This window comes from Chrysoperla carnea, chromosome 2, assembly GCF_905475395.1.
Source record: "Chrysoperla carnea chromosome 2, inChrCarn1.1, whole genome shotgun sequence".
Classification (NCBI taxonomy): Eukaryota; Metazoa; Arthropoda; class Insecta; order Neuroptera; family Chrysopidae; genus Chrysoperla; species Chrysoperla carnea.
Genome location: NC_058338.1, coordinates 24,546,539 through 24,690,717, shown reverse-complemented (window position 1 = coordinate 24,690,717; position 144,179 = coordinate 24,546,539). Strand labels below are relative to the sequence as shown.

The following is a 144,179-nucleotide window of genomic DNA, read 5'->3' as shown; positions in this document are numbered from 1 at the left end:
AAAAAATTATAAATTGTTTATTAATCCCCTGTATTGATTTTTCCACGATAAATTTTCCCATTGGCCACCCTTTCTCTATACTAAGTTATTCCATCATAGATAAATATTTTTCTATTATTAAATTGTAAAAAATCAATATTCTTATTTTATCCTTTTTTAGGTATTTGGTACAAAATTCCTACGGTCGACTAGGGTATGAATAATAATTGTTTCTTTAAATTCATAACGCTTTATATTAGCATCCGGTACGGTTGAATATTTCACACCATATTTTTAAATAGGTGTAAGAAATTCGATATCTTTTTATTCTTCAAAAATGCTTTTGTAAATAATTTAGCGACAATTAAATATGTATTCAGCATGCCAAACATATTTTTGGTCTAAATAAATGTCTAAAATATTTGCAAAACATATGAACATAATTTATTATTATATTGAAATTAAATTATAATTCCATATTCTATAAAGGCATATCCTGTCAACTGAGTTTTTAATAACTTTTAAGTAAATTAGATTAAATTTTGATAATAAGAAATTGTTTGTTGTTTAGAACTAAAACGTTACTAATAATGTATGTATAAAAAACGCAGAATTTTTTTAAAAACATTTCCTTATTAATGTTTTATTATAACTAGCAGATACCCGCTCGCTTTGCTGGGCCATTTCTCCTTTTTAAAACAAAGACTATCACGTTATAGCCCTCACTTATCCTCCCATTTGTTCACAATTTTATAGATTTTAATTTTTCGGTTTTGCCCATGATACTCGCTGACATTGTATCTTTATATAGGTCCATTCATTAAATTAACCTGATTTTTATACTTTTTGCATCAAAATTACCCCATCTACTGAGTTTCATCAAATTCTAAAACAAAATACGTTTTCCAAAAAAATGGCAAAAAATCGAAAAAAATTTTGTATCTCCAATTTCGATAAAACTTAGTATATAAGGTAATTTTGACCCAAAAAGTACAAATATCGGGTGCATTTGTTGACTGGTCGAATAGCTTTTGAGAGACGGACTAAGATCGATCCAAAAATTGCGACATATCACAGAAACTCGGCATCCATTCATTAAATTAACCTGATTTTTGTACTTTTTGGATCAAAATTACCCCCTCCACTGAATTTCATCAAATTCCAAAACAAAATTTATTTCCCGATTTTCTCGATTTTTTCAACCTCTTAAAAAAATTGCAAAAATTCGAAAAAAATTTGTTTATCTCCAATTTCGATAAAACTCAGTATATAAGGTAATTTTGACCCAAAAAGTACAAAAATCGGGTGTCTTTGTTGACTGGTCGAATAGTTTTTGAGATACGGACTAAAATCGATCCAAATATTACGATATTTCAGAAACTCTCCATCCAATCATTAAATTAACCTAATTTTTATACTTTTTGGATCAAAATTACCCCATCCACCGAGTTTCATCAAATTCCAAAACAAAATTTTTTTTGCGTTTTTCTAAATATTTTCCAAGGAGTATCCCTTAAAAAAATTGCAAAAAATCGGAAAATTTTTGTTATCTCCAATTTCGATAAAACTCAGTAAATAAGGTAATTTCGACCCAAAAAGTACGAAAATCGGGAGCATTTGTTGCCTGGTCGAATAGTTTTTGAGATAGGTCTAAAATCGATCCAAATATTTTGATATCTCAGAAAATCAGACGGGCGACTAATCTTATTTCATAGATATTTTTAGATTATTAACAACACATGGACCTCTAGATCATGTAAAGCATAGACAAAAGATTTAGAATATTTTAACTAAAATCACTCTATATTTGTATTAGCGTGGAATTCCACAAAAATATATTATGGGCCAATAAATACTTAGGTATTAATGTTAAAAATCTCTCATTACTAGATTTTTAATTAACAGAATTTGTTACATAATTTTTTTTTTAAATACACCCGGTGATTTATAGCCTTTGTTTCATTTAATGCCTTTAACGGCTTTTTAATTATTGTTTCATAATAACAATTGTGTCATAATAACCTATAGGATACAATAATAAAAAAAGAATTTACCATAAAATATTGTTTGCCTCCAGGGATAAGTAAAACGACAATTACATAATTGCTAACTCTTTCCTGAAATACTTTTTTTATTATTTTACATCGTGCTCTTTTAGTGAAATTGTTCATTTCAAGTAGGTATAACATGAGTTGTTCGCGCGTATGCTTAAAATTATTTTCAAAGTTTCTTAATATTGAAAATCGAAAATTTTTTTAAATTTAAGTCGTGTTCTGAATTTGAGAAAATTGTTAAGAATAGTAATTCCTTTTTTTTATGGCATTAAAATAATCCTGCATAGCTGACAGTGAAGCTCACACTCTATTTACCTACTTAAAGTGTAAATTGGTAGGGTCAATTAATAGACTTTAAACATTATTCAATTAACTGCTTCTTGTCACTATAAGTAAAGCTCCAAGGTAAGATGATTTTTGGAATTCAAAGAAAAAGCCAATAAACAAATTTCGAAATTTTAACATACATTCTTTTGGATTTACAGTGACGATATATGACAAGAAGCATATAGTTTCTTAACTAAAACAATTTTTTACCCAAATTTGTATTTAAAAAATTTATGATATTGAGCGTAAAAATGAATGTCTTTCCAATTATCTGTAACAAAATTCCAAAATCTTCGCCCATGTAATTTTTAAGCTTTTTGTAAGCTTAAATTTCATGCTATAATATTGTATTCATTCTTGTACCTAGAGTAAGATTCAATATTATATAAGCTTAAGGTGTCTGTTTTCCTACAGTATTGTAAGAAAGTTTTGGTTTATAGTCAAATAATGTGTTTGTAGTCAAATAATGTGTTATTTTTAGCTTTACAATACCACGTTACTACAAAAAAATATAATATATTGTGTGCAAGCGCTGCTTATAAATTGGACAATATAGATATCTCTATTCAATCATCAATACTTAACTATAGTTGTCTCTGTTCATCCAATGATGGATCTTCGATGAACTCATAATTAAATTGAAATTTTGTTTTTATATCAGCGACAACATTATATTTTTATGGTATTATTATAAACTACAAGATTGTTAAATATTTTAGATAGTTTTTTATCACACTCTCTAGATTTTTTGATACAGAAATATCTAATTGAAAAGGTTATCTATATGATTCATCATTTTTGCAGCCAAATTTGAACGATAAAATAATAATAAGAAGCCCGATGACCTAGGAATTTGTTGTGATTTGTGGAAACTTTGTTAATAAAAAAATGTATTTATCAAGTTTTATAGAAATTCCTAGTATTCATAACCATGCTTGTTTGCGATGACTTCTAACGGTGTCTTCTATAAAATTGACTACCAATTATATTTAGACCCGTCATTTTCAATTTTCAATTTCACCGGAAAGTTTTTGGGTATAAAATTCCTAAAACGAAATATTAAAGTTTCAGAAAAAGTTATCTATGATAAATATTGGTACATTTTATTTTCTACAACTAACATAAATCAAAAAATTTCAATTTTTTGGTTTCACCTTTATCATGGTATGCAGAAATGCTAATAATTTTCTTTCAAAAAATTCGTTGAATGTATTTTCATTGGAAATAATATTTCTATATATAACAAACACCTGGTAGTCTGACTGCATATAGCTCGGTAAGAACATATGAAACATCGTTCAATAGTTAAAGAAGTATATAAACAAACAGGAGCTAGCTCATACAGAAAAGAAACGTTGTTGCTTTTCATTTCATAAAGAGAAGCATTATATTATATCTACCCTGTGAGAATACACCTAGTGCATAACAACATTTAATGCACTATCTCAGTCGAACGATTCTTTATAATAAGAATATGATTTAACCAATACGATTTCTTTATTCTTTTTTTATTTTTTTAATTGTTTAGGGAAATATTATTATACATTTATTATTAAAAACATTCAAATCATTTTACTTTGTTTTCAAAGAACATAATTTTATTTATATAGAAAATTGTAATTAGACATGCACTCCCTTTAAGGCTAGGCAGACGAATCAATATTATTGGAGCAATATTATTGACTCAACATTTATAAAATTTGATCCATGAAAATCGTAATTTAAACAAAGACAGATTCCAGTGAAAAAAGAGCGGAGTATTGGATTTCGACAAATATATCTCCAATAAAATTATGTAAAACATTTTAATTTTTTTCAATATTTGTTCCATTAATATTATTGTTTCAGTATACTGCTCAGGCGATCAATATATTAATCAATATCAATTTCAATAATATTGACTAGATAAGGCTAGTTTAATAGTATCTCGTTGGTCACGTTCCAAAGAATTTTCACTAACAACAAGGACAGCAGATCATTACATAGACAGAAATATATATTTAGATAATGATGGATTAGGGTGTCTTATTTTTCCACTTCTTCCTCTGAAAGGGCTGAAATTTATTTCAATGTTCCAATATTCCATATATTTATATATGTATGCACTTTTCATTACTATCAATTGACAGAACAAAAAAATGCCGTATTCAGTCATTATTGTTTCTAAAAGTGTTTTTTCGAAAAGGTATTGATTTTATCGGCTCTGAATAATTCTATATTAGAACCTGGCATTGGGAAACGTAAAGTAAAGGTTACCAGGGGTTGCAATTTTCGATATGTTTGCTACGCGGAAGCTTCAAAAATTTGTCCAAATTTTAATCGAAATTTCTCTCATAATCAAAGTTATTGTGGATAAATTTTAAAATATTTTATCGTCTCTATTTCTGACATTTTTATTTCCGCAATATTATACTCTTCAATTTGAAAAAGATTACAGGAATAAAAGATAAGTTATTTTAAATACCCATATTTATACAATATTTTCTAAAATGACTGCATATATGAACGTTTCTGAATTGTAAGGAAAAAAAACGGATAGAAAATTATCGGATCGGGTGCTTAGATATTGGGTATAATCACTTACTACTTGAATTTTAATTAATACCAATAATTACCTACGCAAAAATATTCATAAGTCACGCCTTCTTCTTTGTAGTCAAGAAGGTAAGTTGACAGACAAAGGAGCGTTGCACTGGAGTGAACCAGGAAGTAGGCGTGGCTTTTTTTACGCAAAAATTAGGGTCGATTAATTGAACAGTGGTGGTTAATTACAATGAATATCTCATTACGATGGAAGTCTTTTAAGGGCTTTTCACTCAAAAAGAAGGCGTGGTTCAAATATGTATTTATAAGACGTCGTAAATCGAATTTTAAAAAAAATTCAGTTTTTATTTCTTTTCCTTACTGACTCCGTGCGTGCTCATGGTAGGCAGAGTTAAATCGACATCAGTGCAAGTGCTTTCTAGGAAAAATTTTGGTGATAATGAAGTCTGTTATGACTAATTTTGGGTTGTAATTTTCAAAATATCGAAAATTGACAAGTTTTGTCCTGACAGACAGATATCGAAAAGTCTTGTTATTTTTCGTCTAAATTCATGATGTTATAAAAAAATTCATCATCAAATTTAAAAATAAGGTACAAAAAACTTTTCTTGGTGGTCGTTCTACATTAAAATATAATGAGAGTCATATTCAAGCTTATTTTCAATTAATTTTTGAAATAAAATATCCGTTTTCACAATTTAAAATTTTGTGCCAAAGAAAATATATCAAGAAAATTATGTGGCTTGACTTCATTGCCAAGCTTTCCCTCAAGAAGCTCAGCGTTACTTTTGAATTAATTACCCACCCCTCTGTTCAACGAGTTCTCTTCACATTTTATTTTCTACGCTTGTTTTAAAAATTTCCATTTAACTATAATTGAATTTAATATTGAACGTTAATTAATAACGACCATTGTCGTCAATAGATCATGGGTTCCAAAAACGACATTCTTATTTCAATTTTATCCTCTATATCTCTGTCTTCTTCTACTGCATTAATTTAAACATATCCAAAAGCATATGTCTTAGCTAAAAAAGTATCATTCTGTGTAGAAAGTATATTACCCAGCTGGAAACAAGTAAAATAATTTCACAAATGCATTTATCATTATTTAAATTTTCTGGACGTAAAAGCATTAACAACATATTTCAATAATGAAATGTTTGTAATATACAGAAAGAGAAAGAGAGAAAGATATTTGATAAATTAAAATAAAAATTTCATTTGCTGTTTTTATTAAAACACAATTTTGTAAATATATATTCATTCATCTACGAGTTCAAATGATGTTTGATACAATTTATAAAAACAAATTAAAAATAATATTTATTCTCTTTATAGAAGAAAGTAAAATTGTTACTCTTCTTACTCCCATTTTTACTTTAACTAAACTTTAATAGAGCTTTTCTTTGAGAAAAAAGTCATAAAATGAAAGTTTTAGCAACTTTTTTCTCTTCAACAGAATGGGTTACATTTTTAATAAGATGTATTATACCTTAACCTGTGTGCCATAAGTTTCTAGTTTAAAAAAAAACTAAAAACAACACGCTTAATTGAAGTAAAAAGTAGATAATAACTTTAATTCTAATGAAGAATTTAAAGCGTGGGGTGCTCTCTCCATTCATTTATTTAATTAGCTGAATAGAATGTAAAAAACGTGAGTTGTTGACTCCAGCAGTTCCACGCTTTAAACTCGAAAGAATTTTATCGAAGAAAGAGTTCACATCTTACTGATTTCTGAAGCATTTTTCTCAAAAACACTTCTGTATCTAGCAAAGAAAGCTTGCCCGTTTTTGAGCGTTATCTATCATTTGATGAGGAACCTGCTGTTAAAACTTGGATCACCCTATATGTTAAACGCACAGACCAATTACTAAAACTGTTTATAAGAGTGCATGTAGAAGCTAAATTGTTTTTTTAACAGTACAATACTTATTTTCTACAATTTTGCTTATGATGAACATTTTAATTTTATTAAAATTGCCAGCATTCTACTATTATTAATTTCTAAATTTAATAACCTAATAGTCCGTGAGCCGGTAACACCAAAGTCACGTCATCGCGGATTTGAAAATCTCGTATATTAATCGATTGTTCAAAGTCATGCATACGAACAAGAAACCTTCGATAAGGTTTAAAAAAAAGCTTACGCCGAAAAAATGTTAAAATTTAAAAAATAAATTAATGTTTCAGTTATCGCGAACTTTGGTCAGCTTAGGTGGAATTGATTTTATGCTTATTTAAAAAAAAAAAAAAAAAAAAAAAAAAAAAAAATTTTTTGGCCATAAATGTCCGAGTAGTCATTTTAAAGGGTTTAATTGAAGGTAAAATTTTAACATCGTCACGAAAAAACCTTCTTTCTTAAATTTGTTTGTTTGGATGTAAGTTGTCTGAATATCTCAGTAAGCCATCTAACATGACTTAAATCTGATATTTTCGGATGACAGATCTTTGGATATCACCGGCTCACGGCCTATAATGTTTTAGTAATAACACTTTGCTAATTATTACAAGGCATGTATAGAGGAACCTAAATTATCTAAATTATATCTCTGTATTAGAGTATTCATATAGTATGCACTATAATGATTATATTTTGATACACCTGATGCCGACAATACAATTTTTATCGAGGGATAAAATTAGTATGAGCGCAGAACAATATATTGCGTAATTATTTGTGACACGAGTAAAATTTTACAGGACTCACTTGACCTATGTTGTCCATTTACGAATTCTACCTCACTTTTTATCCTGAGCACGCTGTAAAAAACTTGATATCATTTCAGCTTGATTTCATTTTTCGTTTATGAGTTATCGTGTTGACATACGGGCAGACGGACGAACAGCCGGAAATGGACTAATAAGGTGATTCTATGAACATCAATACCAAAATTTTTTCGTAGCATCAATATTTTTAAACGTTACAAACTTGGAACTAAACTTAATATACTATGTATATTTCATAGCATAAAAATGGTATAGAAATTTGTAATCATTTTTAACATTATTTGATGAAATTCTGTTTAGGTTTTTTTTTGTGCCCGCTAACTATTCAAAATATATACATACGTTATATTCGAGATACAAAAGTTTGTTTACTATATCATGAAACAATACAAATAGTATAAAATGGAAGTAAAATGATGTATTTATTATATCACATAAAATTTCGTTGACTTTATATAATGTTTAAACATAGAATAGTTTTTAAAATATGAAATTATAATCGTTTCATCCATCCTTTTATCCTACATTTATATATTATTTATACACACATATATATATAATATAATATATATTTTATATAATATCATATATATAAATGAAAAATGTAAATATAATTTCATGAGATATCTATGTTCAAATATACAAACTACTATTTCAAGTATAAATAATATCCGTTTCATTTCGTGTGCATCTATATCTCTCTATGTGTCTATAATACCGTCTAGAAAGTTTCTCAGGAATTATAATACATAACATTTTCACTACATACATGTGGTATGTATGTACAGGATGGGGCAGAGTAGTGTGCGATTTTGAAAAGACTCTAAAGAAGCCCCTATAATTTTTCCAAATTACTTTTTTATTACTGACAAGCAAAATTGGCAATTTTTCCAAATCCAAGACTAAGACCAACATAGTTTGACTTCGACAAACAAATGAAATTTTTTAACTTGATGACTTTATTTTTTGGGTCATATTTTTCAAATTTGTGATCAAAATTAACCTAGCTCTAATAGGTTTCATGAATGTGGAGTACTGGTTCCGGAAATAAGCACATAAGTAATAGCTAGCGAAAAATTTTTAACACAGCTGAAAATAATGGCCCAAAATTAGTGGGTTTCAAAAAAAATTCCAATAAGATCGGATCAAATTTGCCTGTGTTATCAAAAAAATCAAATTTTTAACTTTATGACGTCATCAAAATCCAAAAAATTTAATTTTGCTCTATCACATTCAAACTTTATCCAATTTTGATAAACCAAGTATGTAATCCTACTAAATTTGGGTCATACTTTTCAAATTTGTGATTAAAATTAACCTAGCTCTAATAGGTTTCATGAATGTGGAGTACTGGTTCCGGAAATAAGCACATAAGTAATAGCTAGCGAAAAATTTTTAACACAGCTGAAAATAATGGCCCAAAATTAGTGGGTTTCAAAAAAAATTCCAATAAGATCGGATCAAATTTGCCTGTGTTATCAAAAAAATCAAATTTTTAACTTTATGACGTCATCAAAATCCAAAAAATTTAATTTTGCTCTATCACATTCAAACTTTATCCAATTTTGATAAACCAAGTATGTAATCCTACTAAATTTGGGCCATACTTTTCAAATTTGTGATTAAAATTAACCTAGCTCTAATAGATTTCACGAATATGGAGTCCTGGTCCCGGAATTAAGGACATAAGTGATAGCTAGCGAAAAATTTATATCACAGCTGAAAAGAATGACCCAAAATTAGTGGGTTTCAAAAAAAATTCCAATTAGATCGGATCAAATTTGCCTGTGTTATCAAAAAAATCAAATTTTTTAACTTTATGACGTCATCAAAATCCAAAAAATTTAATTTTGCTCTATCACATTCAAACTTTATCCAATTTTGATAAACCAAGTATGTAATCCTACTAAATTTGGGTCATACTTTTCAAATTTGTGATCAAAAAAAACCTAGCTCTAATAGGTTTCATGAATGTGGAGTACCGGTTCCGGAAATAAGCACATAAGTAATAGCTAGCGAAAAATTTTTAACACAGCTGAAAATAATGGCCCAAAATTAGTGGGTTTCAAAAAAAATTCCAATAAGATCGGATCAAATTTGCCTGTGTTATCAAAAAAATCAAATTTTTAACTTTATGACGTCATCAAAATCCAAAAAATTTAATTTTGCTCTATCACATTCAAACTTTATCCAATTTTGATAAACCAAGTATGTAATCCTACTAAATTTGGGTCATACTTTTCAAATTTGTGATTAAAATTAACCTAGCTCTAATAGATTTCACGAATATGGAGTCCTGGTCCCGGAATTAAGGACATAAGTGATAGCTAGCGAAAAATTTATATCACAGCTGAAAAGAATGACCCAAAATTAGTGGGTTTCAAAAAAAATTCCAATTAGATCGGATCAAATTTGCCTGTGTTATCAAAAAAATCAAATTTTTTAACTTTATGACGTCATCAAAATCCAAAAAATTTAATTTTGCTCTATCACATTCAAACTTTATCCAATTTTGATAAACCAAGTATGTAATCCTACTAAATTTGGGTCATACTTTTCAAATTTATGATCAAAATTAACCTAGCTCTAATAGATTTCAAAAATATGGAGTCCTGGTCCCGAAAATAAGCACATAAGTGATAGCTAGCAAAAAATTTACAATACAGCTGAAAAGAATGGCCCAAAATTAGTGGGTTTCAAAAAAAATTCCAATAAGATCGGATCAAATTTGCCTGTGTTATCAAAAAAATCAAATTTTTTAACTTTATAACGTCATCAGAATCCAAAAAATTAATTTTGCTATATCACATCCTTATTTTATCCAATTTTGTTGAACCTATTATGTAATCCAGTTTTTTCAAAATCGCAAACATCTCTGCCCCAACATGCATGTATGTTTGTTTATACATATATACAAATAAGTTGAGACTCGTTGTCAAATCAGCGGTACAATCAAATTTCCGTAAAATTTGAATAGCTTACAAGTACTACAATTTTGCTATTTACTTCCAAAATGCATTTTTTCAACTCAATTCAGCAATTTTTTTAATATCTTCATATTCTATTATCAGTTATCGTATTTCAAAATTTTTTAAATCAATTTAATACTTGAAGTCTATGCTTTAAAGAAAATTTATCAGACTCTGAACTTTTATTTTCTCTCTTTTTGGTATCTCTATGAAAAGAAAAATCTGTCATGTCTTTAAAATTTTAACACTCATTCCGGAGTGCAATGAATTTTTCGTACAAACTCGTTTGCGTGAAAAAATCATTTCAGCACGTAGAGCGTGCAATGTTTGAGAACTAAACACGCCTTTACTTTTTACTTTTTTTTAGATAAGTTTAAAATTATAACAAAATTTTGTATATATGTCTCTCATAGTTTGTATACTCTTTATTCAAAGTTTTAGAAGTTTATTTGGGCATACTAATATTTATGTGGAATGCAACTTTAATGCACCTCTTTGATGAAACATGAAGTTTATGTTTATGACTTGAAGATAATTAAGTTTTGAAACAGTTTTACCGGACAGAGGATATAAAAGATAATTATAAATGAAGTTATGCATTTATAGGTGTACCGTAGTCCGTAGTCCATACCACGTGCATCATCTCTATTATATTATAAATGTGAAAGTAAGGATGTTTGTTTGTTTGTTTGTTACGCGTTCACGCAAAAACGAATGAATGGACTTGAATGAAACTCAAGAATAATATAGTTGATACATCAGAATAACACATGAACTATAATTTATAAAGACATATTTTAAAAAAAATTAAAAAATTATATTTAATTTGACATTACCATAACAGATTTACAGATTTCTGTTAAAATAGTCAATGTGAAACATTTCATGGTCATCTTTTCTGTCTTATTCAATGTATTATGACTGTTTACATTTAAAAAATAGAAAACCGTACATATATTTTACCGGTATAAAACAATCCCTACCATTATTTTAATTGTTATGGAAAAGGGATAAGTGAGAATAAGAGAGGTGAAGGCTATAACACGGTGGTCTTCGCGAATCTTTACTTTTAAACCCAGCGAAGCGGGTGGGTATCACGCTAGTAAAATATATACCCACAACACAAAGTTTCTGGACAATAATATAATGCCTCTATCACATCACATGTATTTGAAGAATATTATTATGAATTTATTATTGACGTTTAAATTAATAATAAGGCTTTAGAAATAAGAAAACTAATAAATAAGACTATTATTTATAACCACAACACAAGTATTGTTTGCATGTGGTTGCTTACCATACATACATACCATATACTAAACTTTACTAAATAATATAAGCCAATAAGAAAGCCAACTTTACCTAAACGTATTTTGTTTGTTGTATGTAAGTTGTATTTATTAACTTAATGTTTGAAAGTTTATTGTTTTCACATCATAAATCGAAATTAATTACTTAATTAACTTTCCGTTATAGGGAAGTTCTTGCAAGAATATTAATTTCTCGATTGGTATTAATAAAATTGGTATATTTATTATAAATTAAATTATAGAAAATAAATTTTAATGTCATTTATTAATTAATCAAATAATTTATTTTATCAGAAATTTATTGATCTCAATTTAAAAGGTATCAATCACATCGCTTGTTTTGTATGGTTTTTAGTTTAGTTTAATGTACATGAGAGGTTCTTTAAACTACTATCGTACAAACTTTATATGTGATTTTCAATTGTTTCATAAGTATGTTAACTAACTGACTTCATAAAAACGGAAGCCGGCAAGCTTTATTAACACACTTTTTAATAGGTTGAATTATAAGTAATTAAATAAGTTTATAAAAAAATCTTGGAAATTGATTTTTACCCATTTATAACTAAATTTATTTTGTGATATTTTACAAACGTTTTCAAAAAAGATTAATTACCTACACTCCATAAAATATAAAGGTGGAGGCGCAGAGAAATAAAGGAAATATTATTGCCTGTTCGTATGTAATTTGAGGGTGTATTCCTTGAAAAATTGAGAAGGAAGACATTTCTTCCTTTTATTTACAACTCAAAATCAGCGTCTTTCACGTACTTCTCTCAATAGAAACCTTCAGCCATGATACACCAAACTTTCTGTTGCTCTACGCAGAATTTTATATTGAACAGATTTAAAAATTTTCAAGTTTAGACGACAACTGCACCAAAAGCCAATTCAATGTTTTTTCATCGGCAGATGTATTTTTTAATAAAGCAAATTCACGTGAGTAAACATAAATACACGTAACACGTGTATAAAAACGCAGCTACTGCATGTATTAAGTTGGTAACAAAAACCAACTCTGTTGACCATATGTTTAAAAATATGAGCCTTCATTCGCATACACCAGTAGTGCCTCTTGTGAAATACCAATTTTGAAATTCAATATTGCGTAAACGAGTGTTACCAAAAAAAATCCTATAGCAGGTACCTAAGTAGTATATTTTTACAAACAGGGTAAAATGACCATGATATTAGTATCGAAAAATAATTGATGGTTTTTAGCTACCTAAGTTTGTCGAAAATACCATTGTCCATTTAAAGACAGTCATTTTCCTTGTCGTGTAGAAATTTCAAGATAATGTGGAAATACTTGTATTTTGAAATGTATTATTTAATATTTCCCTGCGCTTCCATAAAAAAATTTACTGATTTGACAATTTTATGACTACAAGTCAAACATTAGTTAAACGAAACTCATTCAAAACTTTTGGGTATAAGAAATATTGTCGATCAATCGGAAGTGGTATACGAAATTTAACATGAAAAAACGGTGAAAACTGCTTTAGCTACACATCGCTTTCTAATAGGACACAGTTTTCAATTTAAGAATGCAACAATATTATTAATTCATTGTAAAATTAATATGTTATAGATGACGGGTGAAATTTCTTAATGCGTTACAGTTTACTTATTTTTACTTTTGTAGGTTGTTAGTGAAAATTTGTTTACATCAAAATTCAAAATTAATTTAATGAAAAGGAATACAATTTCATTGTTCATATATTATTATGTAAAATTTTATTTCTGCTATATAGATATGTTTTTTATACCATGCATATATGTAATATGCAAGGTATACTAAGTTTAGTCCCAAGTTTGTAACGCTTAAAAATATTGATGCTACCAACAAAATTTTTTATAGGTGTTCATAAAATCACCTAATTTGTCCATTTCCGGTTGTCCGTCCATCCGTCCGTTCGTCCGTGGGCACGAAAACTCAAAAACGCAAAAACACATCAAGCTGAAATTTTTACAGCGTACTCAGAACGTAAAAAGTAAGATCGAGTTCGTAAATGAGCAACATAGTCTTTGGGTCTTGATCTATGGGTCCGTAGGGTCCATCTTGTAAACCGTTAGAGATAGAACAAAAGTTTAAATGTAAAAAATGTTCCTTATCAAAAAATAAACAACTTTTGTTTGAAACATTTTTTCGTAAACATCACTGTTTACCCGTGAGGGCGTAAATTAGGCGTAAATTGTATAGTATGTATTATATAAATTGTATATGTATGTGCAATGTGAGTAATCAACACTATTTATGCATGGTATTTCAACAATTTACTCAGTCAATTGTTTGTTTTCACTTGTCTTTCTTTCTTTTACACATATCTTGCTATTGTAGGAACTGAAGAACGAATAATAAATAGTTCGAAACTTCTCTAAATAATAGTTAAATAGTTTAATTATTTTGTTCCAGTCTTATTTGAATATAATATAAATTATGGAATAAAATTGTCATAAAAAAACAAACAATTGCGTAATTAACACTGTCTATACATGGTATTTCAACAATTAACTCAGTCAACTGTTTGCTTTCACTTGTTATAATAGAAAATAAGGTAAATATTGTGGAAGGATTGTAAAATTTTTAATTATAAATTTCTTTTTTTTTTCCGACCCTTCCAACATATTTTGCTATAAATATACCTTACCGTGTTACCCATTTGTACTTTATTAGCACCGTGCGTGAGTTTTATTGGAGGCGTTTCCATGGTAACGATACACTACTTTAATTATAGAATTGTATGGATGCATATATAATTGTATGGATTGCATTTATGACTTACATTGAAAATTTAATATTATTGTCTCACAAATTTAAATAAATAATTATGATAATTTACATTTGAAAAATAATATTTGTTCAATTTGATTTCTTATTTTCACTATTTTAAATGCATTAAGTTTAATTAATTAGTGTTTTTCAATAATTTTAATTTTAATTTGAAATTTTCTATAACATTAACATGTAAAGAACTGCAAATTAGTCATAACAGCCGCCTTTACCGCCAAAATTCATTTCACTGGAAGCGCTGGCATCGATTTTATTGTCTCTACCATGACTTCGCACACAACGAATAGTGTTTTCTGAAAGTATCATATAAGAAAAACTGTATACCAAATATTGAGGATAAAATTATATTCCTTTGCAGTTTATGAATCCGATGTTTCGTTAAAGTGATAGAATAGGCAATTATCATTTGCAAGGATACTTTCTACTTAGACTTGAATCCTCTACCAATCTTTTTTTTTTTTTAGTATTTTGTGAACCGAACCACTAATTATTCCCATTTTCTAGTACACAATTCTTTTTTTTAAATTCTTTACTGTGTTTCTACAAACATAAAACGATGAAATAATTAATCTCCACAATTAAACATTCTTAAATTCAAATATGGGTATGTTTGATAATAATTAACTAAGAAGATAACTTAATTAATTTTTTTTTTAAACGCATTTACACTTCATGTAAATACATTCAAATAAAACGCGCATGAGCTGTTACAATAAATTAAGTTGGTTGTTCTAAATTAATAAACATTATATTATTTCAGTGTTTAAAAACACTGATAAATTAACTGTTAATGAGTTGTCAACAAGTGCTAACAAGTATATTGGACAACTCTTATAACACACACCAGTGATAAATATTTGTATTAGGCTCTAGCACTAGCAAGCAGCATGCAGCAGACATATAAAACAGGCTATCATATTATATTTGTATGTATATTATATAGGTAGGTATATACATATAATGATGAGGTCCATTTAATTTGTGTTTTAATACTACTGCCAGTCACTTTGGTCTTTGGTCCGTCAACCACTTGTACTGCACTCACTGTTAACATCTCAACAGAATGTTTTAATATTATACGACATTAAATGCATCAGCTTACAACATCTTCAAATCTTTTTTTGTCGTTTTAAATTATTGTCAAATTTTTTTTTTTTCTTTGAACGATCCCATCGTATATTAAGAGGTCATCACATCAGGTTTATTTAAATTTACTCAGGTTATTGAATTCATTTTTGGAAACCCATACTTTTTTTATTTTTATAAAAATTTTTTTTTAATGATCAATTGTATGTCTCATATTTCCTTGCGCCTCCACCAAATGTCTATTTCATGACATATTTTCCGTAATGCTTTAGTACGAAATGCTTGAAAAATACTCCCTTTTGGAATTTGATAGCTTAAAGTGACACTTGTAATGTCAAATTTTATTGAATTGTCCATACTTTTTGGGTTATTCATGATAACAATGTTATAAGTAAACTGTAAACATTAAGTATTTATTAAATTTTATTGATAAAGCAGACGGTGTGCGTCAACATCATTGATAAATGAACGCTTTAAATTAAAAAGTTGTTCATTAAAAAGGTAACAGTTTTTGTTCGAAACATTTTCCCAAAAACCGTTTAGTTTAGATAAAACGGATTGAAAAGTTTTACCCAAAAAATTTCTGCGGAATCTAGACACTCTTGAAACACGCAAATTACTAGATATTTGCTATCAATTTCTGTCTAAACTATTCGATTTACAAAAAAATTTTCAAACAAAAAATATTTGCGTTTTCATAAAGAACAACTTTCTAATTTTAAGTGTTCGTCTAATGTTTGTCAGTTTTGAATCAGAGTGAGTTCCTAATTTCTTTGAAACAAACATTTTTCTTTTGAAGTATTCATATAAGTTTCACGTATATGTCAAATTAAAAAAGTCACCCGGTACAAGATATCTAGCTAATAATATAAAAGTTTGTGGAGACAATACTACTTTTTCATCCATTGTTGTACAAAACAGTACGAAACTTTTAAACTACCACTCTTGCAACACGATGGCTACGCTTGCACTCGTGATTTACTGAAAAGGTCTATTACACTATCTTTTCGATTTAAGAAATTTGATTGTTTCAAGAACTTATTGTATCAAGATGCTCCAAAATACTCAGTAATATAAAACTTAAATTATTTGTTTAAAATTTACACCATCTTCTGGAATCTTTTTGAAATCTCTTTGATCATGAGTACAATTTATAATAATAATAAGATCAGTGTTATTTTTAAGATAAAAGAAGTTATATCAATTGTATTTGCAAGCAACCCCTTGGGCGGTATTCGCACCGTACGTAAGTTTTATAGGAGACGTTTCCATGGTAATGATACACTACTTTAATTATAGAATTATATGGATGCATATATTATTGTGTGCATTGCATTTATGATTTACATTGAAAATTTAATAATATTGTCTCACAAATTTAAATAAATAATTATGATAATTTACATTTGAAAAATAATATTTGTGCAATTTGATTTCTTATTTTCACAATTTTTAATGCATTAAGTTTAATTAATTAGTGTTTTTCAATAATTTGACATTTTCTATAAGATTAACATGTAAAGGACTACAAATTAGTCATAACAGCCTCTTTTATCGCCAAAATTTGTCACTGGAAGCGCTGGCATCGATTTTATTGTCCCTACCATAACTACGCACACAACGAATATACGAATATGCCCTAATCCAGTTTTTAGATGTCTGTCTCACGAGGGACACCTATTTATCGCCTGTTGCAAAAAAAAGTTTTTGCATTTGTCATTACCTATCTTTTTATCGTGATTTTATGCCAATGATTAAATAATTAATACGACGCCATATAAACACAGATGGATTTACATTTCCTTTCTTAAATTTAGTTAAAAAAGTTTTTTTTTCGAAAACATTTTAATTGGTGTAATAAAGCATTGAAATTGAATAAACAAATCTGTGAAATATTTGTGTTGGGTGCATTCTCTGTAAATACGCAACACTTAAAGTGTTTTCATATAATACGAAGAATGTGGTGGTATATACATGAGCACTTCCGTTAAACCCACTTTTTTTTCATCACAAAATAAACGATTGTATTCACTATTCAGTGTTAAGAAGACCGTGTGAAGTTTGTTTTATACTTACTAAAGACGAAATATTCAACAAACTGACTTGTGCACAAATTTATTAAAAGTTCACACGCTAAAGTCAATAGTTTAAAGATTAATCTAACTACAAATTTTTGTATTTTGTATTATAATTAATTTTATACACAATTTAAAATTTGTCTAGATGTCAAAAATAAACTAAAGAAAATATTTAACTTTACAATTTTTAAATAGTACAAAATTACATTTTGATATCATGTATACATGAAATATATCAAGATATGCTAAGTTTGGTATATGTATTCATAAAATCACCTTATTTACATTTCCGGTTGTCCGTCTGTCTGTCCGTCTGTTACCACGATAACTCAAAAGCGAAAAAATATATCGAGCGTGCATAGGACGTAAAAAGTGAGATCGAGTTCGTAAATGAACAACATACATCAATAAGGACCCATCTTGTAAACCGTTAGCGATACAACAAAAGCTTAATTGTAAAAAATGTTTCTTATAAAAAAATAAACAACTTTTGTTTGAAACATTTTTCGTAAGCATCACTGTTAACCCGTGAAGGCGCATATTAGGTTAGGAAAATATAGTATGTATACACGTATTGTATTTCTGTGTAAGGAGAAGTGGACATCTTTCTTTACTTACATTTCGTGAAAAAATAAACGATTACGTAATCAACACTGTCTATTACATGGTATTTCAACAATGAACTCAATCAATTGTTTGTTTTCACTTGTTTTAATATTAGTTTTTCGAATTTCTCAAGAGCACTTATGCGAAATATCAAAGACTTTAATTTTTTTAAATATATCTTTATAAATTATAGCTCATGTGAAGTTTCATTCCAATCCATTCAGTAGTTTTTGTAGGGATATCACCCTTGGCCACTATAGGTACTAAAAGTTGCAAAGACTTAAAAATGACAATATTTTCTTAAAACTAGGTCTGAAAAAAGCGATGCAGAGAATGAACAATGATAAAATTATAAGCTTTGCTAAAATCAGTAAATACTTCAAAGCAAACGTTTAAGAGAAATTAATGGACTTAATTTACATTTAAGTATTATAATATGAAGTTCGAATACTCCCAGCTTTAATTATTTTATACAAATTAGAATTCTCAAGTACGGGCGTTGATTCGAAAGACTGCTATTAAAAATAACAAAAAGTTACTTTTCTTTCATGCACAAACATATTATTACTCCAAGGTTACGTCATATTTTATGAAAAAAAAACAGGTGAAAACAAACAAATGACTGAGTTAATTGTTGTAATACCATGCATAGTCAGTGTCGATTTCTTTATCACATTACACATACAAACATGTGACACATACATAACTAATAATCAAGTATAGTACATATTATAAAATTTCCGCCTAATTGGCGCCCTCACGGGTAAACAGTGATGTTTACGAAAAAATGTTTGAAACAAAAGTTGTTTAATTTTTGATAAGGAACATTTTTTACATTTAAACTTTTGTTCTATTTCTAACAGTTTACAAGATGAGTCCTACGGACCCAAGACCCAATTGACCTATGATGCTCATTTACGAACTCGACCTCACTTTTTACGTCTTGAGTACGCTGTAAAAATTTCAGCTCAACATCTTTTTTCGTTTTTGAGTTATCGTGTCCACAGACGGACGGACAACCGGAAATGGACTAATTAGGTGATTCTATGAACACCTATAGCCAAATTTTATGCGTAGCATCAATATTTTTAAGCGTTACAAACTTGGGACTAAACTTAGTATACCTTGCATATTACACATATGCATGGTATAATAAAATAAAATAAAAATTTCGTGTAAAAAATAAACCATAAAGTATATTCTGGTAGCTTGTTTTTCTAGGAGATATTTTTATTACTTTTTTTTTTAGAATGCTTAAAATCACTGGACGACATTTTTATTATTAAACGTCAACATTTAAGTGTTTGTGTGTGATTTAAAAAAAATACATTTATATATCTATGCAAATGCCCACTTCATCCCTTAACCTTTTTTATTTGTAAGGGTCATCTTGATGAAAATATTTAGGTACTTATCATAAAAAACAAAAACAAAAAAACATTAAATATAAAAGTCTATCTAGATCATTAGTCTCCGTTATATCTTTTTTTTGTATACATATTTCATGGTTTTATTATATTCAACAACAGAGTAATTACTAAAATCTGTAAACTTTCTTAATGTTTCCACATTTATATTTTTTTGACCAAAAAAATTAAATCCATTAATCTTAACAAGATTAATTATATAATTGATTTATTGCTTTGATGATTTTTATACCCTGTGTATATATAATACTAGCAGATACAAGCCCGCTTTGCTGGGCAATTTCTTCTTTAAAAACAAAGACTATCACGGTTTAGCTCTCACTTATCCTCCCTTTTGTTCACAATTTCAGGGATTTTTTCAAAATTATGTTTTGCCCGTGCTTTCTATACTCTCTATAGATCCAATCATTAAATTAACCTGCTTTTTATACTTTTTGGGTCAAAATTACCCCATCCACCGAGTTTTATCAAATTCCAAAACAAAATTTTTTTTGCGTTTTTCTCGATTTTTTCAAAGGGGTACCCCTTAAAAAAATTTCAAAAAATCGAAAAAATTTTTTTAATCTCCAATTTCGATAAAATTCAGTATATAAGGTAATTTTAACCCAAAAAGTTCAAAAATCGGGTACATTTGATGACTGGTCGAATAGTTTTTGAGATACGGGCTAAAATCGATCCAATTATTGCGATATCTCAGAAACTTTGCATCCAATCATTAAATAAACCCGATTTTTATACTTTATGGGTCAAAATTACCCCATCCACAAAGTTTCATCAAATTCCAAACAAATTTTTTTTTTGCGTTTTTCTCGATTTTTTCAAAGGGGTACCCCTTAAAAAAATTGCAAAAAATCGAAACATTTTTTTTATCTCCAATTTCGATAAAACTCAGTATATAAGATAATTTTGACCCAAAAAGTTCAAAAATCGGGTACATTTGATGACTGGTCGAATAGTTTTTGAGATACGGGCTAAAATCGATCCAATTATTGCGATATCTCAGAAACTTTGCATCCAATCATTAAATAAACCCGATTTTTATACTTTATGGGTCAAAATTACCCCATCCACAAAGTTTCATCAAATTCCAAACAAATTTTTTTTTTGCGTTTTTCTCGATTTTTTCAAAGGGGTACCCCTTAAAAAAATTGCAAAAAATCGAAACATTTTTTTTATCTCCAATTTCGATAAAACTCAGTATATAAGATAATTTTGACCCAAAAAGTTCAAAAATCGGGTACATTTGATGACTGGTCGAATAGTTTTTGAGATACGGGCTAAAATCGATCCAATTATTGCGATATCTCAGAAACTTTGCATCCAATCATTAAATAAACCCGATTTTTATACTTTATGGGTCAAAATTACCCCATCCACAAAGTTTCATCAAATTCCAAACAAATTTTTTTTTTGCGTTTTTCTCGATTTTTTCAAAGGGGTACCCCTTAAAAAAATTGCAAAAAATCGAAACATTTTTTTTATCTCCAATTTCGATAAAACTCAGTATATAAGATAATTTTGACCCAAAAAGTTCAAAAATCGGGTACATTTGATGACTGGTCGAATAGTTTTTGAGATACGGGCTAAAATCGATCCAATTATTGCGATATCTCAGAAACTTTGCATCCAATCATTAAATAAACCCGATTTTTATACTTTATGGGTCAAAATTACCCCATCCACAAAGTTTCATCAAATTCCAAACAAATTTTTTTTTTGCGTTTTTCTCGATTTTTTCAAAGGGGTACCCCTTAAAAAAATTGCAAAAAATCGAAACATTTTTTTTATCTCCAATTTCGATAAAACTCAGTATATAAGATAATTTTGACCCAAAAAGTTCAAAAATCGGGTGCATTTGATGACTGGTAGAATAGTTTTTGAGATATGGGCTAAAATCGATCCAATTATTGCGATATCTCAGAAATTCTGCATCCAATCATTAAATTAACCTGATTTTTATACTTTTTGGCTCAAAATTACCCCATCAGCCTAGTTTCATCAAATTCCAAAACAAAAATTTTTTTTACTTGTTACTTAATAAAGCATACCTTTAAAAACACTTCAATTTGTATTTCAAAAACGCCAACTAAGAAAGTCTTAAGAAAACCTGATTTTTTGGGAACGTCCCTAAATTAACATTTGCAATAACGATAAAAAAGGTTAAATTTGATAACATATGTAATGGATATTACTGAATCAATTTCCAAAAAGGCTACGGAAGATATAGTCATGCCATAAAACATCAACCATATCACATCAACGGTCTGGCATGGTCCACGAACAAATTATAGAAAAAGCAAAATTCTGTGCAATAAGTGCAGTTATCATGTTTATCGGATACAAAATAAATTATACCAAAATTGTTCGAATTTATGAAATAATTTTAATGTTGATATGTGATTAAGAGATTCTACTTTTTTACAAGACTTGAGATTTTCAAGACTTTCAAAGTCATTTAGCAACCGATGTTTTAATATCTTAAAACCTGTTTTTTACACTTATCGAGATAATTTTAGAGATCATAATCTACATCATTTCAAAATCAGGTAACAATTTTTATTGAAAATCGTATATTGAAAATCCTGTTTCTGTGCAGGATTTATTTACTAGAAATTCATTGAAAAATGATTCTTATTATTATTTTATTATTTTTTTTAATAAACTTTAATAAGGACGGCGTTAACTTGCATCTTTTTTTGGGTACACAAAACTTAATTTTATTTTTTTCAATTAGATTCGGAATTTTTCTATTTAAACAAATAATATTAAAATACCACAAACTATAAAATCTCCCACTATACACTGTAGAGTACATAAAGTTGAATACCTCAACGTACGTACTTTTAGTAAGAGATAAGTACAATTAATTGTCTGTATGGTCAAAAGTATAAAGGCAGCTAAAATTCCTAGAACTACCATATATACAAAAACAACTGATAACTATAAGCTAGCTGGCTGGCCAAGCTATAATATAATAATATTATATATAAAATCATTTCAAGTTTGTATACTATAATATACAAATATTATGTGAAACCCTCACAATACCTCTATGTACTTATCAAATAAATCTACAGAAATGGACAAACAAATAAACATTTCCAAAAAAAATCCCCCCCCCCCGATTTTTTTGTCTTAAAAGTTGGTGAAAGTCTAAATAATGTCATCTAAGCTATCGAAACTGTTTTTTAATCTCTCATTTTATTACAAATTTAATGTTAAAGTTCAAATTTTTTCAAAGCAATATACACATCTTTTATGAATGGTTTTGAATCCGTAAGAGTTTATATTCGCTCCGTGCGTGAGTCTCGTTTCCATGGTAACGATAAACTACTTTCATAGGACTTTTCATTTTAAAATCACGATTCACTTTTGTTTCGTACTAAGTGATTTATAACCAATGTGATAAAATGAATAACAAATATCTTCTATCTTAGTCCTACTTACGAAAAAATAAACTCTGCACTTGCGCTTATAACATGATGAAAAGTCCTATTATAGAATTGTATGGATGCATATATAATTGTATGGATTGCATTTAAGACTTACATTGAAAATTTAATAGTATTGTCTCACAAATTTAAATAAATAGTTATGATAACATTTGAAAAATAATATTTGTGCAATTTGATTTCTTATTTTCACAATTTTTAATGCATTAAGTTTAATTAATTCGTGTTTTACAATAATTTTAATTTGACATTTCTATAAAATTAACATGTAAAGAACTGCAAATTAGTAATAACAGCCCCCTTTATCGCCAAAATTTTTCACTGGAAGCGCTGGCATCGATTTTATTATTCCTACCATAACTACGCTCACAACGAATACATAGAAAATACTAGTCTGTAAGTGGATGCGATATGACGAATGAAAGAGAAGACTGTCAGTAAGTTCCCCTGTGTCCTTGTCAAAGTTATATGTTATAATCATATGATGCATTAAGATTTTGTGTCTGTTATTATATTTGTTTTGTACAAAGAAGTTATATATAGTATTATTTTTTCTGAAAAATGAAAAAATGTTTGATATGCAAAATTTGCATATTCTCCAATACGTGGCTGCAGTTTATACAAAGTACACAATTTGTTTTTTCAGAATAATTGTAATAGAAATATTGGTAGTACTTTTTATTAATATTATATTAATTTATTTTGTTAATTATCTCGCAAAGTAGGCTTCAGATCCAAACTTGGTAAATAACTTTTTCGTTTGTCTTTATGAGCTTATTCTGTTGGTCAACAATCTGCAGTCAATAAGAGAACGCCCTGTATATGGATGTAAAAAAATCCATTGAAGTGTGTGTATGTATCTTTTTTTTATATTTTTTATTAGACATTAAAAAATATTTTTGTTATATCTCTCATAACTAAACATATTATTAAGATTTTTTTTTATATATTTTATTTTAAAGAAACTGCATCGTGCCATGAGCTCATACTCATACATAACATCATAACATACCAATTGTAATATTTTATTACAATTACGATAATTGTAAGGAAAAAAGTTTTTAAGTCATAACACTTCAACATTTTTATTTACGTTTACCTTTACGTATACATAATATGACCAAATTTTTTTTTTTATTTATTTCATTCACCTACAATTTTATTACACAGGTACGTTTTTTTTTACGGTTCTGTAGTCAAAAAACAAATAAATCCTCGCTTATTAAATTAAATGAAAAAATACATTTACATCAACCGAGATTTGAACATCAAATTTCTGAGTAGCGTAAAAGTGGTCTTGCAAATTTCAGTGACCACGCTTCAACTTCAGTTCAGTGTCATGAAAAAAAGACTCGGAATTAATATTTTGTTACAAAAAAAAAACTTAAGAGCAATTGATCAGCTCACACACATCGGAAAAAGTGGTGTTACAACATCTCTATTTTCTTCACATCGCCTCCACTATATTTTAATAAAGACTTGCAGATACTGATGCAAAACTTTAAATCATGTGTTCCTTGTATGACGACTTTTAAGATGTTTCGATACCAAAAGAAAGTGTTACCAAAAAACTGAAACTTTGGTGTGACCCTTAATAAATATTTAAAACGTCTTCTTTATAAATTTCAAGTCGAGTCTCTGTACGGTTTACGATTAATTAATTGTAAAAAACAGCCCTTTTTAAATGGCGGTATATGAAGAGGTCGTAATAAATGTTGCTTTTATAGTCAATAAGTGCTTTTTAAATGATTTACCTTTTACATAAAAAACTCATCAATATTCCTCAAATTTTAAGCTTTAAAATCGTACCAAAATTAAGAATTTTACTTTTTTATTAATTGATTAATTGATAAATAAAATTTCAAATCTTTGGTATCATTTTCAATTTACGATATCGAAATACGTTAAAGAGCATACCGCGAACGAAATTGGTTACACCTTAACCAACTGAGCTGAGCTTTTAAAATATAAGCTACTAGGATTGACTATAGTATGCTAAATATAGTAACCATGACCTGGCAGGTCTCAGCCCTGCACGTCAGCGGAAGGTGCACAGTACATGGATTGAAATAAACTTTGTTCTGTAAGGTTGAAATTTGTACACGTGTTAAGTAAGGAATCTAGAAACAGGAGGTAAAAACAATGACGGGCGGTTCTTGCCAGGCAAGGCGAAAGATGCTATGGGTGTACAAGTAAAAGAACGTAATGTAAATTCGAAACTTAACACCGTTACTTTTGCGAATCATTCTATACATTTTATACAAAAGACGCTTAATTTTCGACAGCATGAAATTCAAATTAAAAAAAACGTGTTTTTTATGAATAATATTTTATTGAATTATTAAATTTAGTGAAATAAATGCTAAAGCTTACAATCTCTATTGTATCATAGAAAAATTTCTTGTAAAAAAAATCATTATTTTTGCGTTCTTTAATAATATTATAGTTGAGCTTTGAATACGTAGTACGTACAAGAGTAAGGTATATACTTACTTACTATAGAATTCACAACCTTTGTTAGTAATCTTATGAAAAACGTAATTTGTGACTATATATATATATATATATAATCGTTATTTTATGAAAAACATTAACATCGTTATGTGTTATGAGTAACGGTTGTTACTACTTCCTTCTTACTTTGTATTTAATAGGGAGATCAATAATTTATTTATTGTAAGTACACTATAATGAAAGGAGGAATGAATATCGATAAGCCATACAAAAATGTCTATGCATTTTCCTTATTGTATCTATATATGTACGTACAGTTCATTAAAATTGGCAAAAATATCAGAAATAAATCCAAACATCCCATGAATAGAGTCTGATTCGACCCTTGAGGTCCACGCGAATAACTTCCCAGCATAATAAAAACATTTTAAAAATAAATAAAAACTCGACCTATTTGAAACGACTTGATCGAATTTTATTAAATTTCTCAAATCATATTTCCATTAATATGATTCGATCGGTACCTCAACGAAGTCGATATCATTTTTGTTCTCATGATATCGACCAGGAAGGAATTTAAGAACGTTAATACGCTTCGATCGACACTTCAATGAAGTCGACATCATTGTTCGCGCGATATCGATCAGAAAAGAATTTAAGAATATAATCGCCCGATTCGAAACCGCCGTTAATATGTTTCGAATAACACTTCAACGAACTCCATAGTCGAAATTGATATATTTAACATTATTTATAACCACCCCAGCAAAAATGGAATATGGATTATTAAAATTTTGTAAATTCTAAACACTGTTCGAATCAGAAAATATATCTTTGTAATTACAGTTAAACAGAGTGTTTTAGAACATGTGACTTGAAATAAAAATAAATAATACTAAAAAACACGCTTTTATTGGCAAATAATTTCATGCCATAAGTGTTTAAAGATAAAATTTATAAGCATATGAGCAACGAAACTGAGCCAAAATAATTGGTTTCTGATAGGTGCTCAATATGTTTCGCCATTTTGCCAAAGATAGGTTTATGGCTCGATCAACATTCGTCGCAGTATTTCGGCACAAAAAGTTGAAAATGAGACTTCATATGACTGGAATTATGTTTAAATACTAGTACCATAAAATTATATTTTCTTTGAAGTTAAAACCACATAATATATAATATAGGAATATATTAACTTTAATCTGAAATTTGTAACGCTTAAAAATATTGATGAGAGAAACAAATTGTTCCATTTCTATTTATTCATCTGTCTGTCCGTTTGTGGGGCACGACATCTCAAAAAAAAAAGAAATAATGAGCTAAAATTTTTATAGCGAGCTCAGGATTTAAAAAGTAATTTTGGGTTCGTTAACGAGAAAAATCGCTCAATTAGGTCCGTAATTAATTTTTAAGCGATAATAAATCGAAAATAACCTTTATAGATTGGCCATTTTAAAGTAATTAAAAAAAAAAAAAAAAGCACTTAGAAAAAATGATTGCTATACAGGGGGCATACTGGCAGGAAACGGCCCATCGAGAACTCATTCAAGGTTTGGCCCAAAGTGCAAAAAAAAAAAACGGATAGGTCTAGCAAAGAATTGAGCGGCCACACACTCCAATCTTTGTCAGGTTTGTATTCGTTAACCTGTTTTTGTATCTAAAATGAGCTTCTCTACTTGAAATAGCTACTTTTTCTGCTTTATTGAACAAGTTGCATTTCTCAATTGTGAATTTTTTTTTGATTAATCATGTCAATTTGCTATAATTTCAAAAAGTTATTGCAAATTAATAAACTATTTCTGCTTTTGTAAATATACCATCACTATAGATTAAAATTATTTATCACGTCTTAAGACTATAAACTTTTAAGATCAAGGTAAAACTCACTCAATTTTTATTCAGTTATTTTTTTTTGTTTCTTTGCTATTATGTATTAGAAGTTATATTGTAATTTTGATAATTATAATTTGTAGTTGCTGAAGAAGTCTCAATAAAAAGACGAAACGTACAACAGAATCAACTGTAAATGTTCTGATTTACTATTCCTAGCCCAACTTCCCTGTGATTCAATTTGTTTATATACTACAAATAAAGTATATGGATTATATTTTAGAAAGACACCCTGCATAAAGGTAGTCGACTATAATATTCAGTTCATCATTTTTTTTTGTTGTAGACCATTAAACAATCAACGAAAAGGTAGTGTTGAAAATTGAACAATGTTTACGACGAATATGCCTTAGGCGTTATATGTTAAATTTATATGGAATTTTCTAATAAAATTTCGCATGAAAGGTTGGTTGGTTGCTTTCCATATAGGCATTAAAACCGATTATTAACACTGATTTTTCGTATAAAATGTACACACAAAAAATTGTAATAAAAAATTTTTTGTTTAACAGAATCATGATTGATGCATTTTATTTTTAATTTCCTTATTTTAAATGCCTAGCGGAAATTTGCACACAAAAAAACTAGAATAGCACCAAAACTAAGCTATAGTCAAGTGAAAATAAAAAATCGACTGATTTAATTGTTGAAATATATTGTAGAGAAAGTTTTGAATGTGTCAGTGCTTGCATTATTTTTAATAAATTAGAAAAGTTTAAAAACCAACACAACGTTTTTCGAGAAAGTTTCACAATACGACTAGTTGAAGCTACCTATATTTTATTGTTTTGGATAAGTTTTATCCTAATTTGCACCCTCGCGAGTAAACGGTGATATTTACGGACCTATGTTGTTCATTTACGAACTAAAACTCACTTTTTACCTGCTTTAATTTCAGCAAAATATCTCTTTTCGTTTTTGAGTTTACGTGTCGACGGGCGGGCAAACAGAAATGGACTAATTAAGTAATTTTAGGAACACCTACATCAAAATTTTATTCGTATCATCAAACTTTCTAAGCATTACAAACTTGGGACTAAACTTATTATATCATGATATATATTTCATATATACAGGGTATAATAAGTATAATTAAATCTATAAATAGCCTGTGCATACTTTGTTTACAAAAAAAAAATAAAATCTATAAAAGTTATGGATAATAGAAAATATTTTGTTAATAATTTTCTATAATCCATGACAGTTGTCCAAGAAAAATTAAATTTTTGTTTATAGCACTTCTGGTAAACTTCGATAAAAATTATATTTTTCACATGTTTTTTCGTATTGTACACATGTTTAATATCCAATTTTAATTATTAACGACACAAAAATCACATTTCATCTCTCTTAAAAAACTAAACTTTTTATACAATCACTAAGAAATCACTGTCACAAACTCACCAAACACTACCATTTTAATAAAAACGAAATTTCTTAAAGATTTATTATTCAGAACATGGAAAATCAAATTTTTATCTAAAAGTTTTTTTTTTAATGAAAATTTAATAAAAATGAGAACGATTTATTAAATTTTTCCAAGCCATTTTTTATTGATTAATGATTGCGAAAAAAAATACTCTTAAAAATTATTTTCTTTAATTTAATAATCTTCCGAAATATCGAAAAATTATTTTTTCTTAACATTAAATTATAAATACTATTTAACTATAAATTATATTTTCCAAAAAAATAATAACCATTAAAAGGTAAACGACCCTTAATTTCCAATTCATCATTTCCTTGTATGATCAAGAAATGCAAAATGTTATTTTAATTAATATAACAGGTTTTATGTAAAGTTATCTAGAAAAATATCTTTTTAAAAATAATTTATTTGCATACACCTATACATTTATTTTTTTGGGAAAACCTTTCGATTTACCGACAAGATTAATTCTGACAACTTCAGCCAATAAGCAGATATACAAAAAGCGAATAAATTTGATTTCAACGAAGATATTAACACTAATGATGTAAAATTCGTCAGATCAAAGTCACAATAAATTATTGTTACTTTTCTAAAATACATTGTTTTTCTTTTTCAACTAAAACGTCTCACGTTTTTTATAATAATTTAGATTCAGTAACGTAAAGAAAATTTTTGGCGCCAAGGATAGTAATCGAAAAATTAAATTTTAATTTGTAAATATTTTTTAATAAATTTGGAATTTCTTTTCTAATTTTGAAACAAACATGCCATTTTTTTCAACCTTAAACTAATGAAAAATGTGTAAACGTTAACGTAAGTTTATAAATGAAATTTTCAACTTTATTTAATTTATAACTTGATAAGAAAAATTTTCAATATTTCAAAAGAAAATAAAAATACAAAAATTTTATATTTGTCATACACATCAGAATATTATATAATTCGATTTCTAGTTTGTTTTTATTAATAAGTATAACAAAAATATTTTTTTAAAGTTATTCAAAAACAAACTAACAAAAAAAAATGAATATTAAAGTGTAGTCACTCAATACGAAAGTACATGTGTAAAACATCCTATAATCTAGAAAGAAAAATCTAATTGAAAAACAACACTTCTAAAACGAAGAATAACAAAAGAAAAGCATATTCTACATGGGGGAGAAAATATTTCAAAACAAATCATAAATTCAAACAAAACTCGTATATCAAAATATCATATTATAAAAATATATTTTCAAAAAAAAAAATATACATTTTTCATCGCATTTAATGTGTTAATTTGAAAAATAATTTTCATAATGAAACAATGGCATGTTTATAATGTGTTAAATGTCGATAAAAAACGTTTTTCCATCATTAAAACACAAAAAATTTTAAATTACTTAATTACACAAGTTAATTGAATGAAAATAAATTTATTAGTTTTAATGTGAATATAATATTTTATTAACGTAATTAAAATAATCGTAAAAGAAAATTTTAAATCATACGAAAATAATATATAAAAAAAATCTATAAATCAAAACATATACAGAAAATGTTGTATTTCTACCTGTAATCTGTAATGTTGTATTTTAGACAGGTGATGTGCAAACATCAAATATTCATTAAAATCAAATAAAATAATTATTTTATATGATTGTAATTATTCAAATATATTCAATCATATTAAAATGCAATTTTTTAATACAATAACAATGCATATCATATTAAAATAACAGAGATAATTGAAATTCTTTACATTATAAACAAAAATTATTCGACGATATGCGAGATTCCTTTACCTATTGTTATACAAAACATTCACCGTATTTACGAATTTTATCAAGTTTTTTTAATGAAAAGTTTTTTAAACTTACTTTAGAAACATTCCTTATTGATGTATAAATTCACTTGAACAGTCATTTAATTAAATAACAACATGTTAACAACAAATACGACTACAAAAATATACACAGAACCAACTCAAACCAACATTCCTCTGCCATTTTGTCATTACCTATACAACTATAGATACTGAACAACAAACACTACAATAGAAGGGATTTTATATCTTCTCTATGAAATGTATACAAAAATTTTTTTAAATACTTGTTTACTTCTTGTTATCCATTATTGCATTCCGAATTTACATAAAATAAATAATAATTTAAATAATTATATCTTTATATAAACATTCAAATGTATTTAATTCAAATAAAAATATTCAAAATTCAAGTCCGTCCATTGTTTATTGTAATATGACGTCATAAAAATTAAAATCGGTCTTTTTTATTTCTTTAAGCTATATCGTATAGTTTAACTACTTTTATACATAAAAATCATAATGATATTTAAATTTATCATAATATAAATATTAATTTTTTCAAATTTCATTCATTAATTAGCTAAATTATAAAATAATGCTTCAGAGACATCTGTATTTCGAACTGTAAACTATTGTAACGTCAACTTAGCATTTTGTGGTTAAGCGAAATAGTAAATAGCATTTATATTGTAGAAATGGATTAAAATTATATTTAAAAAAAAATGAATAACGAGAATAATTTAAATGCTTCGGATATTGTTAGTTCTACATCAGTGGAAAATATTACGAATACAAATGAAGGCGAAACAAATGAAAGTGTAATTTCAACCAACAGCATCCAAAATGAAAACATTACTGACGAAGGTAACAATTATTATTTTCGAAACAAATGAATTATACTGTAAAATAAACCATAATAATTGTTTAACGTTTAAAACTAAGCATGCTTCACTATTAAATGCAAATGAAAAATAAATAGGTGAAGCTGTTTTTATGTAGAGAAAAACCATCTTCGCTTGAAGTAAGGCACTAAACTAAGAAGTTTAATAAATCTATTACTAATATGTTTAAAGTTGTATAATATTTTTGACCTAATCAAAGAGCAAATAAATTTAATATTTTGACGGCTGAGCTAATTAGTTTGTTCTAACTTTACCTTAAAGTCGTATTTGTTTGAACTTTGCCAATTGTTTCTGTGTAATCATTTCAATATAATCGTTTTTTAGACTAATCGAAACTTTGTTTCAGTTTTCATAGTATTCAGATTGAGATAGATTTTACAAAGCTGTAAAAAAAATCAGCATTCCTAATTGTTACTAAGCAGTAATTTAATCTAATGATAAGTTTTTCATTGGCTTGAGCAATTAATAAATTTGAGAATAGGTTCATAATAAAAATAAGTAATCGTGGAATCAAAGACAGTACAGCATAAAATGCAGCCAAAAATAAGTAATTCGAAAAAAAAAAATCATAATCTTTATACGCTTTTTAAATAAGGCAAATTCGAGACGTTTTAGATTAATTTTAGGATTAAAATCAAAGGTTTAAAATTTGAAATTTTTGTCTTGCATGTACGTGACTGAAAAAAGTTCGTTCAAGCTGAAACATTCGGCTCTTTATAAGTCTGCAAATGTAAAAAAAGAAAACAATCTCATCGAGTTTACTCAAAAGTTAAAATTTTTTCTGATGTAGGAAATAAATCACAATCTACAGAAGAAAATGTTTCAACGCCTAATACCAATGAAGACCAAGTAGATAATTCAAATGGAGGAGGTTGTTCAACATCTACCTCGGAAATTGAAAAACCTATTGAAACGTATAAAAAAGTCAAATTAAAACGGTCACATATTCTGAAAAAACTATCAACTCCAATGACAGCAAATGTTCAACCACATTCATCAACAGATTCCGAACAAAGTACGAAATCTAATGAAATTACAACGGAAAATATGCCATCAAATCCATTAAATATTGACATTCCTGAGGATAATATTTCAACATCTTTTGATTTTGATATAAACGACGCTTCATCAAATTCAGATAGTACATGTAGTCCAACTCCACGAAAAAAAGTAAAATTAATTCGAAACAATCCGCGATTTAAATCAAACATCGTAAAAACTAGCCCAGTTCAAGTTGTGAGCACTGTGAAAGATGAATGTGAAGTAACAACTTCGTCATCACCAAAAATAAATGCTGAATTCACTATTAGTCTATCTGAAGAAAATGTCACGCTAAATGATCCAAAAAGTAATATTGATGTAAAATCTGCATATAAAATGCATCCTGATAATGATATCGCGGATGTGGTTGCACAAATCGATCAAATTATTGGCCCCGATGATGGAACTGTTCCTTCCACAAGTTTTCTGGATACAGATGATTTAAGTTTATCTGATGGTTTGAAAAATGATGATTTATCGATAATAGAAGAGCTCGAAAAAGAGATTAATGCAATTCCTCCAACGAATGAATCATCGAATGATGTAATGGAAAAAATTGTTGATGATTTAGATGAAATTTGTACCACAACCGATCAACCCCAAAAAATAATTGAATCTACTATTGAAAATAAAGCTAAAAATATAGAAACCACTACTCAATCAGAAAACTTTACAATTGAAGAAACTTTGGAATGCCAAAAAGAGGCAAATGATTTGAGTATTGAAGTAGAAAAGCATCAAATTAATGACGAAGATTACAATATCGATTTAGACGACAGAGTTGAAAGTGTTGATGATTTAGAAAAAAAATTATTGGATGTTTCAGCACAAGTTGATTCTTTAGACTGCAGTGAAAGTATGCAAGTTGATGAAATATTAGAATCCGTAACCAAACAGCCTCGAGTAGAAGATTTTGCCACGAATTCAGATAATATTCATAGTATTATTTTATCAGATAACAATTTACAAAATTCTGAAAATTCAGATGATATTGGAAATAGTTCTGGAAATATAGAAAATGAAAACATTTTATCGGAGAATGTTGAAACTAATCCAAAAAATGTAGATCAAGTAGAAAACAATAAAAACAATTCGGAAATTCCTGAAGAGTTTATTGCAGAAATAAACCTTGAAGCTCCAAAAATTTCCAGTAATGAAAATCAAAATAGTTCAGTAGAAGCAATATCATCTAGCAGTGATCGAAAGATTGATTTACCTACTACATCTTCGATAGAAACTTCAGAATTACCAAAAATAACACTTACAATTAAAAAATCAGAAATCCAAAAGACGGTAGAAAGTGAAATACCAGATAGCGTGATAGCAGAAAGTATAAAGATTGTAGATTCAACAAATGTTGAAATGAAATCTGAATTTCAATCCGAAGAAGTAATAAGTTCAACGGATGTAAAGCGAGTTCCAAAATTAACGATTAAACCTATTAAAAAACCATCAAGCGAAACAGAAACAAAATTAACAATTAAGACCGTTAAATCAGAAAGTTTAGAATCTCAAATTACTAAACCTACGGAATCTATAGAAAATGAAACCATTTCTACATCAACAATTTCGTCTACTTTGGAAGCTATACCGAAATTGACTATTCGAAACTTAAAGAAGTCTCAAGATGAAGATTTAGAAGTTATACAAAGTACATCTACAGAAAATGTTGAAAAAGAAGTTGTGCCAAAATTAACCATAAAACCATTAAAAAAGCCGCCACAACAAAGTAATCAAACACAAATGCATGTTGTAACTTCAGAAATAAAGGAAATTATACCTGAAGTAATTCCTAAATTAACTATAAAAACTAAAATGATTCCAAATGAAGAGAATCAACAGACATCTGAATCAATATCGACGGTTGAATCTATTCCTAAGTTAACAATAAAAACTGGAAAAAAAATTGAGACTATTGAAAAGGATATAAAACAATGTCCAAATATTGATTCAAGCAATTTAGAAAGTAGCATTCAGGGCGAAGAAAGTCTTCCAAAGATTACTATAAAAAACACAGCTGATAAATATTTTGAAATAATTCCTAATGCATCAATATCATTGTCGGAAGAGTCAAGTGCAGATGAATCCGTAGATTACACTCATAATATTTCAGCAGCAAATAAATCCAGTTTGGCTGCTGCAAATATGGAATTAATACCTAGATCAATGAAAAATAAAAATCGAACACAAGCAATTGATAGCGATGATGAAGAAATAGAGGTAATTCCAAGTGTATCGGACAAAAATAGTTCGGAATTCATACCAAAATTATCTATTAAAGCATTGAAAAAATCTTTGCAATCAGATAAAGAAATAGGAAATCATCCAGAAGAACCTAATTTTAAATCAATACCAACTAGCACAAGCTCCAAATTAATCATAAAACCTATATTAAACGCACCACCAAATTTATCAAAAATCAAGAAAACAGATAACTCTCTAGCATCACAATCACTTCTGAAAACTGTAGATTTGTCTGAAAGTAAAGATTATGGAATGCTATTAAAAAATAATCAAAAACGCAATGAATCTACAACGGAGACAGCAATTTTAAATACTAAATCACCATCAAGGAAAATGGTAAATATTCCTGGTAATAAAAGCTATGAAGATGAAGAGATAAATTCTAAAAACGATCGAATTGTCTTAAAAATTAATAAAGATAATGAATCAATGAAGTCACAATTAAAGTCAGAAAATACACTTAAAGTTGACACAACTAGTAGCCCGCTTGAAAAAATCACATTAAAGTTATCTAAAGAAGGTGGCCATCCTGAAATATTAAGCCCATCGTCATTTTCTAAAACAATGCCAACACAAAACCCATCATTAAAGCGAATGCTGTCCCCTGAAACCACAATTGAGCCTATTCAAGTGGAAAAGAAAAAGATGAAACCCAATGAAACATCAATAGAATTTTCTTCTGGTGATGTTTCCATCAATATTATCAAATCAAATACATCAGCAACTAAAAAATTACAAAACATATCTGACGATGTAACCATTGTTAGAGTTCCTTCACAAACTCCTCAACCAACTAAAATTGAATTAGGGAATAATTCATCGAAACTAAAAGATATTTTAATGAAACTTAATGCCAATAGGATAGACGTGTCACCAGAAGATGATGGAGATTCTAGTAGTAGTGATGACGTTAAAATCGTTGATGTTATACCACCAGCAAAAATGAATGTAGATCCATTATCCATATCAAATGACGAGTCTAGTTCGCAAGACGTGATGATCGTAGAAGAAATATTACCCGATCCAATTGAAGAACTCAAACCAGATCTACCACCGGTACCAAAAAAACGTGGAAGACCAAGAAAAATTCCATTAGAAGTGCGACCAGAACTCAAAGAGGAAGAACCTGAAGAACCAGTCATTACCGTTAATGAATTGCCCATTGAAGATAGCCCAGCCCCAAGTCCAGCTCAACCATCCGATGAAGATGATAATTTTGAATTGTCTCCCAAAGGCGCATATAATATAAGAGGAATTCGTCGTGGCGGTGCTTATCGATCACGTCGTGGGCGTGGTGGTCGAGGTAGTCGTGGAGGACGAGGTGCTTATAAACGACGAGCTGAAGAAAAGGTACAGTGCTTTTTTATTAATTTTTTTCCCCAATTTGAGTAAATCCTTTATAACTGCAGGGTAATACTAGTGTATAATAAATAATTAAAATTATAAATGGCAAGTTTAAGGTCATCCTATTCGCAAAAGATGCTGAATAACAAATAATTATTTAAAAATTTACATGATATTGTTGCTAAATCTATTTGGTTTTTTTTCAGAGGCGAGCATTAATGGATTTACAATCTGTAATTACTTCTGACGTAACCGTTGCATTAGATAAAATAGATGTTGACAAAAAGAGTTTGTTAAAGATGAAAGCAGATGGTTCCGCTGAAGCATTCTTTATGGAAGAAGATACAAGAATGAGTGCTGACGGCGAACTAGGTGAGACTGGAACACATATTAAACCAGAAATTACAGATGAGTCACGTAGTTCAAGCACTACAACTGAAAATAATAGAAATAAACGTGGACGACTTGAAATTACTGAAATTGAAGTGTAAGTTATCTACAACAAAATACTATAAAATGTAACAAATTTAAAAATAATTTAAAAAACGATTTAAATTAAACAGTTTTAAGCATGTTACTGGACCAGAGCAAATAGCTGAATATCATTGGCGAAACGGGGGACCGTATATGTTACAAGAACAAATAGCACAATATTTGGGTGTAAAATCATTCAAACGAAAGTATCCTGGTTTAACACGACATGCTGTTGAAATGCAAGAGAGAGATTATATACGAGAAAATGGATTAGCATCAGAAGCGTTATGTGATATGGGTCTTACAGCTGTTCTTAGTTCCGAAATTCTTGATATTATGTTCACTGATTTTCAGGTAAATGCTTTGACAAAGTTGAATTATATACTCAATAAATATTCTTTTGGTCAATTATACCTTCAAAATTACTATTAAGCAATGAGATTTTCGATTAAAAATTGATATTTATCTATCACATTTCTGATCTTCGATCAAATGCAGACCTTTTGGGCATTCATTATCTTAAGAAATTTCAGAGTAAAAAAAAACTTATATCTGTGTATTTTCCTAAAAATTAATATTAATCTTAAAATCAATTCCCCCTCTACCCTTAGACAAAAGTCATTTTGATCAGACATACTAGCTTCACAGCGTTAAATATCTTAGTTATTGAACATGAATTTGAATTGTGTGATTTTAATTTTAAATGCTCATATTCTGTGGATTATTTAAATTTAAAAAAAAAAATTGTCTTCTTAGGATAAGTATGAAGAATATCGTAAATATCAACGAGAGAAACAAGCAAAAGATGTAACAAACAAACAACGTGCTATGGCTTCTAGTATGGCAACAAATGCTGATAAAGGCGATAAAGAAGAAAGTGTTCTACAATTAGCAATTCGTTCAGCTGCATCATGGAATGCATCATTAAATAAAAGCCGCAAAGAAGAACGAAAATGTTACGTTGATTTACAATCATTTACGGTGATGTATCCAAAGGGTCGAAAACCTGTTGCTCCAAATACTAATCCTGGTCATTACCCTGTGGCTTTAGTACCAGGACAATTTTCTGAATTTTACAAGGTATTTGATATACGATTTTTTATTTTATTGATCGTTATTAAGGTAGTTCCTCCGCGACCGTCCAGTCAAAAAGTTTTGGACTAATACTATCATTCAGTGCATTAACTGTGCTATGACTATTATACATATACCATATATTATTTTGACAAGACTGTAGTTCCTCACTACTGATTCTAGTATACATATAAGCACACACACTATGACATATGCCTTTAACATTAGTCTTCATATCTTTTCCACAAAAATCATCGCTAAAACGAGTTATTTATTTAAGTTTTTTATCGAAACTATATGGTGAATAATTTTTATTTTTATTTATATATTTTCTAAATATAGTATTCTACATTATATTAGTTTTTCATAGAGATGGTGGACGTCATTCATTGGTAAATAAATATAATATTTGTAAATTTGTGTATTTTTATACACTTCTCCCATGTACACGTACAAATTGCGTCACTTTTAATTGCTAATATCTCATGTATGGCATGGTAAATCATCTTCTAATTTTAACAGCAAGTGTATTATGAATTAAATATTTTATATTCTGAGTTTTGAGAAATTCTTGGAATATCACTTTCGTGTAGGTACTACCTTAAGTATAAGTATTATCAAATATAATAAATGAGTACTCTAGGATACTTATGATGATCATATGATAGTCAAAATACTTTTTTATATAATACAAAAAATTGATTTAGGAAATTAGGGCAAAAATCGATATTTAATACAACGTTAAGTATTATTTCCTATAATAGTCTGTGTATATGTCTATCTTACGTGTTTGACAATAGACCTTTTCATTTTAAAAAGTGATTACCTTTTGTTCGGACAGTTTGGAAAAAAAACTAATGTGATAAAATGAATAGCAAATATCTTGTATCTTTGTCCAACTGATTACTGTCTGTACGAAACAATGACGAATCGTAATTGAAATGAAAAGGTCTATAGAAAGTCAATGCTATGCAATCAACCATAGTGAGTTTTGCCAAACACGTAGCACACACATATGCGGCAAATTTTATAGGAAATGATATTGAATGCTGAATTCTAATTGGACATGATATTTAAGACAGGCTGTATATATTGATGTAGTTAACTCAACTCCTCTTATTGAAATCGGTAAATACACTACTCGCTTGCTGGTTGAATATAACAAAACAATTGGGTAGTGGCGAAACAATTAATTCTAGAGCTAGTATTTTGATAGTATATTCAGTGGAACTTCCTTCGTATGTTAATTAATTTGATGTTTCTATTTTAGAACTATTCACCTACGGAGTTGAAATATTTACCAGTAAACACTGTATTATACGGTCCAATCGTTCAAAATGCGAGTATACAAGAAATTGGTTATTCTGATGGATCTTGCAGTGAATCTGAGAGCAGCAGTGGAAGCGATTCTGAATCGTCAGAAGATTCTGATTCAACGACAATGGATGGAATTACAACACCACTTACTAATCCTCCAATATTACACACAGAAAGTGATACGTGTAAAATTTGTATCACTAGCTCACCAAAATCAAGAGTAAGTTTTAAGTCTTAAAAACTGGAATATATTGCAGTCATCGCAAGATATAGTTGTTCTAACTTACTGATATCTATTACTTTTTATTTTTAGCCTGGAAAATCATCACTTATATACTGTGCCCAATGTAACCAAGGCATACATCCACGTTGCATTGATTTGACAGTAGAAATGATGCCATTTATTCAAGCTTATCCATGGCAATGTACGGATTGTAAAACATGTTGGCAATGTCGAAGACCATCCGATGATGATAAAATGTTGTTTTGTGATCGATGTGATCGTGGATATCACATATATTGTGTTGGCTTAAGAAAAGTACCAAATGGCAGATGGCATTGCCAACAATGCACAATGACTACATCAACAAATACTGCTATTACGCATTCAGTGTCCGTTGCTACCTAGCATGATGTTAATGTCAGACAATTCACGTAAAAAGAATACCCAGTATTTTGTATATATTTATTTTTAGATTATGTTTTTAATTATGTCTGTTTTTTATATTTTCTTTTATATATATTTGTATACCTATGGCTCTTAAATAACTATTGAAAAATTGAGAGATTCTACAAAATTTCAATCAAATTCAAACAAAATTATGAGAATATAGACGCCACACAGGAAGCCCATAGCTTTTCCACCGGGATCTCTCCCAGGATTGATGAATCCGAGGTTTCGGGCCCGAACATTTTAAATCTGACCCCTTATAGATTTCTGTAGGTACAAATAACATGTATGGAGCTTTCGTCATTTTTCATACAACCCCTACAAGTAGGATACATTTCTTTGGATTAGTTTTGCAAGTTGATATTTTAAAAATATGATTTTTAAGGAAATTTATCAGATTTGATTATAAGTGCTATTTATCGCGCCACATTAAAAGATTAAAAGGTTGCCAACTGATAGAGCGCCCTATACTACGGTAAAACTTAAATAATTTCAGAAATAAAATTTTAATTTCGAATAATTTTAGAACAAAGAATTAATTTTAGAAACCTTCTTTTTTTTTTGTATGAAGTGACAAAAAGATAGGGTATACATCGGACTAAATGCACAATATAAATCAATATTTCTTAAATATTACTCTTCTTCTAGCGCTGCAATATTTCCAGTTGCGCATAATCACAGTTTAATTCATCCCAATTAATTTATAAGAGCTTTATTTCCTGAGTTACTTTGTATATAATCTATTTCAACATTTAAATAATGGTTTTAATCAGAAATGGTGAAGAATGAAAACAAACAAAATTATTTTAACTGATTTTATTAAGAAATATTAAATAAATTTTATTTTGATTTGTACGTTTACGTTCATTTTTTGTTTACACATAAATACATCAAATATTCAAAAATAAAAATTGAGGTTTAATATGTAAAATGTCATTATTTTATAGAGATATTAAGACCATATAGGCATAAAGACATAGGAAACGCATTAAGTGATTCGACTACAGAGAAAGAGACAGAACTGGTAGACGTTTATACGTGCAACTGTTTGGCCGGCAACTTTGCGGCTCTATGGTCTTAATATCTCTATGCATTATTCACTCAACCCTACTATATTCCCTATATTTCATTTATTACTGTGATTCATTTAAGTTGCCTTTAATTGAATACAGTTTAAATTATCTTCTTTCTATTCTAGAAAGTAAATTGATTCCAACCTCAATTTGCAGATATTAACAATAACATACAATCAAACATTTAAGATTTCCCAGTAAATCGGTGATATTTATTGAAGTCATCATGAATAACTTTAAATATTTCTTTTGATGGAATTGATAAATTTCGAAGTAAAAATGAGTTCGCATGTGAATCACACAAGTTTAACAATCCATATAAACAGCTGTTTAAATAATTCTGAAACATAAAAAACATTAAGTAACAACTTTTCAGAACCCACCGTTTTTAAAGGGACCGTTTTTTATTCAAAATGATTTGATAACACTGCCCACAGTATACATCTTGTGTTCTACGTACCTTAATCGTTGGATAAAAAGTAACTTTTTCATAATATTGTAATACATCTGCTATTAAATAAGGTGCTATTCTTGCTGTATCTTTTTTATGTTTTACTAAATTTTCATTGGTCCTAAAATTGAATAATTCTATTTGTAATTTGATTGCCGAATAAAGTAATAGATAAGAAGAAATTCTAATATCTACTGCACAATGCACATTATCAAAATTTTTTACAAGAAAGATTAGATGCGAACTCTAAAATAATAGATCTAGGGCCAGAAGTAGTATTTAACACTCATTTCAGAACTGGAAACTTTAGAGGCTTTTGTCAGGGGCGGCCCAACAAATTTTTTTCTATACAAAAATTTTCATAGCCGGGGTTTAACTACGTAAAAAGCTTAAAATTAATTCATCGAGGGTAACATTCTAATAAGAACATTGAATAAAAATCATTCTTTCGGACATTCAACAAAGCAGGGTTATCGTTCCACATCAGGCAATTGCAATTTTAAAGATGTTGGATTACGAATACCTTGTTATTTCTAGCGTCGAGCAGAAGGATTTGTGCATTTTTTATTCAATTATTATTGTCTAATACCCCGCCTGGTCCTAGACCTACAAAATATATGCTCAAAATGGAGTCCGATTTTCTTATACGAATCTCTGATAACATGCGGCTAATCTTAAAGTCCATATCCATTACTTTTTGTGAGTATACTTTATGCTCGGAATATATATTTGTTTTTACCTTTGGAAATTTAAAGCACATTTTGAGATAATATTTTCTTCGTTCTTATTCGATTGAATTTGACTACGTAAACATAACTTTTTTAACAATAATCTATAAGGCACTAAAATACTTTGAATGCGATCCATGATTAAAACACTACGGAAAGTGAAGAACACATCTAGAATAAATGTTGAAATTGAAAATATTGATTCAAATTCAGAAATATCTTGTTGTAATGAATCTCTTTTATGATTTATTTCGTATAATAATTCCAAAATCAGATCGATCATGGTTGGAGTTAATACAACCTGAAAAAAATTTATCTATAAATTATCATCTATTGACTTAAAAATTAAAGGTGGTTCGTAAAACAAGTAAGTTTAAAAAAGCATTGCGAATTACTTTAAATAATACGCAATTGTAGCTTATTATCAATTACTGAGTATTGATTCTTACCTGTGTTCGTAACAGTTTGTGGATATACTTCAACATAATAATCGACATTTGAAAATTATACGGACTAGTTTTTATTGAAAATAAAAATTCCCTCAAAATGATTTGTAACGCATTTTGACGAATTTGACTTTTAGTTTTATTAAACTTATGTTCAACCATTATTTCCCAAACATCAATATTTCTACTAAATTCTTCCATTGAATTATTTTTTAAGTGCAGTTTCTAAAAGATGGAAATCAAAATAGTTTTTAAAAACTTTATTAATTAGAAAATTTGAATTTATGGAAATATTTTTTACATTACGATCTAATTACTCACAGTTTTATCCAATAAATAATTAATTATCAACTCTAATTCTTTGAGTTGCGAATGTGATACTAAAGATGAAAAGTTAAATAATGCGTTCTCTGCATTATTGAGCGCACATTTTAAAATAAAATCTTCCGGTAAGTTTGCATCAAGTTTTTTCATATTCTTGACTACAACATTTAAAAATTCAGTTTTGTCTTCTACTGTAATCACATTTTCTTCATTTTTTGAATTACCAACTTCCAACTAAAACCATCGATTTCATTAATTTTTTAGAATTTGATAATGTGATGAAAATTTTTGGTCTAACAAAATAAATTTTTAATGGCTATTCACCTCTAATAGAGCATAAAGTAATCTAATAGACAACTTTACTAAAACTGATTGAAATATATAAAAGCCTCAAACGATTATTTGGGAAATTTAGGTGAAATGTTTTGGGAGTATCGGATACCTATTATTAAAATTTTCCCAGACTTCGATTTATCGTAAAATTACCGAGGAATTTCATTTGACCAGAAACGACACAAAAATTATACTTACACACAAACTTAATACTTTATCGAAATATTTCAATAAATTATCTAAAATATTTTTCTTATCACGAATTAAGCATCGATCAATTGTCAAACCGTATAATTCCAACTTAATATTTCCATTTTTTAAATGTTCTTCAGTGAATATTTCGGAAACACCAACCGTAATTCTATATGTAATAGAACGTATCATTTTTTTTGTCTCAATCGAAAAATTAGTTTTATTCACATTAACAATTGCTTTAAATACAAAGTAAGCAATTGTCGCATGTTTTACAACATCCAAATTTCGACAAAATTTTGAAATATTCTTTAAATGTATAATCAAATTTTCAGATCGAACAATATATCTTATAATTTCTTTCAATAATATTTCAAAATTATTATATTCAATAATATGATTAATAATTTGATTCAATGTTAATATTTTGAGTATTTTTGATGGGAAATGTATTTTCACAATATGTTCTATCATTTTTTCAACAATTTTTGGAACTTCTTCATTTTTTTGGTCACAATCTTTATGTAAACACATACATAATAAAATCATTTCTACTCGTATTTTATCTGAACAATACGCTAAAGGTAATTGTTTCAGTACATTCAATAAGTTTACAATATTTTTCATTTCAATATTACAGATTTCAGAAGTAACATCTTCATTGAAAATTGTTTGCAAATTTGATAGTTCCTCTTCTGTAACTTCTGTTTGATCTTTTTCTATTTCTTTAATAAATTTCTGCGATTTGAAATTCAATTGTACATCATTTTGAGTTTTGATTATTCCTTTTAATTCTTTGTGTAACTTTTTCAAACATAATTGAATTAATGATAAAATTAAGGACCTAAAAATTCATTAATGTATCAAGTTGCAACATGAAATAACAGATTCCTAATAAAATAGACCACCAATATAATACAGTAAATAGAATCTCGATAAGTTAAAAACCAAGGGAAATGTTAAATATTTGAGTTATAGAATTTTAAATTTTAGTACAGTTTACAATTATTCTCGCTAACAGACTTGTTCAACAAAAATAAGCGGCATTTAAGCAACCACATAAAATTATTTTGAACCTAGTAGATAAATTAACGTATCCGCTACTTTGAATATATAGCATGCCAGGCGCATAACAATAAATCTGTCTAGCAGAAAAAAAGTGGCGACAAAAAAAAATACGGTTACACAATGTACGAAAACTAGTACTGTAAATAAACATGATTTTTACTATTATCAAATGTGGTGAATAAAATATTCACTGTCGACAGTGCAAAATCTTAAGTTCTATAACTAGTAGTCTATGTTTAATACAAATCTATAAAAATGATCATAATTTGTCTTACATATTTTCTTGCACATAATTTGATTGAATTATCTCCAAATTATTATTATTAATACTTAAATTCAATATATTTTTCGCTATTATATTAATATCTGATATGTCTTTGGTAATTTGAAGATTAACATCACTATATGAATAAAGTTTTAATAAATTTGGATCTACCATTTTTCGTTCACACAGAATTGTTAATCGACTTGTTTGGGAGGAAATTTTTTTCTAAAAAAAAATAAATAAATAAAATTATTTTTAAAGCTAAAGCTAAGATACTTATATATTTAAAGCTAAGGTACTTATATGCGAAGAAGGAGATTCCTCCTAAAAGCTTATTCAGGTGAATGTACAATAACTTAATTCTGTTAGTCAAATAACTGATTATGCACGGAATTCAACATACTTAGAATAGGTTTTAAATCTACACTGAAGGAGGATCTAGATTATATTGGCGATTGCCAAAAACAAATATTTTTTGAAGAGAACCGGAGTAAATGAACCATAAGCCAATATTCGCTTGTCATTTCCCAGTTTTCAGGAAAAAATGGAAATGGAAGAGTTGATTAATTAGCCAAAATAGGTGCAAGTACTTCATTAAACGGACGGTCATTTCTTGGAAGATAATAAAAGAAATAATTTAAATGAAATATACAATAAAATAAAGAGAGGAACATTTCTTGGGGAAATAGTCAAGGAACCGTGCAAAGGTTTTTATAAAAAGCTTCTGATGTAAAAAGTCTTTAAAATGTTTGTAACTCGGAAGTAATTAATTAAGGAAAGTTACTAAGCTGCTATTTGGACACTATCAAAACATTTTCTAAAAAATTTATTCTTATGACACTTTTTCTTTGAGATGGATAAATCTCTAATCAGATAAAATTAATGAACTGCCACCAGAATACATTTATTTTTATCAAGGCTATTGGAATTCTGGAACTACTTAGAAGGAAAGGGGATACAATAAATCAACTGCCATTATATTAAACTTTACTTACCAAATGTTGCTTACACGGAAGCTCACCAAAGTTAGCAATACGTTGTTCAATAGTATTCCATTGGTCAGCGTTTAAATAATTATGTAAGTAATTTTCATTTAAAATATCACTAGAAAGGCAATTTGAAATATTTTCTTCGTTTGATTTAAAATGATATAAAAATATAAATAATTCTCCCCAATTGCAACACATTTTTAAAAAGGAAGTCATCAATTCACAATTCTGAAAAATAATTCAATAATTTTAGAATATTTTGAAAGTAATAATTTCATTTTAAAATTTAGTTTTAGACTTATTCTTATAAAAAGTATTGAACCGAACAAATTTTTAAGTTAGAAATGAATCTGAACTATTTCAATTTTGAATGAATTTCATTGCAAACGTATACGATTAAAAAAATTTGGAAACATTTCAACACAAAGTTTATTGGGATGTTTGCTAGAGCATACAAATGGCCATGTATTAAAAATGCCATGAAATAATACAACAGCATAATAATTTTTAATTAAATACTCACATGTTCTAAATGTAAAATTTTTGAACCAAAAGTTTTTAAACAATTTTTAAATTCTTTCATTTCATCTAAAAATCGAGTGTACACTGCTTCTGACTTCAAATCGTCTGCTATTGTAGCAGAAACCATAAATGAATTTATTAATGTCACTTGAGTTTGTAATAATATATTAAATTTTTTACCTACGAAAAGCAAGATTTTTTTATAATCAAATTAATACATATAAATTAAAAATCAAGTTGTGAGAATTCACGTAGACCGTACCGTTTTAATGTATGATGGGAAAATTCAAAATGAAAAATTTGATGATGACTTTAAATTTGACCTTTCTTATTATTTAAATTAGGAAATTGTTTCCAAGTCGTGTCAAAGTGATAACAGAATGATAAAAAGAAAAAAACTTACCATCAGGTTGGGACTCAATATTTGCTATAATATCATCATTAAGATGAGCAATCAAAGTTCTATACATAGCTATAAATGTTTTTCCAGGGAAATTTGCCATCACTTCACACAAATGATTAATAACAGCCGTAGGTAAATAATCATCAATTATTAAATCGTCAATGTTAAAAACCAAATCCGGTAAATCTTCATTTAAAATATTTCTCAAAGATCTTAATATTATAGATATTAATTTTTGTTCACGATGTAATTTCGAGAACATATTAAATAATGAAATCATAAATTTTGAATATTCTTGAATTTGATTCGATGTTTTATGGTTTAACATCGAATAAATAATGATATCACTAGCCATTGTTTCCACAAGATTTGGATTTATATCAGTTAATATTTGGAACACTTGATAAATATTCTCAAATGAATCCGTTGTCATTTTCATTATATTTTTTAGCAAATTTTGTACATATTCGTTAAATTTTAGTTTATCTAAAAATTCTTTATTGAATTCTGATTTGATTTCTTGAAGATTATTCAACAAAACGTAAAACAAAGATAAAGATTTTTCAATTGAAAATTTTTTTACATTTTTTAATAATTTATTAAATTTTATTTCATTTTCTAAACCAAATAACTTAGCAAATATAACGAATAATTGAAAAATTACTTTGGTATCATTTTTAAAACATTTTATAAATGCTGCAAAATATATATTGAGTAAATTTTTTAAATCGTTTATTTCTGAATTTGGATATATGGAACGAAACTTTATTATAAAATTAAGAAGTAATGAATTCAAAACTTTTGTTTCTTCTTTAGATTCTTCGTTAACGTTAAATAAGTTACTTATTGAAATTTTGTATTGATTCTTCAAAGAAATTGGAAATAAAACCTGTGAACAAATTGTCAATTTTATAATTATGAGAAAATCTCTTATAATAGTCAAGAAAGCAATAATTAAAATGTAGATACGATATTTTGAAGTTGTTACCACGTGAATCTATACATTATTAGTAATATTTTCCCCGCAAATATAGATTTAAGCACCGTATCGAACTATAAATACATTTGATAACTTAATTAAAGAGAATTGAAAAAAATACACTCGAACCAGGACTCGAACCCGGACCTCCCGGATTCATGTCATGTTCGAGTGTATTTTTTTCAATTCTATTTAATTAAGATTACTAGACAAGATATCTGTCAATATTTAGTTTACGCCTGTATGTAGCATATTACATCAAAAATAATCGAAGACCATAATGTAAATATCGTATGCATAATTATAAGTAAACAACAACAATAAGTAATAATAATAAACATTTGATAACCCCCAAAACTCTATTTATTGAGTTTTTCTTCAATTTGATTTATATATATATATTTATTTTTTCCCACTTCAACTAGGCATATACAGCGACTTTCTTCAATTCAAATTAATTGAAATCCGATGCAAAAGGTTGTTACTAAGAGGAACAGTATCATATTCACAAGCGTGGATTCAAAAGGGAAAACCGTTTTTTTCGTGGATTTTACGGATTTTTAAACAGGATATTTCAACAATTAACTCAGTCAATTGTTTGTTTTCATTTGTTTTTGTAATATCCTGTGGAAAAAAAATTTAAATAAAGAATACTTACTTGATGCGTAAAATCAACAATTCTTGAATGGGTGTCAATCAATTTATCACTTAATTGACTTAAAATTAATAACGTATCGTTTATTAATAAATTTAAAGCTTCTGATTTATCTTTAACAGTTTTAAAAATATTCAAGAAATTGTCTAATATTTGGTTTAATTGTTTCTTATCAACTACATGTTTTAAAATTTTATTTACAAACGCAATATAATCATTTATATTATTTTTTAAATATTGATTCATTATAGAATTTTCAAGGATAATTATTGATAGATTTACTAAATTGTTCACATCTTGGCTATTATTTTCGAATTGTTTACTTAAAACCTAAAAAAAAAATATTTTAATTCCTGTATAAAGACTTATATTATATACCTTAAACAATTGCGACAATTTAAAAAAGAATCATTTATCATCGATTTTGCTAAAAATCGGAGCCGTCTCAAAAAGTTAAGATAATCAGCGCTCTTGAGCTGCTACCAAAATAAAAGAACAATGCTTAAAAATCGTGTTTAATGTACCGATAAACGAGAATTCGAGTTTTGGAAATTTGATAATCTATTAGAGTTTAAGCAAATCATTGCGCATAATAGGGAATATGCATGTATTTTTTTTTTTAATTTTAATTCATTGTTTACACCGTTATAACAAAGTAAAAAATATAAATACTGCTTAAAAATGATGTAATTAAGTGTAAAAAAATATTTAAAATACATTATAATTTTGAGATATTTAAACGCAGTTTTTTGGCGCTCTCTGTTAATGACGTATAAGTACGTGATCTGTCAATTGGTGAAAGTTCAATGTATAATTTACACTTTAAAAAAATGAATTTACAACATAGAATTTACACACATGATTATTAAGTTTTCTAACAAAAAGCTGTAGAATAGTATAATTTAACGACGTGGCTATCCGCACAATACCGTATACGGTCTATTTAAACGCGGTATGAAATTATTTTAGCCCTTAATCTCTGTATAAACGCATACCGTGTGTTATAGCTTACCGTGTGAGGTATAGAACCATTCACGGCTTAATAATCCCAATATAAACGCATACCGTGTGTTATAGCTTACCGTGTGCGGTTAAAAACCTCGCACGGCTTGAAAATCTCTGTATAAACGCATACCGTGTGTTATAGGTTACCGTGTGGTTAAAAACCTCGCACGGCAAAATCTCTGTAGAATACGCTTTCCCATCTGTATTGTGTATACCGTGGACGAGAGTATACCGCACACGGTATGTAAAATTTCTGTAGAATACGCTTTTCCATCTGTATAATGTATACCGTGGACGAGAGTATACCGCACACGGTATGTTACATTTCTGTAGAATACGCTTTCCCATCTGTATAATGTATACCGTGGACGAGAGTATACCCCACACGGTATGTTACATTTCTGTAGAATACGCTTTCCCATCTGTATAATGTATACCGTGGACGAGAGTATACCGCACACGGTATGTTACATTTCTGTAGAATACGCTTTCCCATCTGTATAATGTATACCGTGGACGAGAGTATACCGCACACGGTATGTTACATTTCTGTAGAATACGCTTTCCCATCTGTATAATGTATACCGTGGACGAGAGTATACCGCACACGGTATGTTACATTTCTGTAGAATACGCTTTCCCATCTGTATAATGTATACCGTGGACGAGACTATACCGTACACGGTATATTTCATTTGCTTCAAATAAGCCTTCCAATCTATATTGTGTATACCGTGGACGAGACTATACCGCACACGGTATAAGGGCTCGACGGCATAAAGAGTATACCGTGAAAAAGTATACCGTGCACGGTATAAAAGGGCTAAAATAATTTCATACCGCGTCTAAATAGACCGTATACGGTATACCGTGGACGGTCTAGACCGTAGACGGTATTGTGCGGATAGCCACACCGTTTGTTGAACCACCTGTGTATTTTAAGAATTCAGACTTACATTTAAAATTACTTTTTTTGTATTATCTTGAATGTCAGAGGTATTTAATTGCATAAAATGTTCTGATATACAGCATTCAGTTAAAATTTCAACCAACTGATCATTACACTTTTCATTTTCTAATTTTGAACAAAACCAATTAATTATGGTATCTTCTTTCTTTTGTAAATATAATTCATTCGATAATAGTGCATTTTTTCCAAGTTTAATACGTTTTGATAACGGTTCACTATCATCATCTAATCGGCGAACCAATTCTAAAATTTATATAAAACGAGTTTTGTAATTTTTATATTGCCTACGAAAAGTTGAGAAACATTATCTGTTGTAAATTAAAGGTAAGTTTTAATGTAGCAGTTAATTAAATGTATTTTAATTTTAAATTTGGAAATCAAACCTTTCATTAACGCCATTTTTATTTGGGATTTTTCATACAATTTTTTTAACTTAGTAATACTCTGTTTTCGGGAATCAACATAGCCACTGAAAACAAAACATGCTTTTTTGTCAGGTTATGTCTTCAATTTGCGTTTTATTCACAGACTTATTTGTTATATTGTTCATAGGCTTAAGTCTGTGATTTCAATCCAAGAATGGGTTCGTAATTTTCAAGGACTGTCAAATTGTACATGGAGCCCAAAATTGGGTACCTAGATGGTACTAACTAATAAGAACATGCACAAAGGCCTAAATTCAAGAAATGATATCTATAGAAAGTTCTTAGTAGTTTTAAAAGTTAATTTAGTATTTGATTTTCATCTTGATTACAATTATGAAATTATGAAAAATTATATTATTCAATTCGTTCAATCATAATTTAAAACAGTTACTGTCCACTATAATTATCTTTATGAGGTTGTGAAATATGATTGAACCATAAATTTTCAAGCATTAAACATAATTTACGTATAGTTCAATAATTGTTAATCGCATTCTATATGGCCTAAAAACATATAATGTGAATAATTCTCAACACTTCAGAGTGAGTGGCTGGGAGCTAATAAATAAAACCATTTAAGGCATGTGCGATTATAATCGTCTTATAAAGATCTCTATATTTTTTGGAGAAACTGATTTCATGCGCTAGTATATATCTATATATCTCAAACTCAGACCAATTCATAGACCTTTTCATTTTTAAAAGTGATTATATTTTGTTTCGGACAGTTTTTAAAAAACTAATGTGATAAATGAATAACAATTATCTTGTATCTTTGTCTAACTTATTACTGTCCGTCCGATACAATAATGAATTGTAATTGAAATGTAAAGGTCTATTGACCATTTCAAAACACAGGATCCTCTATCAATATAAAAATATTATTTATCCATGTCTTCCATTGATAGGAACTCACTTTTTATATAATTGTATAATTAAACAATAGGGTTTTTCATTTAAAAAATGATTTTTTTTTGTTTCGGACAGATGTCAATCAAGTAAAGACATATGACATAACTTCTATCTTTGTCAAAAAGCGTTGTTTGATAAAGGTAAAATATATTGGATTTTCTTTATTTGAATAGTTTTTTGACAACTGTCCGAAACAATTAACGCAAATCTATGAAAAGGCCTATGCATTATGTAATAGGACAACAGACTGCTCCCAGTTTGGTGTCTCCCTCCGTATTATATTTAAAAAACACGTAATAGATTGAAATGACATCATGATCGATGCAGAAGTTTCCTACTGTGTTTCACTGTGGTTATTCAAAGTTTTATCTATTTTTTTTTTTATTAATTTGATTAATTTATATATATTTTGTGAATTGTAAAATTGAATATGTGGATAAACTTCATTCTAAATTAGGTAAAACTGGTAAAACACAATTGTTAATACCGATTAAAATCAAACTTATTATTAGCAGTCGAATTACATTTTAATAACTTTCTTGCAGAGAATATGGATTCAAATTCAGAAAACATGAATAATCTACATGATTTATCTTACAGTGGTAAATTAGAACAAATTACAAAATTGTCAAGTATTGAAAAATACATAAATGAACCAGATAGTGATGGAAGAACGCCTTTACATTTATCATGTTTTCAAAATCATTTAAATGTGGCAAAATATTTAATAAATTCAAATGCGAATGTTAATTGCCAGGATAAAAATTTAACAACACCTTTACATTGGGGTGTATTTAATAATAATATTCAATTGGTTCAAATTTTAATTGATAAAAAATCTGTCATACAAGCAAAAGACCGCAATGGAATACAACCTTTGCATTTGGCATCCTTAAAAGGAAATGTACAAATTATTCGACTTATAATGTCAAAAGGAGAAATTCATGAAACTGTTGTTGATAATCAAGGTAAAATTAGCTTTACTTTTTAGAAATCAGCAACCTTATCATATAAAACGCCCAGATCAATTGTCAATTCAGTAAAATCAATTTTTTGGATTTTGATAACGTCATCAAGTACAAACAATTGATTTTTATGGTTAATGTAGCCAATTTTTTGTGCCATGTAAAATTATTTGAAAAGTATGGGCACAAAACTCATGTGTTATTTGAATCTTTCAGGTATTTCACCACTCCATTTAGCCGCATATTGTGGTAACACCGAAGCACTTGAAGTATTGTTGGAATATTTTGATGTACACGCAACTGACAATCGATCAATAAATGCATTAAATTTAGCAGCATCCACGTGTCAAACGAAATCGGTACAATTATTGTTGAAAAAAGGTGCTTCGACACACCATGGAGATAATTTAGGTCGATATCCATTACATTGGGCCGCCGTATCAGGCGATTTGGAAATGATTAAACCATTATTATCTGATTATTATGATGCTATAGACGCATTTAAATGTACCCCATTGTTTTTGGCCACTTCGTATGGCCATGACGATGCTATTTGTTGTCTGTTAAAGAAAAATCATCAATTACACTTAGAAAGCGGACAAAGTGAACAATATTTAATATTAACGAATATAGATGGTCCTGATTCCGTAGTAAATAAAAACTATAGTGAAATTTCAGCTTTACCAACAACGATTCATTGGGCCGCTGCATTTTGTTCCTCCCATATCATTGAGAAATTATTAGATGCCGGTGCAAATATTGAAGAATTAGGTAAGCAAATGAAAATTATTTTTTGCTCGAAATTGATACAAATTTGTCGAAACCTAAAAATCGAGAAATATTTCTCCTCGATACCCAAATAATTGACTTGAGTAACAGCCGTTTGAATTATAGGTAAAAAAAATTGTTATAGACAAAAGAAGGCTTTTCAGTTTTTTAAATTTTCCTTTATGAAAAAAGCACATCGATTGCAATCACATCGAAAAAAAGCACATCGAAAGCAGTTGTAAAACCTGATCTAAGTTGATGATAAAAGATGAAACGTTATACGTATCGATTTGTATTTACTTCATCTACAATTTCTTGCGTACTGAGTTTAAACGGTATTTTTCATACGAAAAAAACTGAAAATCATTTTATCCAAAAATGAAACAGCTGTAACTTGACTGTCAAGTTACCGAGACGAATACAAAGCAGTTGTCTAATCGATTTTCATTTTTCGGTAACAAAGCACTATTTCCACCTATAGAAATTACTCTTTCGGGGACTTAATTAAACAGGTTTTTTTATTCAGGTATTCGTCATAATACACCATTACACACAGCGGCTGCATTTGGTAATCAAGCAGTGATTAAGCTTTTACTAGATCGAGGGGCTGATATTAATGCAAAAGATGAAGATGACAGCACTGCATTGCATTGGGCAATAGTACATCGACACATTGAATGCGTCAAGCTTTTGTTAGAAAAAGATGCGGACACTGCGGAAGCAATGTGTTGGGCAGCTGCAGGCGGAGATTTAAATATCGTTAAACTGTTACACGAAACCACCGATTGTGATATAAACGAAAATGATGAGAATAGTTGCGATGAATATTCACGAAATCCATTAATGTGGGCTGCAACTTGTGGTCATGCGAATGTAATCGAATATTTACTGGATAATGGCGCTGACATCAGTTGTTACGATGTTATTCACTGGTGTGCTGTGAACGGTTTAGTTGATTCGATCAAAAAATTACTAGAATTAGGTGTGGACGTGAATGAATCTGATTTAGGATTTAATCGTACCGCATTACATTGGGCTGCATGGAGTGGGAATATTGACGTCGTAAAATTTTTATTAAGTGTTGATGGAGTAGAAGTTAATGCGGTTGAAGATCAAGGCGATTTACCGATACACTATGCAGTGGTTAATAAACATTTGGAAGTGATTAAATTGTTAATTGAACATGGATCAGAGTTAAATAAAAGGGGAGATTTAGGACTACCTTTATGTATGGCAGTACGTGATGGAGATTTAAACATTATCAAAGTGCTAGTAGATGGCGGTGCGGATGTTAATCTTGCGGAATATGACGTGGATGAAACATCTAAACCCTTACAAATCGCGCTTGAATATAGTAGTATGGAAGTTGTTAGATACTTACTTGAAAAAGGGGCTGAAAAAATTTGTTTCATTCATCGCCTGGCCGAGTGTGGAACAGTTAAAGATACTGAAAGCTTTATTAAATCTAATGATATAAATTCCGTAGATAATTGTCTTCGGACACCACTATTTTATGCCGTGCGAAAACCGGATAATTTAAAATATTTAATTTCTTTAGGTTCTAATATTAATCATCACGATTACTTAAACCAAACACCGGTTTATCGTGCAATTGAATGGGAATGTTTAGAATCGGTTAAAATTTTAATTAAAGAAGGCGGTGACTTGAATTACAATGCTCGACGTGAAGGTTATACACCGTTAATTCGTGCTATCGAAACGGAAAATTTTGAATTATTTAAATTAATCGTTGATAGTAACGCTTCGATAACTATGAGAGACGATAATCAACGTACTCCATTGCATCATGCCGCATGCAAATCTGGTAATATAGGTTTAAATATGATGCAATATTTATTATCTAAAGGTGCTGAAATTAATGTATTCGATTTGTATGGTGCAAATCCTTTGTATTTAGCCGTAAAAACGGTACATTATAGTGCGTATTATGATACAAACGTAAAATATCTTTTGGATAATGGGGCCGAATTAAATACACTTGCAAAATATGATGAAACTACTTTAACACCCCTATCGTATGCGGTTATGGAAAAAAATTATAAAATGGTAAAATTATTAATTTTATACGGTTCAGATTTATGTTTAGATCGAAATATAATTAATCTTTGTCCGGATGTTTCGTATCTAAGATTATTATGTTTCGCGGGGTTACGATTGAAGAATTTACCAATCACAGTAAATGATTCTAATATACAAAATTATATTAAATATGTAGAAACGAATCCATTCAATTTAAAAGTATTATGTCGAATTGCGTTACGTGAGACATTACAGAAAACATATTTACGATTTGTAAATAATGCGCAAAATGTACCTAATTTGGTAAAACAATTTTTATTATTTAATTCAGATCATGAATAATAGCAGATTTTTAGTTCCAAAATATAAATAATTCGGACAGGGAACGTATAATCTGTACCTTTAAAAACGTAAAATACCTCATACTTAAAAGATACTCGTTTACTTTTTTAATATAAAATATTTTATATTTTTTTTAATAGAATGCTTCTTAGGCCACGTAAAGTGTTAAACGTGCGTTTTGCTACATATACTTAACGCCTATCATGTTAGAAAAATTAAAAAGTCTATGGTTTAGTTACACTTTTCACCACGCACAAAACTCGCATTTTTCTTTATAGATAGGGTGTTTCATTTTCGATGTTATTTTTTAATAAGCTGCTCTGTATTTTGACATGTGTCAAGTAAGAACATTCCGAACATAACGAAAATGGCGAAATATTTGATATTTGACCGGTTTTGCAATCGAATAATCTCTCGTGAAGTAGACGAAACAACTAAAAAAAGAGGCGATGGTCTTCAAAATCGGTTCAGCTTGAAGAGAGCTATAAAGCAAAAAATAATTTAATGCAGAGTGTTCTTAGCTGTTTGTTGTTGTTTCAAGTGTGAGATTAGGGTTCCGTACTCAAAACAATTGGTATTCATATTTTTTAAGAATAAAATATATTTTTATAATACTACTTCAAATTTTAAAATAATATAAAAACAAAAAAATTGTTGTTATTTAGATTTTTGTTAAATTTGTTGTTAAAAAGTTTATTCAACGAATTTAGTATTTCGTTATTTGAATCTATGTGATTGAATCAGTGTTATAACAATACTTAAGCAGAATATATATTACTTTTTTTCTAATTTTTTAAACTAATCGAGTTGTTTTATTATTTATTAAAACCAAATTTTAATCTTTTTATGAAAATGCAGAAAATTAAGGGATCTCATCAAAACAAAGGTGAGTCGAGGAGAAAAACGAAATTTTTCCATGGTAGTGGTAATTCACACAACCTTATACTGATGTATCATAAGACTTTTTCCACACTTGAATTAGCAACATTTTGCAACGTAAGTTAGATACAGAAAAATGATCCAAACAACGGCTCAAAGAGGGACATCTTAAAAATTCTTAAATAACTTTGTCCGATAGAATTATTTAAGTCAATTTATAAGAGAAGACCACTAAAAACTGTTTTTATTTAGATCGTTAATCTTCGATTATCGAAGTTAGACAAAAAACGTTAGTTTATAAATCCCCCCCCCCCTTGTATTTTATTTTCCTGAAGTTTATTTTTGGACACCATAAGGCCATTTGTAGGAAATGGTACCATGATGTTATCGTATCCCTTCACCGAAACAACGTTTCTCTTACTACGTTTACGTAATTCCTGTAAGTAATTTTTATGTGTTGATTCTGTCTCCGGATTCTCACTCCGTTTTCGACTCATAGAAGATCAGGAAAGTTTAAAATGAAACATTCAAGACTTAAATTAACATATAAAGCTGTATGTGTTCATGTGAACATAAGGGGAGAGTGGGTGATGCTGCATTTTGAACGTTTTATCGATGGTGCAACTACAGTTTACACGGTATCAGTATAGACATTATTATACGATATTGCGAATTTACAAATATAATAATTGTTCGCTGACACTGTCATAAAATTGGTTATATATTAGTAAATATTGAAAATATTTGTTCACATTGCCATTGTTGCATAAACATAAACGTATTCTTTATTTTTAATATGACATAAATTCTTTTATTTTTTTAATAACATAATCACGCGATATGAGTAACTGAGGCACATCGGGTGGAAATCATTGAACTGTAGAATTATGTAGAGGAATAGAATCTGGCATGAGTAGGTACTATGTTCAGTAATGTTACCATATATGTAATATACTCCAATGTTACAAACAAAATCTGAAAATTTGTAGGTAAACACTTGCAGTTTTATCTTAACAAAATATTTGGGCGTAGCGAGAAGTCTGAGTGCTGTAAGAAAAGTTTCAAACAAAAGTAGCTAATTTTTTTTATAAGGAACAGCATTTTCATTTATACTTTTGTTCTATCTCATTACGGTTTACAAAATGGGTCCTACGGATCCATGAATCAGTTGACCTAGTGTACGCTATAAAAATATTTCTTTGTTTTTTAAGTTATCATGGTGACGGGCGGATGGACGGGCAAACGAAAAGGTCTATTAAGGTGATTTTATTAACACCTATATGAAAATTTTGTTTGTAGCATCAATATTCTAAGAGTTACAAAGACTTAACTTAATGTAATATAATATATTTAATATACGCAGGGTACCCATGTAAATCCCTAAAAATAGACGAAAAGTGCTAATGAATTATAAAGATGGATGTTCCGAGCACAAAACCGCCAACTTTCTCTCGTTCCATTACACAAAAGTTTATACCAAATCAAGAATATATGTATAATTAACTGGTACAGTGAAAACTCTAATTAGTGGTATGGATTACTAAAAATTTATTTTGAACTTCTTTATTTGTGAATAAATTTTATCAATTATAATTACCAGGACTAAAACAGGAGTCAAAAAACAATATATTTCAGTAAAACTCAACCCGATCCAACCCAACTCAGTTTCAGAGTTAAAAATTGCAAAGCAAAGTGTAAACCGAATAATAATGCCTATAGGTACATTATTATGATAAAAAAGAAGGTAAATATGGTAGAAGCGGTGTAAAAGTGAATTGATTTTACAAGTTTTTGTTTACAAACTTCTATAATTATACTAAAAGATAAAAAATTAATTTTTGCTGATTCACCTAGAAATGCGATGTTGTGAAGGCTTGATGGTGCTTCATTGAAAATGAATCATATTTAATGCATTATTTATGCCCAATCACAGCAAGCATTTACAATAGTCTTTTAAATTGGGGAAAATTAATTGTTTACCTTTTAGTACAATATTAGAACCTTTATTTTTAGAAAGTTAAATCACAAAAATTGTACAGGCGGTATATACCTACGTATAACTTTTTTAAATATTTGGGAAAAAAACTAGAGCCAACTAACTTTTATGAATATTACTGTATTTATCTATTCAAAATTATTATTTAGAAAAACAATTATAAAATTTATAGTCAAAAATTCCAAAAAGACTCCTGGAGTCAACAATGATAAATAACTAAACACGTAAAGTAGTGCCGTTTTCGGGAGATTGGGAATTCCGTTAAATTTTTAAAATTGACCTTTTTATTGGATATAGAACATTTATTTTAAAAGAAAATAATTTATAAAATCCGAAACTGTTGTCTACACATACATTTACAAAAAATGTTACAAACGACTTGAATATTTATTTACTTCAAAGAAATTGAATTTAGAAGATTATCTAAAAATATCCAAATTCTATAAAGTTCATAATATAATCAATAAATTTAAATTGAAAAAAATGTTAAAAATAGATTAAAGAAAAAACAATGTTTAATTTTTCAAAAATATAAACACATCTAAAACATAAATTCATAAATAGCGCGTAAGTGTGTGCGCATAAACTTTACAACAAAATGGTCAAATGTATTCAGTTACGTCTAGTTGTTCTGTCAAAGAACATTTCAGTGTAATATGTAATTGTAATAATTCTAAAACAAAAGTAATGAACAAATAATTATAAAAAATCAATGCCTAATTAATAGAAGTATCTTGTGAATTAATTCTAAATAGTGTGTATGTGTGTTTTTTTTGTAAAATAAAAAATGAATTTTGTAATACATAATGTAATTGAAATAAGATCATATTTTGATGTGTTTAGTGTTGTGATCTTATAAAATATTTGGATAATGGATAATATACACCTGCCTGAACGGTAAATATAAGTACTCAACAACCTTTACATTACATATTTGAGTCATTTCTAGATAATTTCCAAACTTTTTTTTTTTTGAGCTATATATTTTTTTTTTTTACAAAACCACGTAGTATTTAATTGTATTATTTGGACATTGAGTAGATGAAAAAAGATGTAAATATTATTCGTAGGTGTGTCACAATAATAAAAAAATAACATATTCCAGTTATTTTGATTTTTTTGTATATTTTAAATGAGAAAAAAATCGAAATCGATTTAAATGTATATAAATAAATGCTGATATCATTTACCCTTTTAACTTATTATGACAAATCACTTAATAATTGGAACATAATATTGAGTTGTTTAGATACACCCTAGTGAAGTGAATCTGTTTTTAAAGTGTGCACAAGCCAAAAAATTTATTAGAAATTTCGAAGTTGATAATGTAGGAACTTTTTATTTTTTAATCAAAACACACCTGTTGTTTTTATTGCAATCAAATAAACGCAACAGGTGGTTTACACCCTTCGTGTAAATTCTTAGGGTAGTATTTTTTGTTGTTGTAAAAAGTAACTGTTTTAGTAAGTTTATGTTGTATTTGTTGTTAAAAATATGGGATTTTGTTTGGTGTTTATTGTAGCGTAGTGTTTGAGTTTCAAGTTGAGTGTGTTTCTTCGTATTAACTTACTACCATCAATTAAATTAATTACACAGTGATAGTCACATGTGTTTAAGGTCATGCAGGTATCGTAATCATTTTAATGATCAAAGTACATTACCGAATTCAAATATAGGCTTTTGTTTATTTATTTTTTAATTACAGTATAAATTTATTTTCAAACTTTATTCGATCACTAAAGTGTAATATGAAATACCTAGATACATACATATCTTTTATTTATAGTACAGTACATGAAGGTTTTCATGGTACAGTAAATGAAGCTTAGGTTAGCTCGTTGTTAGGCACTTTGTTTACGCTTAACCTTAAGATTTGCAGTTTTTTAAAACCGATAGAGAAAATTATCCAGAAAATGTTTTATTTGTACAAAATTTCCCCAGTGTTGCGCCCGTCATTTTAAAAAATTTCTTAATATAAAAATCGTATAAACTTTTTTACTGAATGCAAAAGGTATAATTTTTGTAGATTCAATAGGTCCCTAAGAAGCTAAGGACCTTTAAATTGTTTGTTTTTACTTGTTTAGATTAATGTATACTGAATACCAAAAAGCCGCAACTCTCGGCTTAGCGTAAAAAAGTTCCAAGTAAAAAGGTTCACTTACTGTACTTAGTTACTTAAAAAAAAAAGATATGTTATTCAAATGTGTTTATATGCATGCTAATTGCAAATAATTGAATTTATAATTTCAAAAATTATTTACATCCTAAAATTGTTGTTTGCATTGATACTATGAAAATTTCTCATCCTTTAGTTTTTTTTATACGGAGACTTTTTCATGGTTAATAAATAATAATTTAAAAAGACTAAAAAACACGCTTTTATAACAAGTTAAATTTACAAAATTTAATTAACCCCGGCAAATATTTCGGGTACGGAACTCTAAACTCGCACTTGAAACATAGCTAAGAAAACTCGCGATTAAATTGCCTTCTCTGTAATAGGACAATTTTATTGATAATTGACTAATTGTTTTGGGTCAATTATATCAGAAAGTACGCATCGGATCGAAATTTGGTAAAATGCTTTTCTATTTGCCTTGATAAGCTTAATTCACTGGTATAATTTTCTGTTGTCAATTATGGAACACCCTGTATATGGGAATAGTAAAATAAAGAGTGGACTAGCCGCTACGCAATGGATCTTTTTCATAACTATAATGAAGCTTAATTTTTCAACTAAGTAAATATAATAGTAAATATAATTAATTAGTTTTTATTTACGAAGCTGTCATATTTTCGACATACAAGTCTCGAAAACGCTGACAGTAACTTAAAATTAAATTAATTGATAATACAGTCAAACATGGATAAGCGAGAGTTCAAGGGAGCACAATCTCATTCTCGCTTATAGATGTTTCTCACTAACCCGAGTTTCTTGCTAATGCAGGTACATGGGTAACGTTTGTCTCTTATAGAGGTACGCAGCAATAACAAGTCACAACAAGTACGAATGTAGTAAATATGTAGTAAATATATTTTTATTGTAGCTATAGTTCCTCCTAAATAATATAAATAAATAAAGCTCGATTGTCCTCTATAGAGGTATAGATAAGTAGCAGCCTCACTTACGGAAGTCCATGAAGGAAAAACGACTCTCTCTTACAGAGGTTTCTGTTTCTCGCTAATAGAGGTTTTGGGAGCTTAAAATGACGGGTCCTGGCTATTACTCTCACTTATAGAGTTCAAAAGGGTTCCGTTCGTTTAAGAGGCCTGCAATGTGTCTCATTTAAACCTGTATAACCTCCACTATTTTACCACGGGAGTCTTCAATCAAATAAAGAGCTTCATGAAAGTTATTGGGTTCGAAGGGGGTGTTAGATAGAACTAGACCCTTCAGGCCATCATAGTAAAGCCGACTCAATTCACAACTGATGAGAAAGAGTTCAATAACCTGTTCTCTAAGAAATTTTTTGTTTAGGCTACATGTCACCAGATACGAAGCTTCGAAAAATGCAAAAATTATGCCTCCCCTTCTAACCTTTAAGCCGAAAAAAGTGTCGATAGTAGGTCCAAGTAAAGATTTTCAACAAAACTTATTTCGAATATATTATTTCACTTTTCTAACCATCCAGTGAGAATTCTTCACCAGAAGTGATAAAAAAAATTTAGTAAACATCTCTATTCCGCACGTGTCGAGCTAGTTTATAATTATTATTTTTTACTTTGTGATAAAAGTATTACAAGAGAAATTGTCTTGAGAATGATTTAGAAATTCAAAAAATAATTTGTTTCTAATAAAAAAGTAACGAGACCCTTTAAATTCTTGAATGTCTGTGAAGATTTAATTACATATAAACACGCCACACCAACACGACTGATTTTATTATGATATGATATTGGAAATCACCTTCGAATTTATATGCTCTTTAATTATTGTTGTTTTATGAATCATCTGTAAAGGAAAAATGTAATCACTTATTGTGTGTGAAGTGAACTTGTGGCTTGCATTACATCACACCACTTACATTTTTATACACAATTCTTAGGTTATCAATGCAATAATTTTGGCTCAACATTAATTGTTTATTACATATCTAGGGAGCAAAAGTAACGAATTCTCGCCTTCATCTTGGGTGGCAATGAACATGAAATCTGAGCCATTCTTTACTTATTCTCGGATGTGCATACTATTTTTCTGCTCGATGGAGGTGAAAAGTGGCAACTTCGTTTAGCACAGCGGGACGAAAGTTGACACTTTCGGCTTGAAGGGGAGAAACATATTTTTATACTATGTATACAACGTGTTCTGTTATTAACTGCAGAAACCTAACTTCCCAAAATAAGCTCATCAAGAGCAACAAAAAAACTATTTTCCAAATTTGGATCTGAGCCCTAATTTGGGAGCTACAGGTATGACAAAAATTCGATAACCAGTAGCCAATGATAATCAGAAGATATTAGTAAATTTTTTAAAATAATATTCAACTGGGGTAGGGATTTTTAAAAATTATAACATGATTCAATTGGATTATATTATTTTGCAAAAACATTAAATTATTGTACGTAAACAAACAAACTATGTGACTATGGGTGTGGTTTGTTTGCTTAGGGCCAATGATAAATTGTTTACTTATAATTATGATTATTTTAGACAATCTCAAAATTACAAAAGCAGTGGCAAGGCAAGACAGGCGTTGTGGGGCCAACTCTCGCTCGTAGTGTGCTTTTCATAATATTGATCCAAAAATTTTACAATTCTTTAGACATATCAAAATTAAAGTAAACATTAGTCACCTCGGTTTAAAGCGTATAACTTTGCAGGAATTATTTACTAACAATAGATGGGTAGAGGATAGTAACCCCTCGGTTGTTAGTTTAACGTTAATCATCCCCTATTAGCAAAGCTTCTATCGATATAATTATTGAAAATAAATACCACGATACTTGAAATAAAATTTTATTTCGAGTATCGTGATATTTATTTTCAACTAAAGTGATACCCACCCGCTTCGCTGGGTTTGAAATTAAATATTGAAAAAGATTGCTCTCGCTTATCCCCTTTCTATGACACTCGAAATAATGGTAAGGATTGTTTTACACAGGTAAAATATATGTATGGTTTTCTATTTTTTTAAACCTATAATAGTAATTATTCATTGAGTATATCAGAGAAGATGGCCATGAAATATTTTATATTGACTACTTTTACAGAAATCTGTAATTTATAGTAATGTCAAATTAAATTAATTTTTAAATTTTTTTAATTTTTTTATTAATATATCTTTATAAATTATATCTCATATGTTATTCTGAAGTATGAACTCTATTGCTGTACAGTTTCATTAAAAACCTTTCGCTAGTTTTAGCGTGAAAGCGTAACAAACAAACAAACATGCCTACTTTCGCATTTATAATATATAGAGATGACTATGTCTCAACTCGATGTCAACAAAAATTCAATCTTATAGTCTTATGCGTCTTAAAATTTTATCCTCTATATCTATATCACTCTACTTTTTACTAAACGGGGACACTCTGTATCGTTTATTACTTAAATAATAATTAATGTTACAATTATAATTAACAATTAACAAGTCATATTGTTATTATTATGTGAACATTAATTATGGCATTTCTTTAATAAAAATATTTATTGAATATTGTTAATTTAAATACGAAAATAAATGACAATTTTTTTTTAGTGAAAAAGTTGAGACAAAAATACACATCTTTTTCCTCCCACTAACTAACCACTATATTCACTATGGTTTAGTGAATAGTGTACAACTGTTTCAAGTATAATATGATGTTCATGATGTAATTATTAAAAATACTTTATTACACACATAAATATCTTGTTATTTCCCTGTATGTTATGCGAAGATATATGTGTATGTTGTTGTTATTATGTACCATGATTGTATTGTCAAAGTCGGGTTTTTATTATAAATCTAGCGTTAAGTTATGATAATTGAGTAAGAAAAATCTAAAATACCTTGATGTTATCTGGAGAAATTTTAGCGAATTTTTAGAGTATGTAAAAGTCAAAACATATCACAGATATATTAAATATAAATATAGACCGATAACTGTGTCCAAAAAATAAGGTGACATTGTATTTATTTTGAAAATTCTTTATTTATTCTTCTAAATCAATTTCATCCCCTTCAAAGTAATCCCCTCCCGATGCAATGCACTTATGCTAATGGATTTTCCAAACACTGGTTGTAGTCACTTTCCGGGATTGCCTTCAGTTCCGTCTTCGCTGCGGCTTGAATGTCGTCTATCGTATCAAAACGGTGTCCCCGGAGCGGTCTTTTGAGCTTGCTGAACAGCCAGAAGTCGCACGGCGCCAGATCACGTGAATACGGTGGTTGCGGAACGATATGGGTTCAGTTTATGACGAAGTAATCACCAATTATGAGTGCAGTATGGGATGGTGCATTGTCGTGGTGTAAAAACCATGAATTGTCTTTTCACAATTCCGGCCTTTTTAGGCGTAACAAATGACGCATAACGCTCAAATAATATTCCTTGTTGACTGTTTGGCCGGGCGGAAGGAATTGCAGAGTATTAAAGCAGTTAACTCGGCTAGTTGTTTTTCTTTATTTGTTTCAAATTAAATTATCTTATTATCTTATTGAGATTGATTTTTGGGAAAAATTTTTGGTATTTTCACGTTATTAGAGTTTTTCGCTTTACAATTTAGTTACGATTGAAAATTTGTATAATAATTTTCCCAAGGTTATTATAACAAAACGATTTTGACAATATAGCAGCTGTATTACACGCTCAAAATATTTTACGAAAAATCATTTTTATCGATGAATTAATATATATATTATAAAATGTATTTTTAATAATTTTAAAAAAAATTAAGATTTTATTCGCGTCATCTTCATTAATCAATGTACGTCATCTAACAACAAAATTTCATGTTGCAAAATAGATTCGAGGTCGCATTGCATAAACAACATATCGAATGGTAGAAATTTTAATATTCGATAATGAAAATGGCATTAACTAGAAAGGAGCTTTATAATTTGAGGTAATTATTTAGAAATTAGAAAGGAATCGAAAACTATTTTAACCCCCGACCCAAAAAGAGGGGTGTTAAAAGTTTGACCGGAAAGTTTGGAAATATTTTATAGACAAGTCATAATAAAATATCTTAAAAGTCACCCCACGCTTTTTATGACCAAATTGTCCGGGAAGCGGTCCGCAAAATCACTTGACCCTTCGGTAACCGACTCAAAATTTGTTATAAAACATTTTTTAAATTTCAACTTTTGTTCTATCTCTAACGGTATACAAGATAGACCCACGACCCAATTGACCTATGTTGCTCATTTACGAACTTGACCTCACTTTTTACACTCTAAGCACTATTTTGGTTCTTGAGTTATCGTATTGACAGACGGACAGACACACACACAGACAGACAGACAACCAGAAATGGACTAATTAGGTGATTTTATGTACACCTACTCTCTTAAGTTTGAAATAGTGAAAAAAGTGAAAAGTCACTACAAAATAGTGATTCAATCATCAATATTTTTAACCGTTACAAACTTAGGACTAAACTTAGTATACCTTGATATATTTCATATATACATGGTATAAAAATTTAGTATACCTTGATATATTTCATATATAAATGGTATAATAAATCGACTAGTAATTAACACGTAAACTGTCAAATTAATATCAAGGTTTTATATTGAACGGATTATTTTTATAGCTATAGATAAGTGAAAGCTGAATAGATATAATGCCTAATAAATAAAGCATTTCGAATTTGTTAAAAAATAATGTCTTTGGTAAAGGATATCTATAAGCTGAAGATTGGCAGTTATTAATCTTAATTAATGGTACTAAATAATAAACCATGTAATAAAAATCACCTTATAACATGTAAAAATTAAACTTGATTTCGAGATGGATATATGTAAAATATCTATAATAAAATATGTAAATTTTTATGCTAAATTATTTATACTTACTTTTTTTTGTCACGAAATGTGTTTCTAAGAAATAATGATGAAGTATTATCTACGTCTTAGATAAGATTCGCATACAAAGGACCCCGCACGATCGTACTGGAAAATGGCTTTCTGTGAAACTTTTTCAAAGCACGTACAAAACGTACTTCGCATCGTTCTGATCAAAAGCTCTCAGGACCACAAACTTTTTAATGGGTAATTTTCGAGCAACAGACGTTCAAAGCTATACGTTTATTATAGTTATAGTATATGACTACCATGTGTGGTACCGTGGTACGTCTATGTGCGTGTGTGTGTCTAACACTATCACTGTTGAACATAGACATTAGTCCTCGTTAGTTGGTGTGATGTACGATGTATCATTATCAAGACGTATAATATATATCTGTAGCTTCGATTGTCCGTAGCTCGAAAACTACTCGTTTAATAATTTTGTGGCCGTGATAGCTTTTGATCAGAATAATCCGAAGAACATTTTGGAGGTGTTTAGAAAAAGTTTCACGGAAAGCCAATTTCCTGTTCAATCGTACGGGGTTCTTTTCAAATTGTATTTGTCATATATTCAACTTTTTTATTATCTATCAGTCTCAAATTCTTTTTGTGGATAAAAATGAGGATTGAAATGTTTTTTTCTAATTTTTATTCCGGAAAAATGTACGGTTCCTATGGGATAGCAAACAGAAACCATTTTAAAAGATTTTGTAAAAGTTTGTGAAATAGATTTTTAGCGCATTTTTCTTAAGATGGTTTGGTTAATTTACACAGTAACGATAAAAACTCTAAAAATCTCTTTTAATCGTGGGTAACACCTTGGGGCGCAGCTAGCAAGTAAGCATATATTTGATGGGGACCTGGTAACAAAAGTTTTTGACTAATTAATGAATGAATATATTGTACTAATGAGTGCGTGAAGATTTTAAATAAATTAGTGTATTTAATTAAGATACGCATCTATACATGGTGCATTGCGTATTTGTGTTATTCATTATAGTCACTTTACAAATAAATTGGCCTTTATTGTTTAGGTGTATACAATACGGAGACTTTACAGTTGACTCTGTCAATCATATGTTATATTGTTGTTTATGAGTTTGGAACTGGTCAGTATATTTTAGGACGTATCTCAAAAACAATTCGACCAGTCAACAAATGTACCCGATTTTTGTACTTTTTGGGTCAAAATTACCTTATATATTGAGTTTTATCGAAATTGGAGATAACAAATTTTTTTCGATTTTTTGCAATTTTTTTAAGGGGTACCCCTTTGAAAAAATCGAGAAAAACGCAAAAAAAAATTTGTTTAAGAATTTGATGAAACTCGGTGGATGGGGTAATTTTGACCCAAAAAGTATAAAAATCAGGTTAATTTAATGATTGGATGCAGAGTTTCTGAGATATCGCAATATTTGGATCGATTTTTGCCCGTATCTCAAAAACTATTAGACCAGTCAACAAATGCACCCGATTTTTGTACTTTTTGGGTCAAAATTACCTTATATACTGAGTTTTACCGAAATTGGAGATATAAAATTTTTTTCGATTTTTGTTTTGGAATTTGATGAAACTCGGTTGTAAATTTAATTATTGGACTTATAGAAAGTTACAATATCAGCGAAAATCATGGGCAAAACTTCATTTTCAAAAAAGTTAGAGTTCCCCACTGAAAATTTAAATTCTATAAAATTGTTACCAACAGGGAGGATAAGTGAGGGCTATAACGTGATATAGTCTTTGTTTTAAAAAGGAGAAATTTCCCAGCAAAGCATGCGGGTATCTGCTAGTCATTAATATAATTTGAATTTTATCTTTAGATAATTAAAATATAAGGTTAGTCAGGATGCACGAGTTTACGAGGAAGTTATAAGACATATTTGAGTAAATTTTAAAAAGTTTTTAAATTCCATGTTTTAGAACCTTGATAAGACGTCAAAACTATTATGGCTATGCGCTTGTTAATGAATGAAATTATTGTGAATCCATCATTAACAATTACATCTGGTTGTATAAAGTACCTATTACAGTATTACCTATCGTTAATAGCTACATAACAAGGGTGACATCACTTTTTTTGAATAACTTTGTATGTGATTGTGATTGACAATAAAGTTTATTAATGAAAATCTTTTTATTTTCAACAAAAAGGTGTGTATTTAATGTGAAACAGTTCAATAAATAATTTTTTGTAGAACATGTGCTAACAAAGTTTAGAGTTTATATGTAATCTAATACAATAGGACGCCGATTAACTGAATCGCCAATTATCCGAATCAGCATAATATAAAAAATTAAAACCAAGTATGTTTTGTTTTGTTGTAACAAGTTGGAGCCCAGATATATTTCAATTGTTCAAGTGAGCATTATTGTAGAACTGTGTTTAATTGTTAAACTTAATAAAGTTTATTATTTAATTAAGTTTATATATCTTAATAAAGTTTATATATCTATTCTCTGTGTGACAGTTCGTTTTTCTTTATTACCAGTCTATGTCCGATTCTCCGAATCGACCCCGGACCCAATTAATTCGGATAATCGGTGTTCTACTGTAACCACCAAAATCTCTGTACAATATCAGGTGTGACAAAAGTAGAGACAAAATTTTTTATAGTAGCATTTTTTCGAAAAATGTTTCAAACAAAAGTTTTACATGTCATAAAAATATCTATAGTGAGCTATGACTATGAAAGAATAGGAAAAGGTTCTTGAAAGGAAAAGAACTCGTTTAATAGAGGTTTCCGTTTCCGACTTAGATTTTAGAGAGTTTAAATGGTAGGACCTGGCAATTACTCTTGTTTGTAGAGTTTTCTCAATTATCCAGGTCTCATTTTGATTGTATCCCTTTTTAACCCCCCGACTCAAAAAAGGGGTGTTATAATTTCACCGCTATGTGTGTGTCTGACCGTCTGTGGCATTGTAGCACCTAAACACATGAACCGATTTTAATTTTTTTTTGTTTCGTTGAAAGATAATTTAATGGAGAGTGTCTTAGTTATGTTTCAAATACGACTTTAGGGTTCCGTGATCTAAACAATTAAAAAATAGACGATGATCCTCAAAATCGGTTCTGTTTGGCCAAGGCACTAATCACAATCAATCCAGTGGAAAATCCTAGTTACTTATAGAATTATTATAAAATACTTGTGATACAATTAATTAAATATTAAGTATTTATAAATTTTTATTACGTTTTTTTTAATGTAAGTATTAATGGAAAGAAAACAGTTAGCAATAATTATAATTACCGTAAAATTAAGAGTCGTTTTCAAGGTAAACAATTTTTTAATAACCCATTATTAAAATAATACAAACGATTAATTTGATTTGTGCATATAATTTGTGTATTCAGAGAATAAAGATAACAAAAAATGAATGCATTAATTTACTTTACTGTTTCAAAAATTACAAAAATTTAGTTCACCTGTCTATAATGAATTTGTTTTTATTTTTACGTTTTTTAAACCATTTAAATTCAGGGCTGGTATATTAAGTTGATAACAGCAGGTGCTTACCAAATGGTAGATAAGGTTAAAATAATGATAATTTCTCAATATACTTATAGCCGGGAAAGCACTCTCTTCTATATACAGGGTTTCTCAATAGTCTTACAGCCGAAAAAGCCCTCTCTTCTATATACAGAATTTTCTAATTTTGGAATGGCATTTTTGAGAGAATTTTTGTACTTTTTGGGTCATAATTACCTTATATACTGAGTTTTATCGAAATTGGAGCTAAAAAAATTTTTTCGATTTTTTGCAATTTTTTTAAGGGGTACCCCTTTGAAAAAATCGAGAAAAACGCAAAAAAAAATTTTGTTTTGGAATTTGATGAAACTTGGTGGATGGGGTAATTTTGACCCAAAAAGTATAAAAATCAGGTTAATTTAATGATTGGATGCAGAGTTTCTGAGATATCGCAATATTTGGATCGATTTTTGCCCGTATCTCAAAAACTATTAGACCAGTCAACAAATGCACCCGATTTTTGTATTGTTTGGGTCAAAATTACCTTATATACTGAGTTTTACCGAAATTGGAGATATAAAATTTTTTTCGCCTTTTTGCAATTTTTTTAAGGGGTACCCCTTTGAAAAAATCGAGAAAAACGCAAAAAAAAAATTGTTTAAGAATTTGATGAAACTCGGTGGATGGGGTAATTTTGATCCAAAAAGTATAAAAATCAGGTTAATTTAATGATTGGATGCAGAGTTTCTGAGATATCCCAATATTTGGATCGATTTTTGCCCGTATCTCAAAAACTACTAGACCAGTCAACAAATGCACCCGATTTTTTCGAATACCCCTTTGAAAAAATCGAGAAATTCAGAAAAAAAATTTTGTTTTGTATTTGATGAAACTCAGTGGATGGGGTAATTTTGATCCAAAAAGCTTTACTTGCCATAAAAATTTCAATTAAAGAAACTTTATCTCGTTAATGCTGCATCGAATGCCCGCTATTTGACATTTTGCTCATCATATTTTTGTATTCATCATTATTTCGAAAATCAATTTAGATTTATAAATTTTTCTATTTTTACTTTATTTTTTATTTAGTCCACAAAATGGTTCTATTGGCTTGGATACAAATCGACGAATATCTAGTCGGTCGTTGCCGATTCCAGATTCAAGTGGACATATGCCGCCAACACCCCAAATTGTGACGGTTGTAGTTCATAAAGATGTCAACGGCTATGGAATGAAAGTATCTGGTGACAATCCTGTGTTTGTTCAAAGTGTCAGAGACGGTAAGATATCAAATTCTTTTTATGAATAAATAGTTCTAAGACATAAAATCAGGTTGTTGGAAGGAATAATGCCCTATTCACTTGAAAGCATTTGTATTTTCCCTTTAAGAGATAGTTCCAGGAATATGAATCCTTGATCCTTAAGAAAGTACATCGAGCTTTAAAATTCATTGCTTATTGAAAAAAAAATTTTAATTGAGACATACTGAAGAGGGAGCTTACCGGGGCTTACGCCTCCCGAGGACTTAAAAATTTTCCTTATTTATTACATAATGTTCAGTAAAAATAATATCTATTGGGATTAAACTTGCTAAAATAAAACCTGTTAGCTATTCAAAAATTAGTCCGCGGGACTGTACTCTTTTTGTTAGATGATTAATACATACATACTTGAAACTTCGTGAGAAGCTTTCTTTTGGCGAGTCTACCAAACTTTCACTCTATGAAGTTTCAAGTATGTATTGATCATTTAAGAAGGTATTCTGGTCTAGAAGCTTCAATTGTGGGCACTTTTCAAACTTAGATTGTAAGAAAATGAAAAATATTTATGTAGCTGTTTTTATACCAAAAAAACTGCCACCATTGAACATAAATGAAATAGATACGAACATTAACTAAATGTTTTCGTCAATTGATTTTAAAATTTCCTAATTATATAAACAATGTCAAAAATAATTCGAAAATGTAAATAAATTAAAAATATATATATCAGAATATGTAGATTGCAGATAGATGTAGCTTAAAATAATATAAAAGTTGTTTAACAACAAGAAACAAATACATCTGAATATGCAGATTCAGTTTGTATTTGTTATGAGCGCTTACACATTTTTGTATCAAGCTTTGACTTTATAATCAATTTTTTAAACGCCTTTTTATGTTTAGTAAATAAAATAAATCTATTTTTCATTGGCAAAAGGAATATGTACTTTTGATAAGTACTGAAAGCACCCAAACCGAACACATGAATAGTACATAATCATATTGGTAGGGGGGGGGGGTTTGGTTTTAAGAAATTTTCGTCCTTAAATTAAATCGTATTTTGACATAAACACATACTTTGCCAACTGCCTTGACGATGACAACATTGTAGTCGCAATTTGAAATATTAGTAGAGTCAAAAATCGCCCACTTTTTGCTAAAACCTCGTGAAATGTGTTTTTAGGTATCAAATATCATTCGTAAGCCATAAATTAGTTGCGCAAACGTTTCTATTTAAGGACCTCGCTAATTTTGGAAACTCCCTACAGGCGTTAAATTTCTTAATCCGCCGCTGAACGAACTTGAGATCACAATTTAACTCAACAATACGATTTGTATAATATCAAATCTGCAGTCTTTTAGTTATCGTATCACATAATAAATATATGCAACACCTTAAAAATTCTAATCGGAATATAATATCCAAGATAAAACTTGATTCCTAGAATACTTCTAGATGAAGTTAGTTTATTAGTTCTTGTTATCATTAGAATGTTGGGAGTAGTGATTTTTTTTTAAATTTTGCACAAGTAGTTTGTTAAAATATTTTTCATTTGCTTGAATTGTTGCTCGAATGTAGTTTTTTTGTTTATAATATTTTATTTATTATTTGTTTGTAAAATATTTAATAGTTGTAAAATTGTTTATTTTATTTTCACGTATTGTATGTACTTAAGAGCAATAAAACCAATAAAATAGAATCAGTTCAACGCGCAATCCAAGGTGAGGTATCCTATAAATACAAGATACGGTAGAAAAATGTACGATTTTGAAAACGTTGTAAAATAATTATCCATAAATTAATTTTTCGAAATTATTTTGTTACAACCTGAAAATATACTGAAAAGAATTTAAGAAAATTGTAATTTTAACTGAGTTGTAGTTTAACTTATAAAAGAATTTAAATTATAAACAATTCCCAAACAAAATATCAGCGCATTTTTTTACATAGCTGTGTGACGTCATGACCACAGAGCAATTAATTATCAATATTCGAGCGTTTTCAACAAATCTCGTCAAATGTAAAATTTAAATGCATTTTTAGCTCTATATAATTTTTTGTTAGAATTCATTCAAAAAAACAATTTTAGGTTTTTCTGATAATTTTCATTCGTGTTTACTTCGATCTATAAAGATTCAAAATTTGTTTAATTAATTTCTGATCCAAATTCTTAATCAATTTGAATACTCGAAGCTTCATTAATATCATTTACGAAATTAATTATAGGAAATTCTACTTATGTTAAGTTATAGAATCGATAGAAAAGTTAGTTTTACAAGTTGTGACGTAAAACTACTTTTATTAAAATGGCTACTTATATTTGTTTATTTAATTTAAACATATTGTAATAATTTCAGGAGGAGCTGCTGAAAGAGCTGGTCTTCAAGCTGGTGATACAATTATTAAAGTCAACGGAGAAGATGTTATAAAATCAACACACACGGAAGTTGTAGCTTTGATACGATGTAAGTTGAAAATTTAGGCAAACAATTAGTTTGCTAATATAATCAATACAATACTGGTTTACTAATGAATCGTCAGATTATTAATGAAATTTTAATATTAGTTGAGTCAATGAAACTAAAACACAACTAAAATATTTGGTCTTAAAATCTAGTTTATATTGGCGAAATAGTATGTCAAATGATTCAGAAAATCGAATATTTGCTTTGATGCCGAACTATTACTTTACTAAAATTTTGACTGCCTGTTTCTTTGGTCTAAATAATTATCTAAGGCGTCCCTTCTTGAGAACTTTTAATGCTTGTACCTCGATTAGACTGAATTAGATCTTAATGTGTTCGAACAATCGAGAATTTTTTTTAAACTTCAACTTAAATTAACTTTTTTGGTTAAATTCGATAATCCGAATGTTATTATACTATCTACAATTTGAATTTCTTGATTGACTCGAACCGCTGTAAGTCCGTATCGCGGTTTGAATGCTCATTTTTGCTAAAAATGGGTATTCGTCGCGTTTGGTGATCAAAAATTTCCAAATTCACTTGATTGTAATTGAGTTACATAGTTTTTAATGTAACCAAAGACTGGTTTTTAATCCACTAAAAGAGATCAAACAAATTAATGTAATAGTATGCTTTTCTGCTTTGAATGGGACAGTAACCAAGCGATTGTCCTGGACTTTTTCGGATCCGCACTTGTTTAAAATAATAACATATCTATAACCAGCGATAATTAAATTATATATGTGTTCTTAATATGGACCAGGTGTGTCTCGCCCACCCCAGAACCTTGACTTAGAAGTGAAATCATCAAGCAAAGACATAAACCACGATTACACAGTTTTCCTAGCAATTTTAATAAAACAAGAATTATTATGGTATTATTACAAGCACAAATTTAATAAAAATCAGCTTAAGAGCTTTTTTCGTAAATAATCCGTTTTAACTAAGTGCTTTTAGTTCGACAGGGTCTCAAAAAAGTATGAATTTAAATTTGTTATTTCTTTGTTTGTAAAAAATTAAATATCAAACGTTAATGTTTATGTAAAAATGTTGTTTTGCAAAAGATGAGTTTAAATTTTGTGTAAAATTAATATCCTTGACGATTGATAAACTAATACTATTTTCACAAAATGGTTCACAAGTTTTCCGAATTTTTGCTAAACCCTCGCTTTACGGAGTTATTGAACAAGGGCACTCATAAGACTCCATATATTTTTGCATAACTTTAACTAGTTATATCTTGTGATCCATTTAAGTGTTTAATCTTTCCAATAAATATAAAAAAATGTGGGGTGAAGTTTAAGTGATTTGGATAACAAACTACCTTATCCTAGAAAAGTTATTTGAATGACTCCTAAATTTATTTTTAAATTAAAAAAAAAGCCACTTTGACTTTCACAGAAATAATGCTTGTATTATATTAACAAGTATAGAACAGTTAAGATTCCCTATTAAAATTATTATTATTCATAAGTTTGATAAGATAATGATTTATTCAAAAAATCTAAATTTTAATTATGTTATAATGTTAATTTTATGTTATAGCCACGACCCATGTTAAGTTAACTGTCAAACAACATCCTAGAATGCTACGACCACACGTTGGATCTCCGGTACCAGCACAACACCAAAATTCCAGAAATTCAATACCCCATCATCATTTCTCATCGACTCAAATAACAGCTCCACAACCAGTTGACGTGAGTATCGGTTAATTGATTAAAATTTTCAATGACAATTAGTAAAAAATAATCGAAATACCTGGCATGTACTTCGCTTCTCAGTTAGTGTATCTAAAAATGTTATAAAACATTTTGGTGCTTCTCATAACAAATCTATGTGTGTTAAAAATATATTTTTTTTTGCTCTCTCTCACTCACCAACGAATACTTCTACCAAACTTATTAATGGAAGATCGAGGACTTTTTATAACCGTAAAACTGGGCATACGAATTTATTATAAATTATAATATAATAAAAATTATACATTTTTTGGATCGGATTTACGTTAATATATAATTTTTATGGAATCTAAAAAAAGTTAAAAATGTCTTAGAAAAATGTGAAAAATCACAATTCTTTATGTTAATGAAAATCACCGGGCGAAGCAGAAACTATAAATTCCTTACGAAAAGACAAAAAATCTTGGGTATTTTTCGGTCCGGCACACTGTTAACGGTTAAGACAATCATAGTTTCTATATTAAGAATTTTTCGACTAATATTAGACTAACTAATTTTGAATGGAAATCTTTTTTATGGTAAGCGAAGTCATGCATATTTCTTGGTGGGCAATATATTCGAATTAGGAAATTGCATGTCTAAATCAATCTATTGTTAAAAAAATTGATGATAAAAAGAATTATTGCTTGTTTTGTTAATTATATATTTTTGAGTTTTGTCCAACTTGAATGGATATTTGAATCTGAAAAAAGATGTGGATCATCACATTCGGAAGTTCACGGTAACATTTGAATGGTATCTATTAATAATTAAATATTTTAAAAATAAATGTTAGATTTATATTCATAAAATATCATTAAACTACCCAGGACATGACAAATCAATACTGTTTCAAAAAAAAAAAAAACACAACCAGAACTATGAATAAAAGGTACATCCAAAATAAATTTCTGAAATAATGTTTTCAACAAAAGTTGTTTACTATTTTATAAAGAATAACTTTCTTATTAAAAAATTTTTTCTTTTTCTTATCATTAATGAACATAAATTGAATTTTCAACGATCCAGAAAGTCAAGGTCAAATTCAATATTTGGGTAAGATTTCCTCAATTAAACGCTTTGCTGAAGTAATAGTGAAAATAATTTGAGGTCTCGATAACAATACGAATTCCGGTAGGATATGTATTTTTCTAGAAAGTATTATTTAACAATTATTTGACTTGCTTGTCCAGCTAAGTGAGCAATAGTTTAGTTTTGACATAATAAATCATACCATAATTGACGTGCATTATATGAATTCTGTATAGATCACTAAATGTTAGTTTTTTACAAATAATATAATTTAATAATACGATTTGTTTAAATAGCATGAAAAATTACGCCAAATTGAAAATGAACGTGTGCATTTAATTCGAATGATGTTAGAAAAAGCACAAACACATGTAGAAGCATTACGAAGTGAATTAGCAAGTCTTCCAACAAATGCAGATAGTTCAAAATTGGTTGCGGATTTACAAATTGCTGAACGAACCGTTGGTAAACTTCAAACAGAACTACAAACCTGCTTGTCTTTCACCGCTCATGATGGAGTAAGTTTATAATTCCTTTATTATTTCTATAATTATTATTTTTTGATTGTTAATAATGTATTTACAATAATGTGCTCCCTCCACCTTTATAATGATAATAATTTTCATATTTATTGTTGAAAACAACAATGCATTGTTTTGTTTAATACAATGTATTTAACATGTGACGTCAAAACATGATTTAATATCGTTTAATAATTATTGAATTATCGAGGGTTCCATATCATAAAATGCAGTTACTAGAAAAGATTTCGCATAATCCGATGCCACTAAGTTTTTCGTTAATATAAATTGTTTCTAACATATCTTTATAAATAAATACGGTTTATTCAAGTTTCCATATCAATTTAAGACGATAATATCGATAGATTATTCAACTACGATGCAGAATCATTTTGAATTTTTCAAAACTGTTATTAATTCGAATGTTTGAATAATTAATAAATATATTATTTATTTACGAAGCAGAATCATTTTGAATTTCTAATACCTTTTAACATTCGAACGTTATTACAAAGAAGGCTTCTCGTTTTCTGAAATATTCTGTTCTAGTAAAATTCACAAGCTGTTTTTTTACGACCCCGTAAATGAATTGAAAATTATTAATGAGTTCTCCTTTCGGATTACCAAGTGGAAAACTAGTCTAAACTATGCCAAAGAAAATACTGACCTCTCCCATAAAAATTCCAGTGTGTGACGATCATTTTTTCTTCGGGCGTTCACAATTCTCTTTCGAAAAGGTTTTTAAAACTGTATGTAACTTTCAAATCATGAAAAATAAAATCAATTTTTTTATAAAACTTATTTGCGCTCTTTGAATTTTGGACCAAAAAAAAGTTTATTCAACAACTTAATTGACTGGAAAGATCGGATATCAAATAAATTCCTAATTATTATTTATTTGAAAGATATTTGCTGTTATAATGAAGTAATACGAATAATAAAAATTATTGAGAAATTTAACACTCAGATTCAGACCTTGAATCTTTATTAAATGACTCGCAGGTAAAAAGCACGATAATTAATTTTTTTATCAAAGAAAAATTGTATAACTTTAGAAAAAAAATTAAAAACAATGTTCTTCAATTTCTTATTTTTGTTACTATATTCCGAGAACAAATATGGGAAAATCCCCGAATAACTTTAGTTGTAACAATCGATAATAATTTTGTTTCTAAAGCTTCAAAGATGTCACATATTTAAATATAAGATAAGAAGTATTATTATTTTACTTAAAAACACGTGTATTAATTTATATTAAAATATCATTAAAACAGAAACAATTGTCCTAATCAAATAACAATGGTAATTTTAATATAAATTCACATGCGCATTACAAAAACACTAAATACATTTGTTAACAATCAAATATATGATATTCAGTACAAGATTAACTCTTCTAGCCAAGGAATGTGATATATTCTATTAGAAAAAGTTTTTTTAAATAATTATTATCTATATTTTACGTTGTTGTTTATTTTTTATTTATTCAAATATTGTTCGAAGCAAAATAAAGCTCAAAAAAGACGATCATAATGATTCCTATATTATTATATTTGTGTGTTAGTTTTTCCATTGCTATTGTTTATATTATTTACATATGGTTTTTGGTGAAAGTTCAACAATTTCTTATAACGGTGACAGTAATTTTATTTATTTATTTATTTTTTTTAACATAACTTATAGAAAATTGTATAACTTGTTCAAGACAGAAATTATATTTTTAAAGTAGTGATTAGTACTAAGTTTGAAAATTCGAAGAGGTAATTCAAAACCTACTCACAAATATTTGTAAGAATGTTGAGTTTTTTTTCGATTGTCTCAGTTGCATGTTACTTTTTCTGGAAAATTGATCATTATTTAGTTTGAAAAATTTATTCTATGAAATTTTTAAATCACGGGATACTAATATTCGAAAAAATTTTATGCGGAATTCTTTTACATACAAGATAAGTTCGAAATATAATGTGAATTTGATAAGTTGTAGAAATATGATGTAAAACCAACAAATCGGAAAATAATAGTGTAAGATTGTTATTTTTTAATAAAACTCTTCGGATTTTCAACTTGTTGCTAGTTCAATGGTTACAAACCAGTTTCTTTAGATCCAATTTGTCAAAATGAGCCATTAATTTGATTCCTTTCATATTTTTACAAGAGTTTGTACTAGTCCAAGAGACTTTGATTAGCAAACTGTGATTCGGAGATCATATTCGCTTGTAGATCATTTTTCTTTGGAAAACATCGTAACCCCCTTTCTTGAAATCGTTAACCAGCTCGTTTACCGGATTTGCATAATCAAAACAAAGAATAATGACTGCAATATGCATTAAAAATTCTATTTCCAATTTTTTTCATTATTGACGAATTTATTGAGTAATTGAATTTCTGTAGGAAGTTTTGTCTGTGGACCACATGAATTTAAAATTGAAAGCAAATTGGAATTCAGGCATTTAATAAATCAATAAAAAAACTTCAAACTGTTTTAAAAAGTTTATACACAGCACGTTTTATGTTTTCAAAGTATCACCTTTCTAAACTGCAACATACTTGAAGCTAGCAGTTTTTGTATAAACTCTTAGTTTAAATTTAAACGCTCACGTACCTTCAAGGAGTAATATCTATGTCAGACGATTGATTACAATAATAAGACAAATATTCCGTTATTTTTTAATGCATTTTTGTAATATATAACACACAATTGGAACAACGGTGTTTCAATACAAACTGATATTTTTCAAATATTTTTGTAAGTTGATAATTTATAATTCATTTTTGCTTTATCAGAAAGTAGGGACATTAACCCTTATCACTCACACTTCCGAAAAATTACGTATTACTCACTTGGTATCTTATTTTATATGTAATTCATATAGCTTACATATACGTTTCTAACCCCCCGACGCAAAAGGAGGAGTTAAATATAAAAAAATATGCTGTTTTGCATTATATCTATTTTTATGGTGATCATTTTTTAAAAAGATTTTGGATCGAAACTTCCTGTTAAAATAATTATGAATAAATAATTAATATGACTCATTTTCTTAAATTCAAATGAATCAGTTTTAATTTAGTGCAATACGAGGATAAATAAAAAAAACTTTTTATTTAAATATGTTTTCTATAAGTTATTTTAAAAAAAAGTTTAATTAAACAATTATGTTATTAATTGTGAATTTAACTTGATTGTTAGTTGCTCTGTCATTGGTAATTGCGTATAGCTTGTGCAAAAATTATTTAATTGATGTAATAATTTAATTATTGAATTACGATTGTTTTGAATGTTTTTGCCTTTAATTTTAATTTTGTTGTTGCATTGTTGATGTTTTGCATTATTTAATTACATACTTGAATGCATTTTATCTGTTGTTATAATTGGTGAAACAATTTGAATGTACCTTTGATTGATATGAAACTCATGTAGAGCAGGTTCTGGAACGAGTTTAAAATATGAAGAACGAGATTCAATTCATTTTTATGGACCATTAGGAACCAAAAAACCCATGCCCCCTTATTGAAAATAGTCGCAATAACTTCATCATTTTTTAGGGAGGTGGAACAACGCCTTGCTTCTGATCAACATAAAAAAATTTTTAATGTTTTCTTTGTTACTCAAGTCAAAAGTTTTCAGAGATATTTTTACCAGCATTTGCTTGCTAATTCTTATCAGTACAAGATTTGGAATTGGATGAAGAATGGAATATTCGAAGATTAATTCTTGAGTCATCGAATATTGTACTTTGATTAAGGAATATTCGATAATTCAAGAGGTATAATTTAATCTTTGAAATTTTGTTTGATGAATTTTTTTGTATTGCTTAGAATTGGCAAGCAAAAAACTTCTTTTTTTTTGAGTTTGGGGTACAAAATCTTGAAAGATGATATTTTGACTTGAATAACAAAAATTACGTAAAAATTTTTTTCGAGTCGATTAGATACAAGATGTTATCAGTCAATAATCAGTTCTTTTATTTTGCGTATTCAACTCCCCTCAGAACCTGCTCTATTCTGTAAGCAATGTTTTTTTTCTTTAAATCTCATTCAATATTCTGATCAAGATAGTTATATTTTAATAGATTATATGATAGGAAATTAATATGAATTTACATCCTTATAAGACAGTATAAATATTAAATGATGTAATTAATATTGAAAATCAAGGTTATACGTAACTCAACATAATGTTTAGATTATTATATTTTTACATACGAAAAATCAGCTGGAAAGTAAATAATAGATAGAACCATTTTAATTGTATATGTTGTACACCGTATCCTGAATTCGTAAAACTTGGAAGCTGTTCATTCAATTTAAAAGCATATAGTTTACGCACGAGTATAGAGAGTAAACAGAAAGTCATAAATTGAAATTTAATATTCAAATAAACATTTTAGATTCATTTTAATTTAATTACAAGTTAGTTTATAACGGATGTTCCGTAATGACCGTATTAGGACATTTCAAAGTGCTTACGGTAATTTCAGTTGCCATCTACTTTGAATTTGAGCTGTTTAATGACGTCATAAAAAAAAAATTCGATAGATTCTAATAAACTGTTTTATATGTTTCATCTAAACCCGTATATCCGTAGGAGTAATAATTTTTAATAGATAAAAATATAGAAAAAAAAACTTTTTTCACAAAAAAGTTAACCTTGCAGTTAAATGTTTTATACAGAGTGTTGTTGTTAGTAAATCATTTTACCTAGCTCAGATGTACTTTTTTAAACATTTTTCAATTCTTTCTATTTCCTATAATTTTTTTAGAATAACTGTTACTCAGAACTATTTTGTAAAATCTATACGTTAAAAAAGAAAAGCACTAAAATTTTTAAAATATGTTATGTCAAAATAAAGTAGCCTAAAAAATAGTTTACAATCTTGAATATGAACGCTTAACGTTTTTTAATCGACAAACAACGAAGTCAAACAAATACCAAAATTTGTTTCACCAAATATTTTTAGTATGACTATGCGAAGGGAAGTAATGAACATAAATGAAAAGATTATCGACATAGGTGGTTATTGGTTATAACATGTACTTCATATTTTCATATTCACTAATTTGGAGAACATTTTTCTACCTTATATTAAAAAAACCAATTACTTCTTTCAACTTAATTTCTGTTCGCCTTGAAGCATTTTCAGCTTTCAGAAATTAAATAATAAATTCTAACACTCTGTATAAGTTATTCTGTAGTTTTTATGCAAGAAGTATATAAGAAAATCGTATATACTAATGGATTGCTGTTAAACATTGTATTGGCCGACATGCAATATAAAATAACCTTACACTAAATCGGCATGCCCCGTGAAATAAAAAAAAATGTTATTCCGATTAGAAAAATACATTTCGTGTACTGTAATTTGTATACGGTAGCTATTGTATTGCCAGTTTTACCCTTGTAAATGGAAAATACCATAAACTTGGAATTTAAACTCAATTATGTGTTGTTTGAAATAGCGCGTGATTCACAATGTAAAAGTTAACAATATTGTTATTACAGCTCATACTATTTTATCTGTAGGGCAAAGGCTCTCCACTCACCTTCCCGGTTTGTTCCTCTGAAGCCAGTTAAATAATGAATGGCAATTACTTTATAATATTGAATCTATGTATCTCTAAACCCTCTAAAATGCAAGTTTTGATACGGCGTACCCTGTTCAAAGACTCGTAAGGAAATTTTCGTTTTTAGTTATATTTCGCCTGAAAATATAGACTTATTCACTGCATCGAAGGTCAACAGATAGGGTTTGGAGGCGTGTTTCATGGCCCCTAGAACACGGTTTATAGGATATCTATCTACATTTATCCATAGGTTTGTTTTCTGAGCGTTTCCCAATGGGCTGATATTCTTAAAACCAGATGAAAAATCGTTTTTTCGATATATTATTTTAATAGCACATCCTTTCCAAATTGTGCTAGGTAGTTGAAAATTGGTATGAAAATTGAGTTAGTATCAAGGATGTGCCTATTGAATCAGCTTCCCATCATCCCTACCCCCAACTGAGATAAAGGGTTGAAAATCGAGATTGTCAGAGATGTGCTTTTTGGGAGTATTAACATCTCAACTCTCTTTCCTTCTTGTTATACCATAAAATCATGTTTTTAGTCCGTTTTGCATATCTCCACAATTCCTCCAAATTGAGCTAGAAGGTTATAAATTGAGTTAAGGTATGATTCCTATGACAAAAAGTTCCGGGAATATTTTAGGCTAAAAGTTGCTCAGTTTAATTATGTTTTGGATCTTATGAAGGGTGATATTAGGACAGATTCTTAATACAGATATTAGTACCCCATCACCCCCCTGAGAAAAAACTGGCTGTAACTTCCTTCCATGCATGGTCTTTGACAGCTTTAGTACTTTTTTAAAAAGAATTAAAACATTCTAAAGATAACTAAGAAAAATAAACAAATTTTATGAAATCAGAATATTAAGAGATAAAAACATTGCTTACATAATTAAAGGTTGGTTGCACCATAATAACATGATTCTAGATATATTAAAAATAAAAGTAATTATCAACCAATCATGCAATAAGTAATATTGCATCTATTGTATTCAATATAAGATAATTGAATGCTATTTCCAGTGACAAAGTAATACACAACACAGCTACAGGTATCAAACAATAATAAATACCTACACAATAAATCTAACATAATTTTTATTCAACAAAATATTATATATATATTTTGTAATATAATAATTTTAATGTTAATAATATTTTTTTTTAAATTCACATTTTCAGTTGTAAATTTTGTTAATGGCTATTTTGATAATATTAGTCAGATTTTTAGAATCAAGGAGATAAAGAAGATAGTCACAACTTGTGTTATTGGGATGATATTATTGTTCAACTAGCTTGACCCGTTGGAAAGAAAACAGTCTAGAGAAATTTACTTTCTTTATATTTATAGGCAATTTTATTACAGATATGATATGCACATTACATAATGAACATAATTAAATCTTAATATCATTTCTCTAGTCTGTTTTTTCTTAAGCGGGACATTTTTAAACCGTAAGTCTATTTTTCACCATGAAATTTGGTAAAAGAATTGGGAAGATCTCGCATACCTAGAAAAAACAGGCTAGAGAAATAATATATAAGGTCATTTGATCGAATACTCTGGTGATTAAGTATGCATCTCTAAGAAATGAATGGGGCCACATCCACATGATTGAATAAAGGAGGGGTTCGGGGTATGTAAAGCGTGAATTGGGTCGATTATAATTCTGTTAAAACTAGATGATAATAAAGAAAAAATAATTTTTTTAATAATATCTAGCGACCACTACTCCATGAACCATTTGGAGCTGCTTAAGAACAGCAGGAGTTTTTTTGATTTCAACGGATTTAAGGTCGGAGAGGTCGTCAAAGAAAGATTGACTCAAATGAGTTCATCTCCTCATGGCAAGATAGGGTCAAACTATCCCAACAGAGTTTCTAGGTTCTACATTAGGCGAACAGTATTTTGCCTGTCATTTTAGTATATTATCAATTGACCTGATTACTCAAATTTTCACATCAAACGTTCGATGTGTTATAATTTTGGCATTTATGTCGCCAGAAATAATCACATAATAAACGAAACGTATTTTTATTTTTTCCCCATGTGATTAGTGGAATTTAATAATTTCAACAAGATTTAGAATATAAACGGTACCCATGTTGATCTGATATTTAATTTTCTGCGTCTTAAATCACTAGGTTGGATGTAATGAGGGAAAAATTAATCTCCAATTTCGATTACAATTGGATAAAATAATTAAATTAAATATTAAAATATTTCATTAATAAATTTACAACTGATAACACAAAAAATATTCAAAATTTTTAATCTTCACATTTTCATTTCACGAACAAACTCTAACATTGGCTTGTCTGTCTTTTTTTTCTCTTACAGTTATCTGCTAGTTCCCATTCTCACACTTTACCAAAATCCTTAACAGTACCATCATCACCTCATTCCTCAATTCCACAATCAAAAAGTGCAACACAAATATTTGATACACCACCACCCTTGCCAAATCGAAATAAAATCAATGATTTAAATTCAGTGAATTTAAGTCGATCATCGACTCGATTACGTTCAACTGAACATTTAGATAACCATAAAAATTATCATCCACGTAATTTATATCACAAATCACCATCACAAAGTCCAGTTGAATGTAATCTAGTTGAAAATCAAATATACCATTCCAAATTCAAAGATTTGGATAATTCGGATATAATGCTAGCAAATTATCATAGAAAGAATCCGTTATCGCCAAAAAGTTCACCTGGCAAACATAATAAAGTCTCTAAACGTGTTAAAGGATCAAATTCCAATTTAAATTATGAAGGAACAAGTGCCAATTCGAATATCAACGAGCCAGATATTCCACCCCCTCTACCACCTCGAATTCCATTACTTCTTGATCCATATTTAAATAGTGAATCTGGTGGTGTTCCTTCCACACCTTCTCCTAGCGGAATCATCGAGCCCGATGCAGTTAACTCAATAAATAAACAAATGTCGTATCCATTAGTCGCCACATGTGCAGCGCTTGTTAACAATCCTGTAAGTAACAATAAATTTCAAATAACAATACAAGTAAGTTGGTGATACATTTTTAATCAATAATTTTTTTCTGTTTGAGTATATTGTGTGAATGTGTATTATTAAGGTTGAGGTCACACGGACATCAAAACTGGGGCACGTTTTCAACGTACATTTTTGCTATCCGTTGTTAAATAAACTGTTCATACGGATCTCATTTTTATCGAATTTAACAGCTTTATTTAACACAATATAATATGTAATTCTAAAAAACGTTTACTTATTCAGCATCCGTTGAAACCAAAGTGCGCTTAAATCAACGTTAGTGTGGCCATAGCCTAAATCTTTAATGTAGTCCGTGCAAGGGTTATTTACTACGAAGCTCTCTATTCTTGTCAATTACTCTAAATGGCGATTAGATTTATTTTGGATCTTCCAAATAATTTAAATCGTTATTTTTCGCAGAAAACCTAAAAGGAAATCACCGGAACGTAATTATTGTTGACTCTTTTTTTCCGAAAAGCAAATTGCAAGCAAAACAGGATGTCCCATTACGAAGGAAGTTACAACTAAGTATGTAATCGAATTCATTCCGTATTTGCTTTCTTGGATTTTGGCATTTCCAACAGACGAATAATCTATTTCGTTTGTATTTTATCGAATGTAATATTACAAAATTTCAAAAGGAAATGAGATTATTAATATTTTATTTCATGAAGACAACAAAATTTCGACACAAAAGAAAATTCAACTATACAAATACATACGTTTAAAAAACATAGTCAAGCGGAAGCTTGACCGTCTCATCGAGAGCTTCGTATCATTTATAAAAAACTGGGGATATTTTTATCTCAAAAAATATTAGTCTGAGGACGGGAGTCACAAAAATTTCATTTAAACGTATTTTTTCAGAATTTTATAAATAGCTCTAACTTGAAATCGGACTTTGGTTCCGTGGATACTTTTGATTGGTATGAATTTAAAAAGGATCGGTTTTAGAAATTTTGAGATAATATATATAACCTCTTGTGCCTTTCAGGATTAATATTATCTGAAAGGTACTGATTAATGATACATTGGGTCATAAGCAAATTTCTCGAATCTCGTGTTTCAAAGATTTCATTTGTTTGCATGTTAAAAGAACCTTGCCTATTAAAAAAGACAGTCTGTCATTCCTGAAATCTTTTAGGGATAATTACTAAAACATTTAATTTATCGGTTAAATGAATTATCGTTCTTAAGGTACGGAGCCCTAAATTATTTATACCGAATATCAATTTTGCGTTAATGATTTCGTTTTAAAATTTTCTTTTTAATGATTATTTGGCAGATAACTACTTTTCGAAATGAATATTAATCATAATTTTATTAAGAAGAAATAATAATACCTTGAATGTTGACTTGAATTTTAAAAATAAATATTTAGTTAAAGCCTCTCTCTTCGTTTTACAACAAAAAAATTAAAATATGATTAATAAAGTTATTATTTATTTTAGTTTATCAATATCCATTTGGTTATCATAACCTTAAATATTAGCAACAATATAATCATAACAAAAATTGTAAAAAAAAATTTGTATCACCAAATTTACTTGAACGTTTCTTTAATTTTGTATTTATTAATTAATTATTACGACATGCTGTACGTAATTTTTTGTGTATGTTGTTTGTTTGGCTTTAAAAAATGTGCTTTGTTTATGCTTTACATTGCTTTGCAATAATAATATAATACATAAAAGTTTATCGTTACGGTAAAAATTTATCGAATATTTCGAAGTTGTAAACAATTGTGTAATGTTTTTGAATTTGTTCGATAAATTTTTGCACGTATTACAGGTTAGTAATTATTTTTGTATAGAATATATCAATTTTTATATTATTATTTTTCTTTTAAAATTAAGATCTCAAGCGGTTAAGATCTCGACAAAAGTTTATATAAAGCGTAATATATAAGAGGTCCTATAAAGATGAATAGTTAATCTACCAAATTTTGACCGTTTGCAGAACTTTTTGCAGTAACTTTGGTTTATAAGGCAAGCGGCATATACTTACCTTACTCGAAATTACCACTGGCAAAGAACGGCTTTATTTATATTTGTAATTGAGTGTACACCATCTGCTTTATTGATATACAGGGTGTTCCGTGACTCGATGGTCATATTTTAAGAGCGTATTCTTTTCAAAACCCAACAGTTGAGGAGTTATATGCACTATTAAATGTAACCACTAAAGAAAACAGACATTGTTGAGTAAAATAGTTAAATGTTTTATTAATTAAAATTTTGTTTGGAATTGCTAACACAAATCTAATTAAAGTTTTGGTTCAAAATGTTTCCCTGTCTCACAAGACATTATTGCTCTGATAATAATTGAAAACGTATGTCTCTAAAGAGTATCTGGGTTGTCTCATATGGATGAAGAAAACCAGAGGTAAACTAATAAAAAGTATGGCTACAACTGCATTCATACGAGATGACCCAGATACTCTTCAAGGACCTACGTCTACAATTATTATATGAGCAATAATGTGTTGTAAGTCAATATGAAAATTTTAAATTAATAAACATTAAACTACTATACTCACTTAGTGCCCATAACTCCCCACTTTCGACTTTCAATTGTCCAAAAAATACGCTCTTACACTATGACCATCGAGTCACGAGCACTCTGTATATGTATGTACTAATGTAAGAAGTGCAGCAAGTGATCGAAATTTGGTAGGTCTAGGCTATTGGTATAGTATTATTTCATGAAGCGGTTGACTGATTCGGGAGTGGGAAGGATAGACATGTTAGCTTTTGCAGTTGTAAAATTAATGTGTAGCCGGCTGTATTTTTTAAATCTTTTTAGTGAAATATTTTTTCGAGACGAATCTGTCAAATTTCTCATATAGAAAAAATATTTTTAACAATGTTGTCGAGATCTTATCCAGAATCCTTAATTATAATATAATATATTGTAATTTGGAATATTTATAAGAATATGCCATCTTTGTAAATATTGCACTTTTAATGAGAAGTTTGAAGCTTGTTTTCTTGTTCAATCACGGTTTTTTGGAATTGTAAATACACAATACTTATTACACAGTTGACAGTTTGTATATGCAGGTGATTTTTCTAATCTAAAAAGTACAAATAACTCCAAAAACTATTATATAACTCATAAGTTATAAAAAAAATTTAAACTTCATTTAAAAGCCTCAGTTATTGGTGGATTATTTCAAAAGAAGTTCAATTTGGTTTTGTTCAATAAAACCCTATATTTTGTGAAGAATCGCATTTTACAGGAACATATATTTTTTATCAGCATAATTTTATTTTCATTAAAATTAATAGAAATTGTTAATGGTAGTTTCCTAAAAACTAGAGCTCCACATGTTTTATTAATAATAGGTACATTTTTTCAAATAAAATTTAAATAAATTAGTAAACCATTAGTTATTTTACGAATTTTTTTGACAATCGATTTAATTATTATAATTATTTGAAGTGAATCATTAACTAATCGTGACATGGGTGTGTGTAAATGGGAAATTGATAACGTTCTAACTTCCTTTATATATACAGAGTGTCCACATATGAGGTTGACCTCTATTGTTGACATAATACGAAGTTTTTTTGTTACAGTGGAACGTCGATAATTTGAATTCCTTAATACCCCGAAAAGTTAAAACTTTGATTTCTTAATAAGTTATGGAATATGATTCCATAATAAGTTATGGAATATGATTAGATAAGTTAAGTTCTACCTAGTGACGTAGATATCGTAAGGGAGGGTGGTGTAGAACACCAGGGCCCCGAAGCTCATAGTGCTGCCAAAGCTTTGAAAAGAAAAGAGTAGCCAGCTCCCGAAGTTAGCAAACCTCGAGCCCGTATAACAAGAACTTTTTTTATGAACATTAACAATAACATAACTTCTAATTCAAAACCCATTCTTACGTAATATTTTGTAAGTCGAAATTTAATACTAAAAATCTAGTTTTTATTATTTATTACAATTTTAAAATCGTAAATGCGTTCATTTTTATCCATTTTAAATTTGATAAACTGTGGGTTTTAGTGTAAATGATCCTTTTCTAACAACATATTACTATTCTGGAAACGAGATAGAATCTTACGTAAGAAGAGGGAGAGTTAAAAGTTTATTCTAGAGAATTTCGATAGTCGTTTTTTTAAGTTCGAAATATCTTGCTACACTAAACATACAACTGTTTTCATTATATGTATCACTATAGTACAAATCGAATCTCGTTCTCTTACCGTATAATATTTTAATGGAGCCAGATGCCCGAAACAGTACTTTACGACAGCAGAGTGAATCGAGCCGGAAAAGCAGAAGATTGATTTTTCTAATTCGGGTTGACTTATGTTATCTAAATACTTTTTTTAATTAATCTTATCTCGAATAAAAATATGTTTCCGTGGATTGTCTGTTTTATTCAAACTTTAGTTTAATATTACAGTGCAATAAATGAAATACGTATTTAAAGATTTATGTTACGCGTATATAATTATTTTGCTAAAAAGTTATTGCGTATTTTTGTATCAGTTTTAACGCAAACTTTATTTTCGTATTAAACTTCGTCCCAACTAATCTACCGTTATTGTTTAAGTGTTAAATCACCCTCTGTATAATAAGATTGTGTATATATAATCGAATTTTATTGATATTAATTTATTAATACATTTATAAATATTTTTAGTTACAATAAAATAATATGTAAATATTATTAAAATATAAAAGTGAGTTAAACGTATTTTTAATTACATTGAAATATTAAGTTTTAATAATCAAGTCGCTATTCTATTGAAAATGGTAAAAAATTTAGATCTTTTTATGTCTAACCACTTTGGATTTAATACGACTCCTGCAAAAATACAAAAAAATCTTTGTAAAAATTATTCTTTGATAATTCAAGAACATAAACATTTAATATTAATAAAATTAGAAATAGGCCTGATGTAAATATTTGAAAGTTTTCCTGGAATTTGAGTGAAACGCGACTAATTTCGTAGGAATATGCATGGCAATAAATATTCAAGATAATTTTTACAAATCAACTTCTGAGAAATTTTTTCATGGAAGTAAACATCAGTGTGATTAATTTGTTAATAAATTGCTAGAATTCGATAAAATTAATTGAATATTAAAATTTTTCGGTATTTCAAAGCCTGACAGTGAAAATTTTATAATTATTTAATTATTTATAAAAATTTTTAAAGAGCGAAATCCAATAAACCCGACTTGATCTTGATCCAATAGACCTTTGAATATATATGTCAAAAGATTCAAGTCAAATCGTTCCAAACATTTTTATATGAAAAAAATTAATTTACGAAATTACTTTTCAATTAAAATATTCCAAAACGAATTCTAAATGATTTAATTCAGGAAATAGTAACTAAAATTCGTGACTCTTGCTTTCTAAAAAAAAGTTGTCTCAGCTACAATTTGAAGACTTGCTAACCTTATTTTATGGCACTCAAATTGACGGAAAACTTTAAAAAGAAATTTTCAAAACGAGTACTAACATGGTTTTCATTACCTAATAACTTACAATTTCGATGCACAAGTTACCCTTTTTTCAGTTGATGAAAGTCCGTTGAATGCACTTAAATAAAATAGTATATTGTTCCGTAAAACTTATATTTTAAATGTTCAATGGATAATATCAAACCATATTGTGTCATTTAAATATAAAATCCTTGTTAAATTTTTCAATATATATAAATTCAATATCTAATTTACAATTATTTTACAATTACAGTGTAGTTCCAAAACGCCACATATTGTTAATACGCACCATCGTACTAATTCAAGTCCAGATCCATTGATTTTAAAGCCACCGCAAGATATGATGCAACGTTTAATCAATTCAGAATCAATGAGTGATTTGACAGGTTCGATTAATTATTTTTATATATTTGTTTATACATTTTAAGATTAAAAAAACTTGACGGGCATAATGCAATCAGCAATATTTTCGATATAAAATCACAAAATAGCAGGTTTGAAATAATTATTAATCATAATAACTTACTATAGATATGAAACCAATTCGATGTGATTCATGGAACATAGAAAATATTGGAGGACACATTACACCACCAGGAACGCCTCCTCCACCATATCCAAGTTCATATCGAGAAAGGAGTCCAAACATGCATCGTAGGAGCACAGGGGCAAGTAGTCAAAGAAGTTCAGGGGACCATAGTGATATTCATGAAGATGTAAGTATTTTATTTTTCTTACAAAAAGGAATTTCTCCAGACAAATTTAGTTCTTTATAAATTTATAATTCGTAAAAAAATTGTCAAAATCGATAAAAGGAAATCTAACTTAATCGTTTCTGTAAATTGTGTATCTGTTTATAAGCTGTATAAGCTTATAAAAAAATCTGATTAAAAAAATTATGATTTTAAAATAGTACCTTTATCACTCATTAGTAAAAACCATGCGTAAATTTCCCAATTGAGCATTATGATTATAAACAGTCCACGCACTGACATATAATTAATTATTACATCTAGTTCTTTTTATATCTTGAATATGTATTATATTAATGATAAATATTAATTTTAGCCTCCACCTGCATTTACTGATCATCCTCCTGAAAATATGCCACTTTTGCCTGATATTCCAATTGCATTACCATCAACACCAATTGTAGCCGCAAATAGTAATGTAACACAGAAGCATATAATTAGTATGGAAGATGAAATGTCTGACCAGGAAGTGGTAAGTTGATAATGTTTATTGTTATACTTGTGACTATTGAAAATTTATGTTTGTTTTGTTAAAAAATGGTATAAAAAATCTTTAAAAAAATTGAAATAATATATTTATGTGAATTTAAAATTTCAGGAGCAGCCAATAGAAGATGGACCATTTAAGTCGTTATCCCGTCTTTGGGAGCATTTAGCTCATTTAGCTGTATTTATGAATTACATATTAACAAATTGTGATCCCAGTAGCATTTTATTTTATTTAATAACAGATTTATATAAAGAAGGTAATGCTAAAGATATGAAAAAATGGGCATACGAAATACACTCCAGTTTTCTTGTACCTGGTTCTGTAAGTTTTAATATCAATGATTTACCTTAATTAGTTTTTAGTCACACTTAAATTTACCCAGTTTGACTAAATACGGATAGACCAATGGATTAACAAAAATTTCTAATTTCTTTTAATTTTTTAGCCATTACGTTTGAAAAATGTTGACGAAAATGTTGCACGAGAAATAGATGATGTTCTACAAAAAGAAGCAGATAAAGAAGAAATATTAAGAAAAGTATTTTTAAAAGCACGAGCTAAAGCAAAAGAAGAATTAAATGAACTTTTGGCAGAATTTCGACAAAAACGTAATGCTGGCTTAGGTACATTATATGGACCATCTGATGCAATTCTTGATGAAAGTATTCATGAAAAATCAGTTGAAAATAAAATTATTGAAGATGTCCTACAGAAAAAATTGACTCCATATTTGTAAGTGCTCATGATTAAATTTTTATATAGTATTTATTTTTCTATGATTTCATAAATCTTTAATAAAATTGAAATTTTATTAAAGAAACTTTCATAGAAATCCAAGTTTTTTAATTCTTTTAATTCATTATCGAAATTAGTTGTTTTCGCTTTAACGTACTTTAAATCCAAGTTTGTGGATGTTATTAATGTATACTAAAAGGAAACTTCCAATCACTTGCAATCTTTGTTTTATATGCGCTAGATAAGCCAGTTCATATATATTGCTTGCTGTTCGGTATAGTGAATTTTGAGATCGGTGTCGTGCCCAAAATATTGTGTCGCGTACCATTGGTTCGCCATCCCTAATATAAAGTATAAATTTTTCTTTTTTAACTTAAAGTATCTTTTTATAAGATTTTAAGTTCTTATGACATGGCAAGTTTTCATATGTAATATTATTCAAAGCTGCCATATGTAATAATAAAATTAATGCCCAGTATAAGTGTGCACTCTAGTTCATTGAGTAATCATTTTTCAATTGCCTTTTCCGGACTTCATTTCTATGCTGTCAGTTTTAATTTCACATACTTTGAATAACAGTGTACATTTTTTTGCGTAATTTCGCAAAAAATCCTTGAATAGAAAGAAGTAATTTTAACCTTGCTATGAATGGACATAAACTATAAAAAAAGATGTTATAACTAATTCACCTTCAATTATTATTTGCATATTATCATATTATAAATTTATTTTAAATGATGACAATATTATTTTCTTCAAATATTAATTGATATTAATAATAATTGTAAGTATTAAGTGTTAAAGAACTGAACGCAAAACGATAATGCTTGTAGTAGAGAGAAGGGTTAAAACGTATCAACTATCTATTTTCTATTTTGGGCAACATTTTAGAATAAATATTTATTATAAATATTAAATTATTATCTAATTTGTTTTTTATTTTTTTTACAGAGAAGACTTAGATCATGAACCTGTTGATCCTAGAAAATATACGTCTGCTGTGGCACTATCCACAGTTTTTACAAGGATATTTGGATTACGATTAGGTCATAGTGATTTAGAACGTCTTCCAAGTTTTGTTAGCCGTGATAAAAGTTTAAGGACAAAAATTATTGGAAGGAGAGGAAAGGTAGGTTTAAAATTAATTCAGCATTTAATTGGTTCATCAAAAATAAAATCTATAAACTGGTGTTTAGGGGTATCTAAAAGAGCATCTCATGTGTATGATCATTTGTCTCGACTGTTTTTATTAATTGAATATAATAATAATTAATTGAATTGAAATATAGAAAAATAAGTTTATCATTGATTGAAAATTTAAACTGTTTTATCTTTCAAAGTGGAAAACTTTCAAAGTGGTGCCACTCTTCACCTGCTTAAGGTTCGTGCCCGGTGAAAATAGGCTACATTTTTTTTGTTCAAATTTAGTTTATTTGAATTTATTTTATAATTATAAGTTTGCCAATGGCTTCTATTGTAGAAGTGTTAGCCTCGTCCAAACTATGATCAAATGGGATTCTAGGAACATTCTTACAAGTTTATCGTTAAAATTTTAAGAACAAATGTAATTTTAGGTTTCTCCTCAATAATAACTTTGAAAATTATTTGTAATGATTTATTAATCATAAGTTTATCTTTGAATCTTATCTATTGTATTCTTTAAAATTTATCATTATTTAAATTTTGATTTTAATCTTTTCAGATGAATTTACGAGGTCATCATTTTATTGCCTATCAGTATTACACTGTAAATTATTGTAATCATTGTCAATTGTTAATATGGGGTATTGGACCTCAAGCATATCGATGTTCAAGTAAGTCTAACAATTTAAAGTAATATAAATAAATATCAATTTTTTCTGGCAGAAGGATTGTTCATATTTTATTAAGTGATAGAATAAAAGAGCGGTTCCACATTTGCAAAACAAAGTGCAGTAATTACTACACCTTTCTGTTCTTATTCGCAATAATAATAGAAGTGTATTTTTTATTAGATTAATAATGGGAAATAACGATGATTTTTAAGGTCCTTCTTTCTGCAATATGATGTACCATAATAAATTAGTAATGAATGTTGTTTTACTTTCTACTTCATTTAAACAGCTTTGCGGTCAATTCCCAACGACTAAAAATAATACACTACAAAGATAATTTGTTTATATTCAATTAAAAACAAAATATATTATATAACCCATAAACAGTCAAATAATAATTTGGTTTTTTTCTCAAAATGACAAATATTTTGATTATTTTTTGTTTGTTATGTAATATGTTTGGTTTTTAATATTAAATAGACGAATTGCATGTGCAATATCATCACTTTTGTATTATGAAATTTTAATAGAAATTATTCAAGTGTAAATTAAGTTTTAATTGCTAATTTTATAAAAGTTTTATTAGAATAGTTGACGATTTTTATTTTCGAGCGTTTGTGAAATAAATGATATTTTATTTAAATTAGTAGTAATTAAAGAAAATAAAACTTATGATTCTAAACTTTTTGTGTGAATTAGTTTATTATATAAGAATAAAAAACTTCTCTGAAATTTTCTCTGTATTAGCTGATATTATAATTTTCAATCCATATTATTAACTCTGCCAGTGCTTAAGTATTCTTGAATCTTTTGTGTGATATATATTCTTCGTGTTTTGTTTGTTTACCTAACGCAACGTTTATCAAATAAACAACAAAATAATATGAGTACGCAATTTATTTTCTTAATACAAATAACAAAAATAATGAACCGGCAGCAATCAACACTTTAAACTGTCTTAAAAAAAGCACTGTTAGACATTAGTTAACATGACAATGGAAAGTGTTATTAGCTGCCGGTCTTTAAGGTCTAGTAAAAATCAATTTTCACATTATTTTCAATAAGTTTTTTCATGTAAATATCTTATAGCTATAGTACTACATGCAAGTAAATTTTGTTTCTATTTCAGATTGTCATTCAAATATACATCGACATTGTGTAAAAAGTTTTGAAGAAAATTGCCCAGGACCAGTTGTTAAAAAAGAAAAAGGAGATCCACTTAGTAAAATTATGGGTCGAATAAGACCTGATTCAAGAGATGCCAAACGAAAACCTAGTTCACAGAATTTTATACAAGGTAATTTTTATTTACAAAAAATACGTTTTCATTAAATAATTTAATATATTACATTTTCCAATTTAGAATTTAACATTATTTCTTTATTTCAGTTGAACGTGAAAAAAGACAAAATGAAGAAAAAGAATCCGCAGAAACGGAATGTAGTTCAGGTAAAATATTTTTTAATTTAACTTTTGTTTATTGGATGCTTTCAGAAATTTTTATTCGGATATCAAATTTGTTCGTAAAATTTCATTATTCTTCCTTATATTCAGAACCCAGAAAAATATTCAAATAAATATCTTATAAATGAATTACGGTATATTTTGTTTCCAGATCGACCACAATCAACTACGTCGATAACTCGTTCTGGTTCTGATCGACGTTCTGATGCTTCCGAAGATACTCCAGAGCCTGAATCCTGTGATAAAGAGACAATACATGAAAAGTATGTATTTTTATTAGATTTTTTCGACGTTTATAATTATTTTATGCTGATTAGACGAATAACTATATTTTAAAATATTTATTTACAGTTTTGCCGCACGTCTTCCAAGGCCAAAGAGTACTCAAACAAGCATCAATCGATCAGAGAGTTACAAAGAACAATCACAAAAGGTAAGCATTTTCAATATTTTTTTCGATATTTCAATTGCAAATTTTTACTCTTGCTGGAAAACATTTTCCAATACCTTTCCTAAAATTATTTGAAAGAAAGATGTTATGAAGCTAATATCTGCCCCCAATTCGGTAAATGCGGGGGCTAATAGAAATAATGTATGCGTGAAGTAATGCCTTAACCAAAGACATCCTTTAACAGGGTAATTACGCATATAAAGTAGACGTCGTGGTATCAAGATTAGGGATTCTTGGAAGGGATTCTGAGGGATTCCTTTTTTTTGAAAAGTAAACAACCAATTTGTTTATTTTTTTGTTTTTTGAAACATTAAAATATCATCGAACTATTCGGACAGCAAATCCTTGTGTTCCAAAAGAAATTTCAATTATTTTTAATTAAATTTTAAAAATGGTGTAAAATTATATTTTAATTCAAGGATTCAATTATAATGTTTCTTTTTTTAAATTACAGAGACGACAAATTAAAGAGAGGCGAAAAATTAGTGATCCAAATTTATCTAAATCCAAGTAAGTCAAATTTTGTTCTTTATAAATTATTATTCTATTTTTGTTATTACTTTTCAATTCATTACTACGAGCAAATCTTTTATTAGAAAATATTTTAAACAGAGTGTTTTATACGAATACATCTATTTTTTATAATTCCATTGGTTTCTTGAAAAGCCATACTATTTTTCTTTCAGGTTAAAAATTTTTATCATTCAAAGTTAATAGAATATTTCGAAAATATCATTACTAAATTTTTAATACAGTTCATGATATCGGTCGCTAATCTGTAATAGTTAATACACGTAGTACATTTTATTAACTACCGTAAAACTATTTTAAAATTTATATTAAAAATGAAAATGATGTGTGTGGTTGCACTCTACTGTTAATAAAAAAATTTTTGTGCACGTAAAATAATTAAAAACTATATGCACTTTATAATCGATACTATTGACTATTTTTGACTATTGTTATATACTATTTTTGGAAATTACTGCATAAATATACAAAAAAGAAAATTTGTTTTAAAGCATTACATATTGCAATTTCTGGGAATTCATAGAATTAGCATTATTTACATTTCTACATGAGATAAAAAGTTGATTATCGGAATCTTGGAAATCATTTTCTTTATTTAGACAATTTTATAACATTATTCGATTGACACGTCGCGCCATCCAAAAATCATAAATAAACAATTGAAAAATGTTTTCATATGGAAACCAGAATCTTTATGATGCACGCGCACAGGGTGACGCGAAAATTACATGTTGTAGTTACATATAATTTTCTAACATCGTACAGTTAGATGATAAACGAAATGTCACTCACAATAAATAAGGATAGAAAGATGACAGATTAAGTGTCATCTATGAACTCAATAGATAGGTTAATTGGAGTATGTATCATTTGTTTACATTATTTATAAATTATTATATTTGTTATTATCGAAGAAGTATAACTAAAGAGAAGTAAGAGAAGTATAAGGGTGGTTGATGATTAGCACGATTGTTTAAAAGTTGAATTTGATAAAAAGATTACTACGCGAAGCGAGCAAACAGATATTTCTTTAATTGTAAAATAGTGCTGTACGTTAAATGTAAAACATGTGAATTGCTGGTTATTTGTTAAGAACCAGAAAATAAATATAATATTTTACTACTTGATCGTTTATACTAAATAACGATTTACTTCCCATATTTTCATTTAATTTATATAAATAAATAAACACTAAATTCTATTTTTATACAATTTTAACAAATTTATGTTTTTACTAGATTTTATATTTAATTACTTTATGACTAATATTTTATATTTTAGAAAAAAAGCTAACTTTTATTTGATAATGGGAGTTAAATCACAATTCGATTATTCGAATCGATGCTTTTTGGCATCTCCAACAGCCCTCTATGGTTCAAATGAGCTGAAATTCGATATGTAGGATTAATTAAACAGAAAAATTTTATGAAAGTGGCTGTTAATTTCAGAATTTTCATGGGATTTCCAAGAGAAACACTGTTTTTCGATCACTATAGCCTCTCCAATTTGAGTTAGAACGTTGAAAATCGGTATGGTGGTTCAATTGATGTTAAGGGAGTATCTTTTGGGAATGTCAACATTCCAGCTTTCTTTCATCGTTTTTGTATCGATGTATCATCATACATTTTTGTGATTTTTGAGGCTTGTGCGTTTCCACAACCTGTCCAAACTGAGCTAGAGGGTTGAAAATCTGTAATTTATAAGACTTTATTGAGTTAATATAAAATGAAAGAAGTTTAACTGTACTGAAATCCATTGAAAATTATTGATTTTTCAGTATCTTCTATCATTGCAATTTTATATAAATCGATTTGAACACGTGTTGTAAATTTTGATTCCTTTGTTTAAAGTTTCATTTAATGTTATGTTTTTACAATACAATGACATCATTTTTGTTTATATAATATGACTTTTTGAAAAGTCAAACATATTTGCACACTTTTTCTATTAGACCGTGAGCCCATATTGAAGTAAAATTTCTGTCTTCTATGATTCTTTTTGTCTTCCATTTGGAGGATTCATAAAAGCAAGTTTGAAAATACAGAAAAAAGGTTTTTTCGCGAGTCAAGTGTTGAATTTACGGAAATCGAGCTTTTCGATTTTTGTATTTTCATGATTTTTTAAACTTCCTTCGATTTGTTTGTACGTATCATGTTATCAATAAATTTTTTTTACAAAACAAGAAACACGAAAATCGAAAATTATTTTCTTCACTCTGGCTAAAGGTTAAAAACAAATTTTCCTTTATTACTAAACTTATTTTTATGAATCGTTCAAATGGTATCATAGAAATTTGGCTTCATTATGATTTCATGGTCTCTATATGTAAAGCTATTATAAAGAAAGTGTAGGAAAAAATATAATTGGTACAAAGGCGGGTATATATTTTTATGAATTTTCGTTCGTTAATAGACATGCGCTTTTGTTTTTACCAAATCACATCAAATACATATGAAACCAAACAATGAATAAGAGATGGGTGAGTTTATTATGAATGAAATTTATTTACCCACTAGCTTGATACCCGCCCGCTTCACTGGGCTTAAAAGTAAAAACCACTGCTTTATAGCCTCCACCTCTCTTGATCTTATTGACTTATTCTCCTTCCATAACACTCGAAAGAATTGCTTTATACAACTAAATTATTTGCACAATTTTCAATTTGTTTAAGTGTAAAATAGTCATAATTCATTGAGTATTTCAGAAAAGAAGGTCATGAATTGTTTGACATTTACTATTATAAATTTTTTACAGGCATCTTTAATTTATGGTTTAAAATGATTATCATTAATGGAGCAATAAAATTTTGGTATAGGTGTTCATAAATTCATCTAAAAAGTCCATTTTCGGCTGTTTCTGCGTCTGTCCGTCTATTTGTCTGTGATCACGATAACTAAAAACGAAAATAGATATCAAGATGAAATTTTTATAGCTTGCTAAGGATTCCCGTCTTGTAAACCGTTAGAGATAGAGCAAAAGTTTAAATGTAAAAAAGGTTTCTTAGTCCTATTTGACAGCACATCGCGTGAAAAGTTTTATTCGTTTTATGTATTACTTAAACGACGTGAAAACAAATATATCGATTAAAAATATAAACAATTATAAAATATTTTGAAAATTTTATTGTTTTAGCGCGAACTATTTATCAAAACTAATTTTTTTTCAAATTTAACACAACAAGAGGTGTTATTATCATCCCACTTTTCAGCTTCATTTTTGGAAGCGGAAATTAAAGTCATATAATTTTTTTTATTAATAGATAATTACATTAATTTTAAAAGAGTCATTAACGATAATTCGTGGAAATTAAATAAATATTCGTTAAAGTGGGTGTCCGCTTTCATCTTATTTCAAAATTGTATTAAACTGAATTCACATGGTGATTCAAAATAGTAAATCACAACTTTGAATAAAGATATTTGAAATTAATTAATTAATGTTATAAAAGCTAAAGGTTTTATGTCTATATTCGAGAACCGTTGTTTTCAATATGGTATGTTGCCGATACTGTCGCGTCGCGTCATCGTTTGTAACCACGCCAACTGGCGATAATAATTCGTACTAGTCAAAACAGAAAATGAACCCGTTTTCAGTAGTTTCAACTTCGACTAACAGATGGCAATAATTCAAATTAAATAAACCCCAACAAACTGGCGATAATAGTTCGTCCTAATTACGTCGTTCGCAGTGGACCCGTTATCAGTATCTGTATAGACATCGGTTAAATATCAAATAAGAGAGGGCGGTCGTAAAATCAAGTTTTTTTTGTATAAGAAGGTTCTTATTTTTTGCATTAAAACCATTAATTTTATTTCAGTGTCAAATGTAAACACCATATTTGAAAGTTTTTTGATGTTTACTATTGAGAAACACTGTTTTATTTATGTTGTGTTTTATGTCTCGGATGTTTATCATAGTTTTTTTCTATCCTTTTTTCACTTTCATCATTTATTGAGTAGATACGATGCGAATGCAGGTTCTATTTACGTATAACAACCTCGGGGACAAGGCGAAGGTACCATTTAAAGATACACACATCTTACAATGAATGGATACGGTTACGAAATACATTTCGATAAATTCTATCTAGTTTCTAGGTATCTGATCGTTTTCAATATTCGATATCGTTTATCTATTAACTTATGTATATCAATAATTTTAAGTTTCTGTATCGCCATAAAAAAAAGTTAATATTGTCGAAATTTAACAAAATTTGCAATTTTTACGTATAAATATCTCGAAAAATAATTTTTCGAATGAAATAAAATTTAAACGTAACATCTGGATAGTAAAATATTTTGCTTTCTTTTTTCAATTGTCTTTGCAATAGTTTTATTTAAAATTTTTGAATTCTATGCCAGTTTTTAATTTCCCATTCTACTTAAAATATTCGAAATTCAAAATTTATACTTATGTTATGTCTGGTTTCAAATCATTTATGATCAAGGTCGCATATTTGTAAATCATAAATTAAATTTGCGCGAGCGGAACTGTTGGCAAATGTATAAAATATGAAAAAAAATTATCATTTATAATTCCCGCTTTTATTATCGTCGACTCTCGTCACGCGTTAGCGTGATAATTATTATCTCGCGTGAGACAAATGTAATTATTACATCAAATTTAGAAGAAGTATCTTTGTATGAGTAAGACTTGTCATGAGGAGATGGACTTACTTGAGCCAGCCTCTCTTTGACGACCTCTCCGACCTGGAGTCCGTCGACGTCAAAGCTCTCTTGCTGTTCTTAAACAGCTCCAAATGGTTCATGGAGTAGTGGCCGGGGATGGGCCAACCCTTTTTCGGTATCACAACAGACCCTATGGTCTAAGTGTGTCCCACCCCAGGACAGCCACTCTAACCTAACCTAACCATGAGTATCACTTGAGTTTCTTTTACCGTACAAATTTTGGGGGGCTTGTGTGTCCAACAAAGCAGTGTAACTTTTAGCAAAATTTCGAATTCCATTTTCAATTTTTATTCAAAAACGAAATTGGTTTTCAATTTTAATTTCAGAGCCGCCAAGCGCATTAACGAAGCGACTTTTGTAAGTTTATCTGAATCGTCTTTAGCTAAACAGACTTCTAAGGAACTCTCTGAATTTTATGTTTTTGTTGACACTCTTATATAATTCTCAGCAAGCATTTCGTTTTGAAAAATTCGCGTGGGAGAAACTTAAAAATTCATAACGCTATCCTGTGATTATACATCGCGTACAATAATGATATTTTGGTGTTGAGTGAACCCAATATGTGTTGAATAATATTATTAGCCAACAGTAATATGTATACACATGTAGTATAACACATTTTATTAAGATAACTATAGATCGGTTGGTTAGAAAGCTAAAAAGCTTCGTTCAGTTTTTTTTTGCAAATGAAGAGCTTGCGCGAAATGATATGTTTTAAATACAAACGAAACGCATCATATCATTGACAACAAAACTAATGTTAATTATTATTCAAATTAATGTTGTTGAAAACATGTCATATTGATAATAAAATTATAACAGATTAAAAATTTTTTAAATTTAAAATAAATTAATTATTTTGTTATTACAAGTGTTATTTTAATTAATAAATGAACTTTATAATTTTAAATAAAATTTTATGGTATTGTTTTTAAACTTTTTCAACGTGTGGTGAATCTTGTGTTAATTTTTTTTTTAGTTAAATTATTAATTTTTTTTTTAATTCAATTTTTTTAATTAAATAAGTGTTTTTCATTTGTTTAAGTGAAGTGGATTTTATTAATATTTATTGTAAATATAATAATTTTCTTGGAAAATTTTTTGTAATTAGTTTAATTTTTTAATTTTCTATAAAGGTATGTAAATAAAATAGAAAAATATTGGTCTAGAGTATCATCAGGTTATGAAATCAATTCACGTAATTGATTAATATTCTATGCCCGTTAACTTTTTTTGAAAAAAACCGGCAGAAATAGTTCTTAAAATTTGCCGAGGTTAATTGTAATTAATGTTACATACACTATAGAATCAGTAGCTTCGCCCACGTGTGGCAAAATTATTTGAAATAGGTTAATTCAATAGATTTAGGATCCGATACATTCGAAAAAAGACACTGGAAAATGTAATCAAATTGTTTTAGAAAAAAAAATTTCTAACATGAACTTTTGTTATCTCTTCAAGATTAAGAGAACGTAAAAAGGCACTTTTTTCAAATTTTGAATATTGATTAATAATCAAAATGTGAGTAGAATTGATATACGAAATTCTAAATGTATAGCCGCTACTATGCAAAAACTACTGAAGATATCGAGCAACCGTTTTATTTCTTTAAAATAATCCAGTTACCGTTTAAGCTTATGAGAAAAAAGCATTCCACCCTTTTACATTCAATTAAATTTAGTATAGTATATTTCTTTCCATCACCTCCACCAAATTTCAATTTGGTATAGGTAGTATTTTCGAATTCTGGTATGAAATCAGAATTGTATTATTTTTATTTTAACTTGATGCAAAAGTTTAAAGGGATAGAAAATTCATTTTTTTTAAATCCTGTTTTACTGTCCTTTTTTCATAATTTCAATTAGAATGATCTTTTTTCTCCATACGCAAAATCGCAATGAGTTGATTCGTTAATAAAATTGGACATTTATTTCTCTGAAATGATGATCTGAATATTAGTATCTATAATAGTTTATTTTCAGAAATGCTTGTGCCAGAACTTTTGGATATCTCAAAGTGTAGCTTTTAATATATGACTAACGTGTACTCTAGCCAACGAGTGAATAAAATTGGCCACAATGCGCTTTGAAGTTTTGAATATTAAAAGGTACTGATATTTAAAAATTCTGGGGAAACCATTTCTGGAAACATTTTTCTGGGGAAAAATTAAAAATTTTGCAGGTAGTTTAGATAAATCTTAAAAATGAAATCTGTTATGCACTAGCCATAATAGAATATCCAAATACCATTTGTGTTTGTTTATACAAAAACTGCATTTGGCATGGAAATTTTCTACGTTGAATTTTCTTTAATAATACATTACATTGTTCAATTCTAAAAATTTATGAATTGCTTACAAATGTAAATGCAATTTTATTATCGTAGTTCATAGTTCGTTTATATTTTGAACCTATTTTATGAATCATTCTTTTAATGTTTTTAGGAATTTTTAATTCAGAAAATATAGATAAATAAACTTTTAAAAAGGAAACGAAATAACAAAATTTATTTGTATTTTCAAATTTATGTGGCAAGGCTCTATAAATTGATCATATTTTTTGTTACCTTATAAAAACAGGAATATAGTAGGTTAGGTACTTGAGAAAGGTTTCTGATAATTATAAAAACGAACCAAAATTTTCAAAAAAATAAAAGAATCTTTTGTTAAACTGATTTATGAAAGAGGCAAAATAAACCAAGTTACATACTTTTAGTAGGTTAAATCGATGGAAATTCAACCTCCATTTACACACACATATTCAGACAGAAAAGGTCGCACTCTAAATTCAGGTCGTTAATTAAATGAATCAGACAGTATCTATACATTGTTTAAAATGTAGCCGTCCTCCGGGTCTGCATGTCTGTTTAATCTGCTGATTCCTCCTAAACCACGGAACGTATGTCTGTTTAATCCGCTGATTCTTCCTAAACCACGCAAATACTTTTTTGAAAAATGATATAGTAATGGTTTTTTAATAACTGGTCGCAATTTAAAATATACGGTGAAAACTCTTGAAAATTTATCGAAATATCATATTTTTTTGAAAAAGGAAAATCATTCGTAAAAGCTTACCTTTTGATCGAGGGATGGTATAGCGATTTTTCGGAGCTTTATTTCTTCGCTTAGAAAAAATTCAATAAATTTAGAAAAGACTGCGAATTTTTGTTCGAAATTTGAAAACCAACAGTGTACTTTAGTGAAAAAAAAAGCCTTTTCGTACGTGAAATGTCCAAAAGAATTAGAGATGACTATATCGATATATATCAGAACAGTGGTTACCCAACGGCGCAAATAGTATTAAATTTGGTTTCGTAAAACTGAAGTTATAAAAGGCCAGACAGACGTCTGATTATAATATATAGATTAGGTTAAATTGAAGTGATGACAATGATAGTTTGAATTCAATTTCATTTTTATACAATGTATATATGAAATATACATAGTATATTAAGTTTCGTCCCAAGTTTGTAACGCTTAAAAATATTGATGCTACGCACAAAATTTTGCTATAGGTGTTCATAGAATCACCTAATTAGTCCATTTCCGGTTGTCCGTCCGTCCGTCTGTGGGCACGATAATTCAAAAACGAAAAAAGATATTAAGCTGAAATTTTTACAGCGTACTCAGGGCGTAAAAAGTGAGGTCGAGTTCGTAATTGAGCATCATAGGCCAATTGGGTCTTGGGTCCGTAGGACTCGTCTTGTAAACCGTTAGAGATAGAACAAAATTTTAAATTTAAAAAATGTTCCTTATAAAAAAATAAACAACTTTTGTTTGAAACATTTGTTCGTTAACATCACTGTTTACCCGTGAGGGCGCCAATTAGGCGGAAATTTTATCGTAGGTATTATACTTGAATATCAGTTATGTATGTGTTATGTGATAAAGAAATCAACACTGATTATGAATGGTATTTCAACAATTAACTCAGTCAATTGTTTTCACTTGTTTAATATATAATAGCCTGTGAGCTCATTTCTGTGAAATGGGGGTGGAATGATATTTAAAATTGCGAATAAAAAAAAATTTATATATGAATAATATATCGATTTTAATTCGAAAATAATCTAATATTTTATCATTATACACTAAAAGGTATAAAAATTGAAACGAAAGGTATAGTTTATAAAAATCATTGATGTAATTTTAAAGGGCTAATGGTAAACAGCGAAAGTTATCTCTTTTATTTTGTACTTTAAAGTACTATCTTAAAGGCACCTTGAATTAAACCTTAAAGTTCAGTTTAAGGTCAACTTTTGAAACATTTTATTTGAAATATGAAGAATATAGATTCGACATAAATTGAATATTAAAATCTATGTATACATGAAAATATCTTAAACTTCTAAAACTTTGTTTGACCATCAATTGTTTTCGGGGTGTTCTTTTAAATGTCACGTGTGTTTTTTCTAGAATCTGTAAATTGAAAATTTAATCCAGGACCCAAAATTTAACAGTAGTAGATTTATACACTCAATTTCTACCGTATGTCTATTTATATTTCAAAAATAATCTCTTACCAGTAACGAAAATAATTTGACCTTAATCTGACTTTGAAGGCATGGTCCGATACAAGGTACCTATGAGATTTGATACGAAATGGCTTTATCTAAAAAGAAATATTCCATTAAAGAGTTGAAGACTTCTGGGACATATTGTATAGTGATTATATTATCTGAAATTATGCTATTGATTTTTTGTCTCAATTTTTATAGCCCTTATGGTACATAACTTGTATGCGACAATTTATAAACATTAAGATAGATTTGATTAATGAGTTGAATAAAATAAAATAATATGCTGATTGATACAGGTTTTTATAAATGTAAATAATTCTAAAATTTGGAAAATTTGTAATAACTTAATTGTATGGTGCAGTTTCAGAAAGCCAAAAAAGTTATGGTATGCACTTTTATAATATACTCTATACTTGATGTTTGAAAATATTCAGGAGGTTGAAATTTGCATATCCACTGGAGCATGCGATATTTTTTAACGATATTTGTGGCTGAAATCCAGAGAAATAATACGTTTCAAGTTTCATCAAATGTTTATCAAAATAGAACTGCAACCATGATTTATTCTTTCCAGCACTTTCATCAAATCGTACTCAAGATAGTGCTGATAATTTTCAATCGGTTGAACAAATTTTCATAATATTTAATTAAAAACCATTCCTATTCAAGCTGTCTGCAAGTGGTAAAATCAATCAAATCGGTCTCTCAGTTTTCGTGCTATACTTATTATAAATTTTCATAATTTGTCAATATTTAAAGTGACACAGGTCAAGAAAAATTGTAAATGATTTTTTTACGGTTTTTTTAATCTTCTAACATAAACATTCATATTTAGATTTTTTTTTTGTAAATTAATCAGACAACATAATTTGTAAATAGTTTTATTTATACAAAAATTAATTGATAAATATGACCTTGAATAAATTTTATTATCAAATAAATTTTTATTATCATTTGATATGCTGCTAAAATATGAGAGGAAATTGAAAAACAATAATATCTATACAAAATGATTAGTTAAAATTAGTTTTAAAAATAATAGAAAACATAATGCGATGATTTTATAAATAGTGGAGACCACTATAAACTCACCTACAAAGTGATTAAGGCACCTAGTTTTTAATAGTAAAATTAATAAAAAGAAAATTTGATTACTAAAAAACATTAGCTAAAGGTTTAAGTGTAAACAAAATTAAAAAAAAAAAACCGCGAACAGGACACCTTCATCACTAATTTGAAATGTTTTTTTTCTTCAAATTAGTTTTTGACCTTGCAATTCTACGACACTCATATGCATATCTCAATTCGATGTAGCTATGTATAATCATTCTTAGTTCTGTTTGCAGGGCAAAAAGTCTTAAAATCTTTGAAAGACATGAAATTTCCACATGAAAAGGGATTGATCAGTTGACAGCCCCAAAAGACATTTCGTTAACACTTACTCAATCCACATAAAAATTGAACCTTCTAACTCAATTAGCAAGGACCTTAGAGGAGCGCAAAGCCTTAAAATCCACAAAGAGCGAACCGTTCGAATTCCAGTTCATTCAAAAGGGATCGTTGTAGTTGCACTCTAAATCAGGCATGGGCGAGTTATTTTTAGTCGAAGTCACCATTCTTATAATTTTATTGTGTGCCATAATCTTTATTGTGTGTCTCTTTATCCAAGTCCGCATTGCTCATAGAGAAGGATGTTGTCTCTCTGTCTTACTCGTATTTTAGATACAGAAGTGTGAGAGACTTCTCTAAACCACGTTTGCGCAGACCTGCTCTAAATTATATGCTACTATATTATGCTTAAAAAATGGACCGGTATAAAATTGCTGTTTTTTATAATAATTAACTGTAACATATTTAATAAACATAATAATAGTGGCCCTAAAACCTTAAAGCTATAAGATTTATTAATATTTTAAAATATTGACAAAAATACAAAAAAATACAAATAAACGTTTTTATTAATAAAAAAACCATAATTATTACAAAACTGTATATCACCTTATTTGCATAAAAACTTGATTGAATAAACATGATTCATAAAACATGGTCAAATGCAATGTAATTAAATAAATATAAGAATATAAATAATATCATGAAGTCATTCCATCTGCAATGGTTTTTTTCTTTTTCGGACATTTATTCAGCTATAATTTAAAATTTTAATTTATTGATTTTATTTGAGGTCTCTCATGACAACAAAATATCTTTTTTAGTTTATGGTCTCATTTCTCGGAACTCTTTTCCAAATTTAATTATATCTTATGTTAGGATTTTCTTTAGACACTTTAACTTACTGAAAGATGCATTAAAACTTTGGTTTTATAAATGTTTACGTAAAAATGTTTCAAAGACGTCAAATAGACAGACAGATCACCGGAAATGGATACTAGGAGATTTTATGAACACCTATAACAAAATTTTGTTCGTAGTATCAATATTTTAAAGTGTTACAAACTTGGGACTAAACTTAGTATACCTTGATATCATTCATATATTCATGGTATAATAATTCCATTGAATTACATGACTTGGGTGTCGTATAACATTATCCGAAATAGGCAACTGCCCGATCCCTATAACTAGAACAACAACGGTGTTTATAGTCATTGTGCTCTATATTTCAACAAACAAAACTGAATTCATTTTCAGTAGCTAAGACTGCGTTTTTTAACGTCTTCTTTCTTTTATGCGTGAGATATAAAAATTGAAAAAAAATTAGTTCACTCAAAAACTATATATTATGTGTTTCAAAAATAAGTCAAATGCAACATTTAATTCCAACGAACAATGACAGTTGTACTAAAGTTACAAGTCTATTTGTATACCATTAAAAAATATCTCTCTAAAAATAATAAATTCTTTTGAATGTTACGTCTAATTTTAAAAAATTCTTTCGATGTTTTAATTGAAAACTGAAAAGTGAGAGGTGTAATTACATGTATTTTTAGTAGTACTAATTTCTATTTCTAACATATAAAAAATATTTTTATTTAGAATTTACGCAAATTATCTTACTAAGTATGATTTATACGGAAGTCGAAAAAACATGAAATTGATATACCATGATTCTGGAAAAACATACATTTTAAATTTATTGAAAATAGATACAGTGAAAACAGTATTATTAAAAGTGATAAATGAAAAATTATTAAATTCATTAAAAAAATGCGGTCATTTTTTATTATTTAATTATGAATTCCAAAAACCTTATTCATTTAATTAATGCAAGAAATTAATTACATTATTGTATTATATTAATTTTGAGATAAGCTCAAAGGAATATATTTTAAGGTTATTTAAATTAAAATTAAATTATAAATGAGCTAAAAAAAATTTTTTTATCTATCGAGTTAATAGTGCAATAAATAAGCCGGAAAATGTGGAAAAGTGGTGGAACAGCTCCGATTTCAAAAATTTTTTGTGTACGTATTCCTTAGACCTCTAGGAACATTCAGCCGCACTAACCTTGGCATTGGAAAAAAAACTGAGAAAGTTAGGGTAGTTTTCCCATCCCCAAAACTCTCTAAATAGTAGCAGTGAAAACAAATCAATATTTCAACTCAAAAATCGTCTTCCGAGGGTTTTTGAGGTCGTTGATCATGAATTCAAGGTTAAAAAGCAACTGAATATGGTTTCAACCCCATTAAAATTACCCTTAAAGTGATAGAGACAAAAACTTTATTAAATTCAAAATTTTGCCTCAGAAATCGTGTCTCGTGGAGCTTTTAGGTAAGGTGTTCAAAAATTTAAGGTCAAAAAGCAATTGAGGATTGTTTCAACCCCATCAAAAGTGCCCTTAGAAGTGTCAATGATAAAAAAAATTTGAAAATTCTGAATTTCACCTCAGAAATTGTCTCTCTCTGGTTTTAGAAGTCATTGATAATGAATTTGAGGGCAAGAAGCAACTGAATGTAGTCCCAAGCCACCCCTAAAGGCGACCCCTAGAAGTGACAGAGAAAAAATTTAAAATTGTTCCTGGAATATCGTCTTTCGGGTGGTTTTTGGGGCCGCTGATCGCGAATCCAAGGTCAAAAAGTAACTTGGATGGTTGCAACCCTATTAAAACTACCCCTAGAAATGTCAATGATAAATAAATTTTGAAAATACTGAATTTCACCACAGAAATTGCCTCTCTGCGGTTTTAAGAGTCGCTGATCATGAATTTGAGGTCAAAAAGTAACTGAATGTCACAGCATTATTATTAAAACCTCCCCTAGAAGTGACAGAGATAAAATTTTAAATTTGAATTCTCTCCTCGAATATCGACTTTCGGGTAATTTTGGGGGCGCTGATTACGAATCCAAGGTCAAAAAGTAGCTCAAGAGGGTTGCAACCCCAAAAAAACTACCCCAAAATGTGAAAATGTTAAACATTTAAAAAAATTTAAAATTTCGCCTTGAAAAGCGTCTCTTGAGGGTTTTCGGGGTCGCTGATCACGAATTCGGGGTATAATTAGAAAAAAACACACATTTTATCACTAAAATATGACCCTTTAAAATGCCTCCACACAAATACCAATTTGAATGTGGCTTGGAACTACATTTAGTTGCTTCTTGCCATCAGATTCATTATCAACGACTTCAAAAACAACAGAAAGACAATTTCTAAAATAAAATTCAAAGTTTTCAAAATTTTTTAATCATTTACACTTCTAGGGGTAGTTTTAATAGGGTTGCAACCATCCAAGTTACTTTTTGACCTTGAATTCGTGATCAGCGATGCCAAAAACCCCCCGGAAGACGATATTCGATTAAAAATTTAAAATTTTATCTGTTTCTTCTAGGGGTGGCTTTTAGGGGTGGCTTGGAACTACATTCAGTTGCTTCTTACCCTCAAATTCATTATCAACGACTTCAAAAACCGCAGAAAGACAATTTCTGAGGTCAAATTCAAAATTTTCAAAATTTTTTAAATATTGACACTTCTAGGGGTAGTTTTAATGGGGTTGCAACCATTTTCAGTTGTTTTTAAACCTTGAATTCATGATCAGTGACCTCGAAAACCCTCGGAAGACGATTTTTGAGGTGAAATATTGATTTGTTTTCACTGTTACTATTTGGGGATGGGAAAACTACCCTAACTTTCTCAGTTTTTTTTCCAATGCCAAGGTTAGTGCGGCTGAATGTTCCTAGAGGTCTAAGGAATACGTACACAAAAAATTTTTGAAATCGGAGCTGTTCCACCACTTTTCCACATTTGATGGTATTTTCCGGCTTATTTACTGTAGTATAATTATTTACAATTGTTTATAACAAATTATCTTCAATTAAGAATATTTCTAAAAAAACACCTTTTCTAAAGATCGCCTTCGTGTATATGCATTCTCATTAATGCTATTTATAAGCAGATAAATCGTTTAATACCCTTTATGGTGTTAAATTTATAAATTTGAGCTTTTAAAATTTTGCGTTTTTAACATGTAAAAACAAGGTAACTACTTTTCTTAAGATTAATTTGGAAAACTGATATTCATTAGTTAAAAGTATGAAAAATATTATCCTATAAAGAAAATTTTAAAAAGCGGCACTCGTTTTTCCATAAAATACATTTAAAGTGATGAATGAATGGCATTTGTGTGTTATTTCTTTAAATGATTTTCTCTAAATCTTTAGCCATCAATATTTCAAAAACTATGATACATATCGAAAAATTTTATTCTTAATTTTCGTCTAATTTTTCCAAGTTCTAACAGAAGGCGCCCTTAAAAGAAACGTAAGTCTCAAGTATTTTCATGCAATCACTTTTTTGGGAAAGCTCTTAATAGAATAACCTTGAACCTGGTTAGACTTTGAAGTGTCTTTTAGAATGCTGTAGGAAAATGATTATTTTGAGTTATTTTTCTTCAGGAATTACATATTTTTAAAATGAATGCATGATAAAAAAATATAATTTAATTTCAGAAAATTCCTCGATTTCGTGACAGAAATATTTAAAACCTTCAGAAATAGAAGATAAGTTCTTAGACAAAACACATTCTTCTTTCAAAACAAACTTTAAAAAAAATATATATAAGTATATTTATGGCAATATTTTAGTGATTAATATGTATGTAGGACGTGCAATTTTTCCCTATGTCTTTGCAAATTTTCTTTGTGTTTATTTATTCAACCCACTGTTAAAATTTATTGTTTACCATACTCCTCTTCTCGTTCAGAATTAATTAAAAATATACATTAAATAAATGCAGATATTCTTAATAAGTTGTCTAAATTATTATTTGAAAATAAGATTAAATGAAATAAAATTTTCCATAGCAAAATCAATTCGTTATTTACAATGTTTATATACATGAGCTCAGTGATTTAAACAGTTTATTCGAAGTATTTATAAACGATTCAATCCCGTTTAAGAATTTAAAAAAAATTATGATTAAGACAAAACTTTAGGGCTCCGTAGTAAAGTTCAGGCCTCTAATTAGTAACGTTTATTAATAAAGGAAAAATAAAATAACATGCAATCCAGAAAATAGTTTTTGAATCTAACTGACCTGGAGTTAATCAACAAATATTCTTCTACTCGCATTTTATATTCTAACCTAACAATGCAATCAATGTAAGAATGTGATACTATCCAAATGATATGACTACGGAATCCTATCATGTACAATACAAGTATGATATCCATTTGCTTCTTCTTTTTTTTAATCTGCAAACCATTAATTGGAATAGTAAAAGTTGACGTCAATAAAATAAACATAGCGTACATTTATTTCATAAAATTTTTTCATCCATGATAAATTATTTTAATGAACAAGATTTTTATGCTACAGTCAGTCGCTAAATTACACATGTAGTGATGAAATTGGCTTAATATATCTCTTAATTTTTCCACACGATAAGAAATGCATAGCGTTTATTACAATGCTAGTATAGTATAGGGACAGATATTCAAAAAGTGTCTGATAGTAAATATAATGTTGCCATAAGATCCATAACCATAGCATTATTTATAACACTTATGCTATAAAAAATTTGGTACCACTTATATAAGTAAATAGTATGTTCAACTCGACAATATTGCTACTTGTTTTCTCGCTATGATTTTTGGCGCGTTTATCAATAAGCATTATTGAACTATGATCCTATTCAATATATGTATAAACGCTATGTTTGTTGTCACACTGCTCGCCACTCTATTATTCTTAACCTATTTTGTTATTCTAATAAATATCACTGGTATGCCATTGGTAGCATCAGTGACAGTACAGTGTTAAATAGTACTATTCGCCAGAAGTATCGTGGATGTTTTCAGTCAGTATGGGCCTGACACCCATCTAACTATTGATAACTTAGAGTTGCAACTCGCCAACTGTCGATAATAATTCGTACTGATTAAAATCAGAAGTAGACTCGAATTCAGTAATTACAATTTCGACTACCAGATCTCAATACTTGTACTTACCATTTTTTAAGGCCAATAAAAATATTCAAATTCAAATCGCATAAATCCCGCCAACTGGCGATAAAAATTTATACTATTAAACAGGAAGTGGACCGCTTTTTCAGTAGTTTCAATTTAGATCACCTGATTACTTACCATTTACAAATTGCTCATGTTCCAATACATTACAGCCAATCAAAATCATCACAGTATTACCGTGCATAATGTATCTTGACAATGTAGTTGAAATGTCGTGGTTATGTAAACCCACTAAGCAATACCCTACTTAGTTATTTAAAAAAAATTGTATTTATAAAAATGCATATGTGGGTGACTCCACGGGTATTACCTATTTCTTCCACGTATTCTCATGGATAATAAAATCTACTGACCACATTGTATTTTAAAAATTGAGTCTTGCTGTGATTTAGCTATTTAGATTTTTTAAATCGAACAAATCTATTATCAATTGAAATAAATACACGTGCCCTTGATTTACAAAAATAATAATTTCAATTCAACACCGTATAGCACCATACAACAAGGTTGCAATCGTAAATCAAACAATCAATAAACCAATATGTAACATCATTCATCAAATCTTTTATATGGAGTGGACTATTTAATCTATTATGACTAATAGCTTCTTTAGTAATTAACCAATCAAAAAATAACTGATATCAGATTCTACCTAGTTCTACGGGTTGCTTTAATAGTCAATTTATATCTTAGAATGCGACTTAAAATTACGTCATTATTGCATTTAATAGAAAAAAATGCGCTTAAAGTTCATCGATAACTGCAGGTCAAAGTCTTGGGCACATTCGAATGTCCTCTATTGCCCTTAACTACTTTTGGTTCAAGCATTTTCTGTAGCTAGCGTGTTTTATTTTGATTAAATGCAATAATGATATTTTTAAGTCACATTTCTTCCAAAAGCCATCGAATTTCGAAAAATATATTTTAAATAAAAAAATATTCGTTTTTTATGAGCATCAACTTTCTAATTTTAAATGTTATTCTATCTCTTACAATTTACGATCTAAATTAAAGCAAACCGGAGAACTAGGTCCAATCTGATGTCAGAACATGATGCCCTCCAACAGACTATTTTTTGATTCAACTACAAAACGAGTTATTAGCCATAATATATTAAAATGATCCACCCAGTATATTGAAAATAAAATTTTTTTTTAAAGAAACAACAAACACGCCACGTTATTTCATAATTTTTACGCATTTATTAACTAAAGTTCATTAAAGCTTGGATATTACTGCGATGAAGGAAGTTTAAAAATATAAATAAACATAATTGAAATTAACATTTAAATTATTTATGATTAATACGCAAATATAGATAGATATGTTGGTTTGATATTCGGATAATACGTATTATTTAAAGCAGAAATTTTTTTTAAGGAAGTACGAGTGGATAGATTAAATTAGCAGGTTTATTTATCAAATCTTTAACTTAGATGATGAATTTAATTATAACTTGATTGAAATTTTAAATCTTTTATATTTCGAAAATTAAGCCAGATATCGAAAATATTTATTCTTATCTTACCTCTAAATCCCTTACCTCGGAAAAACCGTTAAACTTACTTTTAGTTTCAGTTACCAAAAATACGTTTTTCTATTCTATGCATCCTAGAAGGATGGGATTTTCACCGATCGGCTCGAAACAAAATCAAATTAATAGAATATGGGGAAAAAAACCGTAAAACTACCTCTTTTCTTCTTTACAAGCTAGAAAGATGATAATAAGATGGTAATGATTTTTTCTGTGATGCAAATTCAAGGTCGAAGGTCACTATGGCGATCAAGGAAGGAAGCTCCTTGCGAGCGCTGCGAGTTTAATTACACTATTCCTTTCAATTTTCTCATTTTGAATGCTCATCCAACACTGATTTCTTCGTTTGTCTGTATTATCATGTCATGTCTGTAATCATAATTATTTATGTAAGAATCATAAAAAGAGTGTATACATTTTGTTAGGACACTCTGTATGCTTATCTAACTTCGACTTTTCATTGTTGTCCATATGAACAGCTCCCTGTTCAACACAATAAAATATTAACACATGCGTTTAGTTCGATTGCCCGTTTCCTAGACATTTTTTCAGTCATATACTAAAACTGAGCTTTTGATCAGAATTATTCAAAGAACATTTTAGGGAGGGTTAGAAAAAGTTTCACAGAAAACCATTATTTCTATCTAATATTGCGGGCCCTTTAATGATTTAAAAGATACTTCTCAGCCATTTTGCCTGGAATCTGGTCTTAATCATTGCAATTATCGTATAACTTCATCTTTACTCCCAGATGTTAAAGAAGCTATGTGTTCATTCGTTAGTAAAGTTTTTTTTAGATATTGATTCTGCTTATATTATTAAAAGTTCAAGAACCCAAGTATTTTAAATAAATATTTATTATCTATTTTTTCGCTTCATTCAATAGTAAAGGATATATTTCTAAACTTTTTAATGAATTACTGTAAAATTCTGAGTGGAAAATTTAAAAGTTTCTTGTCGATATTTACTGCTTTCAATGCAAGCTCTCAAAAAATTCGACTAGTGATAAATCAACTCAACTAAGGTACACTGCTTTTTGTGTGCAAAAAACGACAAAATAGTTAGTAAATCAGCTTGATAAATAATAATCAGTCGATCAACCGGTTATAGTTCGATTAAAACAAAAACTAAAACCCCGATGACTACAAAACTTCCCTCTAAACTGTATTAACGATTTTACTTATGTAATTATTTCAGATGATAATATTTTCTTGCTTCATACTTTTTAGAGGGTAGTTTTGTAGTCATCGGGGTTTTAGTTTTTGGAAATCGATTTACCTCAAAAACAATCTAACTTAGTAGAGTCGAGATTTTTAATTCATGACTCTATGACCTCTGGCCGTAATCAATTTAATGTGACGTCACCTAGCCTATAAAACCAGCTGACTATCAAGACGCTTCCAACGATACCTCATTTGTCAACCTATAGTTTAGAAGTTATGAGGGAACAGATTTACATACATACCGGTCAAACGTATAACCTTCGCCGTCGTCAGGGTAATAACAAAAATATAAGCACACTCACAAATTTATTACTAAAAGTTCTTCAAGTCTACCACCTTGGGCTATCTTATCTTACTTAGCGTTAGCAATAGTAATCGGCTACGGAACCCCAAGACGTCTGCGAATGCAAAATATTCGAAAATATATATTTTATATTTATAGTCATTGTTTATTTAGTGACTTTATGTTTGAACATAAGTTTACATTAAAAATAGATCTTTAATTTGTATAACTGCATCTTTGAAGTTGTTAAAAATTATTAAAATTATCCGATTTTTTGGATTACAGTAAACTCTCTATAAGTCGACCGTAAATAATCTCAGTGTGTCCGCGAATGTAGGTCACAAGATGAATAATTTTATCTATAAATAAATATGAATCCCAAAAATATTACTACCAGGCACGGTAGGTAAAGTGTACTTGTACCCACTCAAGAAATTCTGAGTTTAAACCCCACTTTAAAAAGGAAACCTACAATGATTTTTTTAGCCTGACAGCTAAAAGGCAGCCAGTAATGTTTCCTGGCAATCGGTTTCAAAATAAATCTGGAATTCTATTGCTTGTCTTAATCTGCTCCAAAAATTAAGATATTTCATTATCAAAAGCCCAGATTTTTTTCTTAATATTAATATTATTTACTTAATGCAAACCAAAATTATGTGAATGTGGTAAATTTGTTACATCTGGAAATGGCTCGAATCTGCACTTCTGCACACAACGAATTGGTCAGTCAATATCATTAACATGTGTACCTAATTTGAAGTGGTCTAATTATTAAAAATTACAACCAGAACCAACAGCTGATACACCCAACAGGAATGCAATTATTATAATAATACGTTAATTTTCAGTAATTAACTTTGTTTACATTAAAAAATGTATAGATATTTCTATTTTTTATATTATTAGAAAATTTTATCTCATTTCATTTACAACACCTATAAAATTTTTGTTGTGTTATTCGAAATTAAATGTAAAAAAATTCGTAGCGTAGGAACTGCGTAAGCTAAGCGAATTCCCTTAGAAATTAAATTCTTAAAATCGAGTATTATTGCAATTTCAAGAATCTTTATTTCGAAAACTAAGCGTTTAGAGAAAAAAATCACAAGAGTACTTTTTTACTTAAAACTCACCCAAAAATACAAACAACATTTTGGGGGCGCTATTTTAATATCAAAATCTACTACTTTTTGCATCAATTCTATTATAAGTATAAATTTTACTTTTTTTTTTGCAAAAATTAAAGTCATATTTTTGAATTTGTACAAACTAAGGATATAATGCTTAAAATTCAAATAATACTTAAAAATTTTATATTTTTGTTCTGAAGGGGTGTGCCATACATGTTAATTTATGCTGAAAGCTGCGGTGAATGGTGGTATTATAAAATAATAAATATTATAAAAATAATGGTTGTCATAAAAAAATTTTCCAATTTTCAGGAAAATATATTAATTAATCAAATGAAATTTTTAATAACTTTTGAATTTAATAATAATAATACTTTTTTAATACATAAATAATAGGATGTTTTTTTATAATGAGGTTTATTAATAAAAATGAAATTATATTCAAATTTGTTTTTATAATACACGCCTAAAAAAATTAGAGTCAAAGTTTCATTTGTTTATTATTTTTACCTCTTCTTTAATATACATAATTATATAGACTTTTATACCATGCATATATATGTAATATGCAAGTTATATTAAGTTTAGTCCCAAGTTTGTAACGCTTAAAAATTTTGATACTAAGCAAAAAATTTTGATGTTCATAGAATCACCTATTTAGTTCATTTCCGGTTGTCTGTCCGTCTGTCTGTCAACACGACAACTCATAAACAAAAAGAGATATCAAGATGAAATTTTTGTAGCGTGCTCAGGACGTAAAAAGTGTGCCCGAGTTTGTAAATGAGCAATATAGGTCAATTTTGTCTTGGGTCTCGGTCTGTGGGATCCATCTTGTAAATTGTTAGAGATAGAACAAAAATTTAAATTTAAAAAATGTTCCTTATAAAAAAATAAACAACTTTTGTTTAAAACATTTTTTTGTAAACAACAACAATCACTGTTTACCCACGAGGGCGCTAATTAGGTGCAAATTTTATAGTATGTATTAATATGGGAATATCAGTTATGTGTGTGTGGCTATTTAAAAGTGGATATCTTTTTTTATTTTCGTGGCATCAAAAAAACAAACGATTGCGTAATCAACATTGTCTATACATGGTATTTCAACAATTAACTCAGCCAATTGTTTGTTTTCACTTGTTTACTTTCATTCTTTACTGAGGCAACATACACTTTTAACAAGTTTAATCTAAATTTGGAATTTTTCAAAAGTGAAAATTGGCATCGAATCATAAAACATATGTTTTGACGAATGAAATAAATCTTAAGATAATAATTCCGTTCAATCAAAGTATGATGAAATCATATTTAAATACACAAATACAAAATGTTTTGTAATTCATATTTAAAATGCATAATCAATTAGGTAGTATTGCTGATCTATATAATTAACTTCAATTAAATTACATTTAAATGTTATAAATCATGTAATCATTCACGTACACTTGTTCAAAAATCTTTCTATTCTACAAATATTTTTAATTATCAATTATTGAATTCAAAAAAATTCAATAAATTAAACTTTTTTACATGCTAATATTTAATTTAACATGTTGGTATTCCAATTTTACACAAGGCGTTGGATAGATTTGACTTGATATTCGCACCGTGCATCAGTTTTATTGAAGGCATTTCCACAGTAACCATACACTACTTTATTAATTTAATTATATGGATGGACATATAATTCTATGGATTGCTAATATACTTTACATTGAAAATTTAATATTATTTTCTAACAAGTAATTGTATTAATTTACATTCAAAAAATATTATTCGTCTCTTATTTTCACAATTTCTTATGCTATAAGTTTAATTAAATGGTATTTTTCAAAAATTATAATTTGACAATTACTACACTATTTACATGTAAAGAATTGCAAATTAGTCATAACAGCCCTCTTTAACGCAAAAACTATCCACTGGAAACGCTGGCGTCCATTTGATTGTTTCTACTATGACTACGCATCCAACGAATAAAAATTATATCTATTACCATACTATTGGGTTGGGTTTTATGCGCAGGATCTATTCATTGCAATTTAGAGATTTCAATAATCTACATAGAAAATAATCCACAGGCGTAAGTTCTCATAACTGTAGCAATTTTGGACAATTTTAGAAGCGTTATTAAGGCTTGGGTTTTTTACGGTAAAATATCAAAACATATTGAGCATAAATCATGCGTCAACTGCCAACTTGACCTCCAAGAGAAATAATGTAGTCATCGTTTTCGCATCATGCACACTTTATTCCAGTCAGCTCCGATTCACGTAGGCCCGATTGTTTTTTATTAAAAGTTTATGTCTTAATAAAATTATACTCATTATAAATCAAATTCATTTCTAAAGATGTACTAAGACATCTTTAATTCTAATCTATCTGATTTGTATTATTCCTCTGTTAATATCTTGGCAATATTTTTACCAATATTAAACCGTTTTTGAGATAACGCAGCTCATTAGTAAACTACATAATTAGCTTACAAGTCATAATAGATTAAAATACTTCAGCCTGTTTCTGTAAGTGAATGTTCAAATATTTCAACTCAATAACGAATTAACTTTGTTGGTCGATTTTTTAACTTATTATTTTTGTTTGTGTTCTAAATTTTGTATACTATATAATAAACATCAGTCGTCTTTCGAAAAAAAATAAATAGCTGTATCATTGACCGTTTGTTGCAACGGAATCCTTAAAATGGTATCAATAGTAAATTAATTTCAAACAATATAATAACATCAAAAATATTGCAGACTATGATCTATTAACTTTCCCTAGAACTAAATTTGATTTGACCTATATACAAAGTTTTTATCTCCATCATTTTTTAACGTTTTATAAGTCATATAATATTGATTGAAATGTGTACTTCATAAAGGACATGCTCTTTATAAATATCAGTTGATTGAATGCTGTTATTAGTTTATTACTATCAAGTTGCAGCTACGCTTGACAACTTCTCCAGAAAATTCATAATTATTAAGTTATTAATGTAGAGTAACATATTCACGATATGTATGTTTTTGACTTTGTTCTGGCTAACAAAATATGTTATATATGAAAATTGGAAAATGTACTCATTTATATTTAAAAAAAATTATTGTAATTTAATTGTCAAAAATCATGTACGTATATATGTAGCTGAAAATATTGATCTTATCAATTCATATTATTGATCCACTGAACATTTAACACTGCTTCTTCTTTGAATTTCGTAACATTTTCTTCAAAAAAACAAGAATTAAGAAACAACATCCTTACATTAAAAAACACACGTATGCATGTAGTTATACATATCTGTATATGTATTTGCCTATACACACATAGGCATTTATTATACAAATAAGAACATTTTCCAACCTTTATTTAGCTATAACATGAAATCCTGTTATTTTCACGACTAGTGGCCATGAGAAATTTTCTTTAGAATCTCAAAATTAGCGCTGTAACCTCATATTTTCAACTTTCTCCGATAACTTTTCGAAAAATGAAAGAATGAGTTGAAATTCTGTAAAAAGATGTAACTTTTGATGTCTTTTAAAAGATGTGATACATTAGTCTGTACCATTTCTAAAATTATACGAAACATATTTTAAAGCGGTAGTTTTGAGACACTCTATATAATGATCTTATGACGTTTATAGTTTATATCATAATTTTTTATGTAGAATATTGCTTGACTTTGATCACAGATGCTTTGATTATTCATATAATTATTTATTTCGTTTCAAATAAACTTACGATTTTGAATTACGATTATGTTTCTTATGTGAGATATTCATAAACATGTTTTTATCATTAATTTTTTTATTAATATAAGATTATTATGCATCTAAAAGCTAACATATAATTTTATAGATTTATAGAAGACAAGTTTTTTTATTCATTCATTAAATTAATAAACTAAATGGCTACTCTAGGAATGCAGTGATGAATTTTCATACGCAATAATAGTGCCGCGAGACAGTCACTCGAATTCTAAAAATGATAACAATGATTTAGCAATTTCATATGAAAAAACTAAACGTTTTATCAATTCGTATGAATTTTGTGTATTTTTAATTAAAACATAAATCCACTTGACAATTTTCGTTAACATAAAAATTGGCAATGTACCACAAACTCTTTGATAATACATACACTACCGGACAAAAGTTAGTGGTATAAATAACATATTAAGTAAATAATGAAAATATTTTAAAAATCAAAGAACTCCGACTGAGTTTAAATTTAAACTGAAAATAAAAAAACAAGTCCAGCAGTGTACATAGCGATTTTAACAGTCGGGACCCATTATTGGGAACACTCGAGCCGGTGAAGATTTAACGGGTCCCGACTGTTAAAGTCAAAGGCAAAGATTTAAAGCTTTTTTGTGACTTTCTTGTACTATTATCGTCGCGTTATCTCAACACGTTCTTTAGTATTTTCAAGAGAAAGTGTGTGCCAATAGTCCGCTGACCCCTCTAGATTTCAAGGAAAAAATTGGACACAAAATTTAGTCAAAAAGGGTGGTTTGCAAGCAGAGTCAAGGTGGCCATTAATCGGATACTATGTTTCTACATTACTTCTATGTCTATACTTCGTATTAAATCATTTGTCGTACGTAAATAAACAATCTATTTATGAATAAAACGTATAAAATTCAAACTTTTGATGCGCACTGTATATATTCTTATAATTGGTATACATTATTTTTGGATTTATTGATGTATTTGTGATTATTAGTATTATAAAAATAATAATTTTATTCCACGAAAAAAAAAACAGTATAGTGAAATTGGTAAAACTTAGGAACAGACGGGATTTTAGTGAAATTGGGCAATTTCTATTTTGGGCACCTATTCCTCTTCCATTGCACTCGAAATCCTTTTTATTATGAATCCAAACTATTTAGTCTTTGCTAGTAGGCGGGTGTCTCCTATCTTTTAAATTATAGCCTATGTGTTATTCTGATGTATGAGCTATATTATTTAAAGTTTCATTTAAATCCATTCAGTAGTTTATGCGTGAAAGCGTAACAAACAAAAAAACTCTCGCATTTATAATATTTAGGGATTTTGAAGATATCTTTTAAATATTCTTAATAAATCATCGTTAATTATTTCCAATAATTCCAAATCCTATTTTTTTTAAATAGTGGACCAATTGTAAAAGGTATGAATCCATAAAGCCGTTTGCCTCCACAAGACGCTGTATAAAATCACTGTCCTACTGTCTACTTCTCTACTTGGTATCTTCATTAAAACTCGCTTGAGAAAACCATTTTCTGTTTGCTTTTATCTTTTATGTTAGAGAGATTTTTGTACTGCAATCAACTCTTCCATTATTCGCTGCGTACAGAGCAAAGCTATCGCCATAGTTGACAAATTTATTTTTTTTAAAATTATATGCAATACATATCATCTATCATTTAAATGAAACAACTTTGTTTTGTTATGTTTTTCACAAAACAGCAAAAGTTACATCGGTTATATAATATGCATTGCATATACTATTTTAAAAAAAATCATATACATGAAGCTGCTAAAACAATATCTATGACGCTAATTCTTAATAAATTTGAATGAAATAAAGCTATTAATCATATAAACCACATCCGCAACTTTTTAAATATTCAATCTATAAAAATAATAATTTGTATAAATTAATATCTTATATATTTTATTATATTTCTTAATTTTTTAATATTTTTAACAGAAAATTTGAAAATATACTAAAAAAAATTATTAAAAACAGATACATTTTACTAAAAATAAATGAAGTGAAACAAATGAATAATAAAAATATTTTTTTTAATATTTTGAAATGTGTTGTGTGAATGCAATGAAATTAACAATATTAGTAAAACGACTCAAAAACGATTCTGGAAATGATCACAAAAATATTGTTACGTATAAATAATAATATTGATCGTTATACAAACAAAGTGTACATGTGTTATTATTTGCACAACGACTGTCACTGTCTACTACCACTAGTAAAATAATAAATCATCATTTATCATGGATGCGGTACAAGTGGAAAATGCCACACCATCACCACCAACACGACCGCCTCCATCAGCAACTTCATCAGTTGTCACAACACTCAATTCTGGTAAAAGTTATCCGCGAAGACGACGTCGACATACAACTAATATTCGACACACGGACATCTGTAAATCTGAAAGGTATATACATTATACAAAAGAAAAGTAATAATCAAACTGATTTATTTCAATATTATGCATTTGCTTTACCAAGTCGAAATTACATAACAGGGGGTTGTTTACCCAATTATGTAACAAATCGAATTGGTTATCTTTAAATATTTCTTTTGGTTTATCCAACACCTAAATCATCTAAAAATATGAAAAATATTAGTAAGTGTGTACTTATGCTTTCAGTGTGTCATCGCCACTGAAATTTGCCTAAAATTTATCCAATTTAAGTAATTAGCATTCCTACATTAATTGCGATTTGCAATTATAGCATATTATTTAATTTTTAACTTGAAAAGGGATTTTTAAATATAACTGGGCCGATATTTGGCTTAAATATTTCAACAGTTAATTCAAGCTAATGTCTAAAGAAATAAATTGTTTTCAATAGCAGCTAATATTTTATCCAATTTACTAATATCAGGCGTCGGATTTACATAAAATGACAGTTTAAACCTATTTTCCAGAAGTATGCTAAAGGTTTTTTATAATTGGGTACACTTAGGTGTAAAAGCTCTTGTGTGCAGCTAATGATGGCGCACAACAAATTGACCTATTTTTCTATGTATTGTACCCTTGTAATTTTAAAACTTTTTAGAATAGCATAACTTTTTCATTGTCAAACAATTCTATTCAGTTTGAAAAACTAATTTAATATTTTTGGTATTTATAAACTATTTTTAAGCTATCATTTATTCGAAACAAGAAATTTTATCGTATTCAAAGTTGAGTACTGCACACATTTCAATTTGTTAATCATTGATTTCAATCCCCACGCCATCTAGAGTTGGTTTATTTTATGTTGGACCTTAAAAACAAAGAAAATAAATAATTACTTATCCGGCTGTCCACGAAGGACACATTTAGGTAGATAGTAAAGTATTACCATCTTTCCGCTGATAATTTCATTTATCAGCTCCTCAATTTCAGAGGCTGAGTGCACCTCCCTCATGCATATGCCATGCACTACACCAGCCTATCACAACTATTAATTAAATTAATTTTGTTTTGACGGCGGGAATCGAACCCACTACCCTAAGCATACCGCGGGCGGAATTGGAAATGCCTTAACCAACTGAACTAATACAATATTAATCATTTTTATAAATTTTAACCAGTAACAAATCATTAATTTCCTTTCAAGTTAAAAACTCTTATTTCTCACGAATATAAAAATGTTACTTATCTCTCTCACTATGGTTCTACCGACCCTAATTAAGATAGTTTTTAATTACAATGACAATTTTTCAACGGGAATCAACTAGTACAATAATATTAAAAAAAGAATTTGACATGGATTTAACACTAATCGACTGCGATTGTTAATTAGGGTAGGACGAACAATAATAAATGTAAGTGTAAACATTTACAACATTTGTTTACAAACAAAAAGAAATCGATTTGAAATATTATTTCTTTCTAACCATTCAGTGCAATTATTATTGCACAGAATACAAATTGACGTCATTTGAACACATCCATTGTGGTGCTATGCTATCAATAAATAAATAAGGTAATATGAGCGTTCATTCTATTCTATTTGAATGTTATGTGAAAAATTTTACACCATCAAATTGATTCTATATCCGTATATGATGTCGTGAAACTAGACAAAATTAGATTATTATCAACCTCACATAATGAATATGGCACTGGGGGGTATGTGAATTCCGCCCTCTAGGTCAGTTTTATTTGTTTTACATCAATCCAAATTTTATTGTATGCACATAGAATCTCCTATTCTCTCCGTATTTGAGTTGGGAAGAAGGGGAAGGTGGGAAATGTCTGCCAGTATTGTGTAACGTTTTTTCTTGTAACGGCAGTTTTCAAGAATTCTCTCACCTTAAAGCTTTCGATCAGAACGTTCCGAAGAACATTTTGGGAAAGGTATGAAAAAGTTTCCTGGAAAGCCATTTTCCTAGTCATATAGGTATAAATATAATATATGTGTAGCTTTGATCTCCCGTAGCTCGAAAACCACTCGTTTAAAAAGTTTTATGGCCGTGACAGTTTTTAATCAGAACGATCCAAAGAACATTTTAGGGTGGGTTCACAGAAAGCTATTTTCCTATCTAATATTGCGGGCCCTTTCTCCTCCAATCTTGAATAGAAACATCAATCGAAATTAACAGTATGTATATGTTTTCTTTTTTCATGAAAATTAAAATTCGACAAAAAAAATTATAAAATGAAAATGAATTGAAAAATAATAACAATTGATTGAAAGGTTAAATTACATGATTCGAAAATAATTGCGTTTATTTCTAAAATAATGATTTGTTTACAGTGATGTGGAACCAGATATAGGTTTATTATCATATAATACGAACTCCGGCAGCTCGTCTAACTCTAGTCTCTCATCCGCACCGTAAGTAGTATTTATTTTCATTCATTCATTGATAACATTTACCTTTCCATTCCTAGAATGAGTGTACAAATCGATTACATAGTTGGGTAGTATCCTAATGACTTTTTCACCTATTGGAAAAATTTTATATAAAATCAATATTAATATACATTTATACGTTACCCCTACCCTAACACGTTTTTAATAATTGGTTTTATTCATTCTGTTCTTAAGGTTATTCAAAATAAAAGCATTTAAAAAGTTTTCCAAATTTTAAAATAAACTAGGCTCGATTCTAAGAGCGTTTCAGTACTTTCCCTTTTTTCAGTTCATATTTTTTAATACCTTCACCCAGGGACAGAGAAATTTTGAGGCCCAAGAGCCAATATTTTGTTGGATCCCTCAGCTTTGGATCTAGGAATTTTGCGACCGTAGACAGTTCAAAAAAATTCATCTAACACATACACTCTAAATTAGCAAAAGAGCTGCTTCCATGGGAAGCGTTTTCCTTCCATTAATATATACTGCCTGAATTAGCAGACACTTCCGGGAGTTCCCATTTAAATGCTTAATCCGACCTTGCTTCCACCTCAGGAAAGGTTTCTGACCTAATATTAGATATTTGATTCTTAACGTACGCAGTTTTCTGCATTTTACAGCGAAACAATTATAATATTGAAGCTTTAAACTGAATAAAAGCATGTAAAACTTGTCCCAGCTATTTTTTACGATATTAGAAAATTCTCTCGACAGAATTGAAAAAAGTAGGAGAGTTGAAAATAATGAAAAGAGAGTTGAAAAGATTCTAGAGCGAAGGATTCGTGTCAATTAACTGTTTCCGAGAAAAATGTTTCAAACAAAAAATGTTGGATTTAGAAGTGCACATTCTGGTTCAATAAAAAGTTAACTCACTTTACAACACTTCTAGGTAGAAAATTTTTATTAAAAATGTAACATTTTTTGTTCAGAATATTTTTTTTGAAAACTTGCATTTAGTTTAGGTAGAAACTAAATAGAATAAAAATCTAGGAGTTTTTCGAAAAAAATTCTAAATATTTGTATTTGTCTATGTGTTAAATATAATATTTTTTAACTACTATTGTGAATAATAATTTAAATAAAATATGATTTCAATTATTAATGCTACAGTAGTTGGATGCATCGGTAAGATAAATCTAAGTTCAAAGACATTAATTTACTATATAAAAAAATTATTATGAAAAAAATAATAATAAATTTTTTTTGTTAAATATAGGTCATTAGACAGTCCATCTACTTCACTTGAAGCAGTTTCCATTTCAAATACTAATAATACTAGGAGTCGTGTATTGGGTGAAAGTGATCCTGAAACAGAGGCAGTACCTGATCCAAGTGATTGGACTGTAAATATTCCCGAAGATTTAATTTCAAGGTTGTCGTCAAGTGAGAAAAAACGCCAGGACGTATTTAATGGTATGTATTTTTATGGTTCAAAGTGGGGACCATTTCATGTAAATTCTTGGACAAAAACGCTGTATAAAATTTCAAAATACTGTCTATAAATTAGTAATATAATCGATTACAATTTTCCCCGACAAGAATTCATTTTAAAGTGAATGAGACAAGTAAGAAGAATACTTCTTTGAGAGTCACTATTGCCACTTCGATTAACCCTAAAATTGCATAGACCTAAGGGACCATTGTGCATCTATTAAAAATGCAATTGAAGGTACGGATATCTCTTGGTGACAAATTTTATTGGAAGCAAAAAAAAGCTACAAAAGTATACCGATGTCTCAAGCGACACAGAAACCCCTAAAGCTTTACCGCCAACATTTTAACCAAGCCAAATACGTCTAAAAGTTATGAACTCAAACATTTTGTAACCGGCGCTCTGTAGAGTATCTACAAGTGATAACATGACTTGTGATTTCATAATTCCCAATACCCAGAGGTGGTTTTTCCATAAGGCAAAGTAGGCACCCGCTTACAGCCAAAGGCTAGAATACTTCTTCATTATCTAATGTTTATGTAATTTAAAAAAATTGTTTAAATTTTTATTTATTCATAAAATTTATATTTCAGAGCTCCTGCAAACAGAACGATCACATGTTAGACAATTGAGAGTTTTAGAAAAAGGCTTTCAAAAACCATTAGAAAATAGTAATCTATTAACATTTGACCAATTAAGCTTATTATTTCCAAATTTAGATGAAATGTTAATACTTCACTCTGGATTTAGTGAAGCTTTAAAAGCTATGCGCAAAGAAAATCCTTTAGTAGGTGAAGTTGGTGAAACTATTTTAAACATGGTATGTATTATTTAGAAGATTATATTATTTAAACGGTATTTAATCAGAAAAATGGGTCGGGGACATGCTCACATCAATGGTATCAATTGTTGTAATTGCTGACGCAGCTCTCATTAATCGATGATGGTATTCCTTCAAACAATTTGAATATACTCCGGTAATTTCCTTCGCTTTTACACCGAACTTATATTATAGAGCAAAGTTTTTTTTAAAATTAATTTTAAATTCAAGGTAGACTAATTTATTTCATTTCATTTATATAGTATTTTCGGTTTTGTATTGATATAAATGGCGATTTCGAAGTTAGTTAATATTAATGTAATTTATCAGAGTAGGTTAAGTTTGAAGAAATTCCGTAGATTGATCAGACTGATTTCAGGATCAAAATCCCGACCATTCTTCGGGCTAAAAACTGAACTGTTAAATGAACTATATTTAATTAACTCGTACGTTACTTTATTAGTTTGACGGTTCATCTGGTGAAGCATTCGAAAATGCCGCTGAAACATTTTGTGCACGTCAACAGATTGCATTAGAATGGTTAAGAGAACGTCGCCGTAAAGATGCCAAATTACACAACTTCTTAACAGAATGTGAAGCAGACAAAATGTGTAGAAGGCTTCAATTGAAAGATCTCATTCCTACGGGAATGTTACGGTAATATTTGATAATTAAATAAAAAACAACTAAATAAAAATTAATTCTATGTACTTTTTTTTACATTTAGATTAACCAAATATCCATTACTTTTCGAAAATCTTGCGAAATATACATCACAGTGCCTTTCTGATACAAATAGTGCAAATCCTTTAACACCGCCAGAGTTAGATCGTCTACATAGAGCTGTAGAGCGTTCTAAAGAAATACTTAACAGTGTTAATACAGCTGTTAAAAAGGCAGAAGATCAAGCTCGACTGCAAGATATTCAACGTCGATTGGATCGTTCCGGATTTGACAAAGTTGATCATCCGCTCGCAGTTAACGACCAACGAGAGTATAAGGTTAGTAATATTTGCTTCTAGTTCTTTTACTAGAAAATTCAATACATTTATGAAACAGAATATACTTTATGAAGTAAAATAATTAATATGGTGATTAACAATCCTCCATTTTTCGAGACTCATCGCATCATGCATTTTTCTCTGATTTTTCAGTATTTTCAAGTATATTTACGAAACAAAATTTTTCTTAGTAGCAAACGAAATGAGAGTGACTGTTTCTTCGTAAAAATCGCTATTAAATTAATAACACAAATTATTAAATTTTCTAAATATAGAATCGTCAAAGGTAGACTTTTTTATAAGGAGTTGTTTGCGATCAAGCTTTGTTAATAATCGATGCCTTAAAGATTTAATCATGGGGTTCGATGAATCTGCCATCTCCCTATGAAACTTTCCCACCTCTACCATTATTGTCTAATTTAATAAATTAATAAAATAATAATAATTTTCAGAATATTGACATTACAAAACGGCGATTAATTTATGAAGGTGCATTATGTTGGCGTATTAGTAGCAATAAACGAATAAATCTTCATGTACTACTATTAGATGATGTAATTTTATTGTTACAAAAACAGGATGATAAATTTTCATTAAAATTTCACCATACGTCAACACTTGGTGTTGGCGGTACTGATCGATCAATAATGAGTCCAATAATTCGAGTTTCTACTGTTTTAGTTCGTACAAATGCTACAGGTAATATTTAAATCAAACATTATTTACACGTTAATTTCTTTAAATTTTAAGTAATCAAATTAACCATATTAATTTAATTTTTTTAAATTTTAGATAATAATTCATTATATTTAATTACAACTGCTCATAATGGTCCCCAAATGTATGACTTAGTAGCGTCTTCACCAAGTGAAATAAAACAGTAAGTTTTTGTTTTTCTTATTTCACTCTCATAAATTAAATGTACAGGGTGTCGAAGTAAGGAAAAAATTTCAGAGGATATTCTTTAGCCAATTTTATGAAGAAAAGTTTTAATTTTAAAATATGTCCGTAAACGTTTCCTTTCTAAGTCAACACTTTTTTATAATATCTGTGATAGATGAAAAAATTGACTTATATAAAGTACACAAAAACTTAAAACAAATGTAAAAATTTCAATTATAAAACGATGTGGATATCTAAAGGACCCGGGTTCGAGTCCCATCTTATGTGTAATTTTTTCATTTTATTTCTTATTAAAATTTTCTAAATTGTATTAATTTATTTTCATTATATAGATGGTATAAATATATAACAGAAGCTAACGAAACGTTTACAAAACATGAAGGACGTCATAGTCGTGGTAGCGCAGAAAGTGATAATATGGAAATTATTAATGAAGAATCAATTAGTCGTGATCATATGCAAACTATTGATGAAAATGGTAGCACGAACAGTAGTCAGGATAGTAACGATGACAATATTTCTATGAAATCTGCTGAAGATGAACCGCAACAACCAACTAAATCAACGGAGACACCTCAGCCGGAAGAACAACAAGGTATTGTATTCATAATAATAATAATACTTAGTAAATAAATTTGTATTATGTTATATAATAAACCCAAACCATTGTACGGTAATTTGAATAGTTTCTTAAATTTATTTATCAAAATGTGATTTCTAATTGTTAGGTGTTAGTTAAAAGACTGTCTCGTAAACTTTAAAATATTTATTATTTCGAAAAATATAACAAAGATAACTTAATTTCAGAAAAAACCATTCCTGAAGTGCCCACAACTTCAAACCCAAGTAACAGCAACTTACGTGTCCAGTCTTCGTTACTACTTTCGACAGAACAAAATTCATTAATTGAGCCTTCTGAAGTAACAGTATCTGTGAAATCTGTTTTAACTGCCGAACCAGTTCTTACACCATTAGGTAAATATCATAAAATAAATTCTAATTATCAATTATTTTACTATGAAATATGCTTTTTCAGAACGATTAAGGCGAACAGATTTAGTTATAAAATCAGCAATTGCTGAAAAACAGTTATTAGTTGCTGATATTTTAAGTGTTCCACGGGATGAATTTGTTCATATTGCTGAAGTAGCTGCCGAGCCTACAAATGATAAAGAAGCAACAGAATTAATATTAGCGGCTATCAATCAAGCTAATCAATTAGCTGAAGCAATTAATGACACATTAAATATAAATGAAGAAGCAGCTATTGCACTGACATCACTACCGATTACGGGATGTAGCTGGCCTGCATCTAAACATCACAGAATCCCAGGTGTCCCACCCCAAAGACTGCAAACAATTTCTTCGACTCTTAATTTACAACTTACACAATTATTAGTAAGTATTTTTTAACAAAAATAGTGTTTTTCCGATTAATTACTTTTTAATTAATTATGATTATTAGTTAATTAGTCATATCAATCATATCAAAATTTTGTCATTATAGCAAATTCCACAAATGCTTGTACTTAATTGATTATAAATTTGAATAATTATTATCTCGATTGTTAAAAAATTTAATTTTTATTGATTGAACTAATAAATTACAGAAAGTTATAAAGGAGAGAGATGAAGAACGAGAGAAGTTGCGAAATGAATTACATAAATCTCGCGAACAAATACATATATTACATGAATTACATAGACTTAGACCCATACCTGAGTCAAATACCAATGAAACTGGACAAGATAATAATCACGAATTAGATGAAAATTCTACTAATTTAACTGTTAAAAGCCCTGAAATACAACAATCTAAAGAAGATCAACAACAATTACGGGATCAAAATAAAAATGAAGAAAATGCTATAGAAGAGGTTGGTAAAGGTTAGTTTCGATTTGACAATCCTCTTCTGTATTAACATGTAAAATAAACTTTAAACGAATTGCTTTTAATTTTTAGATTAAATCAACTGGTTTTAGTTTCAAACAACTAACAAACAACTGGAAAAAACATAAATAACATTGAACAAATGGATAAATGGGCAAAATAAGAAAACGGATGTATTTTTCACTGAAAATAAAGTGAACGACACGGAATTACAGAAATATTTTTTGAAATTAACATTTTGTGAGATAAGTCGCTTTGTTTAATAATGGCTAGAGTATTAAAAAAAAAATCAAACATACCGTTGTCATTAAAAGCATTATTAAATAACATATAATTTATTTATATTATTTATATAAACTGAAAATTAGATTTTACATGAAGAAAATGTTTTAAATGGCTGTTAATCAAACGGTATACTAAAATTAAATAAATAATCGATTTAAAATAAAATTAAAAAAAAAAATTTAAAAATAACTATTAAAAATATAATTTATTTTGTTTTTAATTTATTGTTATATAATTAATAAATAAGTAATTAAATGTCATGATTAAGTAATTAATAATAATATTCAATACAATTTATCATTAATTCATTTTGATTATTGAAAACTTCTAAAAACATCCATGACTACAAAATGTAAGTCATTACATAAAAGAGGATCTGATATCGTAAAATATATCAACATATTTTCAAAAAATACGTAAAAAATGGCAAAAAAATCGAAATTAACCAAATTTATTGTTATCTTAATTGAAAAGTAGGACTTGTTACGGCGTCTTTTAAAGGAATGACTTTCAGACAATTTAAGATATTAGGAATTTCGCTGATCTTTTAATAAGTAGGTCTAAGTGATTATTATGGTTGAAATTCTTTAAACAAATAATTTAGTACAGTTGTCATTAAAAATTATCGTTTTTGTGACTGTAGACCAAAACAAAATAATTTGGTCAAATGACACTAATTTGTACATACCATGGACTTGTTAGCGATAAATATTAATATTAAAAAAAAAATTAAATATCATAAAATTGCTCCTGAAATATTCCTGTAGAATATACAATTCCTTCACTTAAATAATTAATAGTTAATTAGTTATTCATGAAACAAATTTTTTTAATCATGGTAACTAATTAACTATTAATTATTTGAGTGGAGCAATTGTATATTCTAAATGAGCATTCAGGAGCAATTTTTTTATATATAATTTCTTCTTTTTTTTATATTAATATTTGGCGCTAACTAGTTTGTAGTTTTGTACATCATTTGATCAATTTGGAATAAAAACTTTAAAAATGAAGAGTGCTTTGTTTTAAAGATTATCAAAGATAATGATGGTTACATATCTATTTTCTCCATTTTCAAATTATAAATTACGTATTATAAACATGCATTTTGATTAATAAATTGTAGAATGAGTTAACCAGCACGAAAAAAGCTACGACACATGTTTCAAATATTCGAATTTCATTCCATTTCTTCTCGTTTTATCGCATTTTCTTCGAGAAATAATAATTTGAATTTTTTTGGGTGAAAATTTGATCTTATCGCTGATTAAATGACATAATAGTAAATAGCGAATGGATTATTTAATACCGAATTAGATACTCTAAAACAAGTTGGAAGTTTAAATGAACTTAAGTGAACTTATTTCTTTGCTAACTCATTTCTCAAAGATTTATTATACAATTATATAATAATATTCGAAATGTGTATTTATGACAGGAGCAAGATAAAAATAATTTTCCCGTTTGCATGTATTTGAATGGCATTATATTTCAGTTGAAAATAAATCATTTTTAAAAATTGTACGGACTTCGATTTGGAATACTTAGATCAAATAATAAATAATATGTTTCTTATTGTTTGATTAAATATCCTCAAATTAAAAAACAAAATTATTATACTGTCGTGTTTAGGTAAACAGTAGTAAAGTGCAAAAAGTAAAATCAGAGAAAACTGAAATCTAATGAATAAAAACAGTACATAATATCATCATTCATAACAGGTAAAATAGGGGTGAAAAGTCAGTATTTTTATCTTTCAATGGATAAAAAGCAGTAACTTTTGAATACAACTGCTTTTTTGAACAATGGATTTACTTCTTTTATACTAGGGAAATGTAACCAAGGCTTACGACAAACGTTAAAAAATTACTTGAATGATTATGTAATTAATATGTAAAAAAGCACTCAAAAATTTATTGACATCCAATTTGATAAAAGGCAGTAAGTGAATTTTACTGCCTTTTTCCTAAGCATGGCAGTATACTACTTTGCACACAAAAAAAAAATTCATTTGAATATAAAAATTATGCAATATTGCATCATATCGACAGATATGAGATATATTTTGTATAGATTTGTACAAAGAATTTTAAGATAACTTATTAATGTAAACTATGAAATTTATACAACATACATATCTTATTAGAGTGAATGTAATTTGAAATGAGATGACACTCTCCTATTTTACATTTAAATAGGTAAAGGTTATTAGGAAGTGCAGTTTTATTTGAAAATAAATTCACTCAATTCATATACGGTCAAACTTTATCCCAAGTTCAATTAGTATTAATAAAAAAACGATTGTTTACTCTTAACTCTAATTATTTTTATTAGTATGTATTAAACAATTTTGTAAAACTGAACTTGATTATATCGTTTAACTGTTAGTGATTTTTCTTTTAATAATATTTTATATTTGCTAAAGAAATTCATTGTTTGATAAAAAAATATCATAAAGCTTATAATATGTGTATAATAAGTATACAAAATTATTCATTGCTATTTTTTTTAAATATATTTTTTGAATATCAAAAATCGTGTTTCAAATAATTATTTCAATTGCCAAATCGATGGTTGGAATTGGTGGATTTATTGTACGCGTCTCCAAGATAAATTCATTTTTCTGCCTCATTTTGCATTTCATATGCAAATTTAGTAAAAAAATATCTCGATTTAGAGCTCAAAACTTGTTTGTAAATTTTTGAAGAATAATTGTGTAATTTTGTCCCCCTCCTCTCCTTAAAGAGGTTTGTTAAATTACACAAATTAAAAAGATTTCTGCACGCTATATAGACATCGCCAGCCAATTTGATATATGAGACTAGGCTTGCAACCATTAATCTCAGACTGTGGCAACCAGAATAACGTATAAAATTGCACAATCAAGAGTGCAAATATCTAGATAGACGTCTTCGCCTTAAACGTTTTTTGCATTGAATAACAATGGTCAATACATGTGGCACAATTTTGATCGGCACGATCCAGACGCATATTTCGTTCTTAACAATATCATCTCGATTCCTATTGTGTTTGAGAATGTGTGTAAAAGGTAAATTTATGTGCCAAAAAATAAATAATAGGATTTTTGTAATTTCTAAATTATTATACTTTCGCAATTTATGTTTAAGAAAAAAAATTTAAAGCTTTAACAAGTTCACAGTACTTATGTGGGGCCGCATAGTACCATAAATATTGACATTATCAGAATAATTAAAAAAATAATTTTTTATGGTAAATTTGAACCCTTCTACAATTTCTTAAGGCTCAATTCAACAGAACGGCGATCTAAAAATATTTTGAGGGATAAATAACAAACTGGAAATTTATTCTGAGTGCTTAAACATCTTCTAAATCGGATGTGTTCGATGTTGGTTGGTCATTTTTACAGGGCGGGAAAACACGCGAATATATCAATGGGTAATGAAAATGTCGAATAAAAAATCCAAAAATATGCTGTGCAATATTTTAACTCTAATGGTAAGAAAATTAGTCCTTTCACAAGAGTGGGGAACGAATCTTTAGAAAAATAAATTCCAAATATTAACTCGAAAAAACTTATGACAAACACAAAATTTTAAAATCGAAATGGGAATTAAGACGTATTTTTAATTTATTTTCATACAATTTGCCTGTTTTCTACTCTATATATGAATTTTTAGCTTTTCAATTTATTTTTAAAAGCGTTGGAAAAATTTGACATAATCAGCACTCATTCCAAGATTTTCCAAATTGGACAAAAAAATTGAGACAATCGAACATATGTACCAAAAAAGAAAAGTGTTAAATTTAAAAGCATGAAAAATAAAATAACCTTTATTCAAGAATAAAAATCATACTAAAACTGATTTAAGTGGGCCTTCCACTATCCTAGTCCTTCAGAGTTCATATGAAACTGATAATAGTATTTTTGAAAGTAAAATAAGGCAAAATATAAAAAATCACTTGGTATATTATGATCGGATATGTTTTTTAAATAAATTAGAATATTTTTTAATAAATTTGGTATTTGAATTTAAAATTCTTTCATATGCCATGCCATTTTAAATTAGTTATTAATTTTACACAAAAATATATATATTTAAACATTTAATTATTGTATAAATAAAATAATGCATTTATTTCATCATTTTCTTTTTTTCGTACGACAGAATTGTTTATCTTATTTGGGATATTGTAAAATATTAGTTAAATCATCCCAGTAATTGTTGGTAAAATAATTCGAAATTAAATATCAGCAATCACTTTTGTAATTGTTATCAAATTGTACAATTACACTTAGGATGGCTCTCAAAAGGTTTTATGAATTTTTATCTAAGAAACTTTTGTCAAATAGGTTTTCAGTGGGAGAGTGAGTATCCCAGGTTAAATTTGATCAAGTTTAGTTATTACGGATCGCAGAGGTTAACTTGAAAATTAGTTGGAAACCATTTTTTTATTAGAGAAGTTCCTTAAAAAAATTATTGATTTATTAAATAGTAATTTTGCTTGATTTTGGTATAACACATCAAAAAAATATGCCATTCCATGTTTTCAATTTCTCGTTTCGACTCTATTCATACAAATTTGAGTAAAATTTTATTGATGAAGTTATCTTAAATTCACAAGGATTTTTAGCACACACAAAAATGGCCAAGAATTTTCATCTATAGAAAAAATTTGTTTATCAGCTTTGGTTTACCCCTAAATATGAATAAATAAAAACGGTCGCTTTCTGTATGTTATGTCATTTATAAATATACCGACCGCTAAATATTGGTGAGTGAGAAGTTACTTGGAATACAATTTTTTCCTCTAAGATCCTTGGAAGTTGATCACGTGGGTAAGATTAAATTTGATGAATATCAATCGCTCCCTGCAAACTGAGCAATATCGACCGCTTCCTCCGATTGGGCACAACTAGTAGGATATGTTGATATAAAATTTATTCACTTAATTTGTTCGCAAGGGTGAAGGCCGATTTTTCCGGTAGGTTTCAAGCAATTCCGCGTCGAATGCGAAAAAAACCATCTTTCTAGCTATGTGGGTAATGAAAGTTTTCGAAATCTTCTGTTAATTTGACTTTAGTTCGGTTTGATTTGTGAAAATCTAACTTTCTAGCATGTACATTTTATTCGATTTTCTGGGGGTTGCAATGAAAAGGGGGGGGGGGCTGTTGCAAGAGTCAATTAGTGAGTGCGTGTGTTAGCTTCAATTGGTGTTACATATTATTTTAGATAGCACAATTCATGAAAGATCAATAATAATTTGTAAAACTTTTTGTGAGCCATTCGAATATTATATTATTTTAGAATATCGAATTTATCAATTTAATTTAACGTCATTCTAAAACCAATTTTGTTAAATTCGTTATTCGATAGGTCACACACACAAACATATAATAATATTTAAATAAATAAATAAAAAATATATTGTGTTGCTGTAACTAATTGCTTTTATTTTAAAATTGTATATAAAACAAATTATATTATTTTTAGATGATATTTTTTTTTATAGAGTATATAAGTAGATCTATCTAACAAAATAATTCTAACGCCTGGACTGATTTGGCTTATAAATAAGAAAATAAAACACCAAATGAATTATTACTTAACATTATACAAATAATAACCGTACAAATAGTTTATTGTTTTTTGGATGGTTAATATTCTTATTTTGTCATCATTAAATCATACAATACCTCTTGATGTGGAAAAACTAGGTAACGAAAAATTAGGTTGTCTGTTAAAAATATATTAGTCTAGAGTCCCAAATCCTTTTTCACATGTGATTACTAACAGAGGTACCTTTTATGTGTACCCCATTTTAACGAAGTCACATATGAAACGTTCCCTGTTAGTAATCACCTATGAAAAAGTATTTGAGACAGTACTTGACAGACTATACTTGACTATATTGTTATAATCGAATGCGGAATAGAAAAACGAAAAATTGAAAAAATTAAGTTTTGGGAAAAGTCTTCTATTTCAGCTGTAGTTTCACACATAATTAATGAAAATGGATGTAATTAAAATTTAGTTTTGAATATCCATCGTTTTATCATATGGTAAATTTAGGCGTAAGTCCTGAGTTGTCCCCACAACATTTCAGCTGTTTTATCACTAGATATAATCGTGAATGGTACCAATTTATTTCAAAATGCGGGTCAATTTTATTGAATTGTTATTATAGAATCTAGAAAAAGATATTGACTACTCCACTTAACTAATAAAACTATTTGTAAGATATAAAAATGAGTGACTTTGTGTAATGTAAACATAAATACATGCCTTAGTAGTTAAATTATTATTTATAAGCAAATAAACTTATATTTAATATTATACACTTGGTATATCTATCTTTTTATGAATCTTATTCAAAGAAATGTAATTAAAAGGAAAAGGCCTAATTTATAAAAAAAGAACAAAATTATAATATGTATGTATAGTATTATTGATTAGTGAATAACAATAAACTTTTTATAAAGGATCTAATTTTTTTAAATTTTATTCGATTACCTTGTCTGGGGAGTAAAACTCGAATAAGAAGTTTAACTTAAATATTATTTCTCTAGCCTACTTTCCTGTCGATCCGCGAGATCTTTCTTATTCCTTTATCAAATTTCATGATTTACCCCTCATTTTACCTCAGTCAATTTCAAGATGAAAAAAATTGAATGAGGTAGTAATTCAACAATTACCTCAGCCAATTTTTTGTTAACACTTGTTTTATGTGAAGTTTACTATAAGCAAGTGAAAACAAACAATTGACTTGTGTTAATTGTTGAAATACCATGTATAGACAGTATTGACACAGTCGTTTGTTTTTTTACGTCACGTAAGTAAAGAAAGATGTCCACTCTTAGATAGCCACACACACAATAGATATCCCCATATAATACATACTGTAAAATTTGCACCTAGTTTTCGCCCTCGCGGGTAAACAATGATGTTTAAGAAACATTTAAACTTTTGGTATATCTGTTAACGGTTTACAAGATGGGTCCAACGGATCCAAGACCCAATTGACGTATGTTGCTCATTTACGAACTCACCCTCACTTTTTACGTCCTAAGCACGCCATAAAAATTTCAGCTTGATATCTCTTTTCATTTTTGAGTTATTGTGTCCACAGACAGATGGACTAATTAGGTCTCTAGAGTGAATAGAATATTTCCGTTTTCTGTAATAATGTTCCAGTTTTGAATGTAAGAGCTAAAAACAGAGAGGAACCCAACCAACTCCTCTATAGTCGATAAACTCAACCCAATCAACTCGTAATGATAATCACGCTAGCTTTCAGATAATTTATCTAAAAGTATTCATGAAAATACGATTGTGTTCGAATAGCCTTATCGAATAATTTTAAATAATAAATTTTCGATAAGCAGCGATGTAATTAATATTGGGGAAATCATCATGATAATTTAAATTACATGCAATGTTGAACTACTTACCGTGTACTTTTATTTTGGTATTTTTTATTGGGAAAATAGGAAGTTTTACTTCAAAGTAAAAAGTTTTAGCACATTTTGATTAAAACAATTTATTTAAATACAAATAATCCTTATTCTAAATGTATTTTTACACTGATGAATTCAATTTTTATTTCTAAACTTATTTTTTAAAGTTGCTTTTCCATAAACATCCAATAATCCAGACACAGCGGCTTTTTTCCTTTTTCTATCGAAACTTTTTCCTTTTGCTATTGATTTTCCCATACTATTTTTACCAATTTGCTGCAGTTTATTAAACATTTCTTCTTTAGATTTTTTTTGTTTTTGTTCATTTAACAAACTTTTATAATTTATATATTTATTTTTTGGGGGTTTTGCGCCTAGTTTTATAGCAAGCTGGACATTTGCCTTTTGTTTTTCACTTGATTCAAATCCGGAAATACCAAATTTTATAATTTCATGTCTAGCTTTTTTTATATTAAATTCATTTTCACTTATTTTATTATAATTATTCGAGTCTGTTTCTATATGTTCTTCATTTTTCTTTCGTTTTTCTTTGGGCTTATATGATTCATAAACAACTGTCTGAAAGTTTTTGTTCACACTCGAAGACGCTTTTGTTTTTATAAAATCTGAACCGGACATAATGACTTTTAATTTTAATTAAATCACCCTAACTAATATTTTAGTTAATTTCATTGACAATTTGTTTTTATTCTATTTAACGTAATCCACGTGGTATAAATGTCAAACAACACAAACTGCAGTCAGTGCTGCCAACCACTGCCAACTTTCAAATCTGTTCAATTCTCAAGCCCACTAGTAAACTAACGTAATTTGGCCCCCACAAAATATTTTTTTGAGTTAATTAATTATAAATCTTTTTTATAAATAAAATTCGTTATATATATTTTAAATTTTGTTTTATTTTTTAAATTTTCTACCCTATTTTTTCTTCCAGAATAAAATTATGAATTAATTAATTTTTTAGTAAAGGTAAGTATTAAATTAATTATATTGATTTTAATAAGATGGGTGGCTGTGTGGGTATAGCACTTATCTATGAAACCAAGGTACGCTAGTTCGTATCCCTTTGGTGTGTATCACATTTTTACTTTTTATTTAATTAATGAATTTTTCCTAATGTTAAAAATTTTCCACTCTTTTTATAGTTTAAATTATCTATATAACCCGCCCTCTTGCTATAAATAACGTCAGTTATACATATGTCATAAATCACTATTCTGTCAGGGGGTGGGAATTTAATTAATCATAAATATATTTCACTCTTCTCCTGTTACAAAATATTAAAAATATGTTCAAAAATGGTTTGGTAGCTCCGCGATCTTAGCACCTCATGCGCGGAATTTCGATTGACCAATTATACCATCTGAAAGGTCAGAAATTGGTCATAAAAGGTCAGTTGGTCTCATTAATTGGTCAGCATCAGAAAATTTTTTATTAAAGATTGAAAAACTCCACCTATGCGCGATCGGGAAGCATTCGCTGATAATTGGTCAGCTAATATAAATAATTGGTCAGTTTAATTTTATATTCAAAAAATAATATAATTTCGAAAAAATTTTCAATTTTTTCAACATTTGTACTAGGAGAACATAAGTGGGAATTAGTAGTTCCTGATAAGGAGAAAAGTGAGTAAGTGTTTTCACCCCGAAAGTCTAAAATTTTATTTTGGCAGAAAGTTATTGGTCTGCCCACTAGAGGTCACACTCACCAAACACGGGTGTGCAGACCACTAACTTTCTGACTTACGAGGTGACAACAATTACCTGGCTATCAGGTACTACTTATTCCGTCCGTCCTTGATGTTCTCCTAGTAGAAATGTGAAAAAAATTGAAGTTTTTGAACGAAAAAAAACTAATTTTTTCATCATTTACTAGGCAAACATGCTGTGGTGGAAATTTGAAAAAAAATGAAAATAAAAATCAGATTTTGCTTAAAAGATTTAATGAACTTTTTTTTAATATATGTCCTCACCTAGGTTCGAACCAAGGGACTATTTATTCGAAGTCAGATACGCTAACCATTATACCATTACGGCTCTGTTATTCATATTAATAAATAATTATATTCATATTTTCGACTTTCTTAAATTATAACAAAAAGTAAAACTCATTTTCGGAAAATTTTGAGTAGTATTATTACAAAAAAAAATGGCAAACGAAGTTTGAAATACTTACCTATCGTGAAGTTCGAAATACTCACCTATTTTTAACTGAAATAATATTGTATAGCTACAGAGAGATGGGGAAAAATAAAATAAAAACAGGGTTTGAGTTTTCAACTTTATTTAAATGAAATCAAAATACATAAAAACTATTTACGAATTACTTGCACATAATTCCATATAATTAATTTCATCTTAAAAAAATTTTTTTGCATCAACTTTTTTTTTACAAACCAAATACCACACAAAAATAAAATGAAAATCCAAAAAGAATATTACGTATTTACAATCCAACTTCTTTATCTCACCTATATTTTATAAGAATTTGTTTTATGTCATAAATCACTCTTCTGCCAGGGGGTGAGAATTAAAATAACATAAAATATACCATGCTCTCTTACTAATTTGTTGTTTTTGGTTCTCATAACAATTATCTAAAAAAATGACATTATCTCATTTTTAATTAAAAATTAATCGGGACAATGCTAGATACGAACCGAGGTGCTATGAAAGCGGAGGCGACTGGGCTAGCCACTACACCACCTTTGATATAATATGTCCATCAATAATGTAATATAGATACTCACCTTTTTCAATAAAATTGTTTTCTTAAACTAAGGAACATTTTTTGCATTTAAACTTTTGTTAGCTGTCTCTAACGGTTTAACAAAAGCAAAACTCAAAATTTTAACATTTCTGAAATTTTTCAAGCATCATATCTCAAAAACCAGTTAATTGATGAACGAGCAAATTTTATTTTCCGCTGAAAAATTAAGAATAAAATAACACGAATATATTCATTGTAATGCTTTATTAAGCTTATGATTGAAAGTTATAAATTACGTTGTTGGCAGGAATATGTTAACAGTTCTCATACAGTGTATTATTTTTTTTACTTAATTTATAGTTAAATATTTTGTTTATATTACTATAATTTTTGATATACCATTATTACGTTATACATGAATTATGGTGAGATGGTAATAAAATCTACATGAGCAACAAAGAATCCATCTCAAAAACTTTTTTTTATATACACAACTCATCAAAGAAAAATATCAGTACAAATGTTTTTAAATCAAGTATAAGAAATTTAAACACAATAAACTACTATCAATATTGCACATCTTTATATTCAGATCATTATAATTAATCTTTTTTTCATTTATTAAAACGACATAATTCAAATTTTAATAAAAAAAAAGATTCTTTTATAAATAAAAAAGCTATATAAGACATTAAATTTAATTTCCCTCATGAAATTAATTTGTAGGATGTTCCAAAAGTAATGAATGAAAAGAAGAAAAATGATGGAATTTTAAAACGAAAAGTCGTTTGCCTTTTTTT

General features: G+C 28.4%; 6 protein-coding genes across 7 annotated transcripts in view; 3 read left to right on the top strand and 3 right to left on the bottom strand.

Moving 5' to 3' along the window:
- The window catches only part of LOC123293701 (ephrin-B2a-like), a 331,992-nt gene extending 300,877 nt beyond the window's left edge, over nt 1-31,115 (bottom strand). Inside the window, exon 1 of the mRNA XM_044874593.1 lies at nt 30,995-31,115. The gene's annotated coding sequence lies outside the window, so the exon portion shown is untranslated. The remainder of the gene's footprint in view (nt 1-30,994) is intronic.
- Nucleotides 31,116-31,611: 496 nt separating this feature from the next.
- Nucleotides 31,612-40,793, top strand: LOC123291715. Its single transcript, XM_044872107.1, has 7 exons — nt 31,612-31,806; nt 32,635-36,479; nt 36,680-36,960; nt 37,037-37,301; nt 37,704-38,027; nt 39,292-39,558; nt 39,652-40,793. Exons 1-7 carry the CDS (start codon nt 31,665-31,667, stop codon nt 39,964-39,966), a joined length of 5,439 nt encoding a protein of 1,812 aa, XP_044728042.1. The 5' UTR covers nt 31,612-31,664; the 3' UTR covers nt 39,967-40,793.
- A 76-nt stretch (nt 40,794-40,869) lies between these two features.
- LOC123292579 lies at nt 40,870-46,431 on the bottom strand. Its single transcript, XM_044873292.1, has 10 exons — nt 46,401-46,431; nt 45,884-46,105; nt 44,954-45,113; nt 44,092-44,280; nt 43,562-43,794; nt 43,028-43,264; nt 42,710-42,931; nt 42,272-42,561; nt 41,542-41,653; nt 40,870-41,421 (listed from the first exon to the last, which is right to left on the bottom strand). The coding sequence occupies exons 2-10, from the start codon at nt 46,091-46,093 to the stop codon at nt 41,266-41,268; spliced, it is 1,809 nt and encodes a 602-aa protein (XP_044729227.1). The 5' UTR covers nt 46,094-46,105; nt 46,401-46,431; the 3' UTR covers nt 40,870-41,265.
- A 5,634-nt stretch (nt 46,432-52,065) lies between these two features.
- On the top strand, nt 52,066-56,419 carry LOC123293254 (serine/threonine-protein phosphatase 6 regulatory ankyrin repeat subunit B-like). Its single transcript, XM_044874013.1, has 4 exons — nt 52,066-52,205; nt 52,294-52,716; nt 52,930-53,484; nt 54,008-56,419. Exons 2-4 carry the CDS (start codon nt 52,299-52,301, stop codon nt 55,861-55,863), a joined length of 2,829 nt encoding a protein of 942 aa, XP_044729948.1. The 5' UTR covers nt 52,066-52,205; nt 52,294-52,298; the 3' UTR covers nt 55,864-56,419.
- Nucleotides 56,420-59,444: 3,025 nt separating this feature from the next.
- Nucleotides 59,445-133,032, top strand: LOC123294229 (rho guanine nucleotide exchange factor 11). Of its 2 annotated transcripts, XM_044875344.1 has the most exons (30): nt 59,445-59,635; nt 71,289-71,479; nt 73,820-73,927; nt 75,473-75,627; nt 76,977-77,198; nt 85,110-85,769; nt 91,516-91,648; nt 91,794-91,978; nt 92,331-92,486; nt 92,613-92,825; nt 92,950-93,236; nt 94,191-94,368; nt 94,942-95,053; nt 96,183-96,350; nt 96,443-96,502; nt 96,669-96,780; nt 96,869-96,950; nt 97,423-97,478; nt 126,781-126,861; nt 128,096-128,292; nt 128,905-129,131; nt 129,595-129,788; nt 129,859-130,132; nt 130,585-130,831; nt 130,925-131,012; nt 131,368-131,630; nt 131,843-132,010; nt 132,072-132,433; nt 132,646-132,922; nt 132,999-133,032. In XM_044875344.1, exons 1-30 carry the CDS (start codon nt 59,610-59,612, stop codon nt 133,001-133,003), a joined length of 5,487 nt encoding a protein of 1,828 aa, XP_044731279.1. In that variant the 5' UTR covers nt 59,445-59,609; the 3' UTR covers nt 133,004-133,032. The 2 variants fall into 2 exon arrangements, with proteins under 2 accessions (XP_044731279.1, XP_044731280.1); XM_044875345.1 differs by lacking the exon at nt 85,110-85,769 and having other exon boundaries at nt 59,447-59,635.
- A 7,750-nt stretch (nt 133,033-140,782) lies between these two features.
- LOC123293744 (uncharacterized protein C1orf131 homolog) lies at nt 140,783-141,426 on the bottom strand. Its single transcript, XM_044874645.1, has one exon. The coding sequence runs from the start codon at nt 141,286-141,288 to the stop codon at nt 140,785-140,787; it is 504 nt and encodes a 167-aa protein (XP_044730580.1). The 5' UTR covers nt 141,289-141,426; the 3' UTR covers nt 140,783-140,784.
- Nucleotides 141,427-144,179: the final 2,753 nt, after the last annotated feature.

Excerpts from the sequence above, each read along its gene's own strand:
- LOC123294229 (XM_044875344.1), top strand. The coding sequence starts at position 59,610 with ATGGATAATATACACCTGCCTGAACG. Across the intron at positions 96,503-96,668 it reads AGAAACGGAATGTAGTTCAG|ATCGACCACAATCAACTACG; the intron begins GTAAAATATTTT and ends TTTTGTTTCCAG. Across the intron at positions 131,013-131,367 it reads TCACCAAGTGAAATAAAACA|ATGGTATAAATATATAACAG; the intron begins GTAAGTTTTTGT and ends TTCATTATATAG.
- LOC123291715 (XM_044872107.1), top strand. The coding sequence starts at position 31,665 with ATGAATAACGAGAATAATTTAAATGCTTCGGATATTGTTAGTTCTACA. Across the intron at positions 36,961-37,036 it reads GAAATTACTGAAATTGAAGT|TTTTAAGCATGTTACTGGAC; the intron begins GTAAGTTATCTA and ends TAAATTAAACAG. Across the intron at positions 39,559-39,651 it reads CTAGCTCACCAAAATCAAGA|CCTGGAAAATCATCACTTAT; the intron begins GTAAGTTTTAAG and ends TTTTATTTTTAG.
- LOC123293744 (XM_044874645.1), bottom strand. The coding sequence starts at position 141,288 with ATGTCCGGTTCAGATTTTATAAAAACAAAAGCGTCTTCGAGTGTGAAC.
- LOC123293254 (XM_044874013.1), top strand. The coding sequence starts at position 52,299 with ATGGATTCAAATTCAGAAAACATGAATAATCTACATGATTTATCTTAC. Across the intron at positions 52,717-52,929 it reads AACTGTTGTTGATAATCAAG|GTATTTCACCACTCCATTTA; the intron begins GTAAAATTAGCT and ends TGAATCTTTCAG. Across the intron at positions 53,485-54,007 it reads TGCAAATATTGAAGAATTAG|GTATTCGTCATAATACACCA; the intron begins GTAAGCAAATGA and ends TTTTTTATTCAG.
- LOC123292579 (XM_044873292.1), bottom strand. The coding sequence starts at position 46,093 with ATGACTTCCTTTTTAAAAATGTGTTGCAATTGGGGAGAATTATTTATA. Across the intron at positions 45,114-45,883 it reads TTCCGTGTAAGCAACATTTG|AAAAAAATTTCCTCCCAAAC; the intron begins GTAAGTAAAGTT and ends ATTTTTTTTTAG. Across the intron at positions 43,265-43,561 it reads ATAAAGTATTAAGTTTGTGT|TTGGAAGTTGGTAATTCAAA; the intron begins GTAAGTATAATT and ends CGATGGTTTTAG.